General features: G+C 40.4%; 1 protein-coding gene across 1 annotated transcript; it reads right to left on the bottom strand.

The window, feature by feature from the left end:
- Positions 1-62173: 62173 nt before the first annotated feature.
- GRXCR1 (glutaredoxin and cysteine rich domain containing 1) lies at positions 62174-120295 on the bottom strand. Its single transcript, XM_036031676.1, has 3 exons — positions 119912-120295; positions 64260-64502; positions 62174-62185 (listed from the first exon to the last, which is right to left on the bottom strand). The coding sequence occupies exons 1-3, from the start codon at positions 120293-120295 to the stop codon at positions 62174-62176; spliced, it is 639 nt and encodes a 212-aa protein (XP_035887569.1).
- Between the last annotated feature and the right edge of the window lie 23884 nt (positions 120296-144179).

Raw genomic sequence — 144179 nt, 5'->3', positions numbered from 1 at the left:
GGTTATCTTTCTGCTGTGTGCATGTCATGGATTTCTCTGCGATAGTTACTGTCAATGCCTGTTTAGCATGTTTAAGGGGTTTGTGATACTGTCACTAAACCCAAATTCAATTTAGTTTACTAACATGGTCATAATTTGAAAGAATTGTTACCGCTTATAGCTTATGACATTTAACTGACTTCAAAGGCTGCATCGGTTTGTTATTTCTGTTCGCTTGCTTGTTTTTAAAAAGAACCAGCTACCCTACTCCAAAATGGGAACTGGCAGATGTAGTTTGGCCCCAGCTAGCAGGCCTCATGAGGAAGACACGCACTGCTTTTTTAGGGAATTTTCCCAAGAATTCCTTGGGTCGATTTATTTAGTCATGCTCCTACCCCTTTTACTTGTCTCGTAGCCTCTATTCAAAATATGCAGCTTAAGCAACTCCCTCCCTAAAAACTGTTTCTATTTCTTTTTTTGCTAACTAGCAGAACATAAGATTGTAAATCCTTAAGTGTCTTGGCATATAAATTTTTCATTTTAATGGTAAGTTGAAGGATTCACTCTAGGTATATTGGTATTGACTTTAAACAAATTACAAGTCAAGTGCTAATGGATGCCTTAGACATTATAATCTCTCCTAATGCTCTAAGATCACAGTATAAGTTCTGAGAAAATCAAATAGACAGCATAAATATATAATTACATATTCTTCTTCAGTTAGAGTAACTTATTGATCTGCTATTAATATGACAAAAAGATACTCACAAGTAGGTGGCCAGGAACTCGTAGGCTAGCCGCTTGCATGTGCAAAATAGGTAAAAGGAAGTCTGACTACGCATCAGACGGGCCACATGCCAGTAGTCAGGTGAGCAGCAATGGCCCATGGGTGACCCCCAGCTCGCAAAGTCCGCCACACCTCTGCGATCCAAAAATTAGACAATGTCTGATTCCTTTGTACAGTCAGATTGGACAAATTAACTGCTCTGCATCATAGATATAACCATCTGAGGAAAAATGTTTAATTGGAAAAATGGAAGTGCTAAAATGGAATTGCCCAGCTAAGAAGTCATGGAATCCATAGCAGTGTGCTGAAAGCGACGTCTGTCTGGTATGAGGTAAATAAACAAATAACTACATTTAGCCCTCTTTAGATTATTTTTATCTAATCCATTTCTCTGATATTATTTACGGCATTTAAAACTTTTTATGCTTAAACATTTTCTATCTTTTTGTACAAAATCACCCAGCTTATGAACTGTTCAAAAGTTCCCAGGACAAAAACTACTTTGGAAGGAGTGTCAAATTTCTAATTAATGAGAAGATAAATACACCCAATTATTTCTGGATAGTAAGCCTTCTACTACTAAAAGTTCCAAAAAATAAGAAACGTGAAGTATGAAGTTTAATGTATGAACTTGTCTTTCCCAGTGAACATAGTATAAAAGAAATTTAGGACTTGACTTTATTTTTGGAATTTCACTTTCTGCTTAATAAAGAAAGATTAGGAAGGTGGTAAGAATCTGGAACTAAGTGAAGGCAAGATACCAAGGGAAAGAAGAGAACTAGAAATAAACTCTGAGAATGAAGAGAGATTGGGGAAAGGACTAAAATCTGCTTTTGAAACACTTACGGAATGCGGGGGTTTTAGAGATGCTGGTGAAAGTATGGCCCAAATGCCCTTGCTTCTTTGTGAACCAAGGACACCCGTGTTCTTGGCCATGGTGTAGCCATAAAGCCCTGGGCGAATGCTATGTGAACGAGGCATTTTGGCTCTTTGGCCAAAGTGTAGATGGCAGTGAGCTATAATAGAGTCAGAAGCTCTATTTGATAATTCTTGATGAAAAGATTTAGTAAACATTCTTTGCTTTTGCCACAAAACATTCCTTCAGTCTTCTTCTAAAGGAGTACTCCAAATTTCCTAAGGAAAGCTGCTTCGTACCTAGTTCAATGCCACACCGTGGAATTCGGGAGGCGTGGCTTCGGCAGACAGCTTTAACTGACCCCAGTACTTTGTCAAGGGATGGACAAATGACATCTCAGAGACCGGGAAACACAGTGGAGCTTTTACTAGGAATCCTGAGGGATCCTCCATCTATTTCCCCTGACTTTTAAACCTGCTCGAATGCAGACAGAAACTCTATAGCCAGCTTGTCCCTCCTGGAGACGGAGAATGAAGACAACATGTAAAAGGAAGCATTGCTGAGCTGAGGAACAACACAGGTCAAGGCCATGCTTTGGGCTGTGGCATGATCAGGCTGCAGCTGGAACCAGACTCACCCCAGGACTTTCCAAGTACCTGAAAAAAGAAATCATTGTTTTTATTAAGCTGATTTTGTTAACACCAACTCATGCATGGACCACTGCTGAAAATATGGACAGGTTCTCCAGCATAGCAGAAGTGATTCAGAATTATGCACATCTATATATAAATTGTAATTTTATTACTACCAAAGGTATTACTCTCAGTAAGTGAATAAATCTGCATTCAGTTTTCATATAATATACACACCATAAAGTCCAAATGGTCAATGAAAAAAATCTATGGAAAGCTTCTAATACACTATATGCCATATAGTGGGCACTCAAAAAAATTGTGGGTATTGTTTTTTCCTATAGAACAGAAATGTTGAACCGTTCTGAGAAGTCCTTATTGATATAAACAGCCTAAGTGTCCATCAGTAGATGAGTGGATAAAACAACTAAGGGACATTTACACAGTGAAATACTACTCAGCCATAAAAAAAGAAGAAACTTTTACCCTTTGTGACAGTATTGATGGACCTGGAGAACATTATGCTAAGAGAAATAAGCCAGGCAGAGAAAGATAAATACCATATGATTTCACTCATATGTTGAATCTAATGAACAACCTGAACTAACAAGGAGAATAGAGACAGACTCATAGACAGAGAGCAGGATGACAGCTAGTTGGTGGGGAGGTTAAAGGTTGGAGGGAATTGAGCAAAAAGGAAAAAGGACATATGGACATGGACAACAGTGCACTGATTGGTGGGAGGAGGGGATATAAGGAGATGAAATGCTAATTGAAGAAATACAATAAATATTAAATTAAAAAAAAACTAAATGCAAATTGTGGGGGGAAATCAAAGACATGAAACTTTTTTTGTTTGCTAAATTCAAACGTTCACATGCCTACCAACGAGAACACTTTAAGAACATCATTCCCCCTCTCTTACCCCACCTTAGCTCTAAAATGACTTGTTCGGATGATGAACTCCAATTCCTCTTTCAGTTCTAAACCTCTGATTCTATAGTTCTTAAATGCCATACACATAATTACAAGTGAAAAATATGTTAATCAACATGTTTCTTATACATGAAAATGAAAAAGCCATAGTTCATTCTCTCTACATGTCTAGTTACCCTGAAGTTGTAATTTGGGTAAATAACTTAAAAAACTCCCCCTTGAGATTATAAACTCTTAAACTGCTGTCTGTTTTCATACCTTTCTTCCTTTTTCTCCCTGAATAATTTAGCCAGTAGGAGGGGCAAAGCAAGACACGGGTTGGTCAGGGATGGGGATGGTGGTAACCATTTGGTGTAAGATGCTGGAGCCAGAGCAAGACGAAGAGTGTGTGCCCACCGGCAGGCGGCATGGGTAGGTTGTTAACAGGGACTACACAGGGAGAGGAAAATGCATCCACCTAAGGAGCAAGGGGGTAGCAACAGTGGCAAGAGGAGATCGGAAACATACTGAGAGGATGAATTCCCTAAGTTATATGTGTCTCCAGACAAAAGAGTTACAAATATAGAAATGGGAAAATTAGAATAAATACTTTTTTGCTGAACTGGAATTGAAGGTATCAATATGAGCTCATGGAGAATGGCCTTATTTATGGAAAATACACAGCAAAGTATTGGGAAAATAAAACATCATATCCTCAACTAAATCTTAAATGACGAGAGGAAAACTAAATTCTTTATGCTATTCAATAAATTTTATCTAAGTTTGAAATTATTTCAGAATTTACATTATTTTAACAAATAATTAAACTAAATTAAATATCACAAAGACTGAAGCAACCAAAAAATCCATCAAAAAGTGACTAGATAAACAACCTGTAGTGCATTCATCCCACATAATACAACTGGGTAAATTAATGGCATGAAATACTGATATGTGCAATAACCTGTATGAATCTCATGGGCATTGTACTAAATGAAATAAGCAGGCACACACACAAGAATTACTGTGTCATTTTATGTATAAGAAATTATAAATTAAGCAAAACCAATCTATAATAATAGAAATCAGATCTGGTGGCCCAGCTCTGGAGGGTGGGGAGTAGGGGGCACAGGCAGCAAAGGGGCACCAGAGAATTTTCTGGAAGGCTGGAAATGTGCCATGTTTGTTGGGATGGTGGTTAGGAAGGTGTGGGGTCAGTGCATGGCCCTTCTCCCTACTGTGACTGAGGGCTAGCCAGGGGGCCCTGGCCAGAAGGAATGCATATTGTTTTGGAAATGGACTGTAACTTCCTCCTTATCTCATTTTTGGAGTGGCTTCCTGTCCTGGGACTGCCTCTTTGCCTTTTCTTTACACTGAGGTGATGTGGTTTAGAGTTGCAAGTAGGATGTGTGCCTCCCCAGTCTGGGAACCCTTAAAACAAGTCTGGGACCCAGGCAGGTGCAGTCTCTCTCGCACCGACCCGTCATCACCAGTACACCCTCCTGTAATGTGAGTAACAAATGCGTGTCCACATCTGCTAGTCCACTGGGTGGGTTTTTTCTTTTTTCCCCCAGAATCTCGTGAACACTTAAGCAGCTCCCTGGTTTAGACGCTTCATTACAGCAGGTGTATACTGTTGTCAAGTCATGCAGCTGAACTGTATCATGCGCAATCATACCTCATTAAAGTTTATTTTAAAATAAAATAAAATACTGCTGGTAATAAAAAAACAATATTAACAAAGGAAATAAAACAGCAAGTAACATATCAATAAAAATAATAAATTTTAAAAAGCCAGTTGCAGCTGTTCTCTTTGTATTTTTAATAAGCAGTTATAAAATGGTAAATTACCTGTTTATTTGCTGACACTTAATCAGCTAATAAATGTAATAAACTTATAAGCATTTGTTTTACTTATCTCTTTTAAATGTTAGTTATTTAATAAAACTCTATTATAAAAACAAGATTTCTAAATCAAACCACTTATTATATAAATTTGTTATGGTTTTCCTTATTCATTTAATAGCATAACTTTATTGTAATTATTCTTTGTTAAAACAATGTTATTATGTTTTAACACCAAACAATTCAATTTGCATAAGATTCAAACAAATGCCTGATTGGCTTGGCCGAGGGGAAGGAATCTGTGACTTCATCATCCACATCTCCTAAGAAGCATCGGGTTGGCCAAAAAAGTCCATTTAGTTTTTTTCCTTAACATAAACGACACATTTTTCATTTTCACCGACTTTATTGATTTGGATATTTGGATCATGTCAGCTCTCTCCCGCATGGTATGACATTCATTGTTCTCAATGAATGTCTTGATTGGATCGCTATCAACTTTAACTGTCCTACACAACCAGACCCTGAAGCATCGTCCAGTGAGAAATCTCCAGCCCTGGGTGGTGTAGCTCAGTGGATTGAGTGTGGACTGGGAACCAAAGGGTCACCAATATGATTCCTAATCAGGGCACATGCCTTGGTTTCAGGCCAGGTCCCCATTGGGGCCACGTGAGAAGCAACCACACATTGATGTTTCTCTCCATCTCTTTCTCCCTCCCTTCTCCTCTGTCTAAAAGTAAATGAATGAATGAATGAATGAATAAATAAATAAAACCTTAAAAAAGAAAAAGAAAAGAAATCTCCAGTACGAAACTTCACAAACCACTTTTGACACACTTGATCAGTCACAGCACTTTCTCCATACACTGCACGAATCTTTTTTGCATTTCAGTTGTGTTTTTACTTTTCTTAATATAATAAAGCATAATATTCTGGAAATGTTGCATATTTTTTTCCATCTTCAGTATTAAAATGGCTACACAAATATTCACCAATTTTGGTAATTTTTTTAAATTTTTTAATTTAATTTATTTAGTTTTAGAAAGAGGGGAAGGAGAGGGAAAGGAGAGAAACATCAATGTGTGGTTGCTTCTCACTGGGCCCCCTACTGGGGAGCTGGCCCACAACTCAGGCCTGTGCCCTGACTGGGAATCAAACTGAGGAACCTCTGGTTCCCAGGCTGGCGCTCAATCCTTGAGCCACTCCAGCCAGGGCTGGTAAGTTTTTTTTAAATGCATGCTGATATGACAACTGTCACAATACAATCTAACAAAATTATCTTGAATGAAGTTAAAGACAACTAACCACTACTAGAGCCACCTTACAGAAAAAAAAAATAAACTTTTTGGCCAACCCAATATTGATCATGTTTTCAACCAAAAGCTCTATCATGACCCTAGAGTATCTACACTCAACTTATTTTATTCTCCTAAAACTGAAAGCATTTCAAATTGCAACTAATTTCTTTTATGAGTAACATATCAAACATTCTAGGGTACAATAGTTCTTTTTTGAAAAGAGAAATACATGATATTAAAAAGAGGAAAAATGATTTATATGAAATGAGTCTTTCACGAAAAATATAATGAGACGTGCTTGCTGGGCCTTACATGGGGCTACAATAATTTGGCTCCTTGCAGAGCACTCAACGCCATGCTGATAAGCTGCTAAGAGCTGACATTTCCAGTCTACCTGTAACCCATTCCTTTTAAAAGATTCTTTTCAGACTCGTTATGCTGGAATAAAAGAGGAACAACATCCAAGATTTAAATATCAAAAATCACGCTCCCTAATTTGGTTCCTCAATTCAAGGCTGGATTCCTCGGTGCCCTTCAGTGCCACCCCTAAATGGTTTAAGGAAAACTAAGTAATCTAAATTCTTCTTCTGCCTGAATTATTTAGGACATAAACGTTTCCTGTTGGATGCTCTTGTGGTCACAATTCATGTCCAGGCCTCCGTGAGCAAAATCAGCTTTAATGCAGTAACACCAAAGGAACGGTTAGAAGGTTAGAAATAATACATGAAGTGATTGTAATTGTTATTTTCTTGTGAAAATGATGAAGTAGTTATTGGCAAAAATATACATTTCTTATTTTTTTCAGCAAAACTTTGTGCCAAGAAATCGCCTCTGTCTGTCTGTCTGTCTGTCTCTCCTTATATGAAGGTCAATTGCCATAAATGTTCCTGTGCCAAATTTCTAACTCACTTCTAAATCTGCCACTGCTAGTTCAGGTTTCTGGTTACCTATTACAGTAGCTTACATTAACAATAATATACTCACCAGTGTGGCCGATTACTTAGTTGAAGAGAACTTGGCAATCTGTTGTTTGATGTGCAGTCCAATGCATTCCCTCTGTAGCGTAGCTTCGGCTATCTTGTTAAGATAACGTCATGCTTTATTTGTCCCACAGGCTTAGGAACAGACTACAGCCAAGCCCTACTAGAGCCTCATTTTTGTCATTACATCTAATTGTATTTCATTTATTTTTTGCATTTAGCAAGTCCAAAACCACAAGTTTCACATTTCATTTATCTTCTGATCTCCTTCTCCGTTCAGGAGGTGGGAGATAGGAGGAGTAAGCTCAGTTAAAAGTTCCAAAATTACAGAATTTTAGGAAAAATGAAAATGTGGAAGTGACTAAATGAATCACAAAGGGAATAAGCAAGAATGGTACTGGTTTATTCATTCGATATTCTCTTAAATCAAATTGAGACATTCTCTGAACTGAATAGTATTTTAAATATAATGAACATTCTCCTTGGGCAGGTATCTCTGTTGGTTAGAGCACTGCATCTTGGTACAGCCAAGGTTGTGGGTTCAATCCCCAGTAAGGGCACATACAGGAAGCAACCAATGAATGCATAAACGGGTGGAACAACAACTTGATATGTGTGTGTGTGTCCCTCAGTCTCTCTCTAAAATCAATTAAAATTTTTAAATAAAAGTAAATGTAATGAATATTCTTTATTAGTAGTTTATTGTTGCAAGCAACAATGCTAACTCAGGAAACCTTAAGAAAAAGAAAAAATAGCTGAGATAGGCTGTGGAGATAGGACGTACAACATGGACACTGGGATACTTTATAGAACCCAAGGGCCACAAGTCCAGGTCACCAAAAGCAGCTACAGCAAAGAGTTGAAACGTGGTAGCATTCTCACTACACCCCGGAGCCTGCTTCTCTCTGGACTTTCTCCTTATCTCCCTGTCTCCTTAGCTGGCTTCCTCATCAACAGGACACACAGAGCTCGGCCAACCCAGAGTTCCCAAGGTTAGACCCAGTTTGCTCACAGGAAGCTCAGACTCACCTACAATTCCCTGCAGGGAGAATCTTATCAGCCCCACTTGAGCCAAATGCCGTCTTGTGGTCAAATCAGCTGTGAACAAGGATTTCATTATGTGGCTTTGGGGACTAGCGTTGTCATCAGTTTCCATAGCAAAGGGAGAATTTATTGGTTCGGGAGCAGGGCAGATAGTCAATATATGCCTACCACAAAAAACTGTAGCTAAACCATTTTAGGGCAAATTGTCATTTTAGGTCATGTCCTTCAATAATTGGCATTCTTAAAGCAGTTTTCCAAACACTAAGAAGTTAAGCTTCCAGAACTCTGTATTTTGTGCACTTAAGTATAAGACACTTTGTAAATTGTGTTTAATTTTGTCTTCCCAGTGTTTGCCGGTATTTTTCAGGTTTTTATACCTGAAACAAAACAAAATTTTCTGTACTTGCCTTTGAAAATTGCCAATGTCAATTTACTAAGACCTCTGTCTTCCTCTGAGGTCTAATCCAGCACACCTGTAGCTACTGACTGGAAAGTCGAAGACTACATTCTTTTCCCATGATTCTCTTCTTTGTATGGTTCAGGTTAGAGCTTGCCAATGAAAGGCTTTCACAGGAGATTTGTAAGGAACCATTATTTTCCAGAGGACATTGTAGTCTGCTGTGTGGACAAATATGGGACTCAGAGTCTTCCAAGGGAGGTCAGGGACCACCAGCCCCACCTAGGAAAATGGAAGGGGCTCATGGGAGCTTCTTAGAAATGCTTAAGAATTGCAGCAGCTTCCAGGTGAGGACTTGAGAACCTTCATTTGATGGTTTCATGCTGAAATCTCCAATGCCGGCTACCTTGACCCCCACTCTTCTAACAATTGGTGCCTCATCAGCCCACATATCAAAACTTTCATGCTGAGAATACATGTGTGGCTTTTCTGTGGTCTAGATTACACTATGCCCAATTAAAAAGATTGTTGAAACCTGCTGTCTGTTTTAACTGCTTCCGTATGCAGTCACATGTATAGTCCTCCAGAGTCAATGCTCTTACTCTAAAATCAAGTTCAAGGCACTCTGTTGCATCATTTTCATCTCAAATAACACTTCTGCTTGTATGATCGGTAGTCTGATCACTTTTACCCAGGGCAACCAAACTTTTCAAAATTTTCAAACTCAGATGTGCCACAAAATCTGTTTGTATTTTTAAAGAAAAATATGATATTATTACTTTTGTATGTATCATGTCCCTTTAAAATATCCAGAAGCCTGTGGGAGTGAAACTTGGCGATGATTATAAGTTAGTCGTAAAGACTGACACTCCTATCATGGCGAAACAGCAGCCTTCCGAACTTTAGCTTTTCTCCTTTGGATGTGACTTTCTCTTTCTACTTTGGATGTGACTGCCAGCCCCGCCATGTCCTTTCAAAGTGCAGAAAGGCAAAATATCTTTATTTTTGGAACTTCTTTGGAACCCTCGTTTCCCTCCACTGATAGAATCCTTACTATATAACACATGGCTCATCTTTCCATACTTCACTAGTATTTGCTTTCATTAAAACCGTTCTTGGCTCTTGGATTTGCCTTGAATATCGAATTTGAATTAAGTTCACTTCAGAGCACTGGGAGAAATAGGCACAGTATAAATAAATCAAACAAAATGAATAAAGCATTAGGCGGGCTCTGCGATGGGCCAGAAGTGTCTGTGTGTCTGCAGGAAGCCCAACAGGAGATGAATAGTTCTGGAAAACATGTGCACGTTGCGAAAAGGGCTTTTGGATGAGCCAGCCAGAGGCAGTGCGCCTCTCACTCACACTGCAGTGGTGGGTCCAGCTCAAACCTGCGTGTCTTTGAAAACCAACTATGGAAACCCTCTTTTTTCACTTTGAAGCCAAAGGCACTGGATTCTACTTACCATCAATTTTGCAATTAAAATAAACGTGTCTACTGACAGTTTAGTATTCTTTTGGTTACAATTTATGAAAGTGATGAGATTAAGTTTATAGTAAATTGGAAAATGCTAGTCAGGATATATTCACAATGATCAAAGTCTTTATGAAAATCTTTTCAGCAGAATTTGACACTCAGCAGTTGGTTGTGTTATGTTGTTGCAATCTTACTGTAATTCCAAGTGAAAGTCTGTTTTTCAAATGGCAGTGATTTCCTTAACTGGTTTTCTTCGTTACAGAACAATGTCTACATTAAAACAAAACAGACTTCTGGGACCAGGTATGTCCAGCAGTAAAAAGCAGTAGCACGTTTCACCAGCATCCACAACCCTCTTTCAGACCATGAAAAAAATATCACTGCATTTCACCCAGACCGGCTATGTTGGCAAGAGTTGGAAAAATGTCTATGAAACTGAAAAACAAAAAGTGGCCATTTTATTTCAATTACATTTAATCTTCCATTTGTTGATGAACTTCACTGTTGACTACTTTGGAAAAGAGTTATTAGCGTAATTACATGCTTTGATTTTTAATCATTTTTCCTTTTAACTTTGGCAGATAATATACCAGTGTGTATAGTATATTTCCTAAATATCATTAAGCAGCAAATTTTGAGTAAACACTCTAGTTCATCTCTTGGCTCTCAACATGACAGTTTGAGGAGAGAGAAAGCATGAAACAAATCAAAGGAGGCTGTCACCTGCTCAGGAAAGTTAAATTAAACTGAGAGACCTTTAGGGCAAGTGTGATACTTATCCCCCTCCAGCCTCCACCAGCTCTAAACATAAAAGGCAAAAAGAATTTTTAAAGAAGTCCTGGCTGGTGTAGCTCAGTGGATTGAGTGCGGGCTTCGAACCAAAGTGTCACAGGTTCAATTCCCAGTCAGTGTACATGCCTGGGTTGCAGAACATGAGCCCCAGCAACCAAACATTGACGTTTCTCTCTCTCTCTCTCTCTCTCTCTCTATCTCCCTCCCTTCCCTCTCTAAAAATAAATAAATAAAATCTTTTAAAAATTTTTAAAAAAAGAATTTTAAAAGAAAGCCTATGTCTACATTAGATCTCAGAGGAAGACATTTTACTAAAAGCTTGCCATCAGTTTTCTGGTCAAATCATCTAATTATGTGAGTTTTTTTAGCTCTCCAAATGTCAAATATTCTGTCTTTGAGCTCATACTCTACACTGCTTCCCCACTCACACACACAACCCTAGAAATACGTGAAGTCTTTGTGTTAACACTTCCTGTGTGAAGAAGAATTGATAGAATTATTTGAAACAAGATCTACAAATACAATCAAGGAAATTACATGGAGGAACCATATTTACACATGTGGTAAATCGGTGTTCATTGGATCATAATTTTCGCTGATGAAAATCCCGAATAGTTCAGTTTCAAACCTCCTTTAAAGTGGTCAGATGAGGTGTCAACACCAGCACAATCTACCAAATAATAGCTACACCTTATGTCAGTTTTCTTGAATGGGCACAACTAGATATTAGAAGAAGCACAGCTCAAAAGGCATTCCAGTTCTTCATTTTTGAGCTGCCTGTTTTATCTGAATGATAATGAATATCTTTCACAGAATTTCCCTACATCTCACGTTCAATGGTTATTGGTATAAGATAAGCAGCAAAGTGTATTTTGAAGCACTGAGAAAAATATTAGCACTCTAATGCAACAATGAACACCAAAGATAGGTCAGATAGTCTGTGATTCAACTTTATATTCATTACATGTTTTTGGCATGCCGACTCTTAGGCAGCCGGAAGGCAAGGCATCTACTGAGCAGTGCTGAACTTTCCAGCACCTGGAAAGAAAAATGGAGGAGCTGCTGGGATGTCGGTGATTATGCTTTAGTATGAAGCCAGCAGCAGCATCAGAAACTGCAAAATACATAGGTCACCAGCATAGTTCTTGTGCTACTTAAAACCTATGCAAATGTTTGGGAGTTAGCTTGTCTCTTTCATTTTGTAATCTAAACATCTCTAATTCTGTCTTAACCTTTTCAATAATCTTCCAAGCTGAGTACTGGAATGAGTTTCATTCATTTGCCCCTGTTTAGCGTCTTTGTGATATTTAGAATGCACATTGCATTTTTTCTATACAACACATCAGAGATAATTTGGCAAACCAGAGGAAGAAATAATTGTCTCTAAGGAACAAAAAATGTTGAGCTAGATGTACATTGAGTTTCCACGTGTGGAAAATTTTAAGTAATGCCAAAAACTTTCACTTATAATTTGAATTGTAGCTGCCCTTTCTTTATTTAGAGAGGTAATAGTTTTTGCCAAGTGTGAAGTAAAATTTAGGAATAAATCATCACTTTCACATATATACTTTTTCACAGCTGTTCACAAGTCTTAAAATATTTATATTGTTTCAAGCAAGATAATATATGCCCAACATTATTGGCAAGGATTTTGTTTCCTCTAGTGTAGAGTAAAAAGAACACGGAATCTAGCCAAGGGCTCTAGGAAAATCAGAAGAAACACTGCTTGATTGAGGCTCTGCCTTTTGTGTGGTGACTCCATGGGAATGGTTTGGGCAGTCAAAAGATTCCTCTAACACTTTCCACTCCCTCAGGAGTGGGTCAGGAGGCTTTAATATCCTCACCCTCCTTCCTGTGCACATTGTGTGGCAACGATACCATTTTCCACTGACAAACAGGATCAATCAGTTAGCCAAACTAGTAATCTTCTTCAGGTCTGCTGTCAATCAGAAGCTAAAAAGGGCCTTATCGAAATCTCAACGTTCAGTTCAATAGACCATTGTTTTGGCTCCTAATGGAAGCGCTCCTCCTTTGCATACTAAGATGTCAATTGCCCAATGTCTTGGGGATAGGAAGAACACAAAAATGCTTGAGCTGACACATTCTGATCATGCAAAGAATTAATCAGTGTTTACTATCTCAGTTAAGAGTGTATACTTTACCCTAAAATTTGAGTTATTATTTTAAGTTATCTGTCAACTCCCTCACTTCTTTTAACATGCAATTACTTTCTTTTCTAAACCAATGTTTTGTGGAATAAATATCTTAGCTGATAAGGCATGTATTCACAGGATGGATACAAAAGTCCTGTGCACTCAAAGCTTTTCACAATCCATTCCCACACTGCCTGTAATCCCATATGGCTGGTACTGAAATAACTACTTCATGTGTATTAGTTTAATCCTCCCAACAACCCCACAAGTTAAGCATTAGTATTACTTCCACTTTACAAATAATAAAACAAGCCACAGAAAATGTAAGAAATGTACCTAAAGTCACACAGCTGGTAAATGACAGGCTGGGATTCCAAACTGTAGAGTCAGAACCCACAGCCTGCGCTCCAAGCCACAGTGCCATACAACCTGTCCTCATCAGCTTTGGGACCACTAGAATGCGTAATGCATGCTTGCCATCTGCCAGACACTGTGCTAAGCACTGTTGCTTTCCACCTGCCTGATTCCATAGCCATGCCAAGACTTTCCACCCATATTTTTGCCTATAGAAGCCCTAGTTATGATTACAGGCACTGCTTCAAGCTAGGTCTCCCCAGGAGTCTCCTGGATCCGTACAGTGTTCTGCTCTTTGGAGCAAGCTAGCATTTAGCATCTTTACCACCTGCTAACCAATCATCCGCATGGCAGAGCTTATGTTCTGTTTATCTAGAACATGTCTTCCCTCCCAAATCACGGTAGAGACAAAGCCTGCTTACATTCATTTGGTATCGTTCTCAGTGCCTGGAATGTTGTTGACATGGTTAGTCCTAATTCCAGAAACTCAACGAGTTTCCTTACTTATGATAATATTACTTAAATATTTTATTCAGAGGCTGAAGCGCTCCTACTTCATAAATAGCCTCAAAGATCTTCCCCAATCCCTATTTCAACAAACATGCAAAAAAGAAGAAAATGAGAAGAGACGTGCTAGGAAAAGGTAACAGCTACTGGCAGCTGTTCGCCCATTTATAACAGCAAAGGACTCCTGGCAACTACTGAAAAAGTACAAAAAGTGCAGACACACTTACCTTGGGGAACAATGTTCTGAAAAGCAGATATATTTCTTTCTTAAGAATAAAGCATGCTATAATATTTCCTAGCCAGAAAACAAAACTATGACAGAAAATATATTGACAATTTTGTCTCAGGGTAAAATCTACAGCACACAGAAAACCTCTCAAAACAGACCTCCAAAGGTCAAACAAATATGTAAACCTCAGAGCGATGCACTGGCATCTGGCGTTCCAGGGAACAGCAGCTTCGATTTGGTGAGACTGGTTCTCCTGGGGGCTTTTCAGCTTCACGATGTCTCCATCCGTCAAGTCCAATGCAAAACAATTCAAGACACAAAACAACCAGCAACTTCAAAGGAAAACACTGCAAAGATCACTATTTTCCATCGGTCTTAACCTTTTTACTTTTATTGTAGTAAGAGTACACCTAACACCATTTTCCAGATTATGCAAATAGCTTGCTTTTTAACAGATCTGTGTACCTCCATGTTGGGGCACTCAGGAACCATTTTCATTGATATTCCTCCAACAAGATGGCAGGGAGAAAAGGTTCTGATCACAAACGTGTAAAGGGACAAAAACTATCAACCTCAGAGCACAGATTGCTGACTGAGGCAGGTGCACTGCAGAGAATCTGTATGGATTCTTAGATACTGATTAATATTAAGAGCAGTCTTCAGCCCTGGCTGGCGTAGCTCAGTGGATTGAGCACGGGCTGGGAAACAAAGTGTCTCAGGTTCGATTCCCAGCCAGGTTACATTCCTGGGTTGCAGGCCATAACCCCCAGCAACCACACATTGATGATTCTCTCTCTCTCTCTCTCTCTCTCTCTCTCTCTCTCTCTCTCTCTCTCTCTCTCTCTCTCTCTCCCTCCCCCCTTTCTCTCTTCCCTCTCTAGAAATAAATAAAATCTTTAAAAAAAAAAGAGCAGTCTTCAGTGTTGTTACGCATAAGCAATGCTTTTAGAGCATCATATGTTGTTCAACAAAAGCTGTATTACTATCCAAAGTCACCTTGCCATCAAATCATGCATTTTGAGTTTTCCAATGTGTTCTCTGCTCGGTTTAATACAAGAGTTCAAAAAGTTCAGAAGAGAGCCAGAACAAAAAATTTTCATCGGAATGGATGCACTTTATTTTCCTTTGAAGCACGGGTATTTCTCCACAGTGGAAAAAAAGATCTTCTCTCATCAAAAAATTCCCAGGAGGCCAGCGGTTCTCTGAAGGAGAGTGCTTCTTGGTAGAAACCCGCTGTGATTGCTTCCGGGGAAAGAAGTCTGTGGCCTGCACAGTGAGACTCTTTCTTTTTAAAAGTGTATTTTATTTTATCTTAAATATAAATTGTATATATGCTATATACTTAAGATACACTACGTGATGATTTTGTATTCACGTACACAGTGAAATGATTACTACAGTCGAGCTAACATGTCTCCCTCACACAGTTACATTTTTTGCGCATGTGGTAAGAGCACCTGAAATCTAGCCTCCTAGCAAATTGCCAGCATTCAATACAGTACTATTAACTACGGTCATCATGCTGTACCTTTGATCTCGAAGACTTAGTTCATTCTCCCTGACTACAACTTTGTACCCTTTGGTGAATATCCCCCCATTTTCCCTACCTCCCCACCCCTCAGAACCACCATTCTACTCTCTGCTCCAATATATTCAACACTTTTACATGCCACAGACAGTGACATCCTGCAGAAGACATTATGCCAAGTGAAATAAACCAAAGAAAGAGCTCTTTCTAGTGAGGCAGGTGTGGGAACTTCACCCTTGTCGTCAGTCACTCACTACAGGTCAAACACAGCCCCTGTTGGAAGTGCTGGTAGCTAAGTAAAGCCCTCGGCTGATGATCCTGAAGAGTGGTGAGGAAGGTGATAATCAGTAATCTTGAGCATATGATCAGTGATGCCTCTGGTTACTGAAATGGCCCCCTCAGTTAGCTAATGCTTGCTTAGCCCACTTCACACACTTTCAAGGTTGGCAGAACCCCCCATTCCCTCTGTACTACGTTCCTTCCGATGCCCTCTGCCCGCCGAATGCTTGCGACCAGGAGTCTTATCTGCCCACATAATTCTGCTACCAGCTGACAGTTACATCCCCCAAGAGTCAGTCTTGTTTCTTCACAAATCCCTTAGCCTAGTGATTGTGTTTATAATTACATATAATGTATACTTAAATAGCATATTAATTTTAATTAAGTGAAATAATTTGTTATAACTAAATATTGCATAGGCTTGTTAAGTGAGTGCAAAGAGGAAGATGTTTATTCTATAGAAAGTATGTTTAATGCTCTAGAAGTAACTTCATGAAGTCAAGTACTTTGAAAAAAATCACTGTCAGGTCATTGTGGGTGAAGAAACTATGAGAGGTCAGGAGAAAAAAATCCCCCCAAAGTAAAAGGGGGATTCAGATTCAGATTGCTTGCCAAAAGAGTCTTAATTTTCACGCCACTTCCAAGAATTCCAGAATGGCTCTTTGGAGGTTTGTACCTGAGAGACCAGACAACACTCTACTCAGTTTACTAATAATTTACCTTTTTTAAAAAGACCCTGATATGACAAAAAGATTTAAAATAAATATGCATTTTATATTTATTAGGCATTTGTCCTTTTTTGATTCCTCCCTTTAATCTTTTTTTAAAAAGTGTGTTCATGGACCACCCCAGCCCTGATGGCACGACTGTGTATCCTGTGCCAGCGACCAGCACTGCCTGGCCTTTGGAATCAGCGGAGAGTTGCAGGGAGGAACGCACAGAGGGTGAGAGCGCGAGAGCCCCGGACAGGCCTTCCTCTCCATCCCAACTCCGCCGCTCACGGAGGTGTTTGTCTTCGAGCAGGAGTGTTGTGCGCTCAACTGATTTCCCACTTTATACCAGAAATAAAGACAGTTCTGGTGGACACTTAAGATACAACAAACTAGCATAAATTTCAAGATGAGGAAAATTAATTAACAATTCACATGATAGTTTCTTCACAGCATTGTGAAAAATAAATGAAATACCTTCTAAAAAAACAAGCCTGCAAAAGGAGACCAGTAAATATTAGGTTCATTTCCTTACATAGTCAATAAAAAGATATTATTGCTGATGCATAATTTTCATTGTAATTATGAAATTACTCCCTGCCTCTGTATAATGCTTTGTATTTTTAAAGGACTTTCCTATAGATTGTAATTAATCCCACACAACAACAATATGGGATAAATATAGCAAGTATAATTATCTCTCATTCATATTTTATAGTACTTAACAGAGGTGAAGTGTCTAAGCCCACTTCTTTCAGAAAGGTAACAAATTTATGCTTAAATAAACCTGTTAAATGCTTATTTTCGGAACCTATTACTCTCATTAACTTCTACAATTTTACAAGATATTGCAGAAGAGTAAATTTCATTACTCTCCCACAGTGCTCTTCTTTGGAGGCTCACAAATAATCAGCAGAAAACAACACTTTAATTCCATATCAATGCACTAAAACAAAAGGAATAAAAGATAGAAACAAAAACAAATTCCTTGTGAACCCAATGGCAATTCAGAGAGCTTCTGTCCTCTGGGCCCGTAGTCTGAGATGTGGCCTGAAAGTTAGAATCCTTTGTACAGTTATCATTCTCCAACCCGATTTTACCCCAGACAAGGACACTGGGATGATGGCTAGATTTGCAGAAACATAGCCAGGGTTTGAGTAGGCAGGAAATTTCTGAATAGACCCAACTAACTAAGAGAATCTCAGAACCACGTTGGAACTCCGAGGAGAAACTCTTCATGAGTGCAAGAAACCCTTCTCCCCTCTCTGGACAGAGGAGACATCCTCTCTCAAACAGCCACCAAGTGTGCCACTGCCTGCGTTCTCTTCATGTTTGATTTCCTCCTCCTGCTTCCTCTGGCCTTTGAGGCAACTATTCTATGATTAATTTTGCCTGTTCTATAGCTTCAGACAGGGTGGGGCAAAAGTCGGTTTACAGTTGTGAGTACACAAAACACAGAATGTATTCTTGTATTATTACTTATTAATCATTGTATTATTTTCCATATACACTACTGTCAACCTACTTTGCCACACCCTGTATAAATGGAATCATGTAGTACAAATTGTTTTTGTCTAGCTCAGTTTATTCACACAATGTTTTTGAGATTCATTCGTGTGACTGATATAATTAATAGCTTCTTGCTGGTGGGGGGTTTTTTATGACTAGATGGTGGGCCCTTATGGTACTACATCCCAATTTGCTTATCAGTTCTCCTGTCAGTGGGCATTTGAGATCTTTCCACTTTTTGGCTATTAATGATATAGCTCCCATGAAATGATTCTATCAGGTGTACATATGTTTTTAATTCTCTTGAAGAAACAACGAAGAGTAAAATTGTTGAGTATGTAGTTAGTGTATGCTTACCTTCCTTGAATCTATCAAATGGATCCTAAGTGGCCGTACCGCATAACACTCTCAATAGCAGGGTGCATGGTAGAGAAATCCACCGTGTGTGTGGATTGGATGACAACATTTTAAAGATCTCTGTAGTTCAACTGCACTTTCTTTATGAGTCTTATTCAGTGCAAACTGGGAAGAGCTCTCAGAGGATAAGCTTGATAAATGTGGGGTTAATTTTGTTTCCCTTTGTCTAGGGACTGAATGAATCCCTTCCTGTTTCTTTCTATTTTAGTTGATTTCCAATACATCAAACAGTTTTGTTTTTTCTTTACTGTATTGTTCATGATAGATATGTTGTTAGTGGCATACTTAGTCTGCCATAAACTGTTCAACTGTTACCACACTGACACTCCCCATATTGGATTTCTTACAGTTCCTCAAACATACAGCTCCTCTCTGACCTCCACATATGCTATCCTTTACCTGAGGCAGCCCCTCTTCTCTTGGACTAACGAGTTTCCCCTCATGTCTGTTTAAATATCAGTTGCTCAACAGTCTTTCCTTACCATTATCTAGGTTGCTCCTTCTTCTACACATCCCCGGAGCATACTGTTCCATTCAGTGTCTATAGGTTTCAGCCTGCTTATAGTTATTTCATACTTTCTTCCTTTTTAGAGGGCAACCACCATGAAAGCAGAAATTATACTATAAAGTGTGCCTAGCTGATTAGAAAGAATTAGGTAAATAGTTGTAGCTTTTAATAAAACCAAGGATTAAATATTTCGATGATCTTATTACAAACATTGTGAAGGCCATTTATTAAAATCGCAGATACAGGAAACATCAGAGTACAGATATGTGCACAGTCAGGCATCAGCCAGTAATTACAGCCAAACTTCTCCAGCCACATTGCTGTCATTGCCTATGCTGTGTTCAAACTCTGCAGCTCTCTGCGCCCAGCTCTGGCGGACTGTAAGGGTGGCCTTTTGGAACACGTGCTATGACAACTGCACAAAGCAGCTGCTTGAAAAACAGTCAATACAGGTAAGTCTCCTGGCAGCATTTTTTTATCATCACCAAGAAATCCATCTGGTAACATTAATTATTTATCATTAATATCATCAGCTCCAAGACAAAAAAATTTACTGTCTAAGAATAAATATGATCATCTTCTTCCCCACTATCCAGAGCGCTCCCCCCACACCCCGCCCCTTGCGGCTGAAACACAGATAGAAATGAGTTATACACCTGGAGAGTCGAACTAACTCATCAGTACAATAGGGCATTACAATAGGCACCATTAGACAGACTTCGTCTTTCTTTAGAAAAGCAAACCCGTTTAAGGAGTCCCACTGTGGATGTCTTGGAACGGTGCCGGGGAATTCCAGTTAGACACCATGTTCTAGCACAGGGCTTGGCACCTAGGGCTGTTAAAAGAACATTTATTCAATAACTCAAATATCATGGTCACAGTAAAAATTCAAAACAAAGGAAATTATAATAAATGAAGTTTATTGATTAATCCATAAACGTGACCATTTTTTTTAAAAAAAGTATAAAGCAAATCACTGCCTCAGTTAGTAAAACGAGGCTTTCCCTGGGTGGAAGCTCCGCCTACCCAGCGCAGCTCTTACAGCGCTGAAGACCGTTCTCGTTGCACGCCGTACACTTCAGGGCTTTGAAAGAGTCTGTGAAGCAGTTTCGAAACACTGACATCTTGCTCCCATGGCACACGGAGCACGGGTGGAAGCCAAAGCCTCCGCAGGAGGGACACTCGTGTGGATGCTGCACTCTCTGCATAGGGTGGCAGGGAGACAAGAGAGAAGGGGACCCGTGTTAGCATGAACAACGCAACCAGCCTTTGTTTCGTTCTGTGCTATTGATGGTCGTGAAAATAATATTGGCATAATATAGCTGTGGATTGGAATCACTTATCTATGAATGTGTTACTTAGACTCAGGGAAAGCTAGCTGAAGTTTCCTTCATTGCCCCACTGATGGCCACGAATAGTACAAGCTGAATGTATAAAGCTTGGTGCACTTTACTTTGAAGGGAACACACTTAAAGAAAAGTTCATCATATAAAAACACATATATACAGCCTTGGCTGGTGTGGCTCAGTGGATTGAGCCACACCTGTGAACCAAAGGGTTGCGGGTTCAACTCTAGTCACAGTACATGCCTGGGTTTGCGGCTAGGTCTTTAGTCAGGGCTGTGCTAGAGACTACACACACTGATATTCCTCTCCCTCTCTTTCTCCTTCCCTTCCCCTCTCTCTAAAAATAAATTAGTAAAGTCTTTTTTTGATGATTAATTTAATGTAAAAAATACATTTTTACAAACCAAACTATCCAGGAGATAGTAATTTGCATTAAAGGGAAATGCTGTAATTTTCTCTCTAGTATCTCTTAATGGTTTTATGTCTTTGTTTATAGAATAATATCAATAATAGTGAGTTAGACTATCAGAATAAGAGCCAATACCAACTGGAGATCCAATGTTGTACTGCATATTTGAATACATTTTTTTTTAAAAAAGTACTTTTAGATGTAATATATATAGGAACTTTTCTCACCCCTCCCTTCACATACACAGACACCCTGGTACAGCAGATTACTGAACCAACTTTTACTTCACTTTATATTTGAAGAAACAGGCATAAAAATATTAAGACATTTACCTAAGTCTGTAAAACTTCACACAGTGGCTATCAGCTTTCTACATCAAGTAACAGTAAAGAATCTTAATAGTAAAATGGAAATAAATAGGCAGTGCATTGAGGATAATATTTTAAAAATTATCCATAAACATTTTTATTTGCTTTTTTTGAGCTGTGACCTTTGCTGGAGTTCACTAGTGGCACCATCAGCTGAGGACAAAATAGGAGCCAGTATGAAAAACAAACAAACAAACAAAAAACTGAACTTGCAAGAAAGGAATTTGCAGCAATGTTTGAAAATGTATGTTGGAAACAAGAATAAGGGCTGAAATAAAGGTGGGAAGTGTGGATCTACACATACACACACACACACACACACACACAGACAAACCTACCGGGCACACTTACATATGCTACAGCTTTTCTCCAGAGAGTCACAACTGCACATATGAAAGTCTCAGAAATATATGACTGAAAGGAACCTGATTAACTTTGTTTAGCCCACTACTTCCCAAGCACAAACAACTATATGAATCCTTTCCCCCAAAACAAAGGTAATTGTCTCATAATTACGACTTTGTGGAATGTACTTTGGGAAACGAACATTAAGAACATGGTTGCCTTAAAATGTTTGTATTCCCAGACCACTTTTCAGATATGCATTTTCTGTAGGTAGCAAGATTCATATGCAATTATAGTTTGATTTAGCTGTTGTATCAAGACAGCACAAATCCATATAAGAGCTCATTTTTAGTGGTACAGAGTTACTTTGATGTAATGACTGCCAATTAGAATGACATAAGGAAGGAACTTCATCAAGTTTGTAGAGATTCAAAGTTCTCCCAAGAAGTTTGAGTGTGTGCAGCAATTCAGTTACTTCGTAGGTGGCTTTTTGTCATTTATTTGTCCAAGAATTGGCAAAAAATTGACCAAAAATACACTAAAATATTGCATGATATTAAAATGTCTAAGGTAGATAGATTAGACCTATGCCAGAACACTACAAGGTCTGTCCAGGAAAACTCCAACCATGGTTAATATAAAGAAAATGGTTTGTACAACATCAATGTAACCTGGCAGCCAAGGAAAGTGGACTGGAATGCACATGTGTGAACAGTGATGACTTCACTGTGCTAATCTGTGGGATCGGTAGACGCCATTGAGTGAGCATGTGTACTGTGTGGCCATCACATTCAAAATGACTGAGTGAGTAGAGCAACGAATCTGCATCAAATTTCTTGTGAAGCTTGACATTCCTTGGCAGAAACTATTCAGATGCTTCAGAAGGCCGCAGATATGGGCAACTGATGATTGGCAGCTTTATCACAACAACAAACCCATTCATGCATCACAGCCCATGCAGAGGTTTTTTGAGAAACATCAAATCACCCAGGTGACTCAGGACCCCTAGAGCCCAGATTTGGTGCCCTGCAACTTCTGACTTTTCCCAAAACTAAATCACCTTTGAAAATGAAGAGATTTCAGACCATTAATGAGATTCAGGAAAATATGGTGGGAGCAGCCAAATATGGCTTGGGGCTGCCACCAAGGCAGCCAATGGTGGTCAGAAAAACTATGTGAGGTCCCAAGGTGCCTGCTTTGAAGGGGACTGAGACGTCATTGTCCTATATCTTGTATCTTGTTTCTTCTTCAATAAATGTTCCTATTTTTCATATTATATAACTGGATACTTTCTGTATACCTTTCAAAAGTGATTTTGGTTTGGGGAGGAACCAGGAGTCAGAGGGCACCAAATCTGGGCTGTAGGAGATGTTGGGTCAACTGTATTGTTTGATGTTTCACTAAAAAACTGCTCAGGACTTGATGCATGAGCAGGCATGTTGTTGTGATGAAGCTGCCAATCACTAGTTGCCCACAGCTCAGGCCTTCTGAAGCATCCAAATAGTTTCCATGTAGGAATGTTCAAGCTTAACACAAAATTTGATGCAGATTCATTCCTCTACTTGCTCAGTCATTTTGAATGTGATGGCCACACAGTACAAATGCTTAATCAATGGCATCTACCACCCCCACTGACTAGTACAAATGAAGCCATCATCGCTCACACATGTGCATTCCAGTCCACTCTCCTTGGCTGCCAGGTTCCATCGATTTTGTGCAAACCATTTTCTTCACATGAACCATGGTTGGACTTTTTCCGGACAGACCTTGTATATTAAAAATATTTAATAACGGCCTAGGTCCTTGGAAAGAACCTACAGGAGCGCAGAACCCAAGATTTCACCCATTGGTGCAGCATTATGAATGCTCTGGGTTCCAAGTGACATAGCATTGTCAGATTTTGCTACTATAAATAGGGGATGCCCGAGTACACTGAGTTTTAAATAGACAACAATTAATATTTCATATAGGTGTGTGCCAAATACCTCATGGGACACACTTCAGCTAAAGAAATTGTTAATAATTTATCTGAGGTTTAAGTGTAAGAGTGAATCCTATACTTTAAAAGGCAAGCCTTCTAGGAGAGTTACAGGCAGAAAAGAGGAGACGCTAGGGTGTCTGGGGCAACACATATTTACCAAGTTCACTATCTTAACAACCAGGACACACATGTTTCAGTGTATTCAACAACTAGTACATCTGCACCAGTGCAGACTAGCCAACTATGAACTCCTGCTATAACCCAAGACATTCTTGAATAGCATACAGTTTTGCCACAAAATGTTTGTGATGAAAAGCAAAGAACAGCAAAGATGAAGTGAATGGAAGGCCAGGCAGCCTCCTAGCTCACTCACCATGTCACTCACTCCAAACACCGGGCTCGCAGTGCACAGTTCAAACCGGTGACTCAACAAGAAGAAAATATGTTACAGCATGGGCCTGCCACTGACGAAAATGTCTTTCAAAGGGCTAAAGTGTCATACATTAAATCCACTGCTGTTTCTTAGTAGTTTACCCACAAGTCAGATCCAATAAATTTCCTAAAATAAAATTAATATACAAATACTAAAAGCTAAATTGTCCTTTTAAAGAGAACCACAAATGAACCATGGCCATCCTAAAATAATGTTATCGGAATCCATGACATGCTATTATGACATCTGTCTTTTACTTTAAGGTTGTTGGGAGGATTCAATGAGTTAGTTCAGGAAAAAATGAACAGAATATGCCGGCACATAGTAACCACTCAATAAACTTAGTCATTGTTAGCTATTGTTTCATTACTCCTTATTTGAAGGGATGTTTACTAACTGCTGCCTCAAGCTAAACTGCTTGTGGTCACAAGATACAATTATTTTCTGTAACATTCTTAAAATCATTTTATTTAAATACCTTCTATATGTAGTCTTTTGGTGTAAGGTCTTAAGGGAGAGTAAATGTGTTTCAATTCATGTGGGAATTTTGATGTCTTGGAGCACAGTGTTGGAAGGATTATGAGGCCACTTCCATTCCTGAGAAACACTCACTGTTTCAGCCATAAACTTGGAGAGGATGGCTTACATAGCCTGCAGGGTTTGTACCCAATTCTCAGACCAGCCTCATTTTACAAATGAGGAGACAAAGCCTCTGAGTCAGTCTTAGGAGAATGTCCAGGTCACCAGGGAGTTAGAGAGCTGAAACTCGAAGAACTGTCTTCAAGAGCAAACTCCATTGTCTTTTCTCTTTCACAGTAGTTTCAACCTTTATTTACATCCATTTTTCCCAAATAATATATTACATAGGATTCCCAAGTGTAAAACAGTTAAGCAGACACATGCTCAGACTAAAGAAAAAGTGGGGTGGGGGTGGGAGTGGGCCTTGAAGCCCCTAAACTCCCCCAGGACTCCGTTAGCCTCCAGGGATCCCTTTCTGTTCTGTCATCCCCTGCAATCTGCTCCCATTTGATCTCCTAGTAAAAATTAACAGTTCAGTCACTCCTAGCTGTCTCCTGCAAAGGGCACTTGTGTTACACTGGAGCTCTGGTCCCACCCTGAAGAGTTCTTTACAAAGATAAAAAGCTGGCTTACGATAGAAGCTCCTGGGTCCTAAGTCCGGCACTTCCACAGACCGTTTTGCCCTCAGGGCAAAAGGTAAAAGAAGCGAAGGAACTCCCCAAAACTTAGGCAGTGCCCCAGCTTTGAGGAAGGAGGAATAAAGTTAACAATAATCAATATTATTAGCAACAAAAGAGACTTCTACTTTCAAAGAAGAAGTCTGCTACTGGACTTTGACCATCAAGCCACTAAGGAATCTAGCAAGCTCTCCGGTGTTCTACTGTGACTTAGTTGAGGACAGCACCCAGTAGAGAATCTGCAGAGTATCACTCCTCTCAATAGTGGTTTGGGTAGAAGCATGCCCCTTTGGTGTACAAGTCCAAAAAAAATAAAGAGTGAAGAATCATCGTCCTTTCATCTCTCTCTGTTCACATATTCTTGGTGAAGGACTTAAACACATAGATGTTCAACAAGTGAGACTTAGTCATTCATCCCACAAATATTTTGTGGGGACCCACTTGCCAGGTGCTAAGGTATTGGGGATACAGCAGTGGACCAGACACTTTCCTTTCTCTTAAACACAGCTCTTAGCTCCGATCTTAGATCTTTGCATAGGTCCACTCCATACTGCAGTCATCTGATTGAAGCAACAGAAACTCTCAAACCTCTAACGAAGTTCCAAGTGGGAAAGGATACAAGGGTGGATTTCATAAATGATATTTAAATGGATTTCTTTTGTAGCAAAAACTCAAATATAAAGTTTTTGCTGTTATCTAATATATGAATAGGATGCTAAAATCAATAATCTTCAATGTCTTTTTCAAGATCAGGAAATAAATGCACTTCCTATTCTTTACCTCAGACCATCTAATCTTATTCCAGGAGAGCTGGACAGTCCCTTAAGTATTCTACCAAAGAGGAAGCAATTTATCTGAGTCCCTGTGACACAAACCTTATCACCCAGATTGCCTATGATGCAGACTGAATCCATGTAACAAATTTTCAAAGGGTGCACACTCGACATATGATCCTCTCTGGATGATTCCGTTTTGTCCATGTATTTTGCTTTGAACTACATTCAATAATTTAGTTCTGCAAATGCTTGCTCACTGCCTAATAAACCCCTTTCTGTCTGACCAAGCTGCTAATTATAACCATACCTGATAGAGTTTCTAGCATCCTCAATTTGCAGCATTGGGAAAGAAACCACCGAACAAAAGGCAGACACAGAGGGTATTTGTAGCTTATGACACCGAGTGGATAAGCCTGAATGTGAAAGCCTGATTCTTGGACCCAATGGGATATACTGCCATAAACCCACTTAAAAACATGTCCAGATTTCAGAGAGCAGCAGACTGAGCACACGCCTGGCTTCCCCCATGAGTGGGTGGGCGGCGCTGTGAGGCCTGTGAGGCCGCAGTCTGAGAACAGGCTGTGTCCATTTCCCCACTGAGAGGGGCCGTCATCCAGACCGCGCTTCTCCTGGGAGGCTCAGGACAGGCTCTGACAGCTGCAGCGCCTTGTGCAGACAGCCTGGGCGGTTTCCAGGTCCTCTGTGTGTTGCTAGGCCTCTTACCTCTGTTCTACATGAGCAACAAATAAGCAGTCACCAGCTCCCGGGGGAAGAATTAGGCTTTACAAGAAAAAAAGAAGTACAGAAAATGGACACTATGCTGGCAATCTCACTAGAAATGACAACAAAATGTTTTCTCATATCTTAAAAAAATATAGCAAGTCAAATGCTTGCTTAGATCTCTATGAACTTGGGCTTTAGAACCGTAATCCAGTATCTGCCGCAACAAGGTGTTTGTTAATACACCCTAGGCTCGCTTGCTTTCTCTGTGTGGACACCAGCAGGATCAACTACGCATCTTGGTTATTGCTGTTGGAGAACACTTTTCCACTTCCCTGCTTCTAATCTTTAGCCTTTTTGTTAGTAAAAATCAATACATAAATATAACAATAAATATGTTAACCAAAAATGGTATTGTGTTTATTCATTTTTTTTACCCAAGCATCCCCTACCTAAAATAATGATTTTTTTCCCTTTTTAATTAATTAACTGCTTTTCCTTCTCAAAAACACCTTGGGTGAAAAAGGATTGAACTCAAAAATATTTACTGGATGTCCATTATTTTCCAGCCCCTGTTCACACAGCAATATAGATGGTATCTAAAAACACAATGCCTGGAGAAAAAATATGAAACAAAATTAGATATATTTCAAAGCATCATTTACATAAATTAAAAATGTACTCAGAAAAAATAATACACATTAACCAACTTCACTCACTTAAATAAAAAATACATGCTAACCCAAATTAATGGTTTCATGGGGCTGGAGTAGGGTATAGGTACAACAGGAAAGAAATAAACTCCATCCACATAGATTTTTGAGCTGAAAGGAGTCTTAGACTATCAAGCACACATCATTGTTTGTGCTTGTGGGCATGGGCAGCATGAATAAAACATGATGCCTAAAACCAAGAAGTGTATAGTCATTTGGGACATGAATCAAATATCCAAAGAAAAGCAATACAGAAGTCAAAATAATTTGATAAGCACCCAACACAAAGATGGTTACAGGAACTCAGAAGTGGGAGCGATCAGTAATGATTTGGGGGAGAAGCACTACTGATGGGCCTCAAGGATGGCTGGGGAGAACGAGGAATGGGAAGAACAGCATTCTGGGAAGACAGAACAGCTCGCACAAAGGAATGGTAGTAAGGAGCCACAAAAATTCTTTCTCTCAGCTGACGTGGAAGGAATGGTGGACCATCAAAAACAAGGTCTGCAAAGGAGACCAGCGTGGGGAGCAGGTAGGGGCATGTACCCCAGATCCCAGGTAGGCAGGCTGCCCAGTCCCCTTGGGAAGTCCTGGTTCGTGTCCGCTGTCCCAGAATAATGACTAGTGCACCCTTGCACCTCCAAGTATCCCCGCTTGCGTGATAAAATGTTCGATCTTCCTTCCTACAGAGGAAACTAGGGTTAGCAGAGAGGTATTGAGGGCTTTCTGGTGGCATATTGATTTGATACATTGGATATTTGAAAGAGTATTTCTCTGATGCTGTAATAATCAGTACAGGAACAAACTTTAAATGTGCACTTTTGTAGAAATACATTTTCTGTAATCTTTAGAAATGATGACCTGGTCCATGAGGAAAAAGAAAATAATTTTAAGTGAAAAAGTTTAAATGTGCTTCAAGGCAAGCATCTGGTTTGAAACACCTCAGGACACCATCTCTATGACAGGGAATCAGGCTCTGATAAAGCTGACTAGAAATTTCACCTAATATTTATACCGTGAGGCTGCTAGAAGCTAACACTAAAGTCACTCTAGCTGCAGCAAACTTATCAGCAGGTGCCATCAAACTAAAACTGCCTCATGTGTCCTGTTACATATTTGTAAGAACATGGGAAATTTTAATTAGGAAAACTCAGGTACAATCAGAATGTGTTTAACATTTTGATTACTAAAAATAAAAGTTGCCAAAAGCACAATTACCTCAATTTTGGTTAAGAGGTCTTGCAGTTCTCCTGATTCATTCATTGACAAAATTTTCTCAGCACCCTATTAACAAGAGAGGGTGGGGGGAAAGAAAATCAGTTTTGTTAGTATTGGAGAAAACAAAGATCTAGCCAGGAAAATTTAACCTACAAAATATCGAACATGAAAATTTAACCTGCAAAATATCGAACATGATTCTTCCCATCAGATCCAAGTAAGCTCACAACCCGGAGGCCAAAGAAGAGAAATTTCTCTTTCCTTTCACATACTCTCCCATCCAGCAAGGCTTATGGGGGCAAGAGGAGCACTGCTGGGAGGGGGCGAGCGCTGGAAAGCTCCCAGCTGTCAGAGTAAGTCCAGACAGGAAAGGCTCCAGCACACCCCGGGGAGTTGTTCAGGGAGCCTGAAGCCAGCTCTGCCACTTGGGAAAGGAAGCCTTTGGGCAAATTCCCAGCCTGGGCTGCCCCTGTCCCTGCCCCATCCCAAGCAGCCCTGGAGATGGTCTTCCTTAGAGTCACACATGTACAGAGAACCGTCGTTAAAACAACAAAATGAGTCACCACCGACACTAAGCACATTCTGTGAGGTAGGCACCCAACATCATCCAATTTGATGTAGTTGACTCTATAAATAGCAGAAATAGAACCTCAGCGAGTGAGGTTAAATAAGTTCTCTTTTACCCAGAAAGGGAGCAGAGTGCGAGTTTGAACACAGGCAGGGGACTGACTCCAGAACCAATGTTTTTAACTTCTGCAGCTTTACTGTGACCGTGAGAAGGGGGCCAGGGGGGCACTTCCCCAAAACTCACCGTGTTTCTTCTCACTACCAATTTTCCTTTCCTTTCCTGTGTCTTCTTACATTCTCCCACTCCACTTCCCAACGTATAGTGATAGAGGCAGAAGAAAGAAAACTTGGGGTAATTATTTCTAATCAAAGGCAGAAGCCACATCGGACTCGTTCACATCCTATCCCCAGCACAGAATGTTGAACCCACTCTTGACTAATCAACAAGACCGAGAAAAACATCATCACACAACACATACTTCTGCATGCACACCTCTGCATGCCTATTTGTGCTGGGCAGGGTAGAAAACACAGAGTCACTTCAAAATAAAACGGTCCTAAGTTCTTAAGGAGGTTACAATACACTTTTATGTAAACACAAAAATGAAGTGGCTCATAGGGTAGAATGGAAAATGAGTGCCAAATGAATGGTGCAGAACAGGGGTGAGCTAGGCAACCGCACTAGGAGAAGCAATAGTGTTCTGCTTATGGAGGGTAGAGAAGGATTTCTGAAGGTCGTGGCATTGAAGCTTGGACGAGGTCCCTAAGATTGGCTAAAGCCAGGGGTGTCCAACATGCAGCCCACAGGCCCCATGCAGCTCAGGGTGGCTATGAATTCAGCCCAACACAAAATCATAGATTTACTTAAAACATGAGATTTTTTGTGATTATGTGTTGCATGCATTTAATGTGTGACCCAGACAACTCTTCTCCTTCTGGTGTGGCCCAGAGACACCAAAAGTTGCACAGGAGCCTCTCGCTCTGGTTTCACTGCAGTCCAGTTTATCTCATAGAATTCATGACATGTAATCACCATCAGAAACGTCAACCTGATATATTAAAAAGCACTATGAATAAATGCACAGGGCTACACAGAATATGCGTGGCTCTACGAGGCTGGTAATATTCTTTTATTTGTGGATGATTTTGCCAGGTATATAGATGGGACAACCCTAAAGTGAGAGCAAAGGTAACAAAAGCACCAAAATAAAACATTAAAGTCTAAAACATAGCAATGTCTGGTAATATTTTACTGTTGCTATGTCTTATTTCTTTTAAGAGTTAGCTAAGCTAAAATGGGAAAAGCCTCTGGGGAATTTGGTACATAAACCAAAGCAGTAAGGAAACAATATATGAGTCATTTTTCTTCGATGAAAGAAAATGCACCGCAGTAACTCCACGCAAAATGAATGTGCCGGGGAAGCTCTCACACATCTGCTCCACAGCCCCCACCTGGGCAGTCAGCGTGCTTCCGCTAGGTGTTCAGACTGCAGTGCACAGGCCGGAAGAGGACTGTCTCGTTACCCTGAAATGCATGGTACATGCTCAGCCTCAGTCCAGTAATTCCAGAACCATCATTATCACGGAAGTAGATTTCATGTTTCAGATGAACTGCAGGCTTTGCCCATTTCAAATAACACACATGAGGGCACAAGAACCATTGTTCTTCAAGACAGCCAGGGCGTCTAGGGCACAGGCGGTGTGCCAAGTGCTGAAGGTGGGAAGAACTTTGCTCTGTAACAGAGACCGGGGAGGTCTCACTCTCACATGTTGCTACTCAGCCTGGCCTCCATCCACAACGGTATCTGGCCAGCCCTCAGTGTTTTCCCAGGAAGGAGCCCTCTGGTCCTTGCGTGCCTGCTGAGCATAAACAGTAGCTAAAACCCCCTTTGTATTCCCACGGAGCCCCACCTCCTCACACTCCACCTGACCCTGTCCTTCCTGAACCTCTGTAGGTTTCGGAGTCAGGAGGACCTGAATTCAAGATCTGGCCAGGACTTGCATTGATTAACTAAAGGCCCTGGGCATGTTCTTTATCCCCTTCAAATTTCAGTGGCTTCATTTTAAGGATTGAGACAATAATTCTTTCTTTGCACTGATGATTAAAAGAGCCAATATCTGTAATGTACTGAATACATTACTATTACCATTATTTTCAGGATTGTACTAACTTTCAGGAAAAAATGATTCTGAATCAATTAAAAGTATTCTAGAACTATTTCCATAGATATCTGGGAAGTCTTGATAAACTATACCAGGTAGTAGAATAAGTAACTGAATATGGAGTTATATTTAAAATATGTAAACTCACATGTGAAATTCATAGCCAAATACCATCCACGAAAAGATTATTTCCCAAGAGTATCAGTACATAAGGAGATACACCCTTTCATGGGTATGAGGGTCTCTTTTAAGGCCAGGCAATAATAGAGATACTTTTGAGGCAGAACTGTGGAGAATGGGAGCTCTGGAGCATGCAAATGCAGTGCAAGCAGGGGAGACCGAGAGCCACCCTAGTAAGAGCCCCAAGTCTCGTGATGGGAGAAATCTAAATGTTCCCTGAAACTCACCACTTAGGAGCAGAGAGGGCACCATCTGATGTCCTCGTGTCCCTGCAGGGTCTCGTACTTTTCATTACCCTTCAGTACATGAAATTAACTTTATTCTCAAATAGCTTCCACCTTAAAATTCTGAGTAGTGAGTTTGGCATGTGAACAAGCCACTTTACTTTGCAAGTAACAAGTATCTCAGACAAAGACAAGACAGTTGGCATAACCCTTCTGCTTGTATGAATCCCGAAGAAGAGACTCATACGTTTAAGAAATAGCAAAAAGGTTAGAAAAGAAATCAGTCCCCTGCTAGAAAAGCTGCCCATCATTTCTGAGCCACAGGTGTGCACTATGCACCACACTTCATTATACGTGTGCCCATTCCTCCCCTCCTAGGTCAACACCGCTTTGGATCAGGCAGTCTGCTAAGTGGGAGACATGTAACAAAAGCTAAAAATGGCTCCCTGCTTCCGTAGGAATGTAGTCTTTTGGAGGAAACAGATGTTAAACAAAAGATCACATAAATAAATGTAAACTTACAATTGTCATACATACTACAAAAAAGTCATTGGTACGAGATGTTATAAAAGCATATAATAAGGTGAATTTAACCTGAGAAGATTAGGAAAAGCTCTCTCCGTAAAGTAATGACGATATAATCTTTAGGAAGAATAGTAGTTGACTGAGCACAAAGAATAAGGGGAGGAAATTAATTAGGGCAATAAGATTACCAAGTGTTATATGTACATCACCCTTTGTAATCACCATTTCCTCTCATTCAAAATAAGCAAATCTACATTTCATGAAACTTTCTGTGATATTCTGCGTGATGCCATGGAGGAAGCCGAGGTAGGAATCCAGGCCACAGTGTAAGTGATCTGTTTTAACAGTAAGCGAGGAAAACAATAGATTAGTGTAAGCTGGTTTGCATTTAGCACACTCCTAGGATTCTGGGAAGCATTGCTCGGTCAAGGGGTTCCAAACACAGTATCAGAAAACAAAGTAAACAAATACAAACACTCGAGTATTTTTTTTCAAAAATTGTTCGAAGACACATGCTGATACAGTTCCAAGGTGATCCCCAGGCTCTCGTTCCCACGTGGAGCACCGATGTTTGAAAACCTGACAAATCTAAGAGGTCCAGAAGAGCTAGAAATATGTTCCCACTAACCAAAACCAAACGCAAACTTTAGTCGTATGCTTCATTTTATTTGTGCTTGCATTTATTCACATGCCACTTCATGTTACTTAAAAATCAGCTTCCAGTGAAAGATCCATACTATGATATAGTAATAAAATAAAATTTGAATAGGCATTCAAGATATAGAAAATGTCCTAAATAAATCTCAAAAATGATAGCTGTGATTGAGCCTTAAGTTTAATTCTGAGCCAGCTCCTTAGTTAAAACAGTTTTTTTTTAGCACAATAGAACAAAACAATGTTTTACATAATATTTTAGGTGAACTGGCTGGTATAATAAGTAATGATCTTGCTTTTTAATTAACCATAGAAATATAGTCTCCAGATAAATGCCATCACAGAAGTGGCTCTTGAATCAAACATAAGTTTGCATCCCTCTTGCTGGCTTAAACAAGGCTCCATTTCTCTCTCACTTAATTACCTCCCTGCAGGCTCTTTCTCTCTACTTTACTGTATACCCTACCCTGCTCATTGGAACGCCTTCTAGTAACAGGGACAAACCCCTAACTCCTGAGCACAGTCTATAAAGTACTCTCTCTGTCACTCTCTGGTCACGTCGATCTTGCCAGCCCAGTCCTTTCAGATCATACGCTCTGGACCCCCTGAGTTCTTCTCTTCCTCCCGGTCCTCTGATGAGATAATGTGCCTTCGCACATACATGCTCCATCCTTTGCCCAAGGTTTCTTGTATCTGTCCTACTACCTTCTGCAAAAACCCTACAAATGCTTCAAACCCAGTGGAAATGTTGCCTACCTTCTCGATGAAGCTTCTTTGGTTTTCCCAGACAAAAAACAGTTGTTCCCCAAATCACACTCTCCCTACTGCACAGGGAACACAGTGTGGAGAACAGGGACTACACCACAGACACTCAATAAGTATTTGCTGTGCTTATATCTTCAGCCTTTTTTGTGATAAATGCACCATTCAATTCCAAAGGGCTGTTTCTTATCATGGCTGCTGATTTAAAAGGGGAAAACAAACGAGGGTATGAATCAAAAGCACCTCGTTAGAGGGAGATTTGCAAAGGGACCAAGCTGATGTGATTTGATGATAGAATGCCAGATGCAAGAGGACTGAAAGGGATGAACTCTGTGCCAATGACCTCTCCTAGCCATCACTTCTCAATGCTGAGCACTTGATGAAACGTGCAGAGCAAACCACTAGAGGCTGTGCTCTCTGGTGCAGACCAGGAGGCTAGGACCATCCAGTGTGGCTGCCAGGGAAGCCTTCTGCTGCATAATCATGAGAGCAGATGGCAGGGCTGGCATTCAGAAGCTCACCCAGTACCTAGCACGGTGACTGCCAAAGGGTGTGGTCGGTAAATGTGTGTTGCTGTGGTTGCCATGCCCACCAGGATGGGAGGTCACCTCAACCCCAGGACTGGCCGCTTGTGTCCTGCTGACAAAGCAGAACCTGCTCCAGCAATTGGTTCTGGATCTTTTCCAGGACACAAACATACTCCGTGGAGGCTCTGAGGTTCTACACCAAGCACTTGGGTATGAAACATGCTCAAAACACTTGGGTGTAGCAGTATCTCAAAAGGCACAGCAAAAGCTCCATGAATGATCTCATCCGAAAGAGCACAGCTTTCCTGTGTCTCTGGCAGGAAGAATTAACTGTGAAATTAGCTAAACTAGTTGAGTTGGTTTGCGCAGTTGCGCAAGGCAGCCCTTTGGGGGTTGGGAAACATGTCCGCTGAAGAAAGTGACTTGTGTCGTCTAAAATTAGTGCTGAGCCACTTTCTGCAGTGTAGCTGTGAAGAGCGATTTCCCATAGAAGCCAATCTTGGTGTTTATAATAAAACAAAAAAGAAGTATCATCAAAATAGGCAATCATAGGGATGTATTATTTTCTTCTCTATGGCAGAAGGCCATCTCTTCTGTTTCTTTAAGATGGATATCACATTATATGAAAAGTGACATCAGGTCGTCAGGTTAATAAGTGCATATAGTTTGGGGGGCTGAGCTGGAAGAAGCCAGAAGGCTATTCTATTTAATAGATTTAAGATTGCTGTCAACTGTGTCGTAAATTCTCTTCGCATTAACTCATTTTTTTGATTGAAGTGACTAAGCTCAGCAAAGGCTCTTTGAATAAGACTCTGGATTCAATTCGAACTTAACTTGGACAAGTAACATCAACTCTTTTAAGACTCAGTTTCCTGGTTTGGAAATCGGGTACAAAATGTTTATAGTGTTGCAAAGATTACAAGAGATGATATATGAGTCTGGAACATGGCATGACATAATAGGAATTCAATAAATAATCGTTGTGTGTGTTATTATTACTACCAAACTCCCTGAGAGCAATTGTAACTAAGAATCAATGTTGAGCATGTGAAATTTGGTCCACAAACATCTAGAGTCAATAACTTATAAAAGATAAGTAGGTATTTACAAGAGTTTACATTGTCGCTGGATATCACCATAAAATGATAAAGAATATAGTAAAAAAGCCCTGGCTGGCGTAGCTCAGTGGATTGAGCATGGGCTGCGAACCAAAGTGTTGCAGGTTCGATTCTCAGCCAGGGCACATGCCTGGGTTGCAGGCCATGGCCCCCAGCAACCGCACATTGATGTTTTTCTCTCTCTCTCTTTCTCCCTCCCTTCCTCTCTAAAAATAAATAAATAAATAAGTCTTTTTAAAAATGAATATAGTAAAAAAGAGGGGGAGCCTCACTCAAAATATTGGCATGACTCTATTTTGTGACTTTTTAAAAAGAAACATTGCTATAGAATTTGAGGACTTTCTAGACCATAACACTTGTCAGCTAAGTTATAGAGTAGCTAAAGTATTTTTTTATTATGGGAGACTTAACTAGCTTTCAGCCAGTGCTCTCTGAAGAGTGAAAAACTGAGGACAGTCAGTGATTTTTCAATCACTGAAGAAATCATTTATTGGCTGAAGAAAATTGAGTGGATTGTTTCTCTGGGAAAATATTGGATGTGTAATCACTGAGCAGGAAGACTATTTGAGTAAGAATCAAGTGATGAGAGTAATTGAGATATATAATTAGTTGATCAAAATGTCCATTAAAATTTCATTCCTAGGAGGGAGCTGCAACTTGAATGGGCCTGGGTCCCAGCTGGTGTGGAGGAATGCTCGGGCACTGGCAGGCTCCTAAAGATTCATCACTGCGGCTTTCACAGGCAATACCAATGACTCCATCTTGCATGTTACTATCTTAGCAAAATTACCAAAGACTGAAAGATTATCAAAGATTACCACCCCACCCCAGTTGCCACCTAGGAAGGCTTCTCTGCAGTGTACTGAAGTTCATGATCCTGGATTGAAACAGATATCCCATTTTTATAAGGTACTATAACACCAACGAGTCTAACAGTGGATCTTTTCACAATCATGACAATAACCTAATGCATCTCTCAGGATCCCAGCAGAAAACGGATGGCATTTACTGTTATGGCATTTATTATTATTTGTTGGATGGGCCTCATGAAGGGCCCACCTACAGAAGTGAGGACAACGTTAAGTGCACCGATGGGCTTGGGGAGGCTCCCAGGGGCTGCAACAACAGCAAGCTGTTACTACCCCTGGGTCTCACGTTCATGGGAAAGGTAGTATATTCCAGAACCTCACAGAAAATGTAGCCATGGGAATGCAGCTGAGGGGAACACAGGGTCTGCCAAAACTGCACCCCAGCATGATGGGAGCAGAGGAAATAAACACCTCAACCTCTGTATCCTGCCTCACTCAGATGTCCTCCCTAAGGTGCAGCCCTATCCTCCCTCCGAATGAACGCATGGGGAAAGAACTAGACGTCACAGGGCAGAGGCGTCTGTGTGATGCAGGAGTAGAGGCCGCCCCCCTGAGGCTCAGCAGGGGAGCCTCAGGCTCCAGCAGGTGGAGCAGGGGAGAGAATGGATCTGGAGGGGAAAACGGAAAGTAACCCGCAAGGTCAGCAATGAATCAGATGATCCATTTCTATTGGCCTTGATTCTTGTTGGAGTCCATTTTTCATGTGTCTTCAGAACAAGAGAATAAGGATGATGAGAATCTCCCCATAATCCTAAAGTGAAGGAAGGCGAATCATGTGGTTACCAAGGGACACTGGGTTGGCTATAAGGCCGGGGTTAAAATCATGGGTGCAACCATGCATTGAGTCCTGTCTCTGCTGCTTATTTAGAGTGTGAGCTGGAGCAAGTTACTTTACATCCCAAGACCTGTTTTCTCAGCTATGAAATGAGAAGAAAAATACCTTTAACATGTAGAGTGGTAAGAAATACATGACATAATGCATATTATGTGTTTAGCATAGTGCCAGGCCCTGGTAACATAATGTGTTTAGCATAGGGCCTTGGTAACCAGAATAATATTTCTTTATTCTTGTTGTTACTTTCAGCAGATGATTAGAAGTAATGGATGTTCCACTGAGCCTAATTCCAAAGATCCTTTCTGAAGGATTCATTGTCAATTGTTTGTTTTGTTTTGTTTTGTTTTGTTTTTTAAATAAACCTTAGTGGCCTTCTCTTGTTGGGATTGTCCTACCTCTATTAACAGTGTGCAGAGAATCCTAATTACCCCTGCCCACTGTCACTGTCCATTCTCCATCCTCCTTTTTAGTTAGGAAATCCTCTGAAATTTATTTGGACAGAGCATATAGTGAAAGAGCCTTTTCGCAGCATCCACATGGTTGGATATAGCCATGTGGCTAAGTCCTGGTCCGTGAGATGGGAAAGAAGTACTGCATAGAGCTTCCAGGCCATCCTCTTAAGAGTGAAGTGGTCCTCCCATACTTACTCTTTGAACCTTGTGACAAGCCAGAAAAATGGGATGGAGTAGGGCCGTTTTTAACCACGAGGTAAGGACTCACTGTGAAAGGGAGGTGCAACGAGCTAAAACACACACTCATGGAGCATAGACATCTGTACCTCTGCACCACTGCAACTTATTCGAGAGACAAATACCTACTTGGTCTGGACCAGGAGCCTCTGACTCACATAGATGATAGCTAGATACAAAACAGTTATAGATACACAGATATGTGTACATGTATGTGTGTAAGCATGCATAGATGGATAAATAGATGACAAATAGATAATAGATGATAGATAGATAGATAGATAGATAGATGATAGATAAATAGATTTAGGAAAAAAGAGAAAGAGAAAATGAAGACGACATTAGTTAGAGCAAGTTGGAGGCCAGCACAAACTCTTGGACACTGCCCAAATTTAAGATCTTTTTTAGCTAAAACATTTAAGAAAATAAGTAAAACAGGGTGGCCATAATAACCATGCCCAGAGAGATTTAGAAATGTTAAGACCCTTCTCCTCCACCCCTTCGAGAACTCTCCCTATCAGAACTCTCTCCTGCTTGAACAAGCACATTGAGGAGCTAATTGTTTAGGCAAGTCCAGGGAGCGTGAATAAACTCGGGTCTCTGTGGGTGGAATGGGAACAAAGCCTGGTATTCCTGTATCACTCCCTTTGTTCCGGCCTCTGGGGTCTCCAGAGAAAACAAGCTTGGGGTTTTCTCAGAGTTACGAGGCTTCCTTAATTCATCTCGAGGATGTTGGTCATTTCAGTGAGTAAGACAATACCAGAAGGATTTTTTTATTATACATACACATTTTTTATTGTTATGGAAGAGTATGTTAGAGTACTCAACAAAAGATTTTCAGGAGCAAGTTTATACAATATCAAGGGATAATTCTGGGAGAGGGGACGGAATAAATATACAAGTGCAAGCTGAAAATGGAATGCTGTGCAAGTTCTGATGTAAAGAGGCCAGTTCTGAAGGGATGTGGGAGGAGCACTGAGGAAGCTGCAAACTGTAAGGAGAAGTTAATGAGCGCCTGCAAGTAGCCACGTGCTCTGTGAGCCTCACTCACTCAGTCTCCAAGGCACCTCTGCAAGTTGTCTTTGAAAACCCGCAGTTTTGCAAAGAGAAGCTGAGACTCAAAGAGATTATAAAAGCACCAGTGCCACAAGAGCACGTGTTCAAGAGCATCACACAGCTGACACTGGCAGCGTCCAGATGCGATCTCCATCTACCTGGCCCCCAGCCTGTGCTTTTCTTCACTGAACTATGCCTTTTCACTTACAAATACATTGAAATGATATTTACTTCTAAGGAATACTAGTAGGTTAAAGCATGATACACACTTTAAGCCACAATTCATTATAAAACATAGAAAGTGTTTTCATAAATGATATCCGTAACTACTATTAAAATTACTTTTATTATTATACTCAAACACCATGATAGTCATATATTATAAATGGTACCTAATGTTCAGTTATGGTAGATGATAAAGAACATAGGTTTTAGATCTTGTCGTTTCTTACCACTCAAAGACCATTTCAACGTTTCATTTAGACAAACGGTACAGAAAAACGTCTGTTGTGAAGTTTGATCTGTGCGTCTCCTGCCGGAAGCAAATGGATGGAAATATAGATCATTTGTTAAAGGATGTAGGCAGGTCTGTTTCAGGGAATCCAAAGAGTAAATATATAGTCCTCTTAACCAAAGGATAGGCTAATAAAATGTTATCCTTGAAAGGATCATTTATTTGACCAACCACTTAATAAGGCAAAGCATGATAATAGATAAAAGATGATATATTAAACACTAATATGGTGAAATAAATAGAAAGAAGTGAAAGCCTACTCAAGGCAGTAAAAAGTAAGATAAAAAAGTAGACTCAATGAATAAGAAGAATTTTATTATAATCAATGAAAACTAGATTAAGCAAATAAAATCTAGGGAAAAGATATTAGTGAACTACTATAGTATAAGGAGAGTCACAGCAGACTAAGAAAATTGAGAGATCCGTCAACATATTTGTTTCCATAAAACAAAATGGAAAAAAAGTATTTGAAAATACAAAATTAAGCAGTTAAGGTATTATGAGGTATGAGAATAAAAGCCAAAGAATTTTATTTGCATATATAAATGAGGCAGCTTCTAAGACCCTAACATAAACCCACATATGGAAACTTACCCAAGTTCTTAAATCCAAAGCACTTAGTTTCTAAACTATTAATGGCAGTTACTCAAACCAACATTCCAGCAGTTGAACTTGACACCTCACTTTTCATCACCCCACATCCAAATCCATCATTAAGTCCTGCTGATTCACCGGCAATGTTTATTTATTTCCATCCATTTGTCATCACCTTACTGCTAACATCTTACTCCAGGGGTCCACCATTCCCCTGGTTTTATTCTTGCTTGCCACCAATACCTTCTCCACGCAGAGACGGAATGATCTTCTACATGGTCAAAATGGTCGCGTCACTTGCCATCCCCCCATAGAAAATATTGAACACCTTTGCCTTCCGTTTGTAACCGAAGCCAGACTTCTTACCGCGATTTACAGGATCCCATGGAGCCTGGCCCTGCCTAGCGCTCTAACCTACCTCACAGGCTCACCTCTGTCTCAAACTCACGAACTACTTCTCCTTGAGCTTTCTTTCCATTTTCTTTCAGCTCCTAGAAGGTGCCGGGTCTTCCTGCCCTAAAGCATCAGCACATACTCAAACATACGAAATCTCTACATTAAGAGTTCCCAACTTCAAGGATCTCTTCCCCTCACCCCCAAGGATCTCTTTACAGTGGTTTCATTATAATGTTCCAGGTCTTAGCTTCAAGTCTCAGATTCTTAAGCAGGCTTTGTCCCATCACCCAAGTTAATTAGCTTTTTTTTCCTAATTACTCTCAATCCTAGATCCTGTTAACCTCACAACAGTTTCAATCTGTAATTTAGTACCTATTTATTTACCTGCACTCCCACCCCAGTCAGTAGAATGTAAGCTCCATGAGAGCAGAGACAACAGCTATTGAATTCAACACTGTTTAATTCAAAACTGTCAGCAAGCATGGGACCAGAGTCATATTAGTTTCCAGTAAATATCTGCTTAAGGAAAGGCCACACTATGGGCTTTTTTCCAAAGCTTTGGTCTTCCTCATGGACACGAATCCTCAAGATTCAGAACCGAGGGGTAGAAAGCAGGATGCTCGGTCTCCAAGCCCTTCCCCATGCCTGGTATCTCACCCCACCAGGTGTCTCACCTATGTTAGATAGTAGTGTGAGGGTAACTCAGTACAAGGTGTGATTCTGTGGCTTGGCTCCTTGATGCCAGTAGTGTGGAACCTGGCCACAGCCTTCCTTCCTGTGGTGGCTCTTTGTTCTTGAATAAGCATGAGGTTGAACAACACGACATTCTCATCATTGCCAAAGATGATCTGACTTAGAAATTTGTTGTTCCACTTCATAAATACATACAAGAAAGCATAGAATTAAAGCTAAAGAATTTGCTACAAATTATGAAATGCATTCAACCAGTGTCTCAAAGGCTACCACAGCATACAGGCATGCCCTTCAAGTAAAGACGTGAGAAAACACCTCCGAAACTAAACCCTGCTTCCATGCAGGTCTTATCTGCATCAGGCCATAAGTATCAGCACCCTATTTTTCTTTGAGATCGAAACAAACAGTCATCTCCTTGCCCCTGGGTTTGTTTTTAAGCAGAGCAAAAGAGGGTAAGAAGCAGGAAAAGCTTACCTTCGGTTCATTTAACCCAACATTAGGGGACAAATCAGCTAAAATATAAGAAAAGGCAATCACACCCATGTCCAAACAATCACAAGCAAGACATCAGAAGCTTCCAGTCAGTTACGTATGTACACTGCTGAGCTCTTAAATTTTGAAGAGTATATACAAATAGATTTTCCTCTGAAAATACTCCACGTAGATCCAGATGCATTTCCTCACCGTGTGGAACAAATGACTACCACTGATTTTTGAATTCATTGTTTAAAAATCCATGCTTTCCAAGAGTCAAAGACTGAATTAAAAAAGTGAGCTTGCCCCATTGCAAAGTCTAGCATCAAGCATCATGCCAAGCTATCATATTGTCACTAGCATATGGCTGGGAAAACTATGAATTGGTAACATAGCCCTCACCACCTCCACCCATATGTTTTGGTAATAACAGAGTAGGCTCATACATCACAGCAGGTAACAAAAGGTACATGAAGTAGGAATTAAACTCCAACAATCACCTAATGTCAAACCATCTCAGGAATTCAGTGAGCTTGTTGCTCTTGAGCCAACGGCATGCTTCAAGTTGGTTACTCTGTATAATTCTAGGGAGTTGTTACTGAATTAAAGCTGTTTCCTTAATTCAGTGTATGATGGACTTTATATGAGTTTTTAAAGAGTCCTGATAGTTGCCCAGGCAAGATATCTTTAAGGGAAAAAGCTGTTTGGTGAAAGTGCCCTGATTTGGAGGTATCCAAACCTCCAAAAGGAGGTATCCCTTGAGAGGGAAAGTAAGCCCAAGGATGGGGCAGGAATAGGAGCCCAGAGGCAGCCCAGGAGAATGGCCTCGCCGCCCTGCAAGGAGACAGAGATTCTTGGGTTTCACTTTCCAAGGAAGGGGAGAGGACGGAAGACACTAGGGGGTGAGGGTGATATTTTTGGACAGTATGTTATTTTACCATCTTTTATAATTGCAGTCTTGGGGGGAAATTACAGAGCTATCTTCAAAACACCATAATTAAGGATGACAGCTACCCACAATAAATCTAAACTTGTAGGATTTCTGTTTGTGCTGTATAAATTCACAACAAAGGGAATATTTGACCACTTTTAAAACAAAAATAAAAACTGGTCACAGGAAATCTGTTATTTTGCTAGAATTACAAATGCATTTTCAAAATACACAGGTTATCAGTCAAGATTTCTTCATGGTGCAAACCAAAGGGCCCACACATCAATGAGCACAGTTGGGAAAACTATGATGATTTATTCTCCGTGCAGCTTCAGGTCAAAGTTAAAGATGACTTATTAGGGTCATAAAATAGCACTGAGTATAGTAAATCCATGTCTTTGCTTTGTTCACTGTCATTTTGTAACCAAAGTTACTTCTACCCTGACATAATGTGTATTTTTAATCAGACAGTGCTAGCCGCAGCAGAGCAAACTACAAGTCACGGGGACAGTGATAGTAGCTCCATGGGTGTTAGGGACCGGTGTCTGTGGCATTGCACAAAAGCAGGATTTATAAATCAAATTAAATTTCCACTTCATTTCCATTATAATTTTTTCTTTAATAAAATAATTTTATACTAACGTATAGCTTAAAAACATAGTTGAAAAAATATAGTTGAAAAAACATATAAATTTTTCTCCATGTTTCTAAAGAGATAACGACAGTCTGGAACAATACCTCTCTTTATTGATTAAATGCTGCTTATGATATAGGAGGATAATGAAGAAATCTGCATGCTTCAGGGTGTTTATGTTAGAGGTATTCTCCTTTAAGATTAAACAGTTGTGGGTAAAGCCCAGTTTGGCCCGGCATCAGCCGTGGGCAAGTATACCATAGTTCTGCTTTAAACAGCCTCTACACCTCAGATTCAATGAGACAATCCTGAGCTGGTGGAGTGGATCCCCCAATTCTTTGATGATAAAACTGCTTACTCTGCACATCACCTTAGGAGGGGAGAACCATGAAACATTTAAAATATAATTCTCTAATTTTCTGATTCATTGTATTGGCCTAAAGTGTGGCACATATATACTTCATGTTTTTTAAGGCAGCAAATGTATGGGCACTTTAGTAAGATTTGCACCCAATGTAGCTTTCCTCAGCACCACTCAGTTCAGCTGTGTGCATGGGATTGCCCGTGAGAGCTCCTGAGAGCGAGGATGTGGTAAACTAGTGACTCCTGGTGGTCGTTACATGATTGTGCAACCATTTCCAGGAGAGTCAAAAAGGATCGGAAAAGTAATATATACTCCTTCATTCTCTTCCAAGAAAACTATTGCCACCAGAAATATCTTTAAATGAATCATTTCTACACATGCAAACAAAATAAATTGTATTTTTAAACTGTTTATAATAAAAATCACTATGTAAAGTAACCAAAGGAAGAAAACTAAAACTCACTGATGTATATGGCTAAAACACAACTATAGTTCAATATTCCCTTCTCTGGGATTTCATTCTAAACATAATTCAACAGGAACAAAGATATCTGTCCAACAATATCATATAAAGCAAACCCCAAAACTAGAAACATTAATTTCCAACAAGAGGGAAACATTTTAACAATTCAAATGTTTCATCATGATGGTACATAATAAAATCATTAGCAAGTTTGCTTATAAGTACATGGAAAAACTAAAAATGTTTTTGATAAAATATTATACTAAACAGAGTAAAAATGGTCCATTTGTTGTGAATGTCACCATAAAAATATACATGCATACGTGTGTGTACATATATATATACACACATGCTAGAAGGCAAGTGGAAAATGAACATGAATGCAGTACTATCACATGTATATTTTTTAAAAAGACTATTTTAGAGCAGTTTTAGGTTCACAGCAAAACTGAGAGGAAGGCACAGAGATTTCCTATACACCCACATACACTCAGAGCCCCCCTATTACCAGCGCCCCCCACCAGAGCAGGTTTGTTACAGTTGTTGAATCTACACTGACACTTCCTTATCGCCCGAAGTCCGTGGTTTACATGGGGGCTCGCTCTTTGTGCTGCACATTCTATGAGTTTGGACAAATGTGTTAGCGACATGTATTTATCAGTACAGTATCATACAAAGTAGTTTCCCTAGAAATATTCTGTGTATTGTGTATTAACACTTAAAAGTCTTCATTTGCCCAATAAAGCTAAAGAATAGAAAATGATCTAGATTGTAAATTATTTCAGAGTAATATGTAAGAATAAGCTAATTATAAACTTTTAAAAACTCAAATCCAATCAGCCCTTTCTCTCCAACCTCTATTGGCCTTCATAGTTGACCTTCTCTCACTTCCTCAGGAAACTCTTCCCTCCCCCCTCACTTGGGGTAAAACTACCTTATTAGGTGTCGTCAGAGACCCAGTGCCTTTCCTTCAGAACTACTCTCTCACTTTGTGATTACATGTACACGCGTTAGGGTGATTATGAAAGTGTGTTTCTTCCACTAGATTATGAGAGAAAGACTGTGTGCATAGGAAGCACTCAAAAATCGGTGGAAGAAATTGAACAGCAGCACATACTCAGTGAGACATTTAACCTGTGTTACTCGTCCCCATTATCATAGGAGCTGGAGCAGAGCAAGGAGTGGGGGGGGGGGGGGGCCTCTCATTCATTCTGGCAATCCTCATCAGTCCACATAAGAACTTCGATGCTGTTGAAATTATCTAGTACATTTGGTAGAGTTAATAGTAATCTGTCTCTTCATTGCCCCCTGTTTGTCAGCTACTCATACTATCTTCGAAGAGCCATTGAAGGACTGAGGATCTTGAACTCAGGCACCCTTTGCCCTTGTGTCCTACAGCGGTTCTCCCCATAGTTGCTTGTTCATGACTTCAGCCCTCAACTACTCATCTCATCCTTCTTGATGCAGTCCAAATCGATCAACAGTAGTTAATCACCAAGAATAATACAGCCTTTTTCAACAACCGTCTTTGGCCAATTATTCATCAGACCTGACTACTCTCCCTCCAACCCTATAAAATATTTCACCCTCCTTTCCCAAACAGGAAATCTCCTTCCAGACTTTCTCATGGCTAAAATTAGCAATGAGAAGTGTATGCTCACAGAGCTGATTGATTTCTTCCTCACTTAATTATTCATGAAAGAAATAGAGAAGAGACAGTATGTCTGTTCCACTCTTAGGCACAAGTGTTGATGCCTACCTACCTGGAATGGAATGATATTTCTTAGTTGAAACTAAGTAATTGAAAACTAGAGCTCATTGTTGAGAAGTTGATACAATAGCCTTTTTAGCTCAAGCAGAATGCACCAAAGAATATATAACCCAGAGTCCAGGAAAAGCAGGGAGACAGATAACAAAGGAGATAAAGGGAGTGTTTCTGAGCTGTTACTGGAGTGAATTGCTCCAATCTGTCTGGGAGCACATTTTCATCCGCTCTTTTAATTTCCCTTAGGTCTTGCCTGTGAAAGATAAAACAGACTCTAGTTGGAAGAAAGAAAGGAAGGACAAAGGAAGAAGGGAGAGAGGGAGGCAGGCAGAAAGGAAGAAAGGGAGAAAATCCCACCATTGATTAGGACTCTGTTTGCCATTTTCTACACTGAAATGAAATGTAGAATGTGTGATGACTGCTGAGATGGGAAAAGGAGAAAAAAAAAGCTGTTTGAAAAATCAACATTTTTATTATTCCCCCCAAACTGGAAAGTAATAAAGGTAAGAAATCTAAGAAAAGATACACTAAAAAAACTATTTAAAAATTAACATCATTATAAAAATATTTTAAAATCTATTTTAAGAAGCCCATTTTGATTATGGCTTATATTTAAGTAATTATACTAAAAAGTGAACTTTCCCTCACCCACAATCACCTCACTTTAACATTCTGAAGTACCGACAGCTAGGAACTATGGGAAGTCATCTTCTCGGCATGTTTTTGCCTGAGTCCAGCTGCTAAACTTCATGAGCTTCAGGGTCCCCATATGAAAACCAAAGCAAGGGTTTTGAGATTCCTGAGGCAATAGCATGAGCCACGGTGAATGTATCCAACATAATGTAAACAAATCTGACTTTCAGCTCTTTTCCACACTGATATCAGAGTTCTAAGCAGGGAAATTGGATAAGAGAAAAGAATGAAAATTTTGTATCTGAATAGTAAAATGTTCGTAATCTTCCAAGGTAGAGAGAACAGCAGGAGAGATAGCACATCTTACATTATAAATGTAAGACTTGGGGGACACTGGACCTCGTGATAAAAACTAGAACAGGATAACCCACGTCAGGTGCTTAAAGGGCATGTTGCAGAAGGGAGGGCAGGCAGGGCGGAACGTTCCATGGACCCCACCGTGAAGGAAGTTGCATGCCTGAGGAAGACGTGGAGAACACTTTAAACACGTGACCAACACTTCCCCACGCAGAGGTGACTAGCAGTCAGGAGACCTCTCTGTGGAGCACAAATTGTCCATAAGGACAATAATGTCTCCAAAAGGGTGAAAATGTCTGTGCCCTTGGCCTCAATGATCTCATCTTTAGAAACTTCTCTGAGAAGATAGTAACAATATAAAAATTGCACTTACAAAGATGTTTATCGCAATACTTTCTACAACAGTGAGCCTAAATTCTCAACAGCAGGTAAAAAAAAAAAAAAGAAAAAATGTGGTACATGTCAAAAAAATTTTGTAAACCCATCCAAAAAGATTTTATCAGTACTGACACTCTACACTCCTTTCAGCCTGGCTCTAGATGTCCTCATGGACTTCTTATAAAAGACTACTTATGTAAAACCAACTAGCCTCACAGCCTGTGAATCACTCCATTAACTGTCTCTAGCCATCTTCCCAATCTTGTTTCCCACAGCTTCCTGTGTAGACTTTGATAGATAATCTCCAACAATGGCCACCATCACTTCCTCTCTTCCCTAAAGACGTATGTCACTTCACCCATTAAGAGGTGGGATCTATCCCCTCACTCTGCATCTGGGCTTGTGACTTATCTTGACCGATAGAAACTGTAAGAAAGGATGTTCTAGAACTTCTGGGTGGCAGCATAGAAGAGGAAGAGAAGAATCCCCCAGCTGAGTGTAGTCAACCCATATCACTGTGAGAAATAATAAATCGTTGTCTGAGGTCCCTAAGTTTGGGGTGACTCATTGCCAAGAATTTGACAACTGAAATGTATTTGATACTCTAGTCCTACTGAGCAGCCATGTCTGAGTTTGCAGTCCACTCTTCTTGTCCCTACTACTGACTTTGCCCACCTTATGAATTTCAAATCAACTTGTAAGACCCACCAAAGCACCTCATCCTCAGTGAGACCTTCCCTGCACGTGTCGAAGCCACTCTCGATGTCCTCTGGACGTCACGATATCTGGCAGGGCGCACATTCACTTTACGTGCCTTCCCTGTCTCTCTTCACACTGACTGGGAGTTCCCTGTGGGTGGAGGTTGGGATGTTACCGTTTCTGTGTTTCCATGGCTTAGAACAATACCTCAGAAAGATCCGATGAAGCAGATGCGATTGTTCCTCTTTTATAGATGTGAAACTCACATAGATGCTTAGTTACTGTGCTCAAGGTCACTCGGTCAGAAAGTTGAGTTAGATGTCTGGACAAATGTGTGATGAAAGAATCAAATTCTGTGAGCTCAAAACGTCTTTTCTGAAAACTCCATCTCCCAGTGATCTTTTTCTCCACTGGCACCCCATAGCACTTACAGCCTGAAAAAGACTGTATGGCCCACACTACTCCATACCCACTCTTGTCTTTTCAGTCTCACTGCAAGTTTCTGGCATGTACACCTCACAGATTATACTGCTACTAAATCCTCCAAAAGGCCTGGCATGGAACACAATAGGTCCCCATGCACTTATTAACCACTCATTTCAAAAATATTAAACTAGTCAATGAGGAGGAGACATTCAGGAAAAGGTACTGAGTCTTCTTCTAAAGAGTAAAAATATAGCTGAATATTTAATTATAGTTTCAATTCCAGTTTTCTAATCATTTATTACACTATGAGTTGTAATACATTTCCCAATATATGATTGGCACTTAGGGGGAAACAGGACCTTGAAAGAATATTTATGGTGAATAACTTTCTTGCACCCTGAGTTCTGCACCACCAAAGTGAAAGGACGGCCTGAAGTGAGCAGTCTTCAAGAAAAACCACATTATAATTTTTATTGTATCCTCTTCTTGAGAGAGAAGTAAGATCAGGTGCCATTCTGCACCAGCAGTCTCAGGCAGTGGCAGCATGGAACTGATTTCTCATTGTGATTTACAAACATCTGAAGATGCAGATCTTGCCTGTTTTACCCCAGGGCCAAAACACGGGAGGCAGAGCGGAGCCAGGATCCTCAGCAAGCATGCCCCCAGCCCAGGGAGTGCTTTCCAGCACCCAGGTCCTTCGAATCTCCTCTCCTACCCAATGCCACATGTTTAAATGTTCCTGACTCTCTCAAAACAAAAACAAAAGACTGAAGCTCAGGCTCAAGTAATTTCTAGCTCTGAAGTACAGCAAACTCCAAAAAATGTGTAACATCTGAGGATCCCAATGAGAAGAACAAGAAGAAACTCTCCGGCCAGGCCCTCGGTGGACTTGAATGCCTTTGGGGCTTCCGCTACAACAGCTATAATGAAAGGTAGGTAGCAGGGGCCTGGGTACAATCAGCACGGAGCTAAACTGAATATCAGGGGAAGCTTATAACGATTTCCTTAGGTACTAAGGTTTTAGAGAGATCTAAACTGACCTATTATTCTTTCAGAAAAAGTTACTCCCTAGATTTCTTTTACCCTGCATTTCATCACCTAGCACTTTCCCAGGACTGAACTGAATCACACCTCATTCGAAATAATCCCAGATGTTCACAAGTTAAGCATAGCCCTGGATTTCTCTCTAGAAATCTCTTATGGTAGGAACATATGTGGCACGGAATTAAAGGCTCATTCCCTCTACTTCTTAATGGAGTCAAACTCATTTCACAGAGCACAGCTCAAATGCTGCCTCCTTCCTAGAACCTTCTCTCATCATCCTGATTGAAATACGACTCTCTTTTCTTCCATCTAAATAAACGATGGTTTACCATTAATTCAGCACACAGTGCAACTAGCTTAGAGTACGTAGCCATACTTACCCCCACCTCCCCACCCCACACACCCTTTAAATGTCGAGCCTAGATTCTACAGAGTTAATATCTTTGAATTCCTGGAACACTGTGCGATGCTTTGAACACAGAGGATGCTCCATGTTTGCTCAATGACTGCTCCGCTGTTGCTCCTAAGCTCTTCAGGGTGCCTATTCTTACAATACTTCGGAGGCTGTGCAGAGAGACACGTCTGATTGTAGATCACCACCCCACCCTGTATTTTAGCAATATGGTCCCAGTTCCAGACAAATTCAAATAATAGAAAAGAGCTGAAAAGAACTTTAGACATGTAATTCTGTGTTTTCCCAAGTCTTTCAACTGAACTTTTTTGATTGTTTCAGATCTTCAGGGGAAAGCATGTGTGGAATACAATAAAGTTCTGTGGACCAGTGGGTGTTGTTTGGCATTTGGAGTAGAGATTAAAGTCCCTCCTGCTGATACGATGCACCAGGTATACCCAAAGGAAAGGTCAAAGTAACCTCTAGGGGACCAGAGAGAACGATTTGAAAACCACTAATCCTGACTCAGCCTCTTCGGTCCCTCAAAGGAGCCTCCTGAGTCAGAGAGAGGTTCCGGGATTCACAAAAAAGGATAAGCACTGGCCCGGGGGCACTGAATGCCGCTGATTTCCTGCAAGGCTGACCTGGGTTACGTCCAGAGGGGATGAGCCCCTGGCAAGCATTTCAGGGCTTTTTGTTGCACAGGCGATTTGCTTCCTTTTATTCATTCTATTCATTCTTTGAATCTAATCCAGAGAATATACACCTCAGGACCAAAACATATGGTCAGGTCTTTAGCTTAATTTTTGTTTTTGGAGAGACAGGCATCTTGGGATGAGCTCAATCAAACTGGGAGCCCAAGGAGTGATTAAAAACAAAACTGAACCACAACACGATATATCATAATCCTGCCTCTGCAGAAGGAAGCCTGCCACTTGGCTCAGGAGCTATTAACTTTGTAGAATCCTCCTGTGAGATGTTTGCTCAGTTGTAATTATATGTAACATCATGGTATCCAACTAGATGTTTATAGATAAATAGGTCTTAAGGGCCAGAAACTCTGAGAGAAAAATACGTGCACTTCCCTTTTATTTCATTACCAGTGAAAATATGAATGGCATATACATTTCATTCAGGATTAGGCCTCCAAATAATAAAGTATTGCAGTTCTTTTACGTTCTTGAGTAGCCCATTTAAAATTGTTCCTGCTAGGCCCTGGCTGGTGTAGCTCAGTGGATTGAGCACAGGCCTGTGAACCAAAGCATCACTGGTTTGATTCCCAGTCAGGGCATATGCCTGGGTTGCAGGCCGTATTCCCAGTATGGAGTGTGCTAGAGGCAACCACACATTGATGTTTCACTCCCTCTCTTTCTCCCTCCCTTCCCCATCTCTCTAAAATAAATAAATAAAATCTTTAAAAATAAAATAAAATAAAATTGTTCCTGCTACCTTTATCTTTCCCTAAAAGGATATCTGGATTGGAAGTGCTGTTTATAATCCATCTGTATGATATTTAACTTTAGTTGAGCTCTAAAGAAAGGTATATCAAGAATGATTTCTTTTATTTTTATTTATTCTCCTATTTAACATATTTTCTCATATTGTGGGAGCCCTCTGGTGGTGGAAAGGATACTGAACCTCAATCTCATAGGAAGAGAAATAAAATTCATTACAAACAAAAGCTTTTCTTTACTGACATGCTGATTTCAAGTTCTATTTTACATGGATACTTATTAAAATTTCTATAACTTTCACCTATTCATAGAATGGAAGGTCAATTTATTTTTATGCATTTTCTAGGATTAAAACAAAATACATTAAGTGCATTCATTAGGTCTTTAAATCTTAATTTAAAAAAACTGATTATGTGCAAATACATTTTCTTTTCTTTTCAATCACATTGAGAATAGTTAGCAATTACATCTAAGTTCAAAAATAGGCACATTGACTCCTGGAGCCCTTTATAAAATGGCATGTACTATAGCCTCTTTTAACTTTTGGTGAAGTCACAAATAGATACAATTGATCAATATTGTACAGGCCCCAGATCCAAAGCACCAAATTTAAGACTCAGGTTTTGACGTATTATGCAAATCAGAAGACAATGGGCCTAGCAGATGCGTTAAAGTATCTCCCATGCAGAGAACTACACCAGACAAAACTAAAAGTGCCCCAGACAAAACTAAAAGTGCCAAAGTCAGACAGATGGCACAATAGATTTAAATTTGTGAAATGATAAAACCAGAATATATGAGGTCTGTCTGGAAAAATTTCAGCCATTGTTAATATAATGAGAACAGTTTGCACTACATCAATGTAACCCTACAGCCAAGAGAGTGGACTGGAATGTGCGTGGGTAAACAATGATGACTTCACTGTACTAGTCAGTGGTGCAGTAGATGCCACTGAGTGAGCAAGTGTACTGTGTGGCCATTGCATTCAAAATGCCTGAACTAGTCCAGCAACAAATCTGCATCAAATTTTGCATTAAGCTTGAACATTTCTCCGTGAAAACAATTTGGATGCTTTAGAAGGCCACAGCTGTGAGCATCTGGTGACTGGCAGCTTTATCACCACAATGTGCCTGCTCATGCATCACGTCTGGTGCGGTCTTATTGTGAAACATCAATCACCCAGGTGACCCAACCCCCTTACACCCCAGATTTGGTGCCCTGTGACTTCTGGCTTTTCCCAGAACTAAAATCATCTTTGAAAGAGAAGAGATTTCAGACTATCAATGAGATTCAAGAAAATACAACAGGGTACCTGATGGGGATTGGGAGAACTGTGTGAGGTGCAAAGGTGTCCACTCTAAAGGGGACTGAGGCATCATTGTCCTGTGTACAATGTTTCTTACATCTTGTATCTTCTTCAATAAATGTCTCTACTTTTCATATTGTGTGGCTGAATACTTTCAGGACAGAGCTCATATATATTAAGAAAAGTCTATGTGAATAAAGTTGTTCATTGGCCTATAATTTATAAATACTTAATGTCTGTATGCCTCCAAAGTTCTCTTTCTTTAACAGACTCTAAGTTTCTGCAGTGAAAGTCGAATTGTACACAAATCATTTTTGAAGTACCTACTATTCTAGGACTTTTCCTGTCACTGTTTAACTCCAGCACCCAAGATGTGAGATGAATAAACCATTGCTTCTGCATTTCTTATGTGAGAATAAGGTGATTCTTACAGAAGAGAATAAGGTGAATAACATATCTATATAGCTGAAGGCGCACTTTGGTCAATGCACCGAGTATGTCACAGGATGTTACCAATGGTGCAGCAGTATTACTGAAGGAACAAGATGATGGTGTGTCACTCTGGAAATATAAGGGGGATTTAGTACTTTGATTTAGTTCCATCAGCTGTGCATCGAATGCCAACCTACCCCGCAAACGAATTTCATGGGCACACAGAATGTTAAAATGTAACCAACTGGCTTTGGTAAAAGTATGCAGTCAGTCCTCCAACATGACAATGTCAGTGAGCACACCTGTCTCAGGCAGAAGGCCAGGATTAGATGACTTCAAAGGTCTGCATTTTGGTAGACCATTGCGGTAATTGGCCCTCTCTTGTCCATACCTCGCTGTATAGATGCTCTCTGCAACATGACACTGGTGGTCTTCCCATCAAGAGCTGGAAGCTGTTCTATGTTGAATCTGGATCTGACCATGTGACCTGCTCTAGTCAATGGGACAAAAACAAATGTGATGCCAGCAGAAGCCTGAAATGTGCTTGCACATTGGGCTTACTCTCTGCTAGAAACTCCTTGGCCACCATTTAACATGTCCCAGCTAATCTTCCAGAAATGCCATGTGGAAGGAATCTGAGGAGCAAATTTCCAGGTATACAACTGAGGCCACCCTGGACCACCCAGCTCTCGCCAAGCCACCAGCAGGCCCCCGTCTCTGTGGGCCCCGTCTCCCTGGACTCAGACTCAGTACGATCAGTTGCATGGTAGTGATGCGTAAAGTAGATCTCAGCTCCATTATTAGGGGGACAGAGATCCTGTTCAGGGAGATAGTCATCTAGAAGGATAGCTTTAGTTTTAGGTGCTGCACTTAAAGATTAGAATATGTCCGAAGGAGAGTAATTAGGATGTGGAAGTTCAGAAAACCACGAGATAAGAGTAAAAATAAGGAAATCATAGAGAAAAGTTGCCATGATTTTTATATATGAAGTTTTAGTAAGGAGGATTAGGAAACAGTTTTCATTTGCATTGTTCTAGGTATAAGTCCTAAGACCAATGGGTGACAGAAGTCAGAGAGAGATTTGTTCTCAACATGAGGAAGAATTTTGTAATATTTAAAGGGGTACAGTAGTAAAATAGGTTGGCTTGAACAGTAGGGTATTGTCACTGGATGTATTCAAGGATTATTCTTCTTTTCCCAGGGATGTGGAGAGAAGATTTTGCATTGAGTGGAACATTAGACAAGATGACATATAAGGTTCTTTCTAAACCAAATATTCTATGCTATTGTGTGAAACTTCTATGTTCATCTATCTACATTTGTCTCTACAAATGTAGATTTACGTTTAATAAAGTAAATCTTCTGCAGCCTCATCTCAAGGGTTGTCCCACCAGTCTCTCAGCTGAGTCTGGATCTGAGAGAATATGGGGGAAGGAAGATGTTCATGGAGGAATGTGAGAAATTAACTCTTTCACCTTAATTCTTTTACTTGGGCACACATGTTAAATTTATTAGCTTTGTTCTAGTAATAAACAACAAATCAGACATCACCCCCTGGTATAATTAAATGCTGAGTTGCATAAAAGTTAAAGTGAATTTACTGTTAGAGAGAGGGGGAGTGGGGAAGAAATCAAAGGTTTATATTGTGAGGAAAAATGAGATATAGAGTTTCTTATACACAAACTCTTCCACTTTAAGGGAAAAGAGATATATTGTTAATAATTTTTAAATCTCTTCTGTTATACACTTTTATTAATATGTTTTAAGTAGCATTGTTAATTAAAATAATTTATCTGGTATTAAAATGAACAAATATAACACCATTTAAATAATTGTATTTACTTATTCATGGAAAATTATCATGAATGGAATTGGAGTGTCTCTGATACCTGACATTTTGGCTCACATGAAACAATGCTATTGGCCTTGATTCCTGCTTCATGCTAAGAATGCTACCCCTATCCAGAGGTTCAGATGCCGTGCAGCATCCCGCCCCCATGGATTAGACCACTTGGAAATTAATGTCTGAGTGTAGTCTCATTATAAAACTCTGCCCCTTCTCCTCTCATGAATGACTTATTGATCCTAATGCTGTTTTTTTCTCTCCTGTCTCTTTTCACCTATAGACCCTATAAGTAAATTTTCTCTAAAGGTCTTGCCTTGATAATATTAGCAAAGAATTAATTACTATGTACCATGTTCCAGGAGCTGTGAGTTTTTATGCTTAATCTCTTTTAATTACAAAATAGTCATAAGGGTATTTTATTACCTTGATCTTGGAGAGATTAAATAACTTGTCTAACATACATACCAGCAAGACAAAAAAAACTTACTCTTGCATCCAGATATCTGTTTCCACTTTGTTTTGTTGCTGTTACCTTCTGGGAAGAACCCCCAAAATGAGAGAATCCATAGGATACAATGTAAGTTTTGGCAAGCAACTATGTATGAGGAAGAGAAAGATGGAATTGAAGAAAACTGAAATTTTGAGTCTGAGTGACTGGGAGAATTGGGGCACTATAAGTCAAAGCCTGAGAACTGGAATAAGAAACTAATAATGAGGAATCATTCTATGGTGTTCTTTTACAAATACTGAGGTAAAATATCTGCAAAAATAAAGTATACTAGAAAATAGGAGCTATAAATAGATTTGAGGCTGGGAAAAAAGAAAGATTGTAATGACTGTGAAAGAGAGGGAGCAGTGGGTAACAACAGGACTTCTGTTGGGGACATTAGAAAAATAAAGAGCTCTGGTTATGTAGCTCACAAAAGAAAACCAACGCGATACTAACAGGAGTATTAGATAGTGGACTTTAATATTACAACTTTGTTGTAGACTTCTTTGTTATGATTTTTGTGATTTTCTGCAATAATGCCCTAGGTTTACAGGAGCAAAAGAGGAAATAACAGATGCGGGGAGTTACAAAGAACTGAGAACTAACAACCTCAGAAATTCAAGAGAGCTTTTCCAGCAAGCGGCAACAAAGTTGATGTTATTTTATTCTTGACTACAGTAGGGTAGAGAACCAAGTAAAACCAAAATTGTGACTAAAAGCTGAGAGAAATGAAAGGGGGATAGGATAAAGGATACTAATGATGATGTAGTACCTTCAATAGAGAGGCAAAGGGGAGAGACTAAAGGGCAGAAAACTGTGGCCAGAGCAGGACATTTCAAAGTTCAAGATCTTGAATGTGAAGTGGTTTCAAGTGATGAAGTAAATCAGGATGAGACTATGCTGCTAAAGAGTAAAATAGAAAGGTTGCCGTTGGTAACCCTTCGCAGGAACAATAGAAGTCAAACGGTGCAGAGGGAGGTGCTGGACCAAAGAGGCTTGTCAGCCTGGCCAGGGGAAGGAAGGGATTGGTCAGAGTGCAATCCCTCCGAAGCCCACAAAAGCTTGGGAAATTGATTGGTTCTTTTGAAAAGGTACCTGGTCTGTCCGATGCCCAAGCTAATGTAATCTCAGGGGAACAAAGTAACTGTTTCTCTTGCCCATCCAGTGATGCACTTGTCTACTGGTTCCAGCACTGTCACTCTCCCAGGAGCATGTAACAACATGGGCCTAGCAGCCACTGGTGCCCGCAGAAGATGGCATGAGCTCCCCACAGACTAAGCTTTCTCTCTCTCTCTTTCTCTGGCTCATGCCCTGCAGCCCCTCCCACCCCCGCCCCCCGCGCACTAAGGTATTCTGTCTCCATAGTCATGTGGACTTAGTAGCCGGGTAGCCGGCAACCATGCAGACTCTGCCACCAGAGCAGCCAGGAACAAGCTAAGCTACCTGGATGGGAGCTGAAACTGCTTAGCAGCCACCTGCAGGCTCCAAAAGACTAAGCTTTAATATGAGGCCAAAACTCTGATCACTGGCTTTTGTTTTGGCCCTGCTGAAGAAACGGTTGGAGTTTTTTATGTCAGGACAGAGAGAGATGGGACACAGGAAACCCAAGGGGCAGCTTCTGTGTCCACACGAATAAACCGTGCCACACTACAATCTCCCCTGTGTGGGTCCTTGGAGTGTTTTCCTCATGATCCCATTGAAGAGGTTCATTTCCACCAACGACAGAAAGATATGAAAGATTAAGGTTAGGGAATTTAATGACTTCAATTTTAAAATAGTTCAAGCTTTAGAAACAGACACACCTGAATGTTTATTCTGACTATGCCGTTTATGATCTAAAGGTACTTAAACAGTTCCTGAACTAAGGCTGACTTGTCTTCATGTGCAAAATTTGCAGTGGGAGAGATGATAATAGTACTCACTGTTCACAGTATTATTTTAAAATGTAAAAGAGATAATACAAGTAAAACGCTTAGCATTCAAGTTAGCTTTCACTGTCATTGTCATCACTGTTGCTATTAAAAATGATCCTTAATTATTCAGGAGAAAGGACAAAGAAGCAACCGCACAAGAACATTATTGCTTCATTTAAATTCCAAGAGCCTGACTTGAGGCTTCAGTTGCAAACTTCCCCACCCCTGCACTTCCTAGAGTAAACTGCGCAGGCCAGGAAACAAAATGTCACGACTTTGAACAAAGAGGCTTGAAGGTGAAACACGTGTGTTGTCTACTGCAGATAACATACAAGACAACAGGGTTAAATTGGAATGTTCAGGGGATTCTTCCCCCATCCAGAGCTCTGATGAAGTTACTAATTGTCGGGAAATGACCAAAAAGGGATGAAAATGACTTCCCAAGAAAAAGAAAGGGAAGATAAAGATCAAAATTCTTAGACTTCATATTTAAATGCTAAAATATCAAAAGTGACGGAGTACCTTCTCAATATCCACAATGCCCTTTCTTTTCCAAGAAAAACCTGATTTTTTTCAACATATCAAGGTCAGTATCCCCAGCCTATTTTGTGATTAAAAGTAAACAATAAAATCCAAGTGAGGCCTGGCTGGTGTGGCTCAGTGGATTGAGTGTCAGCCTGTGAACCAAAGGGTCACCAGTTGGATTCCCAGTCAGGGCACATGCTTGGGTTGCGGGCCAAGTCCCCAGTTGGGGGCAGGTAAGAGGCAACCACATATTGATGTTTCTCTCCTTCTCTTTCTCCCTCCTTTCCCCTCTCAAAAAATAAACAAATAAAATCTTTTAAAAAATGCAGGTGGAAGTTGGGCAGGTTTTCTGAAAGCACTCTTTAAAAGGGAGCTCCTGTAGCTAGGATGCACTTCTCTTTTCTTCTTTGCTTTTCGCTCCCTTCATGCATGTGAAGCAGGCATGAAGTCAAGAGTCTCAGCAACCATCCCAAACCAGCAGGAGTCCTTGGAAATAGAAGGCACGTGTTAAGAGAGGCAGAGCTAGAAAAGAGAAGTAGTCCTGGGTGATTCACAGAACTTGACATTCTGCCCGGAGCATCTTTCTGTACAGTAGTTTTTATGTGAAAAAAAATAATAAAACCCTTAGTTTTTAATGCTTTGGGATTTGGTTTTTGTTTAGATTTTTTGTGTGGAAAAAAATGTTATTCAAAAATAATGTAATTTATTACATTATTCTACAGAGAAACAGCCTGAAAATTTCATTGTATTTTGTTACATCACCTGGAAGTAAACTAACTGATGACTCATTTTGATAAACAATTTTTATCATATTTTTTTCATGCATTTGGACTTTAGGGGAAAATGAGCTACGATCTCTGAGCATCAGGAAGTAAAGGTGAGATATATGGTTTCCTAAGCTTTCTGTCATCACCGCCTGACCAAGCCGTGTGGAGGACAGGGAAATGCAAGCAGAGCCTGGTGTACTCTGAGCTGAGGAAACAGACCTGAGAGTCAAGGAAACGGAGAGACTGGTGCTCGCAGGGCAGCGTACCAGAGAGTAAAGACTGTCACAGAAGACCCTGGAGATGGGCAGAGGGCCCAGTGCAGTGTTCAGCAGAGACTGATGAATAAGGATATTTCAGGGAACTACTCAAGGTCAGCAAAAGAACCACCACAAAGGATAAAAAGGGACAGTATTTGGGAATAAGGCACAGAACAGTATCTGTTTCTACCAGCCAGAGTGGAGAACATGATTCACCGGGCTCTGGAGAAAGTGCCCACAGGACCACGCCTCCATACTGGGGGATAGTTGTCTTTACACTGAGCACTACTCCGGCCCTGCCTGGACAATTTTAAAAACAATATTTGAAGGTCAAACTGTTTCAAAGTGACTTCACTGCATCGCGGCAGAAAGTTCAAGAATATTGTTAGGGATACAAAAATATTCCAACAAGGGGTATTTTTACCCAACAAGGCATATTCACAACATTTGGAATTCAATTAAAAAATTGCCAGGCAGGTAAAGAAATAGGAAATTGTGATTTATAATTAAGAGAAAGTCAATCAATTGAAACCAACCCAGAACCGACACTGATACTAGAATTGTCAAAGAGATTAACACAGTTATTATATCTACATCCCATATGTTCAAAAAGCTAGAAAAAATATTGAGCATGTTAAAAAGAAACATGGGAGATATTTTTAATTAAATATCTAAAGATCAGATGTTACATAAGAAAAAATCAGGGACCTAGGAGATATAAGGTGGGACTAATGTAGGTTTACAGTTATTTCTATGGAAAATAATACAATAATTAATAAATAATAATGCAAAAATATACTCTGTGTTTCATGTGCTCACAACTATAAACTGAGTTTTGCCCCATCCTGTATAGCAATGGAAACTATCCAAAATAAAATGAAGTAACCTGCGGAATAACTTCAGACAGCCTAATATGCATGTAATTGGAGCCTCTGACAAAAGAAGAGAAAGAAGGGAAAGGATAAAAATGACATTTCAACAAATAATGGCTGAATATTTTCCAATTTGATAAAAACCATGGGCCTGTGGATCCAACAGTCTCAATGAAGCCCAAGCAAAGGAAACATAAAAACACATATCGAGGCACGTCATCATCAAGTTTCTCCAATCTAGTGACTAAGAAAAAGCAGCCAGAGAAGGAACAAAGATACATTTTCTCCTTCGGATGTAAGGAAAGCACAAACTTAAGGATGCCAGCAGACAGTTTCACCAGAAGTAATGCAAAGTGGAAGGCGAGGAACGGCTTCTTTGAAGTGATGAAAGAACAAAAACCTTTTCGACCTAGAATTCTATATCCAGCAAAAATACCTCTTTAGAAAAGGTCACATAACTTTTCAGACGTAAAAAAAAAAAAGCTGAAAGAATCCACCTCCAGCCTACCCACACCACGACAGTGAGAAGCCCTCCAAACCAAATGAAGCCAATTTCAAACGGATACAAGGACCTGCACTGAAGCCTGAAGGGCGCGGGAACTTGAGTTGCAGAGGGCCGCGTACTTCCAGATTCACTGGATGAGCTCATCGCTTTCCTGATGCTGAACCAGGCAAAGACACAGGAAGAATAGGAAACTATGGTGGTGGAAACATCGGCAGCTACCAGGGCACTCGGGCGGGAGGACGGGATCGATTGCCGAACTGCTAGAGGAGTCAGAGAGGGGTTATGGGAACGCACAGTGTCTCGAATGTGTTGGTAGGTTCATGGGTTTACGCACTTGTCAAAACCACTGATAAAGTTAGGTACTTTAAATTTATATGTGATGTATTATACCTAAGTAAAGCTGAATGAAACAAAACAACATGGACAAAAACAAGATATCTGGTCGATATTGTGGTTTGGCTCATTTAGGAGCCAGTCCAATCTTTCCAAATGTCTTCCTGTACTGAAGAAGCTAGGAAATGAAAAAGTGCATTTCCATTTTTTCTCAGTTTTCCTATGTGACTGCAGTAACCAAGGGTACTCTCTCTGCAGACTTTGCCTAGGAATTGAAAGGAGCACAGGGAACAAATCATCCCTTTAGCGAGTGAGCCATGGCAGAAACACTGAGCTTCCAGAGCTGCCCACTTCCTGACGCAGCCGAGGCTTCCTTGGTGAGCACATAGGCAGACTTGCAAGCGGTCCCTAGACGCGTGCCGAGAGTCTGTATTTCCAGTCTGTAAACTCGCTGGGCTTAAAAAGGATTCTTTTATTCTTCAGTGGAATAAAACAGTACTTCAATGCTAAACAATGGAATTAATTACCCAGCAGTCTCACCACAACATCAGCTAGTTTGAGAGAACTGCTTAAATCAACGGCCCTTATAATCTTCACTCTGCTTCCCAAGTCCCCACTTAGTTCATTCTACGTGTGTTACAGCTCTGTTCCAGTGTGGGTTTTGTGGATTTCCACTGCAGAGTTCTACGGCTGGTCCAGAGTCCAAACGCTATTTCTGACCTATTTCTCACTGCAGTTTCTAAGACACTTTATGTCTGAACTATTGGCACACAATCTTTTTGTGTAAAGATTTTCTGGTGTCAAAGCAACAGGGCAACTGTCCTAAGTAAATTCCCAGCTGAACTTGCTCGCCAAACCCCAGCCCCCCACCCCCAGGTCTTGGAGCCTCCTGGGGCGGTGTAAATGTGTTTTGTAAAGTAATTTCTTTCCCTTGATGATCGATTGCATCGCTTTCATGTTGGGTTTTCAGTTTGGCTGGGAAAAACGAGGTCAGCGTCTTTGTCGATTCCTCTGTTCTTGCCCGCTGAACTCTTATCTTCTCTTCAGTGCAGGTAACTGAACGCCTCTGGCAGCAGCAGGCCTCTGGGCTGGGTGGCAGCGCTGGCAGGAAGAGGAGGAAGCTGCGAATGCTCTCCTGCTCCCCGCACCCCACCTCAGTGCCTCCTGCCATTGGCTCTAGATGCCTCTGTGTCTGTCCCTGTTGAACGCGTCCTCTGGCTCTCTCTGGCCCTCTCTCTCTCTCCCTCCCTTCTTAATGAAAGTTGTATTATGCAGATGCTTCACACATCTTAATTTTTCTCACTCGTCCGAATTTAAACTAAGTCAGATGGTTTCATGTGACTGTTTAAAACCTCACAGATATACGGAAATTACCAGCATCAGCCTCTTTTCCTCCATACAAATTATGTTTCTCCGCATGCCAAAACCCAGCAGAGGGCATCCTTCCATCTCGGATGCATGAATACTGCAGCAAAAGGGCTCTGCCACGCCAGCAGCGGCTTCCAGTTACAACCGTGCCCTGGAATTTAAGTAAAAAGGCTCTTGTGGCAGGAGGGGAATTTGTTGTGTTATTCTGCAGTGTTTACCTCCATTTTGAACTATAGATCTAGAAGTAATTCTCCTTTTATAAGGAGAAAAGAGGGAGAAAACCAAACGAAACAAAAAACACCTCCCTATCTCTGGTCTCTCTCTCCCCGAGTCTGAAACATTAGCTTCAAATTTCAGAAGCAACAAGGTAGCACTTATGTGACCCTCCCTCCTCTGTGCTACTATGAGTGAAAATAAAGTGATCACAGAGCAAAAGCAATTGAGAGAAATCCGCACCCTACCTCCTTTGTTGCACTCTCTTTCTAATCTTCAAACTAAAAGACAAAAGCAGAAAAGGCACCCCAGCCTGTTGGATTGTCTCAGAAGCAAGAACGACGTAAGCGTGGTCCCGAGCAGTATAACAGGTGTGGCCAACCTTGTACTTGTATAAGCAATCAGTCACCCACTAAGTTTCATTGTGCAGTTTCACAGAAACTTAAAGTCCACAATGAGAAACATCTTACATTGTCAGAAGAAATTTTTTTCTGGGTTAAAATGTGAATGCTCACAACTGCTATCAGTGGTTTGCTCCCTGGTGTCGATGAGCATATCAGATCATTTCCTTGTGGAAGATGTCTTTAGAAGAAAGGAAAAGATTATATGTACACAAAAGAGCACCATTCATACATCCATTCAACATGTGTTTTTGAGCACTTTGTGCCAAGCCCTGCTGTAGGTGCTAAGGATGCATCAGCAACAGTCAAAGATCCCTGTCCTTCAGGTAACGTACCAAACAGCAAGGGTTTGGGGAGTCAGACCAACTTAACTTTGAGTCTGGCCCTGCCACTTACTGGCTATGTGTGTGACTTGGTAGAAATTAATTATTGTTCTTTTTTGCAAAACAAGAATAATAATTATCAATATTTATTGAAAACATAACTTAGTTTCAGGCACAGGAACTAAGCATGTATATCATCAAATCTGTACCATTAGTCTATGAGAAAAGTCATAGTATCATTCGCATTCTACCAGTGAGGAAATTGAGGCACAGAGTGACTTGCAAATTGCCCAGAATGACATGGAAACATCAGAGCAGAGAATTCGAAACAAGGCTGTCTGCTTCCAAGGCTGCCTTCCCTCCGCACCAGTGTGCCGCAGACCCGGTTTCTGAGGCTGCCCTGAGGCTTGGACGAGATGGCACATGTAAAGCTAACAGCACAGGTTTGTGTTATCATTATGATTCATCGTGATGATCACTGCCTTTGTTACAGCGCTCTGAGACCTAAGGGCCTGCGTTGAAATATAATAAATGAGGCTCAATACTTCAAATCAAAATTCCTCTGCTTCAGAATGAAGTCTGTGCCCAGCTCTGCTCGCAAGTCAGATTGCATAACGTCATAGCTAATGAATCACAGCTTCTCTGGTTTATCTTTCCATTAGGATGACAGGCTGCATTTTATAACTATGGCTCCAGCCAGTATATCAGAACAGTTTCCCTATGAGAACATGACAAGAATGTGAGGTTCCCTGTAACAAAATGTGAGTATTTTCTGCTCTGGATTTTTCTAACCTCTCCTGAAAGCTGAAGGTTAAGACCAAATGTAAAACAAAAACTAGATCCAAGCAAATCTGCAGCTGGACAGTCCTTCTTTGTTCTTTGATAAGCGATCCTGTAGTCAGCCCCTCCCCCTTCAACTGCTGGTGTCTCTCGGCTCCCTGCTCCCAGTCTTTGCAAAGTGCACTCACTAGAGCCCTCTCCAAGGCTTCTGGCAGATTGAGCATGTCCATAGATCAATGGGAGCTATTATGCTAAGGGTATTATTCAAAGAGAAATGAAGCAGGCATGTTTTCTTGCCTCTCTGGGAGTTCTCTCTGCTTACTGTAAGCCTGGATTTGCGTCTCACACTGCATTACCAAAATCAAGAATAATCTTAAACAAGCAGATAAGATTCTGGCTCCAGGCCCCATTCCTTATTGATTTTGCTTCAGGACTGTCATCTTAGGTTCGTTAGGTAGGAAACTAAGCGCTGGATAATGGGGTAGGAAAGTGAGTGCTAAGAGAATTCGTAAATTATATATCTTACAAATATTCCATTTTCTTGCCTGTACCAAAAAAATAGTTTTTATAACACATGTTAAACTTTGTAACACAAAACTCAAGTCCACTGAACATTTTTAACATGTATCCTGGTCAAAAAGGCAATTCCGTGCTGATTTTATCTCACCATGCCTCTGCGGGAAGAACTCTGTTGCAACATGGTGTTTGGGATGGAAATAAGTGCTTTGTTCCCTTGGTTTGAACTCCCAGATTAGCAAGTGCCCGGTCCTTATGTTACAAGTTACCTTGCCATTGGCTCACAGATGTCTACCAACCCCCGCTGGGTTTAATAAAAATAGGATTCTCCTTACCCCGAGATAGTGGCCGTCGATGAACACCACAGGGAGGGAAGGCGCTTCGGACACCCGGCGGCAGCGTTCATCCAGCTCTTTTCCGTAGTCCCCGTTCAGAGCTATGTTCTTCTCTTCGAATTTTACTCGGTGGTTTTGGAAGATCTTTCTAACCAGTTCACATCTTTCAAAGGTTGTCCGTACCACACGAAGGCAAGTGGTATAAATCACCACCCGGTCAAATTCTAGTTCAGTGGATGGTTGCTGAAGGGAAAACATTGGAGTGTGAATATGTTTGCATTTACTTTCTTATTGTGGTTTATTTTAAGACAATTAACATGTTTTAGCACATGCCTTACACACTAAAGGCGTGCCACAAAAGTTTAACGAGTACTGTATTTGTCACTTCTCAGATGAGACTAGTTAAGTTAGAACATGTCATCAACAGAGGGATAACAATCAACATAATTTAAAGGACATAATTTAATTGACAGCATTCTCTCTGTTCACAGTGGTACACCGAGTAGTGGCATATCTTCAAACTGCTGACGTGTCACTTGGCATGCCATGTGTCGAAATAAGGAAGAGTACAATTATTTTTTCCTGTCTTGGACACATTGTTCACTCACTATATTTGCCTCTTTTTAAAAAAAATTTTTATACCCAAAGCAGCATTTATTTACCCAATGGATTTGAAAACATGTCATTTAGAAGTCTGGTAATTTCAGTAATTAGCCATCTTGATTGACATGGGCTGAGAGATATGGCGCTGTCAGGATATACACGGGCAGTAGCCAAAGTGTTACAAAAAACCTATGAGTCTTAAACAATCACAACAACAATAAAAATTATAAGTATCCAAACTTTAGATGCCTTGCATTGAAAACAAGGTTTGTGCACATCCTAATTTAAGGAGGCAAAACAAGGTACTACTGACACCTCACATTAGCAGCTTACAGTTTTTCCTTAGGGGCATATATCTGCCTCTTCAACCCGAAGTAAAATATGGAACAAAATAGTCAAGGCAATGGTTAACCATGAAAAAATTCTTTTACTTGTCAGTTTTACCAAATTTCAGAGTCCTTTGAGCCACAATTTCCCAGGAATAATGAGACCTGTGTCCCAGGATTGTTCTGAGGTTTAAGTAGCACAACACGTGGGCATGAGCTCTGTTGAGTCACAGGGCTCTGCTGTGCAGCCAGGGGCTCTGCTACAGAGAATGCAAGACTGAGTGACTCTGGGAAAGCACGGAGACCAGCAGCAAAGTGGGCGGTGGATCAAAGCCAGGCTTGAAAAGGAGACAAAGAAACAGGCACATGGCAACAGTGGCAGGCAACTCTCAAACAAAGCTACAGAAGCCCTAGGCGAGAATCACTTTTTACGGCATTTCCTGGTACATCAGAAAGCAGTGACTGCATTCCTGGGAGAGCTGCCCAGCACTGCTCACAACATCACAGTTCTACTTGCAGGAGCTGAACACAATGCAGCCATACCATGATCCAAGGGACACATGGGACTCCACAGGGCCAGAGTTGTTGAAACACAACCACACAATTACCCACTCCAACCAGCTACAACTGTAACCAGAAGGTAGGGTTACTAACTCCACCACTTTGTGTTCACAGAAATCGGAGCACTCTGCCAGATGCATACGTGCAGGTCGTCCTGAAAAGGTCCCAAATCGCGAAAATGGCAACATCATATTCTTCACCTCTCCGAAAGACAGGGCAGTTTTCTTTTGTGATGCAAAATTTGTTCGAGTTGTGGGAATCATTTCTCCCCTCAATAGCGTTTAAATGCTAAATTGAAACCAACTTAGCAGGGCCAAGTAGGACTCATAAATTCTCGACAGGTCGGGACTGAAAGAGATATTAGTGAGAGGCAGGCAGAGTGTCATACGAGAGAGAAAAACCTTACTTAGCTCCAGGCGCGCTTCAGGCTTGAAGGCATGTTGCTCAGTGTTGTCAGACATGATTATTTTAAACAGAAGCTTGAAATATGGATTGTTACAGAAACTGCGCTGCTGTCTAAATTTTGGCACCTCATTAAAAATTGAGACCGTGTGGACCTATACATTGAAGGCTGGATTTGCCCTATAGCTGCCAATACATTAACCCTGGGGTAGAAACAGCATCTGATATGTTTGGGCTCTGCCACTGGCCATCTGTGTGTCTTTTTGATGCCAATAAACTAATAAGCCTTAGTCTTTTAATCTGTACAATGTGGTAACAGTAACAGCTACTTAACGGCTTTGCCCAGAAGATAAAGTAAGCAAGAATATGAAAACAATGACTATGCGGTTTCCAACAGTGCTCTGCCAAGTACAGAAATATTACACTCCGCGTCGAGAAATTTCTAAGAGTAAACACACTCACACAAATAAGTCAGTGGAAAGAAGCAGGGTAATAAATGTGAGGGAAAGGGGACTGTTACTGTGCTTTAGATTAAGAAGCACTGATCTTCAGAGGAAGCAACCAAATGCCCAAATGCCTATAGCTCCTCTTCATGTTCATGATTACGGGCCAGTCTGGAACCAGGGAACTCACTGCAAATGTTGCAGCTTTTAGAAGAGCCCCAAAGTTCTCTCACCAACTATGGTGAGACCAACTATATTGGACCAACTATTTATTCACTGTTCGTCTGGCTGTAAAGACTACATTTAACTGCATTTCGTCCTACCAAAATGTTCTACTTTTTTCAATAGCTACATGTACTGTTAAAATATTTGATAAGAAATGCATTTGCCCCATGTGTACAAGTGGGGGAGTTGAAGATCGAACCTCTCTGTTGCCACATTAAGCAACTCACACGGGATTCTCTCGACTCACACAGCAATGCCAGGCACCGCTTTTCTGTGCGTCTCGAGAGTCATGCACTTAAAAACTAGTGATAAGATAAACCCCTGCCAGATGGTCACATTGGATCCTGTTTACTGCAAAGGATAACAAATATATCCCTTTATCTACTGACGAGGGTGAGCTTTGCCTGGAATCAATGGGTCTCCAAGAATGTGAGATTATTAGAATAACTGGGAGCTTTTACAAAGCCCCAGGCACACACCAGCTAAGTCAGAATCACCAGACGTGGAGCCTCAGAGGGAATTTATTTAAAACTCTTATGCTAGCCCTGGCTGGCGTAGCTCAGTGGATTGAGCGCGGGCTGCGAACCAAAGTGTCGCAGGTTCAATTCCCAGTCAGGGTACATGCCTGGGTTACAGGCCACGATCCCCAGCAACCGCACATTGATGTTTCTCTCTCTCTCTCTCCCTCCCCTCTCTAAAAATAAATAAAAATAAAATCTTTAAAAAAAAACTCTTATGCTGATTCCAATGGGAAACCAAGTTCTAGAGCAGGGGTGTCAAACTCATTTTCACCGGGGGCCACATCAGCCCCCGGTAAAATGTAATTTTAGGACTGTATAGATGTAACTACTCCTAAACTGTTAAGGAATTGAAATTACATGTGGCCCTTTGAAGGCAACCTCGAGGCTGATGTGGCCCCCAGCGAAAATGAGTTTGACACCCCTGTTAGAGCCAGTAACATACTAGCTGGAAATCCAGAATCGTAGGCCTCATCCCAGAGCTACTGGCTCAGATGTGCATTTTAACCAGTGTTCTGGGAAATCTGGAGTGCATTACATTTTGAGGAGCCCCACTGCAATCACACTGGCAGCTTGGCTCGACAGAGAATCTGAGGTCATGTCCCTTTAAAATAACTGCTAGTTGTTCCTTTAATTATTAGAATAATTCACGTGGCAAACATGGTGCTAGGCACTAGATATATAGTGATGACCAAACAGTATCATGCCTCACCCAAATAGAACTCATCGTTTGAAGAAATTAAAAAAAGTTACATAAATAAATGTAGAATTACAAACTGTTAAGCATTGTTTAGAAAACACACAAAATGCCAAGAGAAACTATTATAGGAGCGCCTTCTCTTGTCTTCCTGATATTTGAGTTCTGACTGGAAGTACAAGGAGTTAACTGAGAAACTGACTAGATGGAGAGCATGAGGGAAAGTATTATATGTAAGTGCAAAGATCTTGAGATGGGAGGAAGATGGCATGGCGAGACTCTCAAAGAAGGTCTCTTGCTGAAATGCAAAGTGATAGAATTATAATGGCACCCAATGACTCTGGACAGGATCAATATCGTGTGGTACTTTACAGCCACTTTAAAGATCTAGGGCCCTTAACCCAAGGGCAGCGAGAAATCCCTGAAGGCTTTTAAGGAGGATGGGAGGGATTTACATTTCTAAAAGGTGAGTGAAGCAGAGCCAGAGTGGATAGTTGCATGAGACATGCACAGCACCAACCTGGGCAGTGTTGTTAGTAGCAAAGTCTAAATGAATTAAGCCTTCAGAGTTGTATGGTCCTCATCTTGAGCAATCTCAGTCTCTGTCCCAGTTGCCTTGGTCTCAGAACTGAGATTGAATACAGGGTATATTCAGGGCAGGAAATATGGATACCTATTAGAATAGGCTATTAAGTAAAATGTTCTAAAAAAATCTTATTGCACAATTTTTGGTGTGACTGGGAAGCAGATCTTCTTAAAAGTAGAGAGAGGTATGTTGAATGATCTCACAAGGTCTTTTCCAGCTTTATAATATAAATTTTAAAAGATATTGTCTTTGACCTTAAAAAAATCTTCTACATTTGCTTCATTCTCTTTCCTTCAACAGATTTGGCAAAGCATCTGCTTGAAATCTAAAAATAGCCTCGCAGTGGTTAGCTGTCCCTCTGCTCCCTTCCGGAGGGTTACCATGGGAATAGAGTAATGAGGGATGCAGGCATCTGAGACGGCCCTGAGAAGCCTTTGGGATTTGCAGCCTGCTTGTTGAGGGCTGACCTAGATGTTAATGAAGTCAAGCCATTCCTTCCTTTCCATTGATTAAAAAGATGAATCTTTGTGCCCATTGGATACTGGAAATATCAGAGGGAACACTTTATCAAGCATGTAATTGTCTAACCATTATGCCATACAACAGAAAACAAATACAAAATAATATTCAATGCAACCTGTAATTTTTAAATTTTTAAGAAAAGAGATTGTGAAAGGATGAATCTTGGGGGTGCCCTGAGGCCTCACAACAACCTGCAGCAAATGTAGAACCTGCAGGCAAGAGACGGAAATTGCTGGGAATGAGACTGAGAGGTTACTAAATAGCCAACGTATGTCCATAGCCTGCACTAGTCCCTGTGCAAAGCAAGTGCTTTAGTCACTTAGTCATCTTGGGACAATTTTGGAGTCCCTACACCCAGTGGAACTCAGGACGAGAATTAGACCCTACCCCACCTCATCAGAGGATCAGCCTGGAGCGGACCCAGCTCCCCAGGCTAGAGCAAGGACAGTGGGTTATTTCCACTTGACCCTTTGCCTGTCCAGCCTGGCCAAGGTTGAAAAGGCCTCCTGAAATAGGCCCCCTGGTCTTATCCCAGTGTGCCCCTCAGTCAGCAAGACACTAGGGGCCTCCAGGCAACTTTAGGAATTCAGGTCTTAAGTAAAAAATGTTTAAAGTAATGTTTTTTAAAATTAATCTTTATTATATATTTTTCCTTTACCATGTAATCCCCTTATATCCCCCTGCCCCCAGCAATCACCGCACTGTTGTCCGTGTCCATGGGTCCTTTTTCATTTTTTGCTGTATATACAAGGGGGGATCCAAAAGAACAGAATTTACTTATAAAAATTGTGTATTTATTCTTATATGTTTAAACTTCAAAAAGCACTCTCCATGTGATGCAACACACCTATCAAGAACTTTTTTCCACTGCTTAACACAGTTTTTAAAGGCTTTTGATGCCTCTTAGTGATTTTGCTGTGTTTTGTTTCAGCTTTTCCACATGTTCAAAATGTTTCCCGTGCAAGGACTATTTTCATCCAGAGAAACAAAAAAAAGTTGCTCAAGGTGAGATCAAGTAAACAGGGAGGGTGGGGCTTGGGGGTCATGCCATTTTGGGTCAAAAACTACGGAACACTTAGTGTGGTGTGGGCAGGTGCACTTGTAAATTATCCATCATAAAATGGACAAACACCTTCAAAGAGTCTTCAAAAAAATTTACTGAAGCCAAACACAGCCTCTCACAACAATGCCAGCTGGTACACTGATGATACGGACGGTTTCCTAGAGCACTCACCTAGTGGAGACACCTGTACTACAAGGGGCCCGTCCCCCAGCATATAATTACTGTTTTGGGGGGTGCATCCACATATATTATGGAATGCTTCTTAATGTTGAACTAAAATAAACCCCCCCCCCGCCCATCTTGCTCTCCAATCACCTCTTGATCTCCATTCTTGCTCTTAACTAACGTGATTCAAAACCCACTTTATCCACAGGAGGTCCCTCTCTGAGCCTCTTTCCTGGATCTGCTCCCATTCTAACACTACTCCCTACTCAGCTCTGAAGGCAAATAACAATCTATGCCATATCCCTTCCCTACACTTCAACCACACACAAGACAAAACAAAACAAAACACCCTGGGAACTTCTCCATGTCCCTCTGTAAGGCACAGATTATTAAAATAACTACAATAACTATTATTTATTGTATGACTCTCGCATATTTATATATTTATATGCAGTTCTAGGAACTACAAAGGGGATGTTATGTGTTCAATTTCCATTGATCATAAGAGATGAAGCTTATTATGAAAATTCCACACGTGAGGAAACTAAAGCTTGAAAATAAACTTAAGGTGTCCAGATAGCTCAGAGGAAGAAGGAGCAGAACCAGAGTTTTGACCTGGGTCTACTTCCTAAGTCCTTGCTCTTGCTGTGGGAAGATACACCACACATCTCTCCTAAATGCAACCCCGAGAGGGGCATATCATTCTAGGAATGAGTTGCGGTGGTACACGAAGGAACCGTCACAGGGACAGTCCCTGAAATTCACATTGCCCAACTCCCCGCTTCGTGCTAATGTCTCTGCCTAGATGTCACCCTCTGACAGAACTTCCCTCAACATCCTATGGGAAATAAGCCCTCTATCCTCTGACCCATTTCCGTCCCTTAAAGTACCTAGTATTGCTGGACATTACATTGTATATATTTATTGGTTTACTGTCAAGCTCCACACATAAAACATAAGCCCATGAAGCAGAGACTTAGTTTTATTCACCAGAACTAAGAACCTAGGAAATTACCTGGCACATAGTACATGCTCAATAAGTATCGTCTGGCTTCTTCTCCCCACATTGGTTTGAATCTGCCTCTTAGTAACTGGATAACTTGGACCATTTACTTAATCTCTTTATATCTGAGTTTTCTTATCTGAAAAATAGGCACACTAATGCTTATTCCATGGGGATTTGTAGGGATTAAATGATTTCATGAATAGAAAAATGTTGTCATGAAGCCTGATGCATAATAAACACTGAGTAAAATAGCATCTTTTTATTATTAATATCATTATTATAAAGTGTTACTGACACACACCAGTACTATCATCACTAACTATCAGTATAACCAACAAATCCAAATTCACGTGTCATAAGCCTCATGAGCTCAAATGGCAAGGGTTGCTTTCACAATTATACAATGATCAAAAAATAAATCTCTTTAATGAATTAAATCACCACTTACATTGTTTCCATGTGCCATCACTTCTGACTGAAAGCAATACAGTGGAGCGTACATATCAGACATGACAAAGTCCCTCCTGTCCTAAATTCAGAACCCTTCACTTCTTGCTGGCACCAAGACATGTACGAGCAATTCATGCAAATAAGTAAAAGATTTTTATTTGCATCATTTTCCAAAACCATATAAATAAATGAATTTCAATTATTTCCTCAGGAATTTTTCTATGTGTCCAAATCTATTACTGAATTGGCCTAGACATTAATTGAAAAGTCAGTGAACCTAATGAATCTCCATAACCCTCCCAAAAAAATGCTGATGCTGATTTAACAGTACATCAGAGTTATGGAAATAAAGGTGCCCTTACCCCCTACCATGGAGATCTTGGAAAAGGGTCACAGTTCTGCCAATTTAGCAATGATCAAGCACAGGAAGGCTTCACTTGAAGATCTAGATTGTGTCTTCTCTTGAGCAAGCAGAAAAATCTGACGACTCTGGAGTATTGTTTCATTCCTGTGCAAAAACAACAGCTGCGTTGGGCGGCAGGCACCCCAGTGAGTGGCACATGTCTCTGATGCCACATCCCCTTATGTGGAGACAGTGTTTGCATTGACGTTGCCCATATTCTTCCTTGAGAACTGAATGTGTGACATCACAGCTAGTCTAATGCATGGGCTTACACACTTTGTATGGGGAGAAACTGAGACTCGCAGTTTAATTATTTGAATCAAACTTTATTTGGAATAAGCAATGTGTTGCAGTGAAAGAAAATGGATTCTGAGCCAATGCTCTTGGATTTAGCGCCTCAAACTGGGGAAATCAGTTTACACATCCAGGGCTTTCTTTTCTGCAGTGTGGGAGTTGTAGCATCACATGGGAAATGCACCTAAAGACACATTGTAAATTATAAAATTTTACAGTCATGCCAGCTCAAAGCCACACAGCTGGGAGAAGAGAAACTATGATCTGATGGAAACCAACTTCCTACCATACAAAAGCATCTCTGTTCCAGCAGGAATGCTTTGGTTGCCATAGAAATTGTTACAAACATTATTTATTGGCATTTGAGATTCTGCTCATCTTGGCAGATAAAAGTGACATCAAAACAAACACCCAAATCACCATAATTAGAAGCACCCAATCCCAAAGTGATGTGCTTACAGCAAGAGAGAGAGCCAGGCAGCAAAGGAATCAGGGATTGTCTGCGAATCAAGACACTGGACAATTATTTTCCCTCTCTTCCTATGAAAGATCCAGGTTGCAAAACCAGAAGAAATGGAACTAGAACTTTAAAAAGTGGCTTCAGGGTAATAAATGCTTAGACAGCCCTTCCTTGGTCATATTCATAACATCCTACACCCCTACTCTCCAAAAACCCTGGTGCTCTTTCTGAAAGCTGTTTGCTTTCTTCAACTCTTCCAAATATATACATATCGTGAATAAAAATCAAACAATAAAAGATTAAAATCCTCCTTGATTTTCCAGATCAAAGAAAATGCCTGAATAATCAGTTTGATATAGCCAGCCTTTTTGAGTGGGTTTGCATGGGATAAGGACCTACTTTAGAGGTGGAAATACCTGCATCTCATCCCAGCTTGACGCTTTCATAAATGCCAGTATATAGAGGAGACATGACCTCAGTCTCTCTGGAATTCCCAGAATAGACTGAAGACGAAGAGCAACACAGTGAGTGAAAACCAAGAAGTTGAGAAGACTGGACCCGCCTCAGGCAAATCCCTCATTTCTGCCTCCTCCTCAGGCTTACAGGTGTCCTTCTGACTATATGATTGCTGTGGTCCCAATCTCACCTAGATATGCTCTTCTCCGGATTTGAAACACTGTATTCAGGGGAAGAAAAATCCTTTTATGAGCACTGACTCCTTTAATTCTATAGGGAAAGTAGACACTATCATTATCCTAACTTTTCACGTGAGGAAATGAAAGCATGGAGAAGTCTTTGACAAGCCTAGAGACAGACACCTGCCAAATAATGGCACTAGTATTCTATCTAAGTAAATCACAGAATTAACTCTTTATATGACCCTGTTGGTCACGTACTAACTCTCCATGAGTCCAGCTATATCCCATCTCATCTGATACAGGACAAGAAGTTAGAGGGATATATACCAAATTTATGAATCTTCAAGTTTTATAAATATACAGGGGTTTTAGAGAGTGTATTGGTTTCCTAGAGCTGCTATAACCACACTTACCAATTACCACACTTAGTGGCTTAAAACAACACTATCTCACAATTCTAGAGGTTAGAAGTTCCAAATGGGTTTCCCTGGGCAGAAATTAAGGTGTTAGCAGAACCATGCATGCTCCCTTCAAGGGCTTGAGGAGAGTCCCCCTTGCCTTGTCTTTCCCAGCTTCTAGAAATTGCCTGCATTCTTTGGAGAGCAGACCCTCCCTCCACTTTCAAAGTGCACAGTAACAACCTCTGCTTCCATCACCACATCCCCTCTCTGACTCTGACCTTCACGCTTCTGTCTTATAAGAACCCTTGTGACTACACTGGGCCCATCAACAACCCAGGGTAATTTTTCCATCTCAATATCCCTAATGTAATTACATCTGTACAATCCCTTTTGCTGTAAGGCAACATTCATTCACAGGTTCCAGGGGTTGGAACATGGACATTTTTGGTGGTAGGGGGATGACTCCATTATTCAGCCTATGATAGACAGAAAGATAGATATGTTGATAGATAGATAGATAGATAGATAGATAGATAGACAGATAGACAATAGATAGATTGAAAGATAGATTTTAAAGGTACTGGATCCTAGGTATAGGAATAAAAGGTATACAATCTTAAAATAGAACAGAAACTTGGAGATTACTAGCACAACTTGAACAAATGTGTGAGATGTCAAGAAAACACTCTGACCTCTGATTATCAGACAAGATCTTCCTTATTGTGTGTATCCACTTGCTTTATACACATCAAATGAGGGTAAATTCTAGTAAAGCCAGTACGAACCACATTGTTCTTTCAAGACCTTTGACAGAAATACTTGTGAGTAGGGCTTATTCTCTGAGTTGCTGCTGAAGACATGAAAGTGTATAAAAAAAGAGTCAAGTGTGTTGAAGGAATTCGCCTGCTCTATCGGTCTAGTGTGACCACCTCTCTTTTCTCTCCTTTTCTGTCTCTTGCCTCTCAACAGGCTTCACCTCCAATTGTCAAATAAGCCTTAGAAATTGCTCTGAAAAATACACACTTAGCATGACCAAATCAGAGAGGTATTTTGTGTTACAAGAAGTGGAAAATACGTAAGAAAATGTTTGAAATTTTTGTGTAAAGCCAAAGGTTCAATTTGTCTGTGTGCTCCAGAAAGGAATCTAGCTAATTTTTCACTTCAACTCCAAAGAGAACAAACAAATAACCATAAATCAAAAGAAAGAAAATATTGCCTTCTCATCTCTTCTGAAATTCCCCCAAATTAGGTTGCTTCAATAAAAGAAACTAAATTGTGAGAAATTAAGTCTGCAGAAGCAGATGTAAACAATAATGCTCAAAACCTTAAAAGTTATGTTTTTCAAATACACACTTTATTGTTCAAGATTATTGATGTAATTTTGTAAAGGAAGTTTAGCATTTGATTTTGATTGCATATTCAAATCATAAACAAATGCAAGTGTTTTTTTAGATAAGATAGATCACAGTGTTATCAGAATGAAGAAAATAACATTAATTCTGGAAATGTTTTTCACCAGACAATGCTTGCTTTGATAACAGAGCTCCTCACTGGATCTGAGTATCAGATTTTGGAGATTTGGATATTAAGAAAGAGATCTAACTAACTTACTGAACTAAATAATAAGTCTCATTAAGTGGGAGATTTTATCATGAAGGATTTCATTAGTAACACAATTAACACGGGAAATTGAAAAAATATTCATTAATGAATTTTATGTTAGAGGCATTATGTCAGATGAATGCATTTATTGCCCCTATAATCTTCACAACACATAATGCAATAGATGCTATCATTCCACTTTTGCTGTCAAAGTAGATGAGTCACAGGGAGACTGTGAACTTGCTCAAGGTCATGAAGTACTAAAAATCTCTTCCTGTTGGTGTATGTAACATCCTTCTTTCCTATATTTTCTTTTCTTTGATGTTTACATATCTTGCTAGTCCTTTTCCATGTCGGCTAGGGTCACTCTTCCCCTCAACATTCTGGTTCCCATGGACTCTCAGGTCGGTCCCCTGGCCACCTCCTCTCTGGATGACCTCATCCACAATTTCAATAGCTAATTAAAGACTAATAAACTCCCAAGTACACGTCCTCAGCTCAGACTCCACTGCAACAATCCATGTTGGATGTCCAGCTATCTCTGCAGCACCTCCACTTGAGTATACCCTCCAGACCTTCAATTCAGAACGTCTGAAGCTAACTTCATCATTGTCACTAAACCTACCCAACCAGTTGCTTCAACTCTGGGAATGGTCCTGAGCTCCCCACAGCTTTCCCTCACCACTCTCCATGTTCTATCCATCAAGTAGTCCTCTCAATTCTTTTTTATGTTTCAAGCTTATCTCCTTCCTTCTGTGCCCACACCTGCCGCTTTTATTCAGGCCCCACAGTTTTTTACCCGGGTTACAACAATAGCTCCTTAAATGGCCACCATGCCCCTAATGTAGGCCCTTTCTATCCTTTCTCCAGCGTGCAGGTAAGAATCTGGTCATGTCACTTCTTTTTTTTCCATAAAATCTTTTTATAAAGATTTTAATTTCCATACTAACAGTACAACAGAGTATGCAAATCAGTATCTCCCAATGACATCACTTTTATTCTGCTAAATTGAGAGAAAGACAAAGTGTGTTCTCTAGACCAGCATGTTACTTCATGACATAAAATAATAAGAAGAAACAATTGCTTCCCATTGCTTTCAGGATAAATGTCAAAAGACTTACCCATACAGCCCTCTGTGTTGTGGCTCTTACTTTCTTCCCAGCCTGTTTCCCACAACTCTCCTTAACATACACTGATTATTTGACCGATATGTATAAGTTCCAACTACATGCTAACTTCTCCAGACACACCAAACGTGTTCCCCAAAACACGTCGTGCCCTTTAGCGTCTCTGACTTTCTCTCATGTAGTCCTTGTGCCAGGAACACACTTTCCTCCATTGTTCATTCTTCCTTCTCAGCTGACACAATTCAAGTCAAGTGGCGCCTCTTAGGGAGTCTCTCCCAGCCCCCTCTACAATGGGATGTGTGCTGCCCATCTTCTGTACCCCAGCGCTCACTCTGCACCCCCTCTCCTCCTACAAACTTTCTGAGATCAAAGGGTCCAGGTTATTTAATGTTGTGTCCCCCACACTTAATGGAATGTCTGAAGCATAATCAGAGGCACTAAACATGTGTTTGTTGAATGAATAATAAACCAAAATTTAAACTTGAGGTTCTGAGATCTTAAAGGCTAGATACTTTCCACAGTAATATAATATCACAAGGAGGAAATCAAAAACAAAAAAAGAAAAAGAAAAATCTCCTAAGTGATGTTTTCAATCCAAAATAAGCAAATCAACAAAATGTCACTAGTTTATCATCAAACTGTCACTTAAGAAACCATTTACACTGGATATTTTTGCTATGTCATTAACAAATTCTTTACATAACAATAATGACTAATTAACTCTTAGCAAAATACCCAAGGTGACAATGCAGGCTACTGCTGTTGCTCAGCCATTCCCGTGGGCATATAGAATTCTGAACGGGATAAGTCTGTGACAGTTGTCTCTGATTTGAACTGAAACCACCTCTCCAGGCCAAAGGCCGCAGGCTGAGTGCTGCACAGCAGCCAACAGGATGCACTCAAACAAATCACCAAGAGGAACCTCACTTCTCCTCATTTTATCATTTTTAATAATATATGAAAGAGAAAGAGTTAACACAATTAAAATGAAAGAATGTCATTTTATTCAAGTTTGTGATGATTTCACAAACACTGGGAATAAGTCTGAAGTAGCACTCTAAACTATGCATTTGTGAAATGGGAGGTGAGATTCAGAACTGGCTAGTGACCTCTAAAACAGATTGGAGAGTGTCATAATTCTCTTTCACTCGCCATCAGGATGTGGCTAAATGCTCACGCAGATGTCAGCCATGCCTGAGGGAAGCCTGCTGGCCTTCCCACTGTTCTCCTGGTAGCACCTGCTGAAATGGTATGTAAAGTCTATTAGAAAACAACCACCCTCTGAACCCCATGGCACAGTCACAACCTCAGCCAGCCCTGGGAAAGAGAAGTTGTGTTTCCCCCTGGTTCCCAGGCTAGGACAATGTAAGCATAGAGGATGTCAGGCACCACCCCAAAACCTGGAAAGGGAGAGAAGGAGGAAGGAAGCAGAAATGAGAAAAGGGGTCTCCAAGGTCGTTCCACTTTTGTTTTTATCTCCTTCCCTGCCATGATCGTGGTTTATTTACATGTGTCAACAAGTAAATTCCTCTTTCTGTGTTTTTGTTTGTTAGTTTGTTTGTCTGCTTGAGTTGGTCTCATTTCTGTCATGACCAAGCAAAGGTGCTGCTACAGTACCCAGGACTTCAGGAGATTCGATGAATTTTATTGATTACATTTTTTGCTTTCCAGAAGTAACTGTTGGGGGTGGGGTGGGGGTAGGACCAGCCTTTTAAACAGTTTTCATATGCTTGGGACATAACTGATTTCTATGCTCTTGTATCACCCAGGCTCAAATACAATAGACTTCAGGAATGCCTGCCGATCTGCCTGTTGACTACACGGCCAGAAGAATTCTGAAGTTCAGAGTATGAAACCTGAGTGCTGGATCCCATCTCTGCTACTCCGTAGCAAAATAACCTACAATAAACCTACCCCACACTAATAAAATAGGTAAAACCCTCTAGTGCCTTGTCAAGGGGCTCTTATAAGGATACAGTAAAGTGGGTGATGTGCTTGTATTTTGTACAACCATGAGTAAGTTACTGCTACTGATTACTCATATTCCCGAAGGTTTAACCTTTGAACCTTTGATATCATCTATATAAATTCCCTCTCATAGAGACTAATCTATCTGATTGTCTTCAACTACCACTTTCCTGCTCCTGGCTCCCAGCTTAGTACTTACTTTCCTTTCTTCTCACTGGAGCTATAGTCTCATAGCTATTTCCTTTTTAAAATCCTGACATAACTTCAAACTCAGCAAGTCTAAAATCAGACTTCCCCCAAATCCATGTTCTCTCTCATCTCCCCTCTCTGGCTTGGGTCTGCCCATCCTCTACTGGAGCCTCCTTCCATTCATTCCTCTCTGTCAATCCAACCCAATAGTAAAACAGTTTCTATTGGGGGGGGGGGTATCCCTATAAGTTTTCTCTCATACCGTATTGCTCTCATCTCACTGCCCCCATGCAATGCTAAACGATCATCATCGTAGATTACTTTGTCCTAAATCACCTAGTTTGATTTTCTCCCCACTATCAATGTCAGAATAATCTTCTTCAAATCTTTCTCCCTGTAACTCATTGATAAAAATACAAATTTATATATATGCATTGCAACTCTGCAATGTAAATGCTTTTATTTGGTTTTTTTAGAAAGATGTGGACATTGAGACTGAGAGATATGAAATGATTTGCCCTAGATCACATAGCTATGATGTGGAAAAGCAGAGTTGAACCATAGTAGTCTTCCTCCCTAACCAATAATGCTATGCTTTCCACTAACGTATCCTATCCCAGTCCTTCCATCAAGGGCTGTGTGGCTTCCTTTTGCTCACAAGCATCTTCCTATTTGTCCCTTAGCCTTCAATCTTCGTCTTCTTATGTCATGTATCAATGGCATTATGTATGCCAAGGAGATTGTGAGAAGGTAAGGTTCAGGTCTTCAAGTCTTTCATCTTTTTTATTATTGTTTACTCTCAAAATAAAGCTGAGCATAGGGAGGAAAGAAGGAGAGAGGAAGGGAGGGAGGGAAAGAACAAAAATGATGTCAATTTTCTAACATTCTTAAAGGAGACAAGATGCATTATCATCATTTCTCAAAGTTCGGTCTGTAGGTCACCTGCAGCAAATCTCCACGGTGAGGGTCCCGGGCACCAGCGCCGCTGATCCTGGTGCAGGAGCTCGGCCCTGCAGGAGGAGCCTGGAGTGATTCTTACCCCCACCACAGAATGCACATCACTGAAACCTGGAGTCTCTCCACATTCTTGCCAACAAAAAAAGAGTTTTTAAATAGCATATTCAATTTATTCCCTGCAGAGAGTAAACACTTTATAGGAAGTTCGCCTAATTCCAATGACTGTCAACAGATGAGACTATCACATTTTTCTCTTTTTCTCATTCTCACTGAGAGAAGGTTTCTAATTAAAACCTCCCACTGATCTAACAATGAGTCAGGTTCAGGTACCTACACTGTCTTACTTCCTTTCTTGATGTTGTAAAGGAAATGTGACGAAAAGTAAAGTGAAACCTTACACAAAAATCCAATTCATCACTAAAACACTCATCTCATTTTAAATAAACCTCACCTTCCTCATTTTTCTACTTATATATGCTTCACGTTGCATCCATTTTACTAGATCTAGTGTATTCAAAATAAATCACATCATTTGTCTTCCTCTTATATTTCAGAGAAATGACTTCATTATTGTTCCCATGCCCACGACCCTATTTTGATGCTCTCATCCCACACAAATAATTTTAGCTTCAGTCTCTCTTTTGAAGACAGCACAAGAACATGCTGTCAATAGAACACCTCATGGGCAGATTTTGAAACGACGTGCTCAAGTTGCTATTTTAGTTTGGGGATACAACCAGTTACTAAGGCAGGGGGAAGCCTCCTGATGGTGTCAACTTGACCCATCTCTGTAATTTTAAAAAGGGGGTGGGGGTCTTGCCACATACCTTAAGTCTATTTTGTTTTTTGCTTTTCAATAGGATAATTTTGTCCTCAAGAATTTACACACTCTCCCCGTGGACACATCATAAAGTGGTCAATTTTCAGCCCTTCCATCTAGCTGTCACTAAAGAAAGACTCGATCTTAGCAATTCCAACTACAACACACATTGCAATGTAATGGGAGATAACACTGGCTTAGGAATCAAGTCCAGGATCTTATTTGCAGCTTGGTCACAACCATGGGGCTTTTCTCTAATCCCTCCGGAACTCATTTGCTTCTCTATGAAATGAGAAGAATAGACTAGATCAAGGGCTACACATGTAAAGCTTTTTCTTAAAGAGCTAAGCCAGTGAGCAAATGTGGCAAGCAAAGTGATCATGTAAGACAACCAGGAGTAGTGGAAATTACAAGGAACTGGATTTTTATGTCCTCTCACAAAGCATTCCAATTAAAAATAATTTTAAAACATCGTGTTAGCCAAACCTCTGGAAGTCCAACTCAGCCCACACACCACTTAAAATCTCTAAACTAGAGAGTTTTTAAAGCACCTTCCAGCTTTAACCATATAGGATTCTAAAATTGCCAGTAATAATAACTTAAACCACCTTATAACATAGATAATAATGTGAACATTTATATGTTGATTTTTATATACCAAGCTCTTGGCTAAAGACTTTACTTATATAAGTAACTCATTTTAATACTCACAATGATTCAGTAAAGTAGGTGTATTTTTACAATCCTTTTCCAGAGGAGAAACTTGAGGCCCAGAGAGTTTAAGTAACTTGTCCATGTTAATCCACTTAAATGTTTTTATACATAAAAATCATCATTTCAAATAAATAAGCTCTCTACCATAACAGATTAAACATTTTGGCCACACATTTACCATTTCATTCAGTGATTAGGTATAGATATAAAATTTCCCTGGTGATAGTTTGGAAATTTTGTCAATATGATCTTTCTCAGATTTACCATTATGTAAAGAACCTACCATATGTTTGACAACCCTACACGTTGACAGAGATCTTATTGGCCTTCATATAAGATGTTACTATGTGAAACCACAAATCTTTAATTGATCATTAGCATCACCTATATTAAACTCTGTATTTATTCCTTATAATTTCCTAACAAACAACGAACAAAAAAGAATGGTAAAGCATTATCAATAGAGCAAGGCAAGCTAAAACAATTTCATAATTTACTAAATATTCTGCTTACAAACATTAATCAAGAGATTTAATAAATGATAAAAGTAATATTCAAAAGTTAGGAAATGTTTTATATTGCAACATTATTTAATGTTCCACTAACTAAACATTAGCAATGTTTAAATGTTATTAAAAGTTAGTGTCCCAGGTTCGATTCCCAGCCAGGGTACATTCCTGGGTTGCAGGCCATAACCCCCAGCAACCGCACATTGATGTTTCTCTCTCTCTCTCTCTCTCTCTCTATCTACCTCCCTTCCCTTTCTAAAATAAATAATAAAAATAAAATCTTTAAAAAAAAGTAATAAATAATCCATTATATTTTTATGTCCCTATATCACTGAAATAGCATTGTGCGCTTGGGGGACTAACAGTTATTAGAAGCTAGAGAGTGAAAATAAGAGTAACTTTTCATTAAAAGTGAATTGTCTAAATTAATGATAATTTTTGAAATTGAAGAAAAGGTATTTTGTCAAAGTCATTGAAAGGTAATATAGTCATAGTTAGAGGTAGAATAGTCATAATTAGAATAGTAAGACTAAAAGGGATTTCTAGAAAACAGTGCATAGTGTTCTTTAATCCCTTTATTGAGCTATACTGCAATTGCAAGCAGATCATAGAAATTGACAATCATTTTAATTCAAAATACCTAATGAGTCAATCACTAAAATGTAATAGTTTAGATTTCTGGTTTCAGCCCCAACATGAAAAAGCTTAGAAGTGGTCAATTCCATCCTCACAACAAGAAAAGCTGAAGAAAACTAACATCAGTGACTTTTCTTGGTCAAACCCAGGAGGCAGATGCATTGAGAGACATAACTGAGTTCTGCTCACCTGGCGCTGTGGTCTTTGAAGCTATAAACTGGTGGGACCCTTAAACGGTAATTTGTGTAAACTGCTGGCACCCACGCATGGCCTAGCATGATAATGTGAAAGTTCAAGGGCCTGCTGTTTTAGGGAAGCTCTTACACTTTCATGAGTTTTACTCTCAGGAACCCCAACAGGTTCTTACAGTGAAGAACCAAGAAAGATGCCTGCCGGGCTCTGGCAGGAGCAGAGAGGGGCAACCCTGTGAAACATGCCCCATTCTGTAAGTGTGGGCTGCACATAATGACTTCCTTCCAAAGAGTATAGTATGGAAATTACGTGAAAATCCTGATGAGCACAGCCTCAGCCAGGAGGTCAAGTTTAGGTTCAACTTCAGTTAAGTCGGGTTGGTAGTACGCACCCTGACTTTGATGTGATAAAAATGTCTCCTACCCTCTGTGGCCTTCCTCTCCAAAACACATAACCCCAGTCTAATCATGAGAGAAACAGTGAACAAATTCAAACTGAAGGGTATCCTTCAAAGTACCTGAGCTATACTCCCCAAAACCATCAAGGTCATCAAAACCAAGGACACTCTGAGAGGTAAATGTAATGTTTTCTCTTACATGGGGTCCTAAAACAGAAAAAGGACATTAAGTTAACACTGAGTAAATCTGAATAAAATATAGACTTTAATTAATAATAATGTATCAGTATTGGTTCATTAATTGTGAAAAATGTACCATACTGATTTTAAGATGTTAATAATAGAGGAAATTGGGTGTGAGGTATATCAAGAACTATTCAAAATAAAACATTTAGTTTAAAAAATAAAAAGCTAATAAACATGAAATAATCTAATACCAGTAATAAAAAGCTTAAAATTAATGTAAAATGTTATTAGTGTGCTATAATAACTCAGATAATTATTAATTGACATTAGAAAATTGATTTTGTTCTCTCATTAAAGACCAATTTTCAGCTTGGTATGTGGTCTCAGAAAACTGAAAGTTCTAGTCTATTGTAATTTTATTGAAATGATGGTAGAAAGTAAAATTCCAATATGGCAATGCTATTTTCTAATATTTATACTATTTGACAAAACCAGTTATTTTAAAGAGGGCTTCTCATCCTATTTCTCCCTTATTCAAATTAACAAAGGTCAAGACTATATATCCCACTGTTTTTTTCACAATGAAAAAAATATATAATGGGATTTCTTTAATGAAATATCACATCCCCTCTCGGAAACCACAGTGCACTTTAGCATGAGAGACTGTGAAGTCCTCCTGTAAAGAAACTTCGGGTGGTAAGTGCACAGTGTTTCACAAAGCACACATTAACACCTGAAGGAACATCAGACTGCCTAATAATACAGTGCATTGAGATCATTCAGGAAAGATTTCAATCTGAATAATTTAAAATGTCTTCTTGGTCATGCCAGATGCTCCTGCCCGGCACCTGCCCAGCCTTCATACCCCTCTGCCATTGGTCCATCTACCTTTCATCGAGGATTCAGCCCGCATCTCACACTCCTTTACCATGTGCCTCTGCTCTTACAAAGCTCCTCCCTCTTCATCTGGAGATTAGTTTCATTTCCAAGATTTTGCTTAAGACTTTGTTCCTATCAGACTATTGAAAATGCCTCCTTCCTTCCCTCCTCCCAAATTCTACCCACCGTTCGAAGCCCAGCTCAATCACACTTTTGCACAAAGCCCTCTTGAATCTCTCCTGGCCCTAACCATTGCTACCTTGTCTTTCCTCCCTTAGTTCCTACCATCTATGAGGCCACTTATTACACAATGTCTGATTACTTTGCTCAGTATCTCTTAAAATGTGTTCCACAGACCACCCAGCATTTATTTGATTTTGTTTTTCCTGACCATTTCTTAGTACTAGAAACCCACATGCCTCGGTGGAAAAAAAAATCAGTTTGCTGTTGTTTGTATATCTCTGAATACATGCATGTGTCTTTTTTAAGGCTATAATTCTTTGAAAGCAAAAATAAGCCTTTCATTTGGTGGCAAGTTACAAAATGCAATGCTAACATTTGGTGTATGGTAAATACTCGTTGCCATGACATGTTCCTGAGCAGTCGTGTTTCAGGAATTCCAAAATAATCTGCTTATACAAGGAACTTGTTTAAAAATCTTTCTTCCCCCAAGCAGAAGCCAAGAGTGTGGAGTCTGCAATCTCCAACCAAAATTCCAGTCCCAGACTCAGATCCTGGGGAGGAGATGTTATCAACTAATGTGTGATATCTCAGAGACAGGTGTCATTAACCACAAGAATAATCTTTGTCCAGGCTCCTGAGCTTTCTCTGAGCTCTCTCTGAGCTCATTAATGGGGTCTTGTCATCTCCAAGTTCATCCCAGCTCTTATGTAAGTCCTTATTTATACAAGGTCTGTCCATATGGTATCCAGCCATACAATATGAAAAAATAGAGACCTTTATTGAAGAAGATACAAGTAACACGGTACATAGGACAATGGTGCCTCAGTCCCCTTCAAAATAGGCACCTTGGGACCTCACACAGTTCTTCCAATCACCATCAACTACCCCATCATATTTTTGTGAATCTCATTGACAGTCCGAAATCTCTTCCCTTTCAAATGTTATTTCAGTTTTTGGAAAAGCCAGAAGTTGCAGCCTACCAAATCTGGGCTCTAAGGGGGCTGAGTCACGGGTGACTTGATGTTTCACAAAAAAACTACATGAAAACATGATGCATGAGTGGGCATATTGTCACAATGAAGTTGCCAATCACCAGTTGCCCATAGCTGTGGCCTTCTGAATCATCCAAATAGTTTCCATGGAAGAAGGCTCAAGCTTAATACAAAATTTGATGCAGATTCGTTACTCTGCTTACTCAGTCATTTTTAATGCAACGGCCACAAAGTATACATGCTTACCGAGTGGCCCCACTGACAAGTATAGTGAAGTCAGCATTGTTCACACATGCACATTCCAATTCACTCTCCTTGGCTGCCAGGCTACATCAGTGTTGTGCAAACCATTCAGATTATATTAACACTGGCTGGACTTTTTCCAGACAGACCACGTACATGGGTCTGTACAAGTCACTAGTTTTAGCTATTATGTAGGTAGCTCACATTCTTCCAAACTTTATTCAAACAGCAAGTCTAATAGAAACATGAAGAATGATAAGTGAAAGTATTTTGTAAAAAAATAATAGAAGTCAAGAAAGAAATAACTTTAACACATGACAGAGCAAGTGACTAGGAAAATGTGTAGTATCCTGCCAGCAAAGGTGAAGGAAAATTTATTCCTTTGTGGACAACCTCAAAATCTGTATGAGGGATTAGCATCCTCAAGAAACTGTATAAATTCTAATAGGATGCCAATTATCAAAAGGAAAAAAATAAGAAGTATTGGTAAGGATGTGCAGAAAAGGGAACCCATGGGCATCATTAATGGGGACATAAATACAGAGCCATCATGGAAAATAGTATGGCGTTTCCTCAGGGAATTGTTTTAAAAGCTACCATATTATTCAGCTATCCCATTTCTGGGTATATATCCAAAGGACATAAAATAACTATCTCAAAGAAATATATACACTCCCACTGCAGCATTATTCCTAATAGCTGAGTTATGGGAACAAAATGTGTCTATTGCCTGACAAGTGAATAAAGAAAACGTGGTATACATTTACACAATTAAATGTCACTCAGCTACATAAAAAGAAGGAAATCCTGTCATTTGTGAACATGTGTGAAACTGAAGGGCATCATGCAAAGTAAAGTAAATTAGACACAGAAAGACAAATACTGTATGGTATCACTTACATGTGGACTCTAAAAAAATAAAGTCAAACTCACAGAAACAGATTCTGGAACGATGGTTACCAGGGGCTGGGGAATGGCAGACGGAGGAGATGGTGGTCAAAGGGGAAAACCTTGAGTTTTAAGTAGATTAGGTTCTGAGGCTCTAAAGTACAGCATAATGACCCTAGTTATTAATGTATCGTATACTTCATATTTGCTAACAGTGTAGCTATTCAGCATTCTCACACATAAAAAAAGTAACTGAGCTGACGGGTGTGTTAATTAACTGTGGCAATCATTTCACAGTGCATGTAAGTATAAAATTGTCATGTTGTACACTTTAAATACATACAATTTCATTTGTAAATTATACCTCAATAAACTCAGGGGGATTTCAACCACACTTTCAAAGTTGGGCAATTAAAAACATCTTCAACCACAGGCTTAGCTATCAGCCTCAATTAGAGGATAAACTGCTAGAGATTTCCATGTTAAAAATATCTTCATTTAACAAAGCATCATGGATGGCTTAAAATTTGGCCAAACAACCCAATGTGAAATGTGTGTAACATCAGTTTTTAACACTTAAGTTATGTAGCACAATAAACTGAGGCCTTAAAATCTAACAGGAAAATCAGCATTACTTTTCAGTTAATGAATTGTTGTCCAAAAGTTAAAAAAAAATCAAATTCACAAAGTCTAGGAATAGTGAATTTCAAGAGCATTCATTGGGTGATACCACCACCTCAACTGTCCATTTATTTAAAAAAATATTTATTGTTTATCTGCTATATGCCAGACATGATTCTGTGAACTGGTGATACTGCAATGAATTTTTTAAAAAGCTAAAAAATAATTTCTATCCCTATGGAGCTGCCATTCTGGTGAACACTTTGAGTATTTTTATCATATTCACCCAGAGCTGGGCTCAAAGAAACTCAAAATGAAGGGAACATCAAAATAAATTTCACTCTCTACTAGAACTCTGTACTTTTTTCTTTCTAGTTTATTTAAACCTAGAATAGAGCAAGTGACACGCTGAATCACTCCTCCCTCCCAAACAGCATTAGCTACCAACTGAGCATCTTTGGGTAAAAAGAGAAGATTAGAACCCATTTGAAAGAAAGCTTTTCTCTCGGGGACATTTGAAATGTACAGTCAAAGTAGTTGATCCCATGACAGCATTTAATGGAGTAATGAGTGAGTCACAGTCATCGGAACTTCTCCCACCCAAAGGTATTCTACACTGAAGTTCTTGCTCGTTTATTTCCAGAAGTGTCCAACTCAGCTTCAGGTCTTATCTTTGGAGGTGGCGAAAATGGTTGGTGGGATTAACTGAGTCAGCTCTCTCTCAGCACAGCCCCCCCCCCGCCTCCACCTTTTGCCTCTATCAAAGTCAGCACTTTCTCTCCATCTTGCATTCTCTCTCCACCTCATTACACTCCCTGCAAATATGGTGGAAGAGCATCAGTCCAAGTGCTTCCATTTCAATTATGCCTCTAGAAATGGAATTAGACTGTAAAGTTTTTAAATGCATAAATTCAGCAATTTTTTGAAGATAGTTATATCTGAAAATGTCATTCTGAGGTTATTAAAGAAACTGCTTAAATAAATTACAATATAATCAAATTGCTGGAAAAAGAATAGGCAATTGAAATTAGAAAAATTCAGTTAATTGGTCTACTGAGATCTATTATTAAAATGAACCTGTAATTATGGGACCGATACACTTCATAAAATGACCCATTTTTATTTGCTTCTAGAATTGGCTTATTCTGAGGTTTATATATGCTTGAGTAAAACAAACTAGAAGCTTCCATTTTTGCATCTAGAGTTTCCATGTTCTGGTTTCATGAGCAAGTTGCCCTTACTAACGTCCTCTCAAATTCCTCCTTGACTCTCTCCCTGTCATCTCTTGCTCTTACTCCTCCAAAACGTGTAACCTCAGTCTTAGTTACAGGGGCATCCAACCTAAACACGGGATCTGTACCTACTTGCCATGTAAAGACTTAAAATGTTAAGTCTCAGTTAAGTCTCTGAGTATAATGTTATACTCAGACATCTTCCCATTCACTTAGAAACATCTGACACACTTTTGCCTTTCTTGGGGATACTCAGAGCAAATGTATTCATCACCACATGACAAACTGAGCTACAAACAAATCACAGAAAGCAGCTAAGGGTTTCTACTAACAGATGCATATTGTTTCCAGGGCAGTGGTGGAACTTAGACTCTTGAAAAAGCAGCCAATGACTTCTCTGACTTCCATCTATGAAAGGCAATCCTAGTCCTGCCCCCACCTGTGACCCCGCCCCTCATTCTGACTCTCCTTAGCTTTTGGAGATTGTCTTCATAGCATTTACCTCCAAGTGAAGGTGCATTACTTGTGTAGCTCTAAACTCCAGAAAGGCAAGAATTTTATATTGTTCCTGCTATAGACACAGCACCTAGAAACATACCTGGCACATAACAAGGACTCCTTCCCAGATAAGAAAAAGCTAAAAGAGCTCCTCACCACCAAACCAGTTTTGTACAAGAAATGTTAAAGGGATTTCCTTAAGAAAAAGAAAACATATGAATGATAAAGTGGCAATAACCACATACCTATTAATAATTACTTCAAATGTAAGTAAATTAAATGCTCCATCAGAAGACACGGGGTGGTTAAATGGGCAGAACCAGAGCCATGTATGTGATGCCTCTAAGAGACACACCTCGGATCGAAAGACACAAACAGAATGAAGGCAAAGTGATCAGGAAAGGTATTTCATGCAAATGGAAGTGACAAAAAAAGCTGAGGTAGCAATACTTACATAAGACAAAATAGACTTTAAAACAAAGGAAGAGACGAAGAAGGACATTTGATGTGCAATAGTCGAGACTTGGAGGCACCCTAAATGTCCATGGATAGAACATTGTCTAAAGAAGATGTGGTGCCTATATACAATGGAATATTACTCGGCAATTAGAAAAAAGAATGAAATCTTACCATTTGCAACAAGATCTTACCATGTGGAACCCCCTAGAGCAGGGGTTCCAAACTCATTTTCACTGGGGGCCACATTAGCCTCAAGGTTGCCTTTAGAGGGCCGAATATAATGTTAGGACTGTATAAATGTAACTAGTCTGTAACAGGTCAGCAAGAGCTCAGTGCTGCTGCCAGGTAGAAGAATGGTGCCCGGCCAGATAAAACAAGGTGGAGGGCAGATTCGGCCCGTGGGCCTTGTGTTTGCCACCTGTGACCTAGAGGGTACTGCGCTGAGTGAAATGTTGGAGAGAGAAAGACAAATGCCACATGGTTTCACTTATGTGTGGAATTTTAAAAACAAGACAAACAGAACAGAAACAAACACATAGATACAGACAACAAACTGAATATTGGCAGATGGGAGTGGGGCTGGGGGACTGGGTGAAAAAAAAAATGGAAGAAATTAAGAAGTACACATTGGCAGTTCCAAATACTCTCCTGGATATAAAGTACAGCATAAGAAATATAGTCAGTACTAGTGTAGTAAGCACGTATGGTGCCAGGTGAGTACTAGACTTATTGAGGAGACCACTTCTTAAGTTATATAAATGTCTAACCACTGTGTGGGACACCTGACCCTAATATAATACTGAATGTCAACTGTAATTGAAAAACTAAAAATAATTAATTTAAAAAACCAACTGAAAAGGAACGCATAGGCTCTATACATTTTTATTAAGTAAAGGAAGAAATAAAGGATAAAAAGGAAAGAATAGTAAGAAAAATTGGTTTTGGGGTCAGAAAGACCCGAATTGCAACAGAGTTTCATTACTTCTTTTGCTGTTATTGCTTCTGTTATTTCCAGATTTATTGAGATATAATTGATAAATAAAATTGCAAGATATTTTAAGTGTACAGTGTGATGATTTGATGTACATATGTATGCATGAGAAAGGATTCTTCCCATTAAATTATTTAATATAGTCTATCACCTCCCATATTAAGACTTTTTTTTCTTTTCAGTGAGAACATTTAAGATCTACTCTCTAAGTTTTAATTACACTGAGCAGTGTTATCTACATCACCATGTTCTACTTTAGATCTTCAGGACTTACCCATCCTACAACAGGAAGTCGTCCCCTTTCCCCAGCCTCTCCCTGTTTTCCCCACCTCAGCCCCAGGCAACCACTTCTCTGCTCTCTCTTTCCATGAATGCACCATCTTTTTATTTAACATCGCACATGAAAGTGATATCATGCATTAATTGTCTTTCTCTGGCTGACTTATTTCACTTAGCATAATGCTTTTCAGGTTCATGCATGTTGTCACAACAGGACTTTCTTTTTTAAAGACTGGATAATAACTATTCCATTGTATATATAAACCACATTTCTTTATATGTTCATCTGTCAATGAACACTTGGATTGTTTTTATACTTTGGCTATTGTAAATAATGCTACTATGATCGTGGAAGCAAAGATATCTCTTAGCAATAATGATTTGGTTTCCTGGGTAGATACCCAAAAGTGGGTTTGCTATATCATACAGTAGTTCTACTTTTAATTTCTTGAAGAAACTCCATGTAGCTTTCCATAGCGGCTGTACTAGTTTACTGCCTCTTAAATGAGCTTGAGCAGATTTGGGAAGTTCTCTGAGTCTCTGTTGCCTTATCTATGAAATGAAATCAATCCTCTCTCCCTCTCTCCCACAGAGTTGATCTAAGGATTAACTGTGATTATTCAGGTAAAATCACAGATCCATTAATCATTATTCCTGGACCATTACATACACACGTTTATTATACAACTCTTACTTTGTTTTACATAAGTATTTCTAAAGGTACAATAACTATTAAGAACATGTCCATAGCTGATGAGTGCTTGTTGAATTTGAAAGTAAATTACCCTGCTCTCTGTTGCTTTTTCTACTTATCTAGGGAATTACTTGTCGACTTGAGTATCATAATCAGTTGTGCAATTTGAGGCAGGTAATTTATTGCTGATAATAGCAATCATATTTGTAAGTGATTTGCATTTTAATATAGAATAGAATGGAGTAAATTCAAGTTGATCCCCACAATCACTTCATGCTCACTCACTAAGCCTCCGGAACGCTCCCCTGAGTGAGAGAGACTGCAGTGAAAGTACCACATACACAGCTGTGTATCACCTTCACCGTTGCCCACAAACTAATGTCTGGCTGGTGAGCAATATCTATTATGTTTCTGAAGGAAACAAATGTTGGGACATATTTGGAGGTCTTTGAGGAATTGGTATCTGTGGGAATAATGTGTATGTGGATCTCCTAGACTGGTGACAGATGGGGACAAAGAAGCATGGGCATGGCTAACAAGACAAAGGATAAAACTGGCCATTTGTATGTCACCCAGAACGTATTTTAAGTGAAACTACAATTATGCTATTGTATAATGGAAGTGAAAGAAAATTTCTATACACAAAAATCAAAGAACAAGGTAAATGTGTATTTGGCTAGATAATCCTTCTTCTTTTTAGTTGGTGAAGTTCACTACTTCAACAGGAGAAGGAGTATGTCTGCATGCCTATTAGGGTATGAAAAGATTTTCTCCTTGGCCTAGGAATGGACTACTGAGACTGTAAGCTGAGAACACAAAAGCATAAATTACCTGATAATTGGGGACCAACAGTCCCTCATAGGTTTATTAGGAAACAAATAAATGAGCTCTGCTATCTTCCAACCACCACTGCACCCCATTTCCAACTCTCCCCCTTTATATCCAGGAAGGAAAATGGGGCAGAGGATCATTAGAGAAGGTAGCTGTTGGCCTGCTCTCTAGGGAACCCCACGCTTACTCTCCTATGGCTGATATCAGACCTACGAGGTGAGGGGCAGAGACATGCCTGTCTGAAACTTGAACCAACTTCTAGATTATGCCCTAGCACTCAAAATTCTCTCTCCAAATGGTCTTGAGCCTGCTTTCAGAGCTTATACAGACTCCTTCCTTTGTTTAATTCTTCTGAGGAAAGCAACCCCTATACCCAGAGAGTGGCCAAGGGGTGGCTGTTTGCAGCAGGTGAAACAGAGCTTAAACATGTTGGCTAGAGTGATTACACACAGGTGCACAAGGCCACTGTCAAGGTGAGACAGATGCAGGACTGGAAAGATAAGAATGGTAGGTCTCGGGCCATGGATAATGAGGTGAGCAGGGACATAGTCCATCCTATGTCACCATGTCAACCTACAACATTACAAGAAGTTCAAAAATTCCAAATTCCAACCTGGTCTTGAAGACCATTATGAACATTTATCTATCAAGAAAAGTATATGGGATACACTTATTTAACCCTTTGTTATCTTGATATATAACTTCATAATATTTAGATGTAGGGTGTCTAGATTTCCCTCTGCCCTCCTGCCCAAGGACCCACAGATGTTTAGTGCAAGCAAGAGAAAGGTATCCGGGACAGCACATCAGCATTAGCCCAAAGATACACAAGAAACACTTGTCACTTTCAATCCCTTTTCTCCATCCTGCAACTCAAGCATGGGGATGTAGGAGAGGATGGAGTGTGAGGGAAAGGAAGGCAAATGGTATGTTCCAGGAGCAGAACCCCTCATCCCTCCAAGTCTTTCCAGCCCCAAGTCTAACCAGCAATGGGAGAAAGAATTTCCTTGAACAGATAAGAAAATGAATATTTTAGGAGTATAAAAGTTAGGAATCATTATGGGATTTGTCTGATATGAAATTTAAAAAAGGAAACATGTTTAAAAACAGTGATTTTTTAAAAATAAAAACATTATTGTTGGTCTGGCTGGTGTGGCTCAGTGGACTGCGTGCTGGCTTGTGAGCCAAAACATCATTAGTTTGATACCCAGTCAGGGCACAGGCCTGGGTTGCAGGCCAGGTCCCCAGTTGGGGCATGTGAAAGGCAACCAATTTGCTTGTATACTGATGTTTCTTCCCCTCTCTTTCTCCCTCCCTTCCTCTCTCTCTAAAAATAAATAAATAAAATCTTTAAACTAACAACATTACTGTTTGAATCTCACCAAATTCAGACTTTTCAGTAAACTATTTAGAGATGGCTTGAGCATGTCTATGTGGGTACAATTACAGTAGTGGCATGGACAAGACGCCCCACCCTGAATTCAGACTGGAACATGACCCACTGTCCGCCTTTGTGGTATTTCCTGCATGGGTCTTCAGTAACCAGGAGCATAACCTGGTTCTGAATTCCCAAATTTAGAAAATCCCTAGAGGAAAAAAAAAGAAATCTAAAAACGGGTAAAAGTGGGATGTAGGTATGAATTTTCTTCTGTGGTAAGATCATTGGCCTTTGTTTTCTGAGAGTTTAAAGGCACTCACTGCAGATCTGAAAGATAACCCCGTAGTGAAAGTTATGGAAATCATGTATTGGCCGCTGCTGACTGGAAACAGGTTGAAACAGAAAACCAGTGATCTGATCAGGATTAGTGTAACAGCTTGGTGTGGGAAGTAAGAGAAGAATAAAACGTTTCATTTTCTGAAAATTATGTTTAAGAAAGCTTATAAGAAATAACAAAAGGAAATAAAGGGGGAGAGAGAGAGGGAGGAACATGTGCACGCTACTGGGTTCATCCAGTTTGACAGAGAAGGACTTGTTCTCGAAGCTGCACAGAGCGGGGATCTGAAGCAGAACCTTTGTGCCCATTTGGCGTGCACCCCGCACACCCCGTATTAGCATATTCTCTAAGCTCCCAGCTCCTCTGGGATGATCACCACACACTACACTACTATTTGCTGTTTCTACGTGACACCTTGCCCTAACACATATATCATAATTTCGTAATTGGCTTTGAACGCCATTCTTCCTGATGCGTGCGTGAAGTGCAGATGGCAGCGGAAGCAAATTAGTTCTACACCAGTTCATCATAAGCTGTGAAATAAAAGCCTTCTTGCCTGAACAGGCAAGCATATGATTAGGAATATTAAAAAGTTCTTTGTAGTTGAGATAATTGCCAAGGAATATACTCACTGTCTGTGCTCAGTGCTCATCTGCCTTTTCTTCCCCTTTCACCTTTCCAGGTGTTGGCTCCAAGTAAGGCAGCCAGTTCTAGAAGTCGTTTGTCAGTGTGTCCACTATCCTGCAGTTAACTTGCTGCCATGACGCAGAAGCAGCACATTGATGATGGTCAGCAATGCCAAACTCCCTGCCTGCTCCTCAGACACAGGCCAGAGGCGTTGCTTCCTTCTCTGAGGTCATAATGCTTTGCACTGAGCAGACACTCCACAGACATGCTAATTCTACACATTCCATATCTCCCAAAGCAAACCACTTAGTAGGATGCACCAGGCTGCTGGAGCAATGTAGAGGTCAACTAAGAGATTTTCAATCACTAATATAAATGGAGAGGAACTATTATATTTATATCTCAAATAATTACAATTTAAGCTCTAGACAGAAAATAAAGGATAAATCCTGGGAATTTATTTTTCAAGTGACATTTTCTTGGAAACCACCTTGTGCTCACTGGTTCAGTATATTCAAAGGGGTCCCTGGCCCTGGCCAGTGTGACTCAGTTGGTTGGAGTATTGTCCTGTAAACTGAAATGTCATGGGTTTGATTCCCAGCCAGGGCACATATGAGAGGCAACCGATTGATGTTTCTCTCTCACCCCTTTCTTTCTCCCTCCCTTCCCCTCTTTCTTTAAAATCAATGAGCATGTCCTCAGGAGAGAATAAAAAAGGGGGAGGGAGTTCCAGGAAGAACACCAGGAAAACTTGGCCTTATGGGTTTCAATATTATCCAAATATATTCCTTTCACATTCTGTCAAGCTCTCAATCTGAAGGCACTACTGAAAGTTCTGACTCTATATGTGTTGGAACCACAGTACGCCAGATTTCAAAGCAAATGGAACACTTTAAAAATACCATGTCCATGAAGATAGGCTAAGAAGCTGGCCCAGGACCTCAAATCCAAATGTTCACAAATATAAGAAGGACATGTAAACGTGAGGAACTCAGGCCAGTATAAGCAAGCAACAGAGTGGATATCAGGACAACTACCAAGGCCCCATGAACTTGGAGTTAGGGAAATAACGAAAAGGAGTAGAGACAGTGGCATATAGGAAGGTGTAGCCCTGTCAGACCGACCAACCCCTGTGCGGCCCTGGCTGATGTCACGAGGAAATGTAGGAAATATTTGTCAAGAGAGACCACTATCTAGACTTATGTAAAATATCCCTATTTTGAAATATTAGCAACTGACCTGGGGTTTTTAACCTTATTATCACATTACCATGATGGTTATTATTGAAATGGCAGCTAGTGGAGCCCCCAGCTGGAGCATAGGGTGACTTCACCCTCGGGTTTAGCATGCATGAAAGATGTAAGGAGCAGAGTCTTCTGGTGCTTTATTCATGTGGAGTAAACTGAGGCACTGATAGGGAAAGAACTCATGTATCAGAAGACAGGTGGCCAAAGCACAAGAAGGTGTTAGAAAGTTAACAGGGGCCAGTAGAGGAGGGAATGAACATCCACTCCCTCCACACAACACGCACAAAGAACCTGAGCAGAGACCACACGGGCACCCGCAGGGGCAGAAGGAAGGGTGTTCACAGTTTTTCTTTTGTTTTTGTTTTCTATCATCACTTCTTTTTTGTGTTTTCATTATTGTTCAGGTACAGTTGTCTCCATTTTTGCCCCACCACACCCCCCACCCCATCCATCCCCATTTCCCACCCTCAAACCTACCCCCCTTTGGCTTTGTCCCTGTATCCTTTATACATGTTCCTTGATGGCCCTTCCCCTATTATCCCCTATTATTCCCCTCTCGCTCCCCTCTACCATCAGTTTGTTCTTTATTTCAATGTCTCTGGTCGTATTTTGTTTGCTTGTTTGTTTTGTTGATTAGGTTCCACTTATAAGTGAGATCGTATGGTATTTCTTTTTCACCTCCTGGACGCAGATTAAAACCACAATGAGATACCACTTCACACTGCTGAGAATAGCCATCATAAACAAATAACAAACAACAAATGTTGGAGACGTTGTGGAGAAAAGGGAACCCTGGTTCACTGTTGGTGGGAAGGCAGACTGGCGCAGCCACTGTGGAAAATAGTATGGAACTTTCCCAGAAAGCTAAAAACAGAACTTCCTCTTGACCCAACAATACCACTGTTGGGATTATACCCTAAGGATTCTATTATCACTTTTTAATCATCAAATCCATCAGTTACCATTTATAGCCAATAGTTGCTGAAAGCCAAGTATGAGACCAATGTAAGACAAACATAACATGCTCTGGAGGGACATACGCTCTCATAGGGAAAGAAACCGACAAGCCGGAAACACCAAGGGGCCATCCCTGAGAGCAGCCCCAGAGGGAGGCAGACACGGAGCTGGGATGGACAGAAGAACACAAAGGGTGTCGTGAAGTCAACGGGGAGGTCCAGTCCTCCCAAGCAGGGCTTCTCAATCTTTTATTTGCAAAGGAACCACCTGGACGTCTTGTGAAATGAAATTCTGATTCAGTAGTTCTGGGTAGGACCCAAAATTCTATGTTTCTGATAAACCTGCAGGTGGTGCTGATGCTGCTGGTCCTTAGAGGACATGCTGAGAAGCCAGGAGGCCTTGACTCTTCCTACGAATTTCAGTCCTCCAAGGAAAAAACAGAAAACTTCGATAGAACTGGAGTTGCTCAAGAAATGCACGACTGTGATCCTAGGTTTATGCCTTCATGAAGGTGAGGCTGGTGGTGGAGGGAGGGGCCACTCACCAGGATGAGGGGGAAATATCATGTGGATGCAAAACTGATTTCCGAGCACTCCATGCTCAGGTATAAGTCAGTGCTCTCTATGCTGGAATCCTAAAATGCACACTCACCACTTAGGTCCCGTATCAGATCTCCTAGGGCTGACAAACTATATATTAAGGTGAATATTTCATGGACTTCAGTTCTTCCTATCCCTGTGTCTAATTTCTAACTTATTTCCCTATTTGAGGACTATGGTTTGTGCTTCATAATCCTGATTGTTCCAGTTCTACCCAGAAGCACTAAGGTAGCCTTCCTGCCCAGGGCAGCTTCTTTTCCAGTGAGATACATTCACCCTAAGAAGCTCTTATCTAAGAAGCCCACTGTACCTCCTTTGCCCTGACTGGCCACTAGTTTCAGAGACTATTTAATTAAAGTGAGGGCCAGTGGCTCAATTTGTCACTTTCCCTGTGTCAGAGAGAGGAATCAGAGTCATGGGTCCCTGCCAGGAATGTCCTCGCTAGTGAGTCTCAGCCAAGCTGCGAATATATAGCATTTTCACTGGCAGTTGTTCCAACCCTTCATCGGGGATTAATTCCTCTGCAGGAGTCGTCTGCCTACCATGACAAAACAATTTTCATTCATCAGCCGTGAGCATGAGATTAATGAAAGCCCCAGTCTCATTGGAATGAAACACTAAACTCTCATTTGTGCTATCGATACTGGAGGAAAAGGGACACTTTTTTCCTCCTCCTTAGATTTCTGCTTTCAGCAATAAAATCAGATTTGACTTTCATAACGCCAAGGATGCACTTTTGGTTATGTGTTGGGTAAACAACAGCAGCCTCAGAAGGCAATGTATAAAAGCGAATTGCAGATGACATCCTCTTGTTTGTGTTCATTTTAAGGAATTCTTGGCTTTCTTTCCTCTAAACCTTTGACCCTAAAGCAACTACACAGTGTTAAAATGAAAGATTGTGGGGAAGATAGAGCATACATTTCTACCCTCAAAGTTTTCATCAACATGTAATTAGCTCATTCAAAATTCATGTATGTTTAATGACCCTGGAGACTGGGAGGGCCGTGCATAAGGAAGACCCCCAAAGACTGGCTCTCAGAGATTCCGCTCAGCCCTCGGATACTGGTGGCTCCTTAAATCCAAACCACTCCACACATCCTTCTCCCAAAATAGGGTCAACAAGGAGCAGAAATAAAACCACACGCATCCCATGCTTTCAGCATTCCTAACAGAGAGAGAAGAGCACAAGCTTCAAATTAACTAGAGACATGGATGCCGAACGACAACAGAGCTCCCTCCACCATCACCCGTAGCTCTGTCCACCAAGAGGACCAACGAGTAATGACATTTCAGGAGGAGTGAGCAAACCCAACACCCAGACTTTTGTCTCCTAATATTCTGCACCAAAGGCGACCAAGGCTCTTGGAAGAAGTGGCTCATTCCTGGTATGAGCAAAAAAGGTATAAGGTGAGCCTGGAGCACAGTGTACCAAAAGGTAAGGAAATGCTCAAAAATGGATGGGAGCATGTCAAAAGACACTAGTGCCGGTTTTAAGGGGTTCCCACTGGCCAAAACTGGAATATTTAGAGCATTAAAATAAATAAGGGCAGTGATGGATTAGAACCCAGTGGGTAAGAATATGTGAGTCTATTCACACTGATAGTAAACAGGTGCATAAATAAATATATAAACAAAGGAGAAACAAAGAATCTTTCTTACAGAAAAATGCTGGCTACTAACTATAGAAAAAAATCATCCTTTTGCAAGCATAACTTTAAAAATTGATCTAGGCAAACATCGATCGGTGGTTCATCTTGGGTGTAGAAGTTTGATGGATAACAAGATAATTACATAGCCTCAAAGTATCTCCCAACACATTATTTATTAATTATTATAGGAAAAATGACTATATGGGAGAGAAATTAGATAATACCATAAAAAGGGATCAAATTAATATCACAAACAGGGGGACATGGACATCATAAGATTTCAGATATGACAACCCCAGAAAGATAAGACATATCAGTTATACAATATCCCTGTCAAAAATGCATAACCCGAATCTAATCATGAGGAGACATCAAATCAGAATGTGCTGATACAAAAGATGAAGAAGGAATTCTATCAGGTCCCTTTCAGTACCGAGCTCTGATGGTTCTAAGGAAATGGATATTATTTTAAATAAGCGTGCGGCAGTTTGCTACCAACCTATAAACCTCTCTGCTCCAGAGCACCTTCCATTTATGCCAGATAATCGCCACAAATCCCCCTGAGCCTTGTGTAAATATAACTCTGGTAGGCATCTTTTATCCAAACAGGACACTTTGGGAAGTGAAGGTGCCCTGATCGTGATATCAAGACAACAATTAAACCACAATGATCCAGGGGAAAGCAAGGCATACACTGGTCTTCTTCATTTGCCGTCATTACAGCTGACTTTTGTGGTCCTCACTAGGAAGCCTCCTGCCATTTCCCCACATGAACTCTGTGCTGCAAGTAAACCAGTCCCTTCGCTGGCTCGCAAACATACCTTTTGTCTCTGCTAAGAGATTAACCTCCCCACGTGCTAAGGTAAGTGTCTTGTATCTGACAGATGTGTTCTATGCCAGGCATTGTTTTCATCTCTATAAGCATATTAATTATTTTAACCCTTATAATAACCACATGAATTAAGTACAATTATAAACTCTCATTTATAAATGAGGCAACTAAAATTTGTCCAAGATTGCACACCTATTGGGAGATGTGTGACCCAGGAGTTGGAACCTTTGAGTTCTTCTCCGGGGTCACCTCCGGCAATCACCGCGCATGCTGCCTGGTTCAAATCCCACCTTGCTGACCAGAAACCTCCCTGTCCTCTGTCTCCACAAGACCTCGGAACCCATCAGATCAGATGTATTTTAGCTGCTTGTTTCCCTGTTCACTCACACTATCTTACAGCATTTCATAGCTCAGTGTCTTCTTTTCCTCTCTTTTACCATTATTCATCTTGTTATGTGTTTGTGTCTTACCTAATTCCTAAAAGCAGAAGTCATTCACTCATTATTATTGATTGACTGCTTGGTTTTCTTACAGTTTCATTATTATTGTTTTGTTAGTTGTACAGTTATATATTCAATTACTTATACATATAATGAATGACATATTTGAATACCTAGTAAACTTCTTTCAAAATATATCCATGTTTCACTTGCTTTGGAATGGTCTTCAATTAGATTAGATTTTCTTTTTTGGTAAAAGGAATCCACTGCGAAATCAAAATGTATTCATTCATTCAGCCCACAAGTATTTAGAGAACATTTATTATGTGGCTATGTAGTTATGTACTATGCTAGGCAGTCAGAATATGGATGTTGAGAATATACCTCCTCACAGACCTGTGCTAAACAGACTGAGAGCTAAACAGATTTCTGGGACAGTGTGTTGTAACAAAGGCTTTCGTAGAGCTGTAGTAAGAATATTGCAAGAGCCACAGGCACATTGAACATTAGCTGGTAGAAGCAGGGAAGCTTCCAGAAAAAAAGGCACATCTGAGGTTAATCTTAAAACTTGACTTGAGAGAAGCTAATGGATGCATTTCAAACAGAGACCTCAACAGATCATCATGTGCAAAATAAAAACGGAGTCTATGCAGTGGCGAAGTATGGTTAGGCTCCCTGCACTGGTATGCACAGGCTGTCAGGAGAACGAGTCAGGGACGAGACTGGAGGAGAAAACAGAAAACCATGGAGAGCTTTACATGCCTGTGGATCAGCAACCTCTTCCGTGTTACTTCACAACCATGGCTTCAAGAAACAGCTCCACACGAGCTTCAGGTCACTTTGTAGTGATGGAAACACTGTGAGCTTGTGCCATCTTCGGCCTTCCACCCCGGGTTTTCCCCCGCACCCCAGTGTGGGGCACTGGAGCAAGACCACTCTCTCACCTCTTAAGTGTGTGCAGCTCAGAAACATCTGTATGGAATGGGGATTATAGATCCCTTAGGACAATGCTCATCTAGGGGAGGGAGTCCCTAAATGCTTCTCCTATTGTTCTCTGGTGGTGGGGATTCTGCAAGCCACTCCAGACACTCCTCAGAAGGCCCCGGAAGGCCCCAGGACGGACGGAATGTTGGCTGCCCATGGCAGTAGTTGGTGCAGCTTTGTGTGGCTGTATCTGCTTCCCCCTTCCCCATTCCTCCCTCCCTCCCTCCTGCCCTGAGATTACCGCCCCAGTAAACTGCCTGTGCCCACGTCCTTACTTCACACTGTGTTTTGAGAAGAGCTTATGCTCACGCACCAGACTAGAATGTTTGATTTTATATGTAAATGCTACAGAGAACCATCGGCTTGTTGTTAGCAGGGCAGCCGGATGATTAGCTCTCCAGTCGCAGGAGGGAAGGATCGCTGAAGGCAAGCCTGAAGTCTGGAAAATGAGATAGGAACAATTTCTTCATGTCTACAGCAACATAAAGTTACTGAACAAACCCAGGAGTCATATCGATTTTTTAATGAGAATATAGCAATAATAACCTTAAAAAATAGCTAACCAGATGGTGCATTCCAAGTGCATTTTAGGAAAATGAAATGTGCAGAGGCCAGCTCTGGCTCCAGCATGAATTATTATGGCGTCTTCTTCACCTTTTCCTGTGTTGATGTTCTGTTCAGCAACCTTATAGTAGCAGCAGTATGCTGGAAAATTACCTTCTCGGGGAGAAAAACGTCCAAATACTCATTTGTAGTGCTTATTTGCTGAATCCTGTGCTGGGAATAGGCAAACCAGGGCCAATTTCTAACTGCCAAGGGTTTAATAACTGTCTCACAAATTTTCTAAATATTTATTGGGTTTGCCAAAAAGTCCATTTCAGTTTTTTCCATAAAATAAAAGACACATTTTTCATTTTCACCAATAGCTTTATTTCTTAATTGTTGTTCGAGTACAGTTGTCTCCATTTTCCCCCCACCACTCACCCCCTCCCTACCCATCCCCACCTCCCACTCTCGACCTTACTCCCTTTGGCTCTGTCCATGTGTCCTTTATATGTGTTCCTTGATGGCTCTTCCTCTCTTTTCCCCCATGATCCCTCTCCCCCCTCCCTTCTGGTTACTGTCAGTTTGTTCTTTATTTCCATGTCTTTGATTATATTTCTCTTCCTCAGACAAAGGTTTGATCTCCAAAATATATAAAGAACTCACATGACTCCATTCCAGGAAGACAAAAAACCCAATTAAACTATTGGCAAAGTACCTGAACAGACAGTTCTCCAAGGAGGACATACAAAGGGCCCAGAGACATATGAAAGGAACTTCAGCATCACTAGCCATCAGAGAGATGCAGATTAAAACCACAATGAGATACCACTTCACACCAGTCAGAATGACCATCATGAACAAATCAATGAACAACAAGTGCTGGTGATCATTGTAGAGAAAAGGGGACCCTAGTGCACTGTTGGTGGGAATGCAGACTGGTGCAGCCACTGTGGAGAACAGTTTGGAATTTCCTCAGAAAACTAAAAACAAAACTGCCTTTTGACCCAGCAATTCCACTGCTAGGATTATACCTAAGAATCACCAATAACTTTACTGATTTAGATATTTTGAGTATGCCAGCTATCTCCTGCTATTGGCTTCTAGTGGGTAGAGGCCAGAGGTGCTGCTGAACATCTTCCAGTGCATAAGACAGCCCCAGAGCAAAGAATGATTTTGCCAAAATGTCAATAATACCAAGAAAATTTTCAATCCACTTTTGAAACATTCTATCCGTCACACAGCACCTCCTCCATACACTACACAAATCATTTTTTGCATTTCAGTTGCCTTTTACCTTTCTTTAAATAATAAAGCATAATACACCAAAAATGTTGCATATTTTATTCCATCATCAATATTAAAATGGCTGCACAAAACCACCAATTTTGATAAAACTTTTTGAAATGCACACTGATATAACAGCTGTCACAATACAATCTAACAAAATTGTTTCACATGAAATTAGAGACAGCTAAGTGCTACTAGAACCATCTTACAGAAGAAACTGAATGAACATTTTGGCCCTCTCTCCACCACACCACTGCCACCTCCCGCAGGAAAGGCCCCTGGCTCCTTAGAACTCTGGCAGCCAAGGCTCTTTCATCTCTTTCAAAATGCACCAGTCTTTCACTGCTTTCCCATGCAATGCTTTCATGAGAGGTCCTAACATCCTCAATTTTTAATGTTTTTTTAGGATTTTATTTATTTATTTTCAGAGAGGGGAAAGGGAGGGAGAGAAACATTGATGTGTGAGATAAACATCAATTCTCTCATGCCTCCAATAGGGGACAGAACCCACAGCCCAGGCATGTGCCCTGAAAGGGAATCGAACAGGCATCCTTTCACTTTGCAGGATGACGCCCAAGTCACTGAGCCATGCCAGCCAGGGCCTAGCATCCTGAATTTTGATCCCCGCCCCCCCACCCACCACCACTCCTTCCTTGTCTCCAGATAATGCCATTTTTGTTGACAAGGTTTAGTGTGTGCTATGGTGTGTGCCTCTGCCCCTCAGCTGTTGTGAGTGGTGTCTGCTATTGCTCCCTCAGATGAATGGGAGCCACCTCATCCATTAGACACGACCTCACACTGGTCAACCAGTATTAGTAACACATCTTAAGTCCTGACGAGCAAGAAACACTAAGTACCCAGATGTAAGACACATCTCCTCCAGCATGTGGGAGATAAACCTCACAAAGATCCAAGAACTTGCAGCTCCTGGTGAATTATTTAGGAGTCTGTGGTCTGGGCCATGCTGGAACAACTCCTCAAAAGGCAAGGGAAAATTACTTTATTTTGCACATTTTATCGCTAAGAAAGTAGCACAGTGCTTGGTGGACCCCTTCGGGTTTTAGAGAACGCATACCCATTTATCAAGTGGCATGGGAGGTTGCTAGTTTTGAGCAGGGCTCAGAAAAGAAGGGCATTCCAAGGGCTTCATGGTAAGGTACAAGAAGTTCTGAAGTGTGGTTCATACAACATGGCAGATCCCACATGACTAGTTACCTGTGATGGAGAAAGGCACTATGTCCAATCTCCTATGAGCCTCAATAGGAGAGACACACTACCAAACCCCCTAGGGTTCTGGATCAAGACCATGCCATTGGCAGGAGAAACTACACAGTATTCAAAAATCAGCTCCTGGCATGGCCTGGGCCCAGCAGAAACTGAGCAATTACCCTACCAGGCCATGAGAACTACTCGGCTGTGTACTGCTTTGTGGATGCACACTGTCACGTGCACAAAGTCATAAAGTCCAACAGGTCTAGCAATAAGTCATCACAAAATGAAAGAGGCTTAACTGAGATCAGGCTCACAGAGGTTCAGAGGGCTCAGGTAAGCTAGTTGAACAAGGAGGAGTAAACTACCATGTACCACATCATCCAGACCACCACCTGATAGAGCATCAGGGTAGCATCTTGAGGGCGTAGTTGATGCATCAGCTTGGAAATGATACTCTTAGAAAGAGGCATCATTCTTTGGGAGGCCAATTCTACCTTTGCAAGAACTAGTAAACAAAAACCTCTTTAGAGCTGGGAGGGTGTGTAGAGGGAGCTCTCATGTGGTACCACTCACCATCAATTACCCCCAGTAGGAACAAGGGAACTTTGTACCTCTAACAGGAAGGTGGTTTCTACTCTACTACTCCAGCAGGAAAGAATAGGATGTTCTCCTCCCCAGCAACTACTCAGCCAATGAGAGACTACTACAAGTCAGCCAATGAAAAGCCACAACAGTTCGAACTCACAGTCTCTTCCAACAGACTCTGTTAACAACGGTCCCTCTGAACGTTCCCTTTCCTCTATAAACTAACATTCCTCTCCTTTGTTCTCTGCACTTGCGTGTGGTTTGTCATTAGACGGCAGGTCCCAACTTGAAGTTCTTTGTTGTTCCTGAATACATCCACTTTTTTTCTGAAGAAATATCTGGCTGTCTATTTGTTTACACTCAACACCTTAAAGCAATGGTCATTATATGGAGCTTTATTGCCAATAGCTAGAATTCATGGGACCAATGGGAAGATGTAGGAATGACCCCATTCAGCATCACTCCCAGTCAGCCACCTGGGCAACTGTGCTTTCCATCCTTGAAACTTTAGGCATTGTTAGTCTAAGCCCTTGGTCGCAGGAGGGAGTACTTCTACCAAGCAACACAGAAAGAGGCCCATTAAACTTAAAGCTAGTAATGCAGCAGACATAAAAAGGAATTACGTTACTGGCAGGGGTAACAGATCTTGATTGTCTCAAGGAGGTGGACAGAACGGCCGCCGTACATTAGGGGCAACTGAAAATGTGTTTGGCCCTCAGGTGCCTCTCATGGTACTCAGTTGGTTCTTTTTTAAAATTAACTAATTGATTGATTTTTATTTTGTTTTTTATCATCATTTATCCTCTCTTTATTCTCTTCCACTTCTACCCACCCCTCTTACCCCCCATAATCACCACACTGTTGCCTGTATCCATAAGTTCTTTCTTTTTTTTTTCTTTTTTGCTCAAACCCTCCAAGTGCAACAACCACTGCCTACCTAATAAGGGCGCAGTGACCAGAGGCTCAGATTCCATGGGGACTAAGAATATGATTCACCTAACCATGGCAGCCACCTCAACAGCAGAAGTGCAAGCTAACAAGAGGGGCCTCTAAAATGGATAGCAAACAAGGGAAAATAAATATCAGTTATTACTTCAAGGTCAACCACAGTGTGGGGCTTTAACTTACCCCGCTAATTCTCCCACTAACTGTGGCAAGGCTGTGTGTGGACGGAGCAAACTTAATTAAGAAGCAACTAATTCTGATTAGTGCAAGAGGCACATTGCAGTGGACACTTCTAGATTTCTTTCACAATGCTGGCAGACCCATCCCCCAGCTACTATAAATATTGGCTGCTAAAAAGGTCATACTTCCCCCTTTGCTGGATAAATATCTCCAAATGTCTCAGCAGAATGGATGCTGTCCTGACACATACACACACACACACACACACACACACACACACACACACGCAAAGCCAATAGTCAGTGCCAGCTCTTTACTGTGAGGTGGGACCAAATCCATGCTTCAATGTGTCTTTGAGTGTCCAAGCTGCAGCTGGTTTCCAGCCACAATCGCTCTCTTGCTTAGCTTTCTTCTGCTGTCCTAATCTGCTTCCGTCTCCTCCATCTTCTGAGAGCGCTCTCTTACAAAATCACTGTGCGCTGGAACTCAACCTCAGGTTCTGTTCCTATGGAACTCAGCTAGAGACAAAGGAGATCTCCAAAGTAAGTGAAGTAGGAAAAACAACAGAAAACATTTCTGGTAGCAGGTTAACACGAAGGCCCAGATATTCCAGGACCGTGTTTTTTTTTATGGTCCTTTAAATCATATTGGGAAGTTGTCAGCTCCATCATGTAAAACAAGTTAATATCAGCTTTCAAATTTCTCCGAGGATTAAAGAAAAAGTGCTATAAGAAAGGGACCTAACATAATTTCTATCACATGTAGGCATTCGATAAATATTCATTCTTATTATCGGTATTAATAGTATTCTTTTGAATAATTTTTAAAGCTTGTTTATGAGTAGCAGAACCAGGGGAGCTGGGGCAGCACTGCTGAAAGGCTTGCAGAGGACGGGCCTGCCCTGCTCTGCATGCAGAGAGCTTTTCTGCCATTGTTCTCAAACGTGGAATGAGTTCCAGCCCGCTGACTTCGGAGCCCCTGAGGTGACTGGCTTCCGGATGGAGGAGTGAATGAAGGAGCTGTGGGAATGATGGCTGTGACTCTGTAGTCATTGCCTTTTGTGTTTTATTTTGTTTCTGATTTAATGAAAGCAGACAGCAGGGGGGGGAATAAAACAATATGCACTGTTTGGGCAAAGTGCCTTTCTGTTTTAGATTGCTCAGCTTAGGTTAAATGTGACACGTACCTCTTTAAAACTGCACACTTAGCACCGTATGAGAGACAGAATAGATAACTAATAGATTTACACTTTTAGTTGCTGTTAAAAGTAAATGGTTTAGCATCCCCAACATCACTTGAGGTTTCTGAAGTTTTAGTGTTGTAACAATTAAAGCCATCAGGTAAAAGCCATAGCTGTAGGCCTGGTAGAATGTGGAGAGCAATCAGGCATCAAAAGGAATGAATACTGAAAAAAAAATTAGAAAAAACAAACCTGGAAAGACAGAAAAATGACAAGTTCAGGAAAAATAACTGTACATAGATTATGAAATAAGATCACTATTAAAATGATTTTGTAGCTCAAGTAGCATAATCCAATGGAGCTGAATTGCATGAAATAAAAATTGTCTTAGCAAAGTTCTTAGATAATGACGTGGCAGGTGCCGTCACTCATTTATTCATGAGCTGGCGCCAACCCCATGCTCCAAGCTCCCTTCTACCACAGAGGTAATGCCACGAACTCACACTCCCAACCTCCTATTAGAACCAGGAGTGACCACGAGACTCTATGCTGGCCAATGAAATGTATGAGAAAGCTTCCTGGAAGTTTCTGGAATTGTCTTTTTCCTTCCTGATAGAAGAGGCACACCTACAAAGACTGTTCTCTTTTGCCACTCCTCTCCTTCTGTCTTCGATTCTGCTCTGGCTTTGGCCTGTGGCAGCCATCTTGAATCCATGAGGGAACATCCCAAAGAAGCTGAAGACGACAGAGTAGAACAAGAGAAACTGGCTTGTTTATCACATTTTGAAGCCGCTAAACAGCCTCGGAGGCCTCTTCTGAGCTTCTTACACAATACAAATGTGTGTGCATTTTAAGCCATGTGTAGCAGTCTACTCTATGGTTTATCCTTACAACCTCCCTTATAAATAAAAACTATTACCTGGGTTAATGTTGAAAGGCATGATAATCAACCCAGGCTATTGCTAAAGAAAAGACAAAGTCTATGTCTGCACAGAAGGAGCAGGCCAGGCAATCAGGATGACAGGTGTTGTAGAGGAACGCTCAGACACAAGGCACGTGGGTGGCTGGCTGGCTCAGCTCACAGGTGTGGAGCCAGGTGCAGCAGAGCCAGGCTCACAAACACATGGCCAAGTAGCCGTAGGAGGTTAGACTACAGAATCCAAGACAAAAGCCCAGGTAGGGGCTGAAGCCAAGACAGGATCTTGGACAGAGGAATTGGCCTTGGGAACACAGGTTTGCATGGCAGGGGCTCAGCCAAGTTTAGAGGCAGCAGGTGAGATTTCCCCAAAGGAAGTGGTTATACCAATAAAACTTGAAGTACCATGATGCTTTTAAAAGGGCTTGCCCCATTTAAAAAGATATTATATGAGAAGGAACAAAATCTCTATCATATTCACAGAATTGGGTGCAATGGCCAGCCTCTGTTCCCCAGTAAGCTCCTGAGTACTTATATTTTACAGTAACAATGAGTTTGCCTCCCTCATAAGAAGGAATTTAGTTTCTCCAAGGACAGAAATTATGCTTCATCCATACTTACATACTCATTGCCTAACAGAGTTCCTAGCATTAATTAATTCACAATTGTTTGGGGGATGGATAATAAAAATAATAGCAGTATTCCTTGAGCCCATGGAATGTTCCAGGCATCATGCAAAATGCTTTATACATAATAGTTTATTTATTTCATGGGAAAAGTCACTATCATTATCCCCACGTTATTGATCAAGAAACTGTGGTTTATAGAAGTCAAGTAAATTTCCCCAGAATACTAACCAGGAAATGGCTGAACTCTGCAGGTCATCTCCCTCCAGAGAACAGTACTCTGATCCATGGATGGAGGGAAAAGAAGCACAAAAGTTATTTAAGACACTACTGGAGAATTCTGATATTTGTCTCTCCTTTCTCTCACGTAGAAAAGTGAGCTTTCATTCCTAGAAACATGGGTCTTCTTTTGCTGGACATAAAGCAATGAAGTTGGGTTACTTCTAAAGCTGAACGAAGTAAGAACTGGGCATGCTGGGAAAGGACTTATGTGAAGGGCCTGATGGGCTGCCTGTGGCATCACAGGGCTGAAGGGGCAGCAGTGGTGATGGGTCCAGCAGGGCCTGTGGGCCAGGACCACTGCTAGGTTTCCTGGTCCCTTGTAAGCCTGTATGCCCTGCAGAGCACAAGGAGTGAGGAAAGGAGCCCCAGTGATGACTAACAGAGAACTCCCTGTGCACCCGTAAAAACAGGAGCCGTGAGTCACTTTCAGTCTCATGTGGAAACATCAAGTAAAATGATGTTTCTTGCAGTGGCTGGTTGTGCCTCACTTTTACACCTTCAATGGAAGGAAGGAAGGAAGGAAGGAAGGAAGGAAGGAAGGAAGGAAGGAAGGAAGGAAGGAAGGAAGGAAGGAAGGAAGGAAGGAAGGGAGGAAGGAAGGACAGGAAGGGACTCCTGTGCACGTTGAATGGGCAGCTACCTCATTTCCGGCACAGACTTCGAGACTGTTTCAGTTCTCATAAGCTCCCACCACCAAGTCACTTTTTTGGAGAGAAAGTTTCTTCTCCAGCAATCCTTCATAAAAGTAGAAAAACTGCTCCTGAGAAAGCCAACTTGTACCAAAGAGATTGAGGTAGGCAGAATATGGCTTTGCAGAATATATATAATATATCTTTATATATGAGAAGGAAAATTCCACAGTTAGCGGGAGAGTCTTGACAGATGTGATTAATCAAGAAAATCTATGAAGCTGTGCCCCAAAGTCCTGTTATTTAGCTTTCTGTGTGGTTTGGAAAGAGATGTGGCATCATTAGTAAAGGATAGTTGGTTTATTTGTGTTATCCTTGTAGCAGATCTCCTAATATGTTCTTTTAACAGAAAATGTATATAACTGTGTACTAGACAGCAGTTAAAAGCACAGGCACTCAGAGAGGCAACTCTTCAGCCATCAGACTCCTGCTACTGCCTTAGATTGTGGATAAAACTCCATGACTCTAGAGCCCAACAGGACTGCGTATTCATTCATTTGACTCAACCTATGCTTGTGCCATGACCCCAAGCTATCTGCTTCCCAAAGATGATAGTTACTGCCCTCCGATTGTAGAAATAAGGATGTATGACTTTAGGGACAAATGACTCCCTACCTGAAAAAAAACTCCCTGGCAGTATAAGAATAAAGTATAAGGATCATTTTTAACCTGATAAGGAGAAACCCACGGAGTCCTCTGAGGCCAACGCAGCCTGTGCCTCAGCCACACCGTTTCTCTCCCCCCTCTCCCTGTATTAGAGCAAGACTACTCGTTCAGCTTTACTGGTTTCCAGTGCCCAGTGACACATTTGAGACTTCCTTAGCAATGCCTAACTTCCTTTAAATTCATTTCTTTTTACTCACTATATTGTTCTGTGCTCCTAATTTGCCACAATCTAAACTGTGTTCCAGTTACTCAACAAGGTACTCAGAAGCAACCTGACACAAAATCAGGGTCCAAAAATATTTTGACAACTGGGACTAATGCAATACAATTGAATTTTGTTGACTGTTGAGTCTTGTATATAAACACAGAAAGGAAGCCAGCAAAACAGTATTACATTAAATGAAAAAACAGATGTTTTATAGGACTTAAAGTTTTAATTCATGAATCTCTTCACTGAAAAAAGATGTTTCAATAAGGAGGCAAGCCAACATCACAACAGTGTGATGTGACCACCAAAAACATTAATTTAATCTTAAGCTACATGGATGAAGTGAATGATGGATGGTCTGCACTCTGTCCTAGTACGATCAGCTTCAGTAGGTTCGGTATCCATGGGATGGTAAGAAGATTTGAAACCTTGTTTCGGCAAATACCCTGAATCTCGTTTCTCTAGAAATCCCCATCACAGGCCAGGTGAGGCCTCGGCAGAGGCATAGTAAAGAAAGCTCAGGGAGCAAGTGAACGGTTGGACACTAGTTGCTCAGTGAATAAGAACCCAAGCTTTGGAGTTAAACATTCTGGTGTTCTTAACACTTACTATTGTGGGACTGAGCAAGATACTCAGTAGCTGTGACCTTGTACCAGTTTCCTTCCACTGCTTCACAAACTACCCCAAACTGAGTGGAATACAACATTAAGCATTTATGGCTCACTCATTGAGGGTTAGCTGGCAGTCAGTTGATCTACACGAAGCTATGCAGGGCTTGGCTTCAAACTGTGGGTTGGGTCTAGTTCTGACCTTTGTTGTCCCTCACTCTTCTGGGACAAGTTGGCCTTCTGCAGCATGTCCTTCTCTGGTGATGGAAGGGGTGTCAAAGGGCAGACACAACCATGCAGGCACATTTCAAGCTTCTGCATGTGCCACATCTGTTGCCAACCCATTGTTCAAGGAGGTCATGTGACCAAGACTGAAGTCAAGGGCTGTAGAGGTGCACTCCTGTCCTCAGATGGCCCTGGCAAAAGGGTATCAATATTTCATACTATTGTACTACAGGGAAATAAAGAAAGAGAGCAACAATTCATTGACCTCAAGGCCCTTGTTTTCTCTTACAAAAAAATATGCCTACTTATCTACCAGGTTTTGTAGGCAAACTAATAACTGCCTGAAAACTCCCATAACCTAATCCCCACACCTGTGAATATGTTACCTTCCCTGGCAAAGGAAACTTTGCAGACATGGTTGCATTAAGGGTATTAAGACACAAAGATGATCTTGGATTACCCTGTGGGCCAATGTGATCACAGAAGTCTTTGGAAGGGAAGGGAGGTGGGAGAGTTAGAGGAGGCAGAGCAGTGGAAGCAGAGGTCTGAGTGATGCAGTCCCAGGGGCCCAGGAGTGTGGGCAGCCTCTGGAAGTGGTAAAGGACGAGGAGCAGATTTCCCCCAAAAGCCTCCAGAATAAGCAGAGTCCTGTTGCAACCTTAATTTTAGCCCCATAAGACTCTTTCAGAGTTCTCACCTCTAAAACTATAAAGCCACAAATTTGCTTTGTTTGAAATCACTAAGATCATGGCAGGTTTTTTTTTCAACAACAATAGAGAACTAATACACTTGGTGAGTAATTATCATTGTTTAGTCCTTCTTAAATATAAATACTGCAGGCTTATATTTCATATAGTGAACATGATTAATCTATATTCCAAAGCTTTTGCTATTTATTTCTGTAGAAAATCATTAATCCCAAGTCACTGAGAAAGGAGTGTTTATCTGGGACATTTTAGTAGAGTTCTGCAGAATCTTCAGACATGAGAGAGTGTCTCTTCCACCAAATGCTCCAAAAGCAATATGCTGATAGCTGTCAAAGGAAGGTACTCATGAGAAATCATGAGAGGACTTGAACCTGGTACACCAAAAGCAATGAGCAGGCAAGAGCTGCTGCTCTGACAGCATGGGCTGGTTCTGAGGCCCTTGTGAGCGTGATTGCCTGCTGCTTCTCTATGCTGACCCTGGTCTAATTCATGAAACCCCTTTCTCTCTGAGATCAGGGCCTGCCCAGTTCTTCCCACCTTCCTAAAATGACCTTCATTTAGTGCCCATGGGTTTGGTGCTCTTTCTCCTTATCCTTTCTCCACTGACCTCTTAGAGCATAATTCTCTTCTAACAAAACCATCTCTTCTAACAAACCTTCTCTTGCAAATAAGTACCTTGACTTTCACTAGTGTACCTGCTTTGTGGTACCTAACCACACTTTCAGAATTTTCATAAAATAAAGATCTCTCATTCCACACCACTAGTTACATTAAAGATCCATAAAAGGAGTAATGTTCCTTTAATCCTTCCATGACCCAATTTTGTTGTTTAGGAATCAAAAAAAAAAGGAATACTCCCATAATTTGTCATATTAACTGTGTAGGAGATGTACATTAACAAAATGTACATTTAATCCTTCCCTCTATATGAAATATTCTAAGACATAAATAACTTGTCAGCAATCAGGTGAGATAATTAGGGGCTGAAGAGTAGTAAAGGGTACGGGGAAACAAATATACCAACAGAAGATGACTCAATTTGGGGTGGTGGGCACACAGTGCCACATACAGATCAGGTAGCATAGAAATGGACATGGAAACCTATGTGATCCTACTGACCAATATCACCCCAGTCAATTTAACGAAAATGAAAAAATAAGCAAAGAGATCATATAATTCCCTTAACTAAAAACTTGTTTTAACATCACATGTTATTCTCTTTATAATTTTTAAAATTCCTTCCAGGCAATAATGACTGAGGGATTGATATATTTATTTAGTGTCAGTTTATAGACCATAAATGTTATATCGCTCTTATACAACACTCAAAATACTGAGTTTTAGAGAAAATATCGGAAGCTCTTCCAGCTTGCCCAAACCACCCAAAGAATGTTTGTGTAGTCCTGTAGTTATATTGCTTTTATAAAGTTTAGAAACATCAGGTGTGAATTCCCTAATTACGCGGTGCCTTTGGGCTTCCCTAAGAGTTCATTAAACAGTTCCAACTCATCTTGCATTTGCTCATCTGTGATTTTGCTCGGCATGTTATTCTAAAGATAGAATTCAGGCAGACTCATAGGATTAGGCTTGAAACAATTAAAACCAAACTCCCATGAATTAAACTGTCATGATGATTCAAGGGTTCTAATGAATAGAGGAGAATGAAAGAAATCTCAACTAGATGTTCACTGAACTAAAGAGAGGACGTTTTCGTAAGGCTCATAAAACTTGGATACGTCAGCATTCGTGGGCAGAGTCATCATTACAGACTTCTGGAGATTCGTGGATCGAGACAAGAGTCAGTTACACAGATGACCCATCCGTTACTGGGCCTGCAGACAGAACTAAATTAGAAAGCAAGAGAAGCTGAAGAAAGGGATGCCACAAAATTATGGTCTCATCGAGAAAGACTAAGAGGAGAAAAATACAAGCATTGGAGAAATACAGAGGCTGTTAGGCCAACAAGAAAACAGGAGAATCCTATGGCAAAAAGAAACAAAACTGAGTTTTGTATCTGAATCCTTCTATGAGTCGCTTTCCACTACCATTCACAACACACTGCTGAATATTCTTTGAAGGCAAGAATTGGGTTTTATTCATCAAGGTATCTAGCATAGAGCCTGCTCTATAGCAGATAAGAAGTAAATGGTTATTCAATGAATGGCTGAAAGAATACTGAAGATAACCCAAAACAGAAGGGATTAACTGGAGCAAGCTACTAATGCTTCCCCATGCAAACTCCATTCCCACCCACTATAGGAAATCTTCAAACCCAAAAGAGATGGAAAAGAAGAAAATAACCACTGTCTGAGAGGATTTCACTTAATTCATTAATTCAAAGACAGAATTTATTGAGATCCTATTCAGTATTAGTGTCAAATGCTGTGACCAAGAGTAGCAAAGGGATAGTATGTGAAAGGTGGTCACAAGATTCTCAGGTCTATTGGTTTTTGAGTCTTTAATTGTACATAAAAATATACCAGTAGTATCAATTCACTATATTGATGCTTTTTTTCCTGTTTCTTAAATTACAGGTCACCTAATTTCTTAATGTAGCTTTTTGCATGGTTTGAAACTGTGTCAACAATTCTGGAGTCTCTTGTGTAGTTTTTGATAGGAAAAAAGGCAATATTTCCATTAGTGGGTACTCATTTTGATAGAATATTACATAAAAAATTTCTTTGGATAAATGATATTTTAACCTACAACTTAATGCTTCATACATAGAAAAGAAACTCAAGTTATTACTAGATTAACAATGATACTACATCATGAAGTTGCTGTGAAAAATAAAGATGCCATGCACGTAAATAACCAGAAAAGTGTCTCGTATTCAGTAACGATCTAATCGACACTAACTATTATTGTTGCTGCTCTTACTACTTTTCCAGAGGGATCCAAATAAGCCACTGGGACCAAGGAGTCATCCAGGATATTACCTTGTTTTCACTGGAACATTATTCTATTCACTAAGCTGGGTTCAGTGAACCAGAGGTAGTTCATAAGTATGGCCAAACTCTTCTGTCTTTCCCCATCCCAAAGCTAGGGAACAATGCTGAGCAGCAGTCTTTCTCAAAATGATCAGGCATCCCCTTCCACTGGCGACCCCTGTAGCTGCATAATAGCTTAAACAAACAATGTTATAGATAGGAGAGGTTTTGATTGATTAATTTTAAGCATACAATTTAAAAAATAATAGAACTCTACAGAAGCCCTAGATGAAGACTTAATATTGGCTAAATAGTAAATTTCAAAGCCTGCTAATAAAATGTTGCTCTTTCAAAAAACCAGGCTGTACCCTAAATCTTCATATTTGTAATTATAATAGATTTTTGTTTGTAATATATTATACATCTTTGTATTTGTAATTATAACACTTCAAAAGGTAAAATCAAGAGGTTTTGTGCATGGCATCATGTTTTTAAAATCTTACATAGCTAAAACGGAAAAAGGCATCATTCTTATGTTACTAGCTTTGGGCCAAATGCTTGATTTCTCTGACAAGCAGTCATCTGAAAACAAACATTATAACTTTTTTTCTTATTTTACAGAATTTTGGATACAATGAAGTAAAATCGTATATGTGAAAACCTTCTGCAAAATGCAACTCATTCTGAAAATTCAATAGTATTTTTATTTTATTTGTCTTGAACTATTAGAATAGTTATAAATAGAAGCACACTAACCACAGATGTGCATGCACATACATCAATGAAGGAAAATGTTTGAGTTTTTAGAAAGGAGCCACCAAATTATACTGTGTGGTATAATTATTTTCCTCCTTTGTATTATTTACCTCTATATAATAATTTAAATTCACAGAAAAAAGGGGAATTGAAATTTGAAAACTACAACAGAAGATTCTTACAGAGTATACAACAAATTATACAAGTTTGAAGATAAGGTCAAGAAAATATCACTGAGTGAAATTCAATTATGTCTAAAATTTAATCCCATGAGAATAAGTTAGAAAAAATAAATGACCTTAATCTTCTGTATCACTGACCCATCCTAAGAGATTTTGGAAATATGTTGCTGCTGAGAGCAAGGCATGTCTCGAATCCAGTCCTGTGAACAGGGTGATGTGAGCTTTGAGCTATACAGTGGTTCTATAACAGTAACTGCTTTTGAAAAATAAAAAATAATAATCTTTCTAAAATATTCCTTTAGCAAGGAATACAATCATTTACCTACATAGAAATATCTTTAAAGCAGAATTCCTTAAACATAACTAAAACACTGCACCTACACCAAAGTGTACTGATCAGATTTCCAGGCTTGTTCCTCAGCCAACTAAGTGATGCATTAGAAAACCCACAGGAAACACGTCTGTCAAGATATCTTTGGTTTGGCTCAGGAAGGACCTTCCTCATGACCTCACAAATCATAGATCAATACATATCTTCTTTGTTCTCCTCATTAAATATTGAAGGCATAAAAACATTGAGGAACGTGTTCATTCACTTCAGGCAACTGGATAAATTTCCCCTTTACACTCTAGGTCAATGATTCTCAAACTTTAATGTACAGGGTCTGACAGAAGCAACACCTGCTTGAGTGTGGTTGGTTGGGTAATAATATGAGTGTAATAATTTATAGTTTTAGCTTGAACACTTCACCTAAACTGTCATATGGTGTGCTTGAATATGATAGTGTTATGTTACAGAATTGCCTGCTTATGACTTTGTAATAAAACATTTTGTAATAAAAAGGGGCATCATTTGTGCCAGGCCTTATACATAAGAACATCCTAAAGAGCTTCTAACAAAGGCATATTTCCAGGCCACTCTTAGACTCTAGGTTTTTAGATTTCCAGACTAGCCTCCCCTGAGCATTACAGGCTTTCGGCTCTGTGAGAGCTGGGAAAGTCGAACACCTGGATCTGAAGAGCTATAATCTAGACCAGCTGGAGGGAGTCACCAAGGAACCAACCAACCACCTGCCACAAGGCCCCCAGAGAACCCAGATGACCTTTCTCTCTATGCCTCCTGGTCCATCACTACCCGTAGCAACCTCGTTCAATATTGCACATCCTCCAAAGCTCAGAAATCTATAAGGTTAATTAACTGATAAAGAAAATGAAAATTTGTTCTAATACATATTTCTAAATACATACATATTTATTTATTTATGTATTTAGAAATAAGTATTTCTAAATATTTCTAGACAACTTTCTAAATCAGTGCTGCTAAGAAGTAAGTTGTTTTAAGTAAATAATTTTAACGACTATTCTCTGCACAGTTAAAATTTTTACAGAGCACATGCCAGTGTTTAAGGAGACTGGAAGAACAGGATGGGAAACTAATGAAGAGGAGGCAGAGTGATTTACAGGGTCTTTGAAAGGTTTTATTTATATTTACAGTTTTCTTTCAAATTCCAAGTTGAGTGATCCAAGATTTTATAACATAAAACAGGAAAAAAAGGCCTATTTCTTCTGTCATAGTTCCTTGCTTCAACAAGATTACCTGTGCATTGGAAGCTTAATCAAATACACAAGGTACCACTCCTCACTTTTTTCCCCAACAGAAATTGCTATGTCATAGTTTTGTCTATTTAAGTTTGCTGCTTATTTTCTGGGGAACATGGAAAATATAAAAAGATCCAGGGAAGAGTCACATCTGGCCCCATACCCATGTATGGAGGAAATTGAAATGTAACTTCTGCTTTTAACCCCTATGACTTCTCTTCTACTACATTGTGGGATGTATGTAGAAACCTACTCATTCATTCGAAGATATATGCCTAAGACATTTAGCACCACTTATGGTATATATGTATATACGTATATATGTTCTTTAGCAAGCAGCAAGTATCCAAGTCAGATCTCCACCCAATGTTCTGTAGGTTGTATTGCACAACTGCAGGGGGTGCTGTTCACACACACAATGATATGAATAAAGCTTCTCGAAATAGTGCAACTGGCAGCCCTGATTCAAGGTAGGGGTTCCTTTACCTTATATTTTGTCCTGGAGAGATCAGAAAATATTCCATGAAGATGATGGTGGTGATGATGAAACTGATAATAATGGCCAAGATTTGTGAATACCTTCAGGATACTGCTTATCCACATAAAGAAAGAAGGAGGAGATGGGGGTCCTTCTATATTAAATAAATAGAAGTTCATTCTAATATTAATAAAACATTAAATATCAGATTTTGAGAGCCCTCTGCTAGTAGAGGAAAATAGCCCACTATTTTCCTCTTAAAGCAGGGTGATATGGAATGCAGTTAAATCATTAGAAAATGACAGTTTTGTTGAATTTTTTCTTCCCACCCCCAATGGGTGATGGAATTATTCATAGAAAAATATATAAGCCAATATTATAAGTTAATTGAGCACTAATATTCTGACAAGTAATTTTTTACATTCCCTATTTGCAAATTTATAACACAATCAGAATTAAAGACGTAAGGAAGAAAAGGTTTTCTCTTGCAGGTTTTAAAGATTTAAGGTAATAACTCATAATACATAATAGGTTTTTTGGGGGGAGGCAGAGATTTCAACAAAATCAAACCAAAGTACTAAAATTGGTACAGCAGCTTTGTAAATAATGCTCCAAACCATAGAGCCTTTGAAATCACAACAAGCTAAATTAATTACAATGAATTGATGGTTTTGAAATGTAACTATTACATGGACTTGGTCTCCCCCTTCTCAAAAATAATTTCTGCGTTGGGTGAAACAGGAAGACCACTAAGATGATTTTGACCTAATAGTCACATGTCTAGAAATCCACACAAGATTGTTCCTAACCTGGTAAAACATAGTCACCTGTTTCTGATCTATGGTTCCCCACCCCCACTTATAACCTGAGAAACCCTTCACAGGTTTTGCATATGAAAATGACCTTTGATCTTAACCGCTTTTACCCTTTAATTTCTTTTTAAAGTCTTCGTAGTGTGATCTTTCCCTGTACTTCCTTTGAAATGAAAAAAAGAAATAGTCAAATATCACTTAAAAAAATCCTTTCTCCCTTCCACTCCAGAAGCTCCCTATAATGTCAAGGCACTGAATAATTCATCACAAGATATCATTTTATTTAAATATTGAGAATAATATAAAATGGTATTACAATGAAAAATATTGGTTAGTTACCTTAATGAGAGTGGTTATCAATTTTATCCCTGAATACATGCCTGTTTTTAACAGAATATCATTTTACCAATACTTCCAGGCAATTTCAAAAAGCTGCCTTAATATCAGATCATTGCCAAAGGCCCAGGACCTGAATAATACATTCCTACATTACTCTGCAAAATCTATCCAATTTTAAGGGCAATTTTTTACTATGAAATCTGGATCCCAGTCTCTACTCTTGCAGAAGAATAACTTTTCCCAGTGCTGCTCTAAGAGTCCTTAAGAGCAAACCAATGGAGAAACGCAACACAGACGAACCTGCAACCTCCTCAGGAACGGGAGAGTCAAGGTTAGCCTTCCTGTGTGCACAACATTCCAACTGATCCCACCCCCTGCAGGCAGCGCTCAGTCATCTTCTGGTTTAAATATCTGTACAACCGATGATGAACACTAACCTGGTGTCTTAAGAATGATCAACCAGAAATTAACATCTAAGTTTTGCTCAGATTCCTTGAACACTATAGTGTGTCATTTTTCTTGGCTAAGAAGCAGATATGCTGTTTCAGTCATTACAAGCTGAAAGAATAGACCACATAATGGTGGAAAATTGGCTTTGAGAGATCCATCTAGTTTGCTAAGCACAATAACCCTGTTTTTAATCAGTGGCTGTGGAGGCAATATCTTAGATGGGAAAGTGACTCATGAAGTATGCAGGAGTCATGAACAAGAGAGGCTTGCTTCAAGCTGAACCAAGTGGTGTTCAGATGGTGAACGGGGGACAACTTCAGAAGGAGAATAAGGCAATGACTTACCTGTAATACTTTGGTCAGGTTGTTAAATAGAGCTTGGCCAGCACTCACTTTGTGTTTGACGCCTCTGACTGTGCCATTTTTGCTTAAAATGTTGACTCTTCTTGTACCAAAACCCTTCTCACTGGCAGCCCTGGCTAACGCCAACAAGTTATCCTGCTCGTTCTCATATTCATCACTCTCTGATCCTATGTGGCCATTTTGCTGTCCATCAGACTCACTTAGTCCATCTATGCCACAGATACTGGCACATTCGGAATCCAGAGAGCCTGACGGTTGCCCATCCTCATACACCTCCTTCAGAACTCGTCCGCTGTGAGATGACGCGATCCGAAACCGGACTTTGCGTGGCCTGTCACTTTCCGGTTTCATCTCCCTTTTGAGCATGGTCACATCCACTGACACTTATAGTTCACATAATGCTCGATCCCCTGTTATTGCTTCAGTCTGCCTGCCGTATAGTAGTACCAGAACTTAATTCCAGTGACAGCAGCACTCGTATGAAGCTAACATGGAAAGGAAAGAAGATTCCCAAGAACTTACAGTGCGTCTCTGCTGTTAATAATGAATGTGTGTGTGTGCTATGGTTACCTTTAAACTAAAACCTGCAAAATGATCCCAGCCGTTAAATATTAAATAGTTATGCTGGACTCTTTAACAGGACAAGTGCAAGGAGGTGGCATGCAATGAAAAAGAACATAAGTATGAGCAAGGAAATGAAAGACTTGAACTTTAAAGCCAATAGTGAATAGTGAGTGTTGAAAAGGGTCTTCCTGACAGAAATGTCTCTACATTCCTTGTCCAGGGTGGAGGCCAGAGATAAAATATGGAATCAAATGTAGAGTACCAGAGATGCTGGTCTTCTCACAGTGCTTATTTCTTCCTTATTTCACTCTCAAGAAGCACTTTAAAAAGGCCAGTGGACACACTACATTGCTCCATAGCATGCTATGTAGAACCTATGCTGCATAGAGCTATTATTACTATTACTACTAGTTCTTAAATCATCAGACTTCATCTACAATGAATGAGTGTTCAATCTACATCTTCAGGCACACATGTGTTTTTTTAAAAAATAACTTTTTAACAGACTGTGAAAAGAGAAAACTTTCCCTCTGTGAGTTTCCCACTTCTGCTGGTAGAAAGCATTGTTCCCTTGGACAGAGGGGAAGGTTTTGGAAAGGAAACATGTGGAACAAGGACGGAAGAAAGGAAAATCCTCCAAGCCTGCCAGATCAGCCAGAGCAATCCATGCGATGAGTATTGATAAATATATCTAAATCACCCATGCATAGAGAACGGCCCTCCTTACACTATGCCCAGTGTATTTTCTGTCACCTTGGCAGGCCCCTGAAGAACCTCTTTAGACAGACAACCACACTGAAGCTTACACTAGAGTGGGTGTACCCATCTGCCTCTCTGGAGGGGAAAGAAGCAGCTGGCCCTCACACTATACCTCAAGTTTTGGGGGTTTTTAAAAATATATTTTATTGATTATGCTATTACAGTTGTCCCATTCCCCCCTTCATTCCCCTCCACCCTGCACACCCCCTCCCACCCACATTCCCCCACTTTAGTTCATGTCCATGTGTCATAAGTTCTTTAGCTTCTACATTTCCCATACTATTTTTGCTCTCCCCCTGTCTATTTTCTACTTACCATCTATGCTACGTATTCTCTGTACCATTTCCCCTCTCTCTTCCTTCCACCCCCCTGTTGCTAATCCTCCATGTGATCTCCATTTCTGTGGTTCTGTTCCTGCTCTAGTTGTTTGCTTAGTTTGTTTTTGTTTTTGTTTTAGGTGTGATTGTTAATAATTGTGAGTTTGCTGTCATTTTACTATACATGTTTTTTATCTTCTTTTTCTTAGATAAGTCCCTTTAACATTTCATATAATAAGGGCTATGGTGATGATGAACTCCTTTAACTTGACCTTACCTAGGAAGCGCTTTATCAGCCCTTCCATTCTAAATGAAAGCTTTGCTGGATAGAGCAGTCCTGGATGTAGGTCCTTGCCTTTCATGACTTGGAATACTTCTTTCCAGCCCCTTCTTGCCTGCAAGGTCTCTTTTGAGAAATCAGCTGACAGCCTGATGGGAACTCCTTTGGAGGTTACTGTCTCCTTATCTCTTGCTGCTTCTAGGATTCTCTCCTTCATTTTAATCTTGGCTAGTGTAATTATGATGTGCCTTGGTGGGTTCCTCCTTGGGTCCAACTTCTTTGGGATTCTATGAGCTTCCAAGACTTCCTGGAAGTCTATTTCCTTTGCCAGATTGGGGAAATTCTCCTTTATTGTTTGTTCAAATAACTTTTCCACTTGTTGTTCTTCCTCTTCTCCTTCTGGTACCCCTATAATTCAGATGTTGGAACATTTAAAGATGTCCTGGAGGTTCCTAAGCCTCTACTATTTTTGAATTCTTGCTTCTTCATTCTTTTCTGTTTGATTGTTTCTTTCTTCCTTCTGGTCCACTCCATTGATTTGAGTCCCGGTTTCCTTCCCATCACTATTGGTTCCCTGTGCATTTTCCTTCTATTCAGTTAGCATAGCCTTCATTGTTTCATATAATTTGCAACCAAATTCAATCAATTCTGTGAGCATCCTGATCACCAGTGCTTTGAACTGTGCATCTGATAGATTGGTTATCTCTTCGTCGCTTAGTTTTATTTTTTCTGGAGCTTTGATCTGTTCTTCCATTTGGATCTTTTTCTTTTTCTTTTTTTTCTTTTTTTTTTTTTTTTGGTCTTGTCACGCTCGTTACATGTGACTGGCGGAGCCTTAGGTATTCACCAGGGTGGGGCAACCCAGTTGCTGGGTTGTGATGCTGTATGTGGGGGAGGCGTCTGAGAGGGAACAATGGCACTTGCTCTGCTCTCTGTGGGATTTCAGTCCCTTCCGCCGCTCCTCCCAAGCAAAGTGAGCCCTTCTGGTCCTGATTCCTGGGTGGGTGGGCTTGTGTACATTCTAGGACCCCATGGGTCTCTCCAATGAACTGTCCTGTGAGGCTGGGAGTCTCCCCCAGCACTTCAACCACCACAGGTGTTTTCAATCAGTGTTTTGAGGCTTTATTACTCAGTGCTGGGACCCGGGAACCACCCAGTCAGCCAGCCGCCTTGTGCACAGTGCCTCACTTCACAATCGCCGCCTTGTTGAGCCTCCCCATTGTCACCCCACACCCCAGGTCTGCCAGCCACCACCTGTGTGCTCAGGGTCTACCTGCTCCCATTTTGTGTGCCCAAGGTGCCATGCGTGCCTGGTGCCACTGCTTTTGTGCCTCAACTCCTCTCCACCTTGTCATTCGACTCTGTTGTGCCTACCAGTCAGGATGAGTGTATCTATTTTAACTCCTTGGTTGTTGGACTTCCATACAGTTCAATTTTCTGTCAGTTCTGGTTGTTATTTTGTTTCTGAATTGTTGTTGTCCTTATTTTGATTGTGCAAGGAGACACAGTGTCCACCTCAGGTTTTTAAATGTCTATAGTTTGATTATGAATTTAATTTATTCTAATCTTAGAAAATTCAGGAAATAATAGCACAAGGTTGAAAATGAAAGTCACAAATGATCACACAGGAGATGCTCATAATCTTGCGAATTGCTTCCAAGTGTGTTCGGAGATGAGCGGCTCTGATGCTCTCAGAGCTACACTGCCCAGCAACTGCATTAAGGGAAGAGAGAATGAATGCCGAGCTTTTACTGATGGAATGTGAGCAACAATGATGTGAACCAAAGAAATTGGACCCCAGCAGCCTGGAAGCCATACACTGAGCTTGCTGGAATCACAGGGAAATTCACAACTGCCACCACCCTGCACTTGACTACATCATGAGAAAAAATAAGACTTGATTGTGTTAAGTAGTGGAGATTGAAATTAAAGTGTTGTTAGAGAACTTATTTTTGTTGAATCTGTGTTTTAATATATAAAATCAGGTTGCATTTACTTAAGTATCCTGCTGTTTTCATTCAGCATTATGTAGTAATTTCTTATATATTTACTTCTCAAAAACAGGAATATATATGGTGTATATTAAAAGTCCTTCTAATAGCTTCACATTTTATTTTACTCTTTCTGAAAGATAGATGCTAAAATTATTTAAAATATTAAGTAGAATAATACTGTACTGAATATTCTTGCTCAGAAATTACTGTACATATATTAAATAGATCTTTGACATAAATTGCCTTGGGTAAAACTTGATGTGGTAAAAATATTTTTAATGTAAAACTCTTGATACAAACTGCTAATTACTTATAAGAAAAACTGTATAATTACTACTAGTAAATTCTACTAGTTTGTGAGTTCCCATTTTACTGTGCTCTTGCCAATGCCAACATTGAATGTTACCAATTGTCAATAATTTCTATTTTTCCAACTTGAACAGAAGTATGTCATTGATGTTATATTTTCACAACTTTAAACACTACAGATGATTTTCATTGTGAGTGTTTTCATATAGAACTCTCACTGAGAAAAAGATAGAGAACAATGAGAATCTCTGCCTCCTGAGTAATCACACTGAAATCTCACGTTAGAGAATTCTATACAATGCCACAAGAGGGGGAAAAGGGAAAGAACAAGGAGTGGGAGAAAGTGAGAGTGAGAGAGAGACCTGTGTCAACTACATGTAAGTGACAATGTGAAGTGGTTTAAACTTGGAAAAGTAAGAGAGTTTACAATCAAAGTATGTAACATGAGAACTTAGGTGAGGAAGTACCTACTGGGGCAGAAGAAAAACACTGATGCAGTTTTGCACCCATATGTCCAGATCTCTCAGAACATACAGTGATGAATGGGGAGGGCATGAATATCAGCCTAATCAAGAAAAAAATCAAAATTCTGTGTTTATCCCAATTATTTTTTTTTGCCTTGAGCTCCCACTTAATCTGCCCCAGCTTCACCTTTCTATGCTTTTGAGTGGGAAACAGTGCTTTGTAGAATGACCAAGGCTTTGGAGGCAAGGGACCCTAGTTCAAATCCCAGCATCCCTTAGTGAGATTGTTCTTTCCACCACCTAAACTTTCAGTTTCCCCATCAATAGGGCGATGACAAGAGTATCTGCCTCAGAGAGTTGTCCTTGCAAAGTGTCTAGAGCACGTCCCTCAATGTGTCTGAGATGGTGTGCACATGTGCTATGGGATCTTCGGATGGAATAAACTAATTTTAGTCTGACTAAGGTAAGACAGTGGCTATACAAGCTGAGCCCATAGATACATTTGAAGGATGGAAAAAAATCATTGGGATTACTGGAAAACCTGTGATATTTTAAACTGAAAGTTAAAAATTCATACATTGATATATATGCACATATACACATGCATATATTGCATATAAAATATTTTATTTTATTTTATTTTAAAATAATGAGACTAGTTAAGAGTCATCTCTCTTTCAAGGATGAACTGGCAGTCCAGGAGACTGGGGACAAGCCTGCCACAGTATGGGGAAGTTTCTGCTACTCTGGGAAGATATGTGTCCTGATGTATAATATGCCCTTGGTAATTATAATCACATGCTTATCATAAACTCAAATAAAAATTAAGCTGTTCTTCACAGTGAGAAAGTCTTTGCCATTCTTCTTTCATTCAGGCAATGAGTATTGCACAGTATCCGGTGAGTGTCCCCAAGGATAAGACATCACAAGATACTATGGTAAATATAAAGATATATACAATTACTCTTATGTCTGACATTGGTAACATGTGCTTAAACAAAATAGCTTGAGTTCAGCACAGTGTGCTTTAAGCTTATATGAAATCCCTCTTCCTTGAAATAACCAAATTACGAGTCACCTCCAACATCAGACATCAACACTGCTCTCAGCACTCTCCACCCTCACTCTGCTGCATGTCCACAAAGCAGCTTCCAACCACTCCGTTGGCCACCTTTCCCCACTACCGGTTTGTTATTTCCTGCATGTTAATCTCTTTGCCAGATTAGCATCCTCCCTCAGCATGCATCTCCTTCTCTGCCTTCAGGTGCAATGTTATCATTCATTCACTGAACAATATTTACTGAGCACCTACGAGATGTGAGAGAGCTGCTGGGTCCATACAGGTGGGAATGAAAGGCATGTTCACATTGCCTGCCTTTAGTGGTAGATAACATACAATCAACAAATTACAACATAGTAAAAATTATAACAGGTATTATAACAGAAAAAGAAGTGGATAGAATGGAAATGATAAAAAGGCAGCCTACTTTAGAGGAAATAAAGCTTCTCCTAATGTGAGACATTAAATTACATTTATAGCCCTGGCTAGTGTGGCTCAGTGGATTGAGCACTGGCCTGCGAACTAAATGGTCATCGGTTCGAATCCTAGTCAGAGCACTTGCCTGGGTTGCAGGCCGGGTTCCCTATGGGGGGCATGTGAGAAGCAACCATACATTGATATTTATCTCCCTCTCTTAATCTCCCTCCCTTCCCTCTGTCAAAAAATAAATAAATAAACTCTTTTAAAAACTAAATTAAAGTTTATCAAAACTGGAGGAGATTGGTCATGTAAAGGTTTAATGTGGGCAGGAGCAGTAGGAAATAGTCCACAGCTGCAGCTTCAGTGTAAAGGTCCTGAGGCGGAAAACCAGTAGGTTTGTTTGAGGAACTAAAAAAAAAGGTATAGTGGCTGAAGACGAGTCTGACTCCCAATCTACAAAACTCTTCTCAGTAAAGGACAAGACCAGCAAGACCTTTCCTTCTTAACCTAATCTTCAATTTAAGCAACTTTCTCGAAACATGAAGCCCAATACCTGTAAACCATGTCCATATTAGAAATATTTGCAATACAGAAATATTTCAAATAGTTATAGGGCATCTATTTTGCAATATTAAGTTGATAAATTCCAGAAGCTATACAGAGGGTGGAAAGTTGGAGGAAGCAAACTAGAACTACTTTGGCAGATACTATTAGTGATGAACTCAGAGAAAAAAAAATATCCCTTGTTCAATTCCAGGTAGAAATGGGAATCTAGCTTCTAGACCCAGGCCTGGATATTTCTTTTTGCTGTTATTTTTTGTCAGAAATATTTAATTATTTCCTTATTTGTAGAAAAATAATGACATCAAAATACAATTATTCTTTCAGTCATCCTGTCTCCAAGTACTGCCACTCACACTATATTCTACATGTGGTTATCATTGTACAACGAAGAGTAATTTAACCATTTTCCTGGCTTTGCAGCATCATTTTTTTACTCCCTTGAATCATAGTAAACATGTGCTTCAATTTGCTGTTGTCTTAAAGTTATCACATTCCCTGTTTTCTCTTTTCGTCCTGAAAACACCAAAAATTGATCACTGCAAGTGAAGCAGAAACTCTGCCAGTCCCGGGCAGAGTAATTGTCTCCTCTCCTGCAACACCTATCATTAGAACAGCAATAAGCCGTGATTCACTCCCTAGTTCTCCTCTCAGAACTTTTGTTTGGATGGAGACAACCTATTAATTTTTACTTTTTTAACTACCTTAATGATTGGAGGGGGGAAAAGATTTAGTAACCGTTGGCGAAATAGGGAAAAACAGGCTATCCTCGACATTTTTAAGATTATAGAATATTGAATCTTTCTTAACCAACATGAATTCTCAAATCAAAATTCACAGCTCAAGTGTCGCAGGTTCGATTCCCAGTCAGGACACATGCCTGGGTTGCAGGCCATGGCCCCCAGCAACCGCACATTGATGTTTCTCTCTCTCTCTCTCCCTCCCTCCCTTCCCTCTCTAAAAAATAAATAAATAAAATCTAAAAAAAAATTCACAGCTCAATGATTAATTTAAAATGCAGAGCCCTTCTAATCAGAAGAGAAAATAGGTACATTCATGAAAGTATTTAATCTTTAAGAACAGGACCATTGTCATTAATAACATCATCAAAGATGGGTGATTTCTTACTTTATAAATTAGGGGTTAAGGATGGGAACTGTGGGTACACACAGTGCTGGGTGGGAATCTTCAACAAGCTATCCTCTCACTGCCTCTGAGCCTCAGTTTCCCCATCTGTTAAATAATAGGTCCTATTTCATAGGCAGAGTTTGAAGGACAGTGAGAAGAATGGAACTGGGTAAGTGTGATTAACTGACAGGGAATAAAGGTAACTCACTCTGTATCTGGTCTGATTCTAGGGCTTCAAGGCTAAAGCAGTCTGTCATCACTTAGATCCTGGAGAAGGGCTCCGGTTTCCAGCAGCCTTGTTCGGGCTGCCCAGCTCTGGACACGAGTTCCCGCGGGTGCTGTGCTGGGGTTCAGCGCTGGCCTACCTCTGTCGCTCTGGATCCCCAGCGGGCACAGCCGTCTCAGACTCCTGCGATTTACCTAATCTTTCTGTTCTATAATTAACCTAAACTCTCTAAAATTAACACAAGGAGGGTAAATAAAGAGTCCACAGAGCAACAGCTTCCCAAAATAAATTTTACAGTTCAATTTTCATCTTAGATTTCCCCACTGGATCTGGTAAAGTGTTTTGCGTGTAAACAATGCTTAGAGAAATGTTGGCTGAATTAAAATTAGCTAAGTTAGAATTTAATGTCAGAACAAACTGATCTCACAGTTAGGAGAGATGTAATAACAATCATATGATGACTTCCATCTCTTTCTGTCCTGCTTTCAGTTCATATGCAAGTTAAAAAATAATGTTACTTGACTTTCTGGGCAAGATATCCAAGTCACATAATGGTATTGGTGTCATTAAAGAACCAGCTACACAACATAAGAGGTTGTTGAATGCTGCACAGCAAATAATATCCTCTGCCTATAGAATCCTAGTCCCAGAAGAAATAAAGGAAAAATAAATCAAGTTTACCTATTTAGGTGTTAAAAACTTGACTTGGCTGCCTGCAACTTACAGAAGCCAAATAAGTCAAATACCCAGTCCACTTAGCGCTAGTAACTATAAGCTTAAGCTTCATTCTCAAGCATGAAATAAGGACTTTGCTATTTCCTCTTGAATAGTCTCATGTGTTGTGTGGCTAAGATTCTTCAAACTGCAAGAAAGAAAAAGATCACTTTTATATCCTTCTTCAGTCAGATTGTCACTATCTGTAGGATACTTACAAATATGTCTTATGGTAGAAGGATTTTTTAAATAATTGCATTATTACTCCAAGACATTGGTGTATCAATTTTATATCTTTCCATTCCTAAAAATATATAATCAATGAATGGAATTATGCCTACTCTTTTCCTACGCACAGGGAAGTTTACTTCTTAAAATTCTGCTTGGAATCATACCAAAAGCACACCAATTGCTATGGGATGGCGAAAAGGTCAAACCGTCTGAATGAACTCAGCACTCAAGAATAAAGATTAATGAATAAACCATCAAAAATACTGAATCAGACCCAGAGATGCTCAAGATACCCTACTAAATATCAAAAAGACCAGTGTTTGTCCGTGAGATTTCTCCAGAATCAGGACAGAAATAAGAGAATAGGGAAGTAAACTTACAGTCTTAGAAACATCACCTGGGGAACTAAGGGCAGTTCTCCGAATCCGTGGCAGCAGAGACTGGCAGTGCTTAATGTGGTAGCTTGGGAGTGTGAGTCCCCAGAGAGTCAATTTATTTTAGCATGGTGAGGATCTTCTTGTAGGACGTGTAAAAGGAGCCTTCAGAATTTCAAGTCCATTGAGATAAAATGGCAATGCCTCCCAAACTTTCCTGCTGATAAATTTTTCTTATTCATTTTAAAGTGATGAAAAAGCAGAATGTCAAGAGAAACATACGAGGCTGAGTGAAAATATATATTTTTTAAGAAATAGAAAAAAAGTAAATGAGAAAGATTTCCTGTCTTATTCTCATGGTCAAGCTTTTTTAAATCACTGGAAGTTTAACATAAATTATATTTTATCAATAAATGCCATAAGTTTAAAATGAATGGGCACAGCCACTTTAAAGTATTACAAATTATAATTCATAAGTGTGTTGCATGTTTTTCTTTCCAAGAGCATGATGATAGAATGGGCCCCTGGGAAATTCTAATTCTATTATTCTATCGTTGTTGCCAAGGTAACAGAGGACTGTGGATTCTAGCATCTGAGATGAAGGTTAATGCTGGAAAGGGGAAGGAAAACAGGGAGCCAGCAAGACAGCACAAAAACGTGTGTTCATTTAGAGGTCTAGAGGCATTCTTGGTTTTCTGGTGGAATTTTAGTTTTGAATCCACAAATAAATTAGTTTTTTAAGAGCAGGTGTGTGGTGCCCAGGAGAAGCCAAAGTTCCCGTAAGGAGAAGGAATGATGGAGTATGAACTGTGGGCTCTGTGGCTGGAGAAAGCACATCACCCCAGCAGCTGTCACCTCTCCCAAAGTCCAATCACACTCTGCAGAGAGGGCTTCTGCAGATCTGTATTATTTTGCATCATCTTTTGCATGATGAGGTAAGTCCAGCTGAATTGCCAAAGCTTTTGGAAGTCTGTGGTAATCTGAGCAATCTGACTTTGATCAGCTTTGTTTGCAAACAGAATATTTTTCCCAGTATGGATACATAAGTCATATTGGAAGCTAAATAAAAATTCACTAATTACTTATATTGACTGCACAGCATTAGAAGATATGCACAAAGCCTACTTGAGATAATCCTTGCTCTCAAGGAGTTTATCATCTTCTTGAACAAACTACAATTAAAATGAAATTCATTACAGTTAACATACAATATTATATTAGTTTGGGGTGTACACCTCAGTGATTAAACATTATATAACTTAACTAAGCGATCATCCTGATAAATCTCATACCCACATGGCACCATACATAGTTATTAGAATATTATTTGACTATATTCCCTACGCTGTACTTGACATCCCCATGACTATTCTTTAACAGCCAATGTGTACTTCTTAATTCTTTCACCTTTTGTACACAGCCTCCAGCCTCCCTCCCGTCTGGCAGCCAACAAAATGTTCTCTGTATCCAGAAGCTGGGAGTCTCTCAGAAGTTGCTGTTGACTCCAGAGGTACCCTAGCTGCTTTGAGACATGGGGAACGAAATGAGGTGAGAATTGAGAATAACATCGTCTCCTCTTCTACCTGCAAACTCCGACATCTCCGACACCCTGGAGATGAACAGTAACTGGGAACATTAGAAGACAACCTCCTTGGTGTGGACATTGTGGCTTCACCAGGTGCAGGGCAGCAGTTGATACCTGCAAAGCCACTTCAGGGGTGGGGGGTGGGATAAGCAGGAGCAAAAAGGAGAAAGCGTACCACATGGGGATGTATAGTTTTCTACGTGAGACTCACTGAACCCCCTTGTCCTGAAATAATTCTGGAGACTTCAGAGTAGGGGAGCATGAGGTCCAGCTATCCACCAGTTGAAGGCTCAGAGCCACAGTAATTCAGGAATCATTTGTTTTCTCTGGCGGTGGAGCCTACGACACACATCCACCAGTGAACACACATGGAAGGCTCAACCTGAACGCTGGTCAGTGGTTAAAAGAGGAATATGAGGATCTTAGCACTTTTGAGTATTTACTACAATTGTACATAAAATCTAAGACATATGCTTTTGGACATGTTAACATCTCTGAAATTGGTGTGCAGATCACTCAGTAGCAGTCATGACATAGCTGTGGTCACCTGCCCTTTAACACTTGCAGACTGGTTCCACTGGCCAGGAAGAAAACCAAAGACAACAGCAAAGCCTACATTTAAATAAGACTGCATCACTGGTGTTCTCAATTGCACTGTGTGGAAAAGCACACACACCGGTGACACTGTGTGGGGAATGATCCACAGGAATGAACTCTGCATGTGAATACATTTATCCTAATCAGTTTACTTTACATTTATTTGCCTTTATGTGTATACTTGAATAATGTATAAAGGCAAACTATAGGTAAGTACATCTAAAGATGTTTACATTTAAAACAAGAAGTTCAAGTGACAATAAAGTATTGTGCCAGGGTATAAATTAGCAGGATTCCTGTTTTTATTCTCAATAGTTCATAAAATAAGGACACATCTTCCCTCTGATAGCATCTTAGATTCAGTGAAATACAGGCCTGTGCCACACTGTCCTTGTACGTGCAACCTTTAAACTTTATTTACAACTGTGCCCTATCCTGAGAGACAGACATAAAGACCTTCACTACCAGAAAGGATGCGGTTTTACATGCAGTCTGTCAGGCAGATATTGGATTCCAGAGGACAGGCCATCCATTTATCTGCTGTCCTCATAGTGTCACCTTTCTACCCAATAAAGTCAGCCTCAGAGGGGCTTCCAAGATTTCCTTCTCCCACTTCCATCCTCCCTGCTGCCCTCTTCCTTCTCTTCCTCTCTGCTCTCCTCCAGGGCCCAGGACCCCTGGGCCCTGATTTGTCACTCAGTGTTGTCCTAGCCTCTGAATCAGGCTCTTCTCATCCCTCTAGGGGGTCAGGCTCAGGATTTGCAGGCATTTCTGAATGGAGCCCCTCTGAAACCATCAAGGTGTCCTCACCAACACTGATCACATCTCATGGCATGAATGCCACATGTCGATGCTGACGGGGGTGGGGGGAGGGGAACTCCTACAGGGTGAGGATGGGAAGGAATGAACTGGTAAAACAAACAGAGAACACTGCCTGTTATCTTATTTAATCTTATAACATTCCTGAGAATGGGGAATGTGAAACACCCATTTTACAAACAGGAAAATTGAGGCTGAATGGTGAGTCCTGGACTAACTCTAACACAGATGAACAGAATGAAGAGGTAGAGCAGCATATTAGCTGCAACTTACATTGAGGAAAACAATGTTTTATATAATTACAACACTAATAAGCAAAGTGTATGTTAATAATGACTCCTTATACCTACTTATAAATATTTATTAATGAAGAATTTATGAAGGTTTAGTTACCGAGGGTCTAGTTTGATTTAAAATAGCTATCATTATTTCTATTTAAATTTACCCAATTCTTACAGGAAATAGAAGAATGCTAAAAAATGCATTCCATATAGCAACATAAATTTAAATCTATTAGAAAAACAGGAGGCATAGGAAAAATAAAACGGAGGTAAATATCAATATGCCCAATCCACAGATTTGAGAAAGTGAGGCACAATGAGATACAATTATTCGTAGGTCGCTGTTTATCCTCATTCAACGTCCTATATGAATGAAACATTTGCGTTGAAGTTGAATGCTGGTAACCTTTCAGAAAGTCAGAAAATCAATACTCATCTTTATACTTTCACTTGGAAACTGAACTGCTTAATTTTCCAGCCCATTCATTTATTCAGCAAATACTTTGCAGCACTTCTCATACTGCCTATACGCACAGATATGCACAGGGCGAACTCTCATCGTATAGAACGTGGCCTGCTCTGCTTTCTCTTCAAGTCGTCATCCAGCTCAAATACCAACACAGAACAATTGGACCATGAGTGTTTTAACCTCCAAAAGTTCCCAAATAATCCTTTGTGTTTAAAAAGGTCTTACTCTAAAAGTAGTGTTATTCATGGAAAATAATTCTCTTTGTCCCAAACAAATGCACAAGAAAAAAATGAGGCATTTCTTAGTGCATAGTCTGCCTTGAGCTTCCTCGTTAAGGGATATATCCACCCTTCTTATCTAACTTCAATTTTACTCTCCTGATACAAAACACAGTGCAGAGCAAATAATATCAAAAAAGAGCATTTTCAGGGAAGGTTATTCCATCGGTTCCAGAAGCTTTCCTCACCCTCTAAATAAATCTCAGACATAATATAGGGGAGGGGAGTCATGGGGATAGGAATAGGGGGTTGTGGGAGAAAGAGGCAATTTGCAGGGACCAGTGATGACAGAGCACCGTGATCAGAGGGATGTGGTTAATTCACCCCACCGTAACCAGAAAATAGATATGTGATATCCGATCATTGAAAAGTTATGACTAGTTATTTTACTATTTTGTGATTTTTATATTTTCAGATGACTGTGTGTTATCTTCATATTTAATAAATAAAGCATACTGTTACATTTTTATTTATACGGGTTTAACATAAATATAAAAATCACCTTTGTATTGCTACGGATTGATGAATTTTGACAAATATGTGCAGAACTCCTTAGATTTTTAAGTGAGTTGCTTAAGCCAGATCTTCTGCACCAAAATCCAATGCTCTTTCCACAATATCAAAACACTTTTTAAAATTACCCCAAAACTTTAATTCATTTCTGCCTGTATTTTATAATACATCATACCTTTTTTGCCTTGAAATATTAATTACTATAATAGAAGCCTCCCAAGAATTACATGTGGGAGGACATAATTAGGCATGTCCTTTGTTATGTGAAACAATGGAACTGAGAGAAAATTATTTCAGGTGGTGAAAAAAGCAAAGACCAGACAGGAAAATGGGACACGTGAGCTTGACATTTTCTTCAGCAAATTTTAATGACTAAATTTCTTTCTTTCTTCTTTCTTTCTTTCTTTCTTTCTTTCTTTCTTTCTTTCTTTCTTTCTCTCTTTCTTTCTTCTTTCTTTCTTTCTCTCCTTCCTTTTGTGGATAGCATTTGACCCATCTTAGAAGTACAGGGAGCCAAGACTTCATACATTTTAAATTACACCATTTTTGAAGAAGAAATACCTTCTGACTCAGGTTTCCTCCTCTCCACCTGCCAGAGACCATTGCTGTGCTCCAGGGGAGTTTGAGAAGAAATTAGGAGCCACAACAAGCAAGGAGACAGGCGCATACAATAAAAGAAACGTTGAAGGGTAAGAAAAACGAGCTGGTGGTGTCCAAATGACACAACATGGTGAGTCTGGACCGGGGAAGATGGATATGATATGAGGTCAGCCACCCAGACGATGGATGATATTCCTGCAGCTGTTGGGGCACCGTCCCCAACTAAGCTGGCAACAGCTTGTAGTCTAGTTTAGAAATCAGATCTCCCTCACCCCAAATAAATTAATTAACACCCACCCCTCTGAATGAAATAGCCCTGTCTGCCTGCCCAGCTTCTGTCAACATTCTTTCCTCCTGATGCTTGTGCCTTCTCAGAGCTTCCCAACTGCCCTCAGCACTGCCAAGCAGGCAGTTCCTGCTCTTTCATTGGGTTTCATCATGTAGGGAGATTGCAATCAAGCCTTAATAACATTCTGCAGCCCGTGGAGACATTAGCCATCCCTAAAGCCCAGCTAGCTTTTTGTTACGGGCATCTGTTCAAAAGATCAAAGTGTGCACAGGCTCGGCCAGCACAATACTCATGCCAAAGGAGTATCAGTGAAGGAGCACAGAAAATGGACCTTTCAAGTGTATGCCTTCATCAGGTTCTTATTGCCAATGGAAATATGGACAGATTATCAGGTGATGTTTTGTAACCTAGAAGATGACCAAGGACAGCTGAGACTAGAATCTTGAGAAGCATTTCCCACTAAGCTGTCCAGGTGGCACTCGACTCATGAAATTATGATAGTAAGATTTTGCATTGTTTTTTCATTGCTTTACTTTCCAGTGGTTCTCACATCAAGTCATAAAAATTGGATCTGAAGAAGCTGGTTTTGCAAAGTGATCATCGACATAGCTTCTTAGTGAGAGAAAAATTGAATTTTCCATCAGATGATGATGCCAGCAGCCAAATAGGTCAAATATTCCATCAGTAATTATTTGTCCACTCAGACATCTATTACCTGAAGCATAGCTAGTTCCACCTATGTACTGTACAGCAAAGCACATTTGAGCTCTAGAAATTAAAACAAGTGAACAAGTTTACAATTTGATCCCCAAAAGATCTATTTGTGTTAAGGAAAATGTATACAGATATTAATATTTCTTTTGTTCTCACTGCTCTGGGAAACTGTAAGCAAAGCCTACCCACCCCCCATTTTCCAATGACCAAATATGCCCTTGTAATATGATCATAAAGGGGCATACCCCAAAATAATATTTCCATTGATTTAGAATCTTCCTAGACAACATGTGGTCCTCAGACCATCAGTATCACAGCACTTCAGAGCGTGTTGGAAATGCAAACCCTCCGATCAGAGTTAATGAATCAGAACACAACTTTTAACAAGATCCCTGGGGGATTCCTACAGACATCAAAGTCTGAGAAGTGCTAGTTTGGAATAAGTAAAACAGAATTTTAAAAATATATTTATGGAATACCTGTAAACTATCAAATTAATGCATACCTGCTAAACAGAGGTGTTTACTGAAACAGTTCAAAGAAACACACATTTTTAAAGCTAGTATAGATTTGCAGGGATAAACAATGTGGATTAACCCAATCAGGAGGAGGAGATAGGCTCCTTTACCCTCCATTCCTACTCCGGAGAAACAAACAAGGCATTCATTGGACTTTTAGGGTGACCAATAGTCCCCAGGGTACCAGAGGGGTTGGTTCCTGGGAACGGGGACTTTCAGCACCAAAAGGAGGACAGTCCTGGACGGAAAGGGATGGCTGTCTTTATGATCTCTCTCCAGGTGTTCACTTACAAATCTTTAGGGGTGGTTCTTTTTAATTTATATGTCCATAATCTTTTATTTTACCAATTCTCACATTACTAAAGATAAAACAAGTCTTATTCTAGAACCAATATCAACAGTTATTGGCTTTATTTCCCACTGGAGCCCAGGGGAGCATGGAGACAGGACATCGCAGGCTCCAGTGGCATGGGGCAGCTTGGGAGGAGGAGGGCAGAGCCCACTGTTCAGACAGACTATGAGGATTCCTGAGTGAGCACCAATGCACCAGAAAGCGAGGGAGCATTAAAAACAAACAAACAAAACTTCTCTAACTTTTCCATTTGGCTTGAAGCCAACTGCAGTGCCTGTAACAATTTGCCGATTGTGCTTTGTCCGCTCCTTAAAGAGTGTGCACAGAACTCACCCCAACCCAAGCTTGATCAATCAGCATGTCTCCAGGGAATTTCGAACTGGATATAGTGATTCTCATTGGTCTATGTGGACACTGGAATTCAGGAGAATTCTCGGTGGTAATTTTTCACCACTGTCATGGAGAAACTGAGGAACTGTTTGTAAAGAGAGGGAAAGAGGAGATACTGACATCCTGAAGAAAACAGGAGCAGAGTTTGGAGTGGGAGAGGCAGCAAGACAGAGAGACAGAGATATTGCCTAGTTCTTGGTCTCATTCCCATTACTGGCTCTGGTCTGAATTCAGGGGAGTGTGGTTTTCCAGCCTACCTGGCTCAAGGCATCTCTTGAGGAACTTGGAGTTTAAGGAAGCCTATCGGAAATGGTGCCTGCTTCCTGTTTCCGGCAACCCTGTTTCACATCTGGACCACAGCAATGGCCGTGCAGGTCCTCTCACCTGGACTCCCTGAGAGTTGATTATTTTGCCCATTTCCCTTTTCAGTTTTCAACCCCGCAGTACCTTCTCAGTGTTCACAAGCTTGGGTATTAGGGCCTCACTCTCTGGTCCGAATGCCTCAGCACGGGGTCAGTACTCTGCAGGATCAGGGGATTTCAGAGGCTCTGCAAATCCCCCTGCAGTGTGTGTTCTAGCCTGTAAGCTCTCCGAAGAAAGAACCGATCAGTCTACTTGACACAGGATCCAGCATGCAGTGAGGCCCAGTGGAGGGACTGTGGACCCAGGAGCCAACTGTCAGGCATTTAAATACTAGCTCTGAGTCCATGTGTGTGACTTGGTAAGATTTTTTTCTAACTTTCCTGAACTATGTTTTCCTCTGTCTGTAAAATATTGGGTCTAACTATATAAAAAGGTCATTTCTGTATGTTAAAAATGGTAAAGCATAAATAACTTCATACTAATGAACTCATTAGTATTATAGCTGTCTCACAGGTGACTGAAGGTTTAAGTTTTTAATACTTAATGTGTTTAAGTATCTGGCAAAAGTACACCCCAATGAGTAATAGTTATTAATCACAATACATTGCTGCTGTTGCTATCCAGCATGATGTCCTTGCACCCAGTCTACTTGGCAATGATGAGAAGGAGAGGGAGGAGCTGGTACAGCCCAAGGGCTCCAACCTCCCCAAGCTACCAGGCTCCTGGCTCACTAATCTCTGAGTGCAGTTTCCTGACAGAACATGGACCTATTGAGCTGAGCAAGACTCGTGGAAAACAGGTGGCCCTAGGAAAGCAGCTGCAGGTTGCTCCATAAGCCGAACTGTGACAGCCGACAGCCGCAGGGAGAGCCGCCCACGCTGTTAGACGACACCTGGAAGTAGAGCCTCCTGTGCGAGCCAAGGGCGAGCCCATTAAAGGGGGGCAGCCGATTATTCCACCGCAGCCATCAGGCTTTGGTTGAGCCAAGTCTCCAGACAGAAAGGACTTTTCAACATACAGCCACACATTGAGTCCAGCCTTTCACAAAGCAACCTCGTCACCGTAGCACCATTTTCTGGACCACGACATGGAAGCGGCTTCCTGCTGTCTTAGAGAAAGCCTACCAGCCGTGGGCCTACTTCCACACTGGCAATCCCCTGTACCAGTGGCCAGGCTCCAACAGGCCAGGGCAGCCAGTCCTCACATGGCTAGATCTTGAGGTGTCATTCGCAGGAAAGAGAATGCCACAGTGAGGTCCTCTCCTTGTTTTAAAAATTCTAAAACTATACATACCCAGTGCCCTAACTCTGCACAGAATGGGTCCAGCATCCCTTCTTCCTGGACCACTCTCCTGTAAGTAAATACATCACCAGCTGCTCACTTTCTCCTGGTCTTTGCTCAAATGTCCCTCTATCAGTAGGCTAACCAGGCTGCATCTGGCTAGTCCATTCAATGTATGTTGTCCCAGAATTACTAAGTATGCTTGTTTTCACACTCAGAGTTTTCCCAGTAGATAATAAATTATATTTATCCCACCTCTCCTGAAAACAGAGATAAATCTACCACTGTTTCTCTTAACCTGCTCTATTATTCTTTGTATTTTACATTTATTTGTCTCCTATGGCCTGTTTTCCCCATGTAAGCTGCTCTAGAGCAGACTTAAATGACTTTAATAAATGTTATATTTCAACATCTGGAACAATGACTACAAAACACTGAGGAGGTATTCCGAAAAGTTTGTTGCATGTATTTTAAAGTGAAGGACATATTTCTCCCAAATATTAATATTTATTTTAGTTATCCAGTGAAATATAAAGTTAATCAACTAAGTCCCCTATCCATCCTTTTCTTTTAATGCGTCAACATTCTAATTAAGCAATATGTCTTCACAAATTTGTTGTCTTGATATATTTCCACAAACCTGCTCTGGACCCACTGTCCTCCCCATACTCAGCAGAGCGCTTCCCCAATGGCATTTAACAGGTATGTTTTCAAATGACTTATCTTGGCCATGACTGTTTGCAGAGTATCAGTCCCTACAACTCTACCAAATGGGTGGTCGTGATATGACCTTGTCCTTGGCTGGCCCAATCAATTTACTTGAAATAGGAAGACAGCAATTCTAGCAACTTCAAAGATAGAACAATGTAGGGAAAGTAGCTGTCTTGATTCCTGGGGATTTCTAGCTCTTGGCTCCTGATGAGGCCTGGCTTAATGTCCTACCATGTACACTCCTAGTGAACCCACCTGTTTACTAAGTCTGGATTAAACAGCGTTTTGTTTCTTACAACCAACAAGCCCTGCCTCATTTAATGGGGAAACCTTGCCAAGCAGTTGCTCCTTCTTATTACTACAAAACACCATCCAGGCCTAAACTCACTGGTGCTCACGATTCTGGGACCCAACATTCCAAGTGGGAACATCTTTAACTCCAGAGCTAATGATATATACATAGACTGGCTTTAGGAAAATGGAGCATTTGCATTGAAATACATTGATGGGTTCAGATCCACTTTGCAACTTTGATTTGTTTCCCCACGCCCACTAGAGATTGCCAAGGTGTGATTCTGTTACTGAAGCATATACGTAAAACAGAACCTCACAACACCCCACCCTCCTCTTTCTAATCATCTCCACTTCTGCCAATAGCACCCTTCTTTTCAACAGATTTAAAATTTCGGCTCCCAACCCTTCCCCTACCTTTGTCTCTCTCTGCACGATCACCAAATACACAAGTCCTATTTGTACTCACTTCTAAATGTATCTCAGGCATTTCATTTCTTCTCTTTCTCGGTCTCCACTTAAGCCCGAGCCCTCAGCGTGAGAAGAAAACTGCACTCTGAATTAGTAGATCTGGGTGGACTGCAAACTTCCCTGTAGACTGGTTTGGGGCACTATGTTTTTAAAGGTAAAAATACAAGCCAGAGAATTAGTGGGTGAACCATAAGCAGCCAGCCCAACTAAAACAATTAGGTGGATTAATGATTATGTTTTATTCAATATATTCATTTTGTTTAATAAAATTCTGTATGTACTTTATCCCACCAAAGTGTTTCCATATGGCTATTTTTTTCTTCCCATCCTACATTTTCATTTACCTCTATTCCTATTTCCTATTTTTGAAATATCTTGTTTCAGCTTTCTCCACTTTTGATTTTTATGCCCTGGTACCTGGTGAGCACATGAATAAGTTCCAATTTTAGAACACGGTACAGCTGGGCTTTTATGGGAAATGGAAAAGGACAAAACCTCTTTTTAGCTACCTAGAGAGTTCATCTGGCTTCTTTGACTATTGATTTTATGTTTCATTTTTCTAAGGGACTAAATAACATTCTCATATCAGCAAAGTACCCCTGGCCCCTGCGTGCAATCCCCTGTTGTAAAGCATATGGAGATAAGTAACCTAACTTGCACATCTCCATATTTTATGAATGAACTGTAGCCTCAGGGAAGTATTTCAGACTGAAGACTGGGTCATAACTCAGTCAATGATTTCACTGCATACAGTCACTTAAAAGTCTGAGTTTCATCAACTGTATCAGTGGTCGCTAACTATGACACACTCAAATCTCCTTTTATACCAAATATTTTATACTCCTTCTTACTATCTTTGAATTAAATGCACAGACACTATAGTTCATCTGCACAGAGATAATATATTCATTCCTGTTTCTTTTCCACAATGCTAAAGCCCAAAAAACTGAAATCTGACCATCTTTATCATAGTTTAGCCCCAAACCTCACATGGCTGTATCCCCTGATCTGAACTAATGAAAGCAATTGCTTCTATTTATCCCATCCACTGTGAGTATTTGCTGCATCAAAACCAATGTGTTTGGTTAATTGGGGAGCTTCCGTATTCCACTAAGACTATTACATTTTATCAGGTATATATACTTCATTGAAATCCGAAAAGGACAGAAAACACTTAGGGTTAAGAGATTCAGAAAAGGGTTTTGGGAACTATGTAATCTACCTTCACACACACACACACACACACACACACACACAAATCCCAGCGTAATAGCCTAACTCTAGCATGAAGAAGAAATAGAATACTAATTTATAAGAAACCATACATTTCCTTATGTACGCCCTTGAACCTGACATAGTAGATGCTCCGTAGTAGTCTGATGCCTGAAGTAAAACAGAGAGTCACCCATCTCTGGGCGTGACAAGCACACACGCAGACTGACAAGGCTATATCATGTCAACTGTGACCAAGACAATATAATTTTCTGAAATGGTAAGTAACTTTTGATAAATTTCTAAATAAAAAAATACTAGACCCTTCTCAGTTTACACATCAGTAGCATTTCCTGGAAAAGAAACTATATTAAAACTGTATTAAAAGCACCTGGTGTTCATATGTCAGACGGGGTTCATGCCGAGGCTAAGATAACATGTCATTTGCTCAGGCTACGTATACATCTGTTGTGCGGGGCTCTCCTACGCATGGCAAAGTACCTAGAATCCCTGGGCCCAACTTCATTAAATGACAATGGAAACCCCTGCCCAAATACTTAACAACCGAAACACACTCTCCCACAATTTCCACAACGCCTCTTGGGGGCACACTTACCTTGCTAAGAACCACTGAACTGATTTGTCTTCAGTTTCTCCCAGACCACACTAACCTTAGGAAGATTTGAAAAATAGATTCAACAGGGACCAAATCCTAACCAAGACCACAGCAAAATTCTCACATCTACCTCCACTCCCAGGAAGTCTCATCTAAACAAGAATCCTGATCTCGTGGCTGTTCCCCACATTCCATCGGTGAGCATGCCTGCCACCCCATTCCTTCCACAAGGCGCTTGTTCCATTCATTTTTCAACTGTTCATGTGGCCTATTTGATTGAGCACATGTCTTGTTAAACAGCAGGGATTCAAAACTCATTAAGCTCCTGCCCTCAGATACTCCCAGCGTAGTTTGACAAGCTGTATAAGAGAGATAAATGAAGAAAAAGGAATGCGGAGGTAGGTAACAATGATGCTTAGGCGAAGACATCAAAAGTTAGAGAGAGCTTCTGTGGAAAAGTTAATAATAGTTGCCGCTATCATATTCCCAAGAATGTTGAAGAAAAGACTTTATCTAATAAAGGCCAAATAGAAATCAAAATATTGCTCACACATCTAAAGAAAAACAACTTACTCCTTTTAAGAGTTTAGTCCTCATTCAAAAGAAAACTAGATCGTAATCCATTCATTCAAAAACATGGTTTTAGAACAGCTATAAATATAGGTTTGTTGAACACCTGTAAATACCTATAAAATATCATATAGTTCCAAGTCACCATTGTCATTATTTTTCCCAAGCTAAGCTATAGATTAGAAAATCTACCCAAGTATTCCTTCTCAAGAATTCTTAATATTCTGCAGATGCTACAAGGCTTCCCCCCCTTTCTTTACAAAAAGGATAAATATTTATAGCTACAGTTCCAAGCCTCTGTATCTGAAAACACTATTTGTTCAGACATATTTTTGCCCTTCTATTGACTATCCACCCAGTTTACAAATAAAACAAAGTGGGGAGTGGCAAATAAAAACTCAGTGGTGGGAAAGAAAAACAAAGCCCTGAGAGGAGAGCCAGCCATGCAAACCCACTTGCAACTAGTAGGTCTTTCATGAGCTGGATGTCAAAGTGTTGTGATTTTTACAAAACCAGAAATTACACTGCACAATGACAAGTGTTTCACAATTGAAGTACCTGCTTTCAGACACCGTCATCTCCCAACAACTAGACTTTTTCTTCCATTTCTGGGATGTGTGTAATTGTAAAAAACCTGAAAACAGCCATTGAAATATGCCCATAAGGTGCAGGCCCTATTGTGAGAATGACCCATGGGCAATGCCCATGCAATGTCAGAACTAAGAAGAAATAGAGAGATAAAAGTCAGTGTTGTTTACTGATGGGCATGTGGGCTGCTCCCAGCACTTGGCTACTATAAATAACACTGCTATGAATGTCGGGGTACGTAAGTTCTTTTGAATTGGTATTTCAGGATTCTTCGGGTATAATCCCATGTAAGCCAGGCAGTGAAAGACAAATACCATATGATTTCACATATAAGAGGAGTTTAAAGAACAAAACAAAAAAGAGAGCAAAATAGAACCAGAGGCATGGAAACAAAGAACAGGCTGACAGCAACCAGAGAGGGAGAGCAGAAGGGGATAAAGAGAGAAAGAAGGGGAAAGGTCTAATCAACAAAAAGGTACAAATGACCCATGAACATGGACAACATGATGGAGACTGGTGGGGTGGGGGGCAGGGAGGGCCAGGGCAGGGGAAAACAAAGCAGGAAATTGAAACAACTATTGTAGAACAACAACAAAAAAGACAAAGGAAAAAAATTTCATCAGTGGCATGGATAGATAGGGACATCACCCAAAGAAAGGCTGACTTCCCGTGGAGACACTGTTTCATTGCCTCTGTTCCATGCTACCAAGTCTCAATAATGCCTAGGAGATCACATTCGCCCTCCTAGGTAAAGCTTTAAGTTCATTTTGTTCACTGCTGCGCTCTGTACCTTGTTGAATATACCGCCAACTGAGGGCTATAGGCATTGTTATGGATCCTCTTTCCTATTAGTTTCTCCTGATAACTGCTGGTCACCTGCTTCTCCATTATTTTCCCTTCTATTCCACACCTGTTGGGCTCCACAGCATCAGGCTTTACAAATTAACTTTGGCATTTATCTCCCTCCCCTCTCAAATGTCAATGCAAAGCTTTTTATGTGCTTTTATTTGGAACAACAAGAACGAAAGTGAAGCCAGGTAGATGTTCAAGCAGTTGGCGGGACCAACTGAGGAGAGGAGAGAGGGGAGTGAAAGGAGGAGAAACCAGGAATGGACAGCATTAGGGCCGGAGAAAACAAAGCAAGAGGCGTCATCCAGAAGAGCATGACAGGCTCCTCTTCCACTCAGCTGAGCACCTGTATTCAGTGAGGGGTGGAGGGCGGGTCACGGCAGCAGAAGAGTCCAGATAGCGGTCATTTTCAGTGAAGCTCAGGTGAGGTGTTGAGGACACAGGGCCAGGATTCTGAGTCATCATTCCCTGGGAACAGGCTCCATCATGTGC

Source organism: Phyllostomus discolor, chromosome 1, assembly GCF_004126475.2.
Source record: "Phyllostomus discolor isolate MPI-MPIP mPhyDis1 chromosome 1, mPhyDis1.pri.v3, whole genome shotgun sequence".
In the NCBI taxonomy this organism is placed as follows: domain Eukaryota; kingdom Metazoa; phylum Chordata; class Mammalia; order Chiroptera; family Phyllostomidae; genus Phyllostomus; species Phyllostomus discolor.
This window is presented reverse-complemented; position numbering and strand designations above follow the sequence as displayed.

Coding starts and splice junctions, on each gene's coding strand:
- GRXCR1 (XM_036031676.1), bottom strand. CDS start 120,295: ATGCTCAAAAGGGAGATGAAACCGGAAAGTGACAGGCCACGCAAAGTC. Junction 64,503..119,911: donor ACCTGACCAAAGTATTACAG/GTAAGTCATTGC, acceptor TTTTCCCTTCAG/CAACCATCCACTGAACTAGA.